Raw genomic sequence first — 144,179 nt, 5'->3', positions numbered from 1 at the left:
ATGCGATGCAGCCTAGACCAAAGGCAGAATAGACCAAAATGATTCCATTCTGCATCTAGCTTAAATATTGGAAATACTCCAGTAAAGTAGGCTAGGCTATACTTAAAACCTGTACTTAAATACAGTACTTTTGTACTTCGTTACTTTAGATAACTGGTTATAATAATATTAATAATAATATATTATATTATCTGGAATTTATATAAAGCTTTCAAACATGCTTTACATGTGTGTGGGGGCCTGGGGAGACAACAAATAAGAGAGCAAGATATGGTGACTAGACTAGGATAGAATAATGTTGCTCTATCAGCATTTCTTTCTTTGTTGATGCTGCTACTGTATGTGTTTATGTGGATATACTAAACAAAATGTTGTTGTACAGTGACCATAAACATCTTATCTTATCTTAGGTGATTCTGCTTTTTTGTTTTTATGAGATACTTAAATGGTTTCCTGTGGAAATAAGCTTAGTCTTTTCATGGATCTCCTTTTAGTAGGCCTAGACCTTGTACCAGTGAACTGTACCGTCATGAAACTGTACCTTTTCCTATGCAAACTTCTAATAAAGTCTTCAATCAATCAATCAATCAATGCTAGCCCTGCATGCTTACCCTTCTGTATGGAACAATGAACAATATGAGGAGGCTTATTATAGATATTTCCTTTAGGATTTCAATCATGTTTCATGTTACAGTAAGTGTAATGCCGTTGCCTAATTCAGGTGTAGGACCTGTAGTGTTTTTATTGTGTGTATAACTATGCCAAAATGCAGTTTTCTATGCATTTCAGGGGTTTTGGGGGGTTAGAGCCTCCCAATTTTTTGGGACAGTTCCGGCAAGAATTTCAAACCACTTTCACCACTGAGTCAAACAGTATGGAACATCAAATCCTGTGTACTGAATTTAGTGCCTTTTGTAGAGAGTTCAACAGCGCTCCTGATCCTGATCTCTCTACATACCGGTAGTTAAGTTCATGCACGTTGTCACGGAACGCTGGTTTACGTTATTAAATAAAAGAACCCACAAAGACGAAGCGTTTTCAAAGTGGGGTCCACCCTAGGGCTTTGTGTCTTGTGTAGTATCTAAGAGTGTAGATTTTAATATCTATGGTATTATTAATAATCAAATTATTAATCATAACATTTGGGATTATAAGTATTCAAAATTAAAATAAAAGTTAAAAGGGGAACCATGAGAATCAACTTGACTAAGCAGGAAGTTAATTTGTATTTAACCCTTAACTTTAAAAAAAATCAAAGATTATTAGTTTTAGCTGGATTCAGATAGAAGCTGACTCCTAACTTTTTTTAATCCTGTAAGAAAACAAAGTTATCCTTATCAAGGGTTGTTTCTGAGTTGTTACCTCACATCAACCACACATCAACGGTTGTAGTGTGATGTGTCAAGGATACAGTATATTAACGTTGTCCTGGCAAGGTGGTGGAGTACAGGCAGAATGTGACAGTAGACTTCAGAAACACATCAATGGCAGTAGCCGTGACAGGCTGGCATGTGGATCCATCCGACCCATCCATTCGTCTCAGCAAAGGCAGGCTGAGTGCAGACAGGAACTGTGACAGGCTGTTCCGTGTCCTGGAATGCCCGGGTCAATGCAGGTCACCGGGTAAATGGTAAATGGTGCATTTACTGTATATAGTGCCTTCATCCAAGGCGCATTACAGAGATTGTGCATTACATTCACCCATTCACACACACATTCATACACCGATTACATTCACCCATTCACACACATTCATACACCGATGGCAGAGGAAACCATGCAAGGCACTGACCTGCTCATCGGGAGCAACTAGGGGTTCAGTGTCTTGCTCAAGGACACTTTGACATTAACACTGCCGTCCCTCTATATATTTGTGTAGGCCAGGCAGAAGAGCAGTTGTCACAGTGTTGAGTTGAGATGCTTGTTGCCTGGGAGAGAGAGAGAGAGAAAGATGAGGCGTGTAGAGAGGAAAAACTGCGGGTATGCGGTCGTTTTGGGGATCAGCTTTAGGAACCCCGAACCGCAGCGTCTATCTACTGTATACTGTTCTAAAGATGGCCAGACGATAGAGGGCTGTGGTCAGAGCCGTGAATGGCCTTTCAGCCACTGAAGTCATCCGTGGTCATCGAAGAGCTGAAGAGAAGGGCATTTCGCCCAGGGTTATATATATACTAGAAGCTGGGCCGCCCTTCGGGCGGCCCAGCGTCTAGTCGGCGACCTGGCCAACTTGGGAACGATGTAAATAGGGAATGAATGCCCCGCCCTTTAATGCAAACCCCATTATACCTGTTGTCATAGGACCCGTTTTGACCATCTGTTTGCCTGTGTCCATTTTATGTCCATATATGGAGATCACTGCAGATATAGTTCTGGGTCAATTTTATGCCCATATGCCCATATATGGAGATATCTGTCTATTTGCGTCCATTTTATGCCCATATATGGAGATCTCTGTATCTGTCTGTCTGTGTCCCTTTATGCCCGTATATGGAGATATCTGTTTATCTGCGTCCATTTTATGCCCATATATGAGATCTCTGTCGCTTTTTGTTTGTTTCTTCTTTAAGCAGAATACACAGCCTGCTTAAATCTGCATCATTCAAGATGCCCATATATGGAGATATCTGTCTATTTGCGTCCATTTTATGCCCATATATGGAGATCTCTGTATCTGTCTGTCTGTGTCCCTTTATGCCCGTATATGGAGATATCTGTTTATCTGCGTCCATTTTATGCCCATATATGAGATCTCTGTCGCTTTTTGTTTGTTTCTTCTTTAAGCAGAATACACAGCCTGCTTAAATCTGCATCATTCAAGTCATCCTCCCAGTCCCACGCTTTGTCGCTTGTCTTATGTTTGTCTTTGTCTCTTTTATTTTCTTTTTTGGAGCGGACCCCATGAATGCCCCACCCTTTAATGCAAACCCCAATATACCTGTTGTCATAGGACCCGTTTTGACCATCTGTTAGCCTTTGTCCCCACCCTTTAATGCAAACCCCAATATACCTGTTGTCATAGGACCCGTTTTGACCATCTGTTTGCCTTTGTCCCCTTATGCCCATATATGGAGATCTCTGCACACACAGTACCGGTTGCGGAAAACTCTGATGTCAGACATCAGCTCCCCATTCGGGGATTCATTTTATGCCCATATCTGGAGAACGCGCGTGCCGGTGGAAGAACGGTTCTCGAGATTCACATACATACATACACATTCACCGAGATTTTTTGTTGACTCATGTGGCGTACGTGATGTCAGAGCCTTTTATGAAGTGATGTCACAATGAGTCAGCGATTGTGCCGATTTCCTCAGGAACAGCCTGATGTCAACAATCAGCTCCGCATAAGGAGATTCCGAACGTTTCGCGCCGTATATGGAGATATCTGTTTATCTGCGTCCATTTTATGCCCATATATGAGATCTCTGTCGCTTTTTGTTTGTTTCTTCTTTAAGCAGAATACACAGCCTGCTTAAATCTGCATCATTCAAGTCATCCTCCCAGTCCCACGCTTTGTCGCTTGTCTTATGTTTGTCTTTGTCTCTTTTATTTTCTTTTTTGGAGCGGACCCCATGAATGCCCCACCCTTTAATGCAAACCCCAATATACCTGTTGTCATAGGACCCGTTTTGACCATCTGTTAGCCTTTGTCCCCACCCTTTAATGCAAACCCCAATATACCTGTTGTCATAGGACCCGTTTTGACCATCTGTTTGCCTTTGTCCCCTTATGCCCATATATGGAGATCTCTGCACACACAGTACCGGTTGCGGAAAACTCTGATGTCAGACATCAGCTCCCCATTCGGGGATTCATTTTATGCCCATATCTGGAGAACGCGCGTGCCGGTGGAAGAACGGTTCTCGAGATTCACATACATACATACACATTCACCGAGATTTTTTGTTGACTCATGTGGCATACGTGATGTCAGAGCCTTTTATGAAGTGATGTCACAATGAGTCAGCGATTGTGCCGATTTCCTCAGGAACAGCCTGATGTCAACAATCAGCTCCGCATAAGGAGATTCCGAACGTTTCGCGCCGTTTCGGAAAACCGCACATCGGGTCGGGCCGAGGCCCGGCACTGCACTCCACGCCACGGCGGGGAACGCGCGTGCCGAATCTGAAGCCGGTGGGACGAACGGTTCTCGAGATACACGGATTACATACACGCAGACAGACAGACATACACGCAGAGACTTCTCGCATTTATAGATAGATATATATATTCTGCATTTACTGTAACGTGAGGCTTGTTGTGGGACAGAGCTGGTCCAGAGAGAGTTTTTTGGGAGATCTGTGGTGAAGTCATTGCTCATGGCTCATGTTACACATATACTGTAATAATCACTTTTTCATGTATTCTAACTTGTACAGTCTAACTATTCATTTAGCGAATGTCTGTCTGACCATCTGCATGCTAACATCACTTGATACTTCACCGTTTAGCCGCCATGGTAACCGTCTGTCTGCATGCTGACATCACGTCATACTCTGACGTCATAATCTGACATCATAGCACTGACATCACAGACTGGCCTGGACACGGAACACCATGTATGGGCATAAAAATCTGCCCAACAGGCAATCCAACATGTAACACAATATATGGGCTTAAAGATCTGCCCAACGGGCACTCCAACATTACTTCTGAGACTCCTACATTCAATCCCCTGTGTGTGCACACCCCCCCGGGCACAGGACTAGTTATTATAAACCATTGAGTTCTTACACCTTTCCCAACAGTATACACAGTACCACATTTCTGTGTGATTCTTTCCATTTGTACAGTATGTCTCTACTGCAGGGCAGATGCATTATTTCCTCCAGATGAAGATGACCTGCTGTTATTGCTCAGGGAGTCTAAAGTCTCAAAGCCCTAGAAATTGTGTTTGTGTGTATGTGTACCTGCTGTGTGTGTGTGTGTGTGTGTGTGTGTGTGTGTGTGTGTGTGTGTGTGTGTGTGCGTGTGCGTGCGTGTGTGTGGGAGGGGGTGCGTGTGTGTGGGAGGGGAGGGTGCTTGTGTGAGGGCACAGACTAAAGCGCCCTACAGGCGGACGGCGGTTGCCGCTGGCTTTCTCGCTTGGATCAGCAGGGAACGCGCCATGGTGGAGACACAAATACAGCTTGTGCCGCCCACGAGTGCATGCGCGAACGAGCACGCACACGGGAATATCACGGAACCACGCCTGCTCGCCTCGCCGCCCCTAAACTTCTCCGTGTGGCCCAAATAATCGCCAGCCTCTCATTGAAAATGAATTACTAGGATGCGGCAACCGCGGCCCGTCTGAAAGGGCGCTTTATGTAAGGGTGGGGGCACACATTAATATCGATTTTTCAATACGTATTCGATTTTTCTACGTATACGTATTATGAATACTTGAAGTGGCATCAATACTACTGTATTATTTTTCTTGTCTTGCCATGGTCATTGCTAGAGATGACAAGTGACAAGTGAAGAGCCTTTTGTGACTATGCTTTGATGGCGTATTCGATTTTTCTATATGTATTATGAATACTTGAAGTGGCTTCAACACTACGGTATTAATTTGCGCGTCTTGCCACGGTCATTGCTAGAGATGACAAGTGAAGAGCCTCTTGTGACTATGCTTTGATCAATACATGTTTCTGCCTCCTCGCCATCATCCTCTCGATATATCACATGGTGTATCAAGTATATCAAGTGTAAAGTGTGCCAGTGTGTTCAAGTGTGTTAAGTGTAGAGCATTTGGAGTGACTGACTTACCCTCCAGGGTGTGCAAAAACAATATCAGACACTTAAGAATTGTCTAGAGAATATAAAAACTGTATATCCACACATGCAGCATATAAGGCTGAAATATGTGACCATCTTGTCGTCACATTGGTATACAGTATGTGGCCTAAGTAACATTAGGTTTAACTCTGTTCCTGATGTGTACAGACATACTGTACATTAACTGGTTACATTTATAATACAGTAACTAGTAAAGTAACGCTGTTACTTTTTGAGAGCAGTAACTAGTGAATAATTACCCAACACTGAAAATGGGTGACATGGTCCTTTAAGTCTTGTAGACAAACATGTCGGCTTCTGTTAGTCGTGTTACATCTGTGTGACTCTGCTCTGGGTTCATGCAGGGATGGTGGCATTCATACATATTTCAACAGGTACAGCCAAGGTTGCTTTGGCTTATTTTAGAGTCCCTGTACTTTTGTTGAATCCCTTTCCTCCTGCTCCTCATTAGGAGTGGGACATAAAATCCATACTGCGATATGTCGTCGCACTTCCCGCTCGCGACACATTATCGATAAGCTGGTGCCAAGTATCGATATTTTATTGCAACGCGCAGGTGCTCTACATTACAGATTTCCCCCGGTACACAACGCGCAAACTCGCAGCACAAGACCACTGCACGAGAGCTGCCTGCTGTACTTAACGGTAGCTACTGACAATCCTCTTAGTCAGCTACTGTAGAACTTGCAAACACGCAGTGCTACTTCAAGAATACACACAGCAGAAAAAGAAGGGGAACAGAGTGACATTCCCTGGTACAACCAACCGTAGGCAACACAACAGCAGAGAATAATTATAAGACTTGCAATTTCCTTTCCATTTTCTCGCATCTTCGTTCTTGTAACATTGCTCACCAAAACGTTGCTCTGCGCTCCATAGTTAATGTTATGGACATGATTTGGATCGTGATATAAGAAAAGATAATGTTAAACAGAACATGATTAAAATATACGTCCTTGGCCTGCTGGACGCTAGCACAAGAGATATGACACTGCTCTTGTAGATTAGCTAGTATTACATAATTATGTAGACAGACACGCACAAGAGTAAATGCATGAATCCCTTGGCAGAAATTAAAAAGTCAGTAGTCAGGTAAGCATTGGTAAGGTGGAGCAGACAGAGAAGAAATGCTTATTGAATTGTTGGGCAATAGATTAAGAGATACACCTGTGTATGTGTGTGTGTGTGTGTGTGTGTGTGTGTGCGTGTGTGCGTGTGTGTGCGTGTGCGTGTGTGTGCGTGTGCGTGTGTGCGTGCGCGTGTGTGTGTGCGTGCGTGTGTACTGTAGGTGCGTGTGTGTGCATGGGTGTGTGTTCGCAATCACACATGCACGTGCACACATAGACATCAAAGGGGGCTTGAGCTTATATCTGTCTGTCAGAAAGCGCCCTCTCCAGACCATGAATGCAGTTTTTACTATGGTGAAAGAAATGAAAATGTAATATTTCCATGCCATTCCTGAAGGCAGCATTCAAGAGCATTGCCTTGTCCAAACTCTCCTGAACTAGAATGCAGCATCTTATGTTGATAGAATTGCCCTCTCTGTGTGGAAATCCATGCCGTACGCCACATCTCCATTATTTACTTGATTGTACTTAGTTTAATGTGGTTTCAAGTACCGAAAATAGCCGCTGCGTCGCGTTGTGAGCTTGGAGGATTTCCACCAAAAGCCCCTTTTTAGAAATTTCAGCCCCTGCCTCTCTAACATTCTCTGCACATCCCTACAATCACATACTGTATGTGTCTGACTCTGAGCTGTCGTTAAGCAACTTGTTATCTAAGTCCTGCTTGCGTTGCCGTCATGGAGATTTCCCTGGAGCGAGGGAGAGCATTGCAGAGAGAAAGAGAACGAGAGTGAGAAATCGGAGGAGAGAAAGAGAGAGACAGACAGGAGGGCAAGGGGATTGGGGGAGGACAGTCGACGGCGATAGTGAGTGATAAGGATGGACAGAGATTGAGTGACAGAACAGAGAGAGAGAGAGAGAATGAGATTTAAAACGGAGGGACGAGGGGGAAAACAGGACACAAAGACCATGCGGTCCCAGAGGCTTTAATGCTTCATATTTTCCAATGATGTTGCATCTGTAAACATGCACACACACACACACACACACACACACACACACACACACACACACACACACACACACACACACACACACACACACACACACACACACACACACATACAGGCAAGCATGCAGGCAAGTATGCACGCAAGCACACACGAACGCACGCACGCACACACACATTTCAATCATTTATTTATGTCCACATAAGAGATACAGTACAAGGACACACATATTACAAGGTGCTGTAAATAATGTACAGTCGACAAATCCTGGACAAGTATCCAATACCCACACATCATTCAAGGGTACAAGTAACAACGCCTTCGCCATATTTGGCAACTACCAATAGTAGAAGAGATTGCACAGAATTTTGCAAGCCGTTTAGCTGCTTTTTTTGGCATCCCAATTTGTTGGAAGCCTCTTACAACCAAACTATGTACCTGTCCCAGGCTGCCAAAGATGAACACAAACAGATTGCACCTGTAGCCTAGCTCTGTGATTGTTTGTAGGAGCGGCTGGTATTTAATAACTTTAGTCATAAAGGCTTCCTCTAAGCTAGAATCAAAGGTACAGGCCACTTCAAGAATGGAAACTGATTTGTCTCCTTCATTGACAACAACAACATCTGGTGTATTAGCAGAGAGATGTGCAAAGATTTCTGGATTTTCAGTACAGAGATGAAACATCACACACACACACACACACACACACACACACACACACACACACACACACACACACACACACACACACACACACACACACACACACACACACACACACACACACACACACAGTGCCCTGCTGGCTTTGATAGTGTCTCAAAACAAGCTTGACATATTTCTTGATGACAATGAGTCAGAGGGGTGGCTACCAAAAGTACAAGCACATATCATGGGTTATCCCTGGATGAAAAACAATAACAGCTCACATAGTCACCTGACGAACCTGACATAGTCACCTGACGAGACGTCAGTCACCTGACGCGCACACACACACACACACGCGCGCACACACACACACAAACACACACGCACACACACACACACACACACACACACACACACACACACACACACACACACACACACACACACACACACACACACACACACACACACACACACACACACACAGATGCATTTCACATAAACAGACAGTTTATGGGCAATCAGTGAGGCTGTGAGCCCTAGAGTCCTTAATGCAGCCTTAATAACTTTCAGGGTGAGAGATAGAACATCTTAGTAGTGCTGTAGTGCAGACTGTGGGCTAAGGATGTTTGCAATCGGTTAGCTGGCATCATTATTTTGGTTAATTAATGACTGTTACAAAAAATAAACCTCACTCGCTCATCCCCCGGTTCCACGGAAGTAATTACTCTATGGAGAATAACATTGGGTCGTCCTAAAATCGTCTCATATAAGCATTGTGGTCCAAAAATAAACAGACTGTCTCCGGATTGTCGGGGAGGTGGTTCTGTACGGTTTATGATAGTCAGTCACTCATATTTGATACAGTCTGTTTCTTGCAAAAATTTAACTAATTCGGCGACAGTAACATTAGCGTTTTCTCACCATGAGTTGATTCTTCACATATATGAGTCAAAGTGCTGAGATCATTTGTTTGTGTTTGGAACACAGTTCTTATATGACGCGATATGAAAAAGGTCTATGGGAATTCAGAATGGGGGGAAAAAAAACGCGAACCAGGTAGGATGTGTAAATGACGTCAAACTTCGTACTGTAGCTCTATTGTTAACACTTGGAATGCCATTATTTTGGTAATTATTTGGCTATAGAGTGTTTGTTAGAGATGTTTATTTTCAAACGGAAATAAAAAATCCTAATCGCGGCCGATCGTCACGGCCCAGTGTCGCAGTGAAAAAAAGCGTCTCTCGGCCTATGGAGATTAGACGCTTCCTGATGTTGGCGGCCAAGTTGCATCACGGGATGTAGTGTTTTCGCTCACCAGCGGCCGCAGCAGTGCCTGTTTACCTGGTAACCATGGTAACCAGGTAACACGTCCCTGGAAGTGATAACGGGGTCTTCTTTTTTTTTTTTAAGATTTAGTTTTTGGGCTTTTACAGTATGCCTTCATTGATAGGACCTTAGACTGACAGGAAATGGGGGGAGAGACGGGGAGTGACATGCGGCAAAGGTCGTCCGGATCGGGAATCGAACCGGCGATGACGCCAGGCATCCATGCCTAAGTGGTATGCGCCCGGACCAGTAGGCCAGCGGGTGCCCCACCGAGGCTCATTCTTATCACGTTACTGGACGTGTTTAGCACCTGAAGTGTTAACACTTAAATTTTCATTTTATTTTTCTCTCTCTCTCTGAAATAGTAGACCACCCGCTGTGGAAATACGTTGTTATTATTATGCTATTTATCCAATAAGCTGATAAGAATATTTGGATATTTTGTAATAAAAGGCTATACACTGTGGGCCTGAAGAGGTATTAATAGTAGACGGCACAGCAATGAGACTAGACACAGCCTGAGAACATGATTCAGTGATTTGCGTGGGAGTGGATACTAGACTCTGGAAAACAAAGTCACAACAGTGGGTGGCGGTAAACCACAAACAGTCACACTGGGATCTCAGTTCAAACTGAATACTCACTCACTCAGAATGTGATTAGGAATAATCTTGTGGGGCACAGCATAAAAGTTGACAAATCTGAATTTTCACCACACACTGTGCAACTGCAGCAAACCTCAGTGGTTTGTGTCATCCCCTGTCCCTTAAATCAGGGGTCTTCAACATTTTCAGGCCAAGGACCCCTTAGCTGAGAGAGAGATGAAGCAGGGACCCCCTCTACATGTTGTATACAATTGTGTTGCAGATTTTCATCGATTTCATAGATAGATTCGTAGACTTGTTTGGCAGCACTCTCGTCAGTCTACAGTATGTTGGATTCATGTTAATATGGACCTACTTATTTTTGTCTAAAGTTCTCCTCAGAATAGGGACGCAAGGGTTAAAGACCCCCTATAGGGGACCCCCAGCCTTAAATGATCTTCACAATGGAGCCTTTAAGGCCACCCATCTGCTGCTATACTGTAACATACTGTGTGTGTGTGTGTGTGTGTGTGTGTGTGTGTGTGTGTGTGTGTGTGTGTGTGTGTGTGTGTGTGTGTGTGTGTGTGTGTGTGTGTGTGTAGGATATGACGAACCACCTCACAGCACAGTGAAATAACACCCTCTGGTCCTGTTGTATAACAATACAGTGGATCTCTCTTCTTGGCTCTCGGTCCCTGTCTCTCCCGTTCTCTCTCTCTCTTGCGTTTTTCTCCCTTTGTGTCCATAAATGCAGTGCAATGCAAATCATAGAGTCCTGCATTGCCATCTGCTGTGAGCAGCATTCTGTCTCTCTTTAGGCCATTAGACTGTGTTATCCTGCTGCTAAAGGACCAGCACACCATAAGGAAGTCCGTCTGTGTACCGTGTACTGCTGGGGTACAGAGCACACATCATCAGGAGCAGCGACAAGCTCATGCACCATACGCCTGAGTCCTCACACACACACGCACACATGCCCACATTTAAAATGTGGAACGCCTTACCGAAGGCCTTAAAGGAGTGTAAATCCCTAACATCCTTTAAAATCGCCCTGAAAAACCACTTACAGGCGGCAGCCACTCGTAACTGGTAAAAACAAACCTAGCCCAGCCTTACCCTCCCCCTGACCCTTCTATTGTAAATATCTACTGTATATATTTTTCTGCACTGTTGTCTTTTCTTTTTTTTTCTGACTATCTACTGCATAGTACTGTGTTCTATCCGCCTGTCATTCAATGTTATATGAGATACTTAAGTGGTTTCCTGTGTAAATAAGCCAAGTGCTTTCTAGGATCTCCTTTTAGTTGACCGTGTACCAGTGAACCTTTTTCTATGCAAACTTCTAATAAAGTCTTCAATCAATCAATCAAAACACATCCTAAAAGCCAAACAGAAATGTAGGCAGATTTTTATTCATAATGTTAGTAATGTTCAATGACAAAAACACAATTAAATCGTTACTTGAGCGACAACTAATAGTCAGGTAAAATGTCACAATTGTGACAGCCCCACATGTGTGCACAAACATGTGCATGAGGACGAGTTTAATCTCTTTCTGTTGTTTGTTCACCGCGATGACATGAGATAGAAATACAAAGACGGATCCACGAGGGAACGGCGTGGCTCCGATGTACTGTAGATCTGAGGCTGCATTTGCTGTCTTTCTTCAAATGTGTGTGCATGCGTGCGTACATGTGTGTGTGTGTGTGTGTGTGTGTGTGTGTGTGTGTGAGTGTGTGTTTACATGTAACCACACAAGGTGTTCCAGAATGTTCTCCCCCTCAGTCTGGGCCATTCATTCATCAACCTATACCACCCTGGCAGGTCTTTAGTCAGAGAAGCCTCTGTCTGGCTCTCTGACATTAGCAACAATTGAATCCATGGAACATTTTATGATGAATGGAATACAAAATTGGACGTGGGTGTGTATGTGTGTGTGTGTGTGTGTGTGTGTGTGTGTGTGTGTGTGTGTGTGTGTGTGTGTGTGTGTGTGTGTGTGTGTGTGTGTGTGTTGTGCGTGCGTGCGTGCGTGCGTATGTGTGTTTGTGCGTGCGTGCGTGCGTGCGTGCGTGCGTGCGTGTATTTCACCTGCACAGTAAAATCACCTGTGAAATTGCCGTTTATGACTCCACATTAGAATACAAATGGAACTGTACGTGTCTTTTTGGTTACATTTGTTCTCTCAGAATTAAAGTAATGTAATGTAGGTAATTTTGTTCAAGGAAATTGTTATTGAAGCAGGGAAAGCAACATAAGTGTATTTATCTTTGTTTGAGATGTTTGTAATAATGTTTTGGGGTACACATATTGTAGGGGGGAACAGATATTTTGGTCCGGGCATATACAGTAGGCCTACATGTAGATAGACCTTTTTTTGTTTTGGTCAACAAAGAAAGTTGAATGAAATTCCTGTTTCCACCATGTCTGAAACTATACTTTAAGCAAGTATCCTTCAGGATTACCTGTTCATCGTAAGCAGTGAGGGGTTGAAGTGACACTAACACAATTAGTCCATGAGCCATACGAGATGTCGGTATCGGAAAGGTGGCAAAGGTTACCATGCATTTTTGAAAAGCTCTATATCTGTAGATTATATTTTGGTATGATAACCCTTTCTGAGACACAGCTAAATTGGTGTTATCAACCGCTAGAGTTGGTGTCCCATTAACTTTACTATACAGGTAAAAAAAGCAAAAACATAATCTGCATTAAGTTGCATATGAGGGGTCAAACTAGGGGTTTTTCATGATTCTGAATCGATTGCAAGCATCTGTTTTGCACAAAAAACATTCCTTGGGCAAAAACGGCCCCCACAAAAGTGTGAAAACTGATGAATCATCACTTTTAATCGCTAAACCATAGTCTTTTGGGGCCGTTTTTAGCCCAAGGTATGTTTTTTGTGCAAAACAGATGCTTGCAATGGATTCAGAATCATGAAAAACCCCTAGTTTGACCCCTCATATGCTACTTAAAGCAGATTAATGTTTTGCTTTTTTTCTCCTGTATATTAAGTTAATGAGACACCAACTCTAGCGGTTGATAACACCAATTTAGCTGTGTCTCAAAAAGGGTTATCATACAAAAATATAATCTACAGATATAGAGCTTTTCAAAAATGCATGGTAACCTTTGCCACCTTTCCGATACCGACATCTCGTATGGCCCATGGACTAAAAGGGAGCCGGGGATCGGACCTGAAACCTTCTGATTCCCCAAGTGGCCGCTCTACATCCACTGCCGTCCCGGAGTAGACTCTACTATTTGTATTCAGCTGGCAAAAAGGCTTTAGTTGTGGGTATCTGACAAGAGAGAACACGGTATCTCCTTGTTTAATCTCTTTGTACTCTTGCTATATTTATTACTCTTCACCTCACACGTCCTTACTCACTCCTCTTTCTTCTCGCTTCCTTCTTTTCCCCAATCCCCCCCCCCCCCCCCCCCCCCCCTCTCTCTCTCTCTCCCTAAAGACGTACTTAATTTCTTTTTAGACACGTTTCAGTGTGTATCAGCGGTCCTACAGTAATGAATACTGTCTGAATGTGTGCTGGCTGTGAACGTCTGCAGCGCTGTCTGCTGGCAACACAACCGGTATGGATTCACGTTCACCCGGACTCAACTCTTGTAGTCAAAGGGGATTTCAGGTGAATTCCAGGGGACCCAGGGAGGTCTATTGGTCTATACCAGGGGTTTTCAAAGTGGGTGACGGGGCACCCTGGGGTGCCGCGACGGCAGTCCAGGGGTGCCGCGATATAATTTGATAATATTTGGAATTTATTTGTATACTTGAAAAAATATTTAGTATCATTTTAACATATCGGATGCCCACGTGATCTCTGACGTCTTATTTGCTGGTGCCCATGGCAACGCGTCATTTTACCTACCGGCGAGAGTACTGGCGAGAAAAGTAATCTGAGTAAATGTAATCCGAGTATGTCCTGTTTATTTCGCGAAAATCTTTTCTTTCAGTCAGGACCGTTTTTTATCATTTCTAAGCCACAGTGTTTGTGTTACGGCATGTAGAAGAGGCTCCCGTTTTGAGAAAAAAATGAAAAAAGGAAGAGAATCCGGAGAAAACAGCATTTTTGTGCAGCCGGTAAACAGGAAGTCAACGAGCCACACAGCACGTCCGGGTGACGTAATTGCGCGCTGCATGTTGGGAAATGGAGTTGTTTCATCACCGCGGTAGCCAAGTGCAGTAGCTACAGTACAGTATAGTTTACTGTACAACGCGTCACACGCGTCGTTGGGCACTCGTAAAGATCAAAGAGATTGACGCGTAGACACCACGTGGGCACCCGATGTGTTAAACTTGAAGTACAAAGGTATTTTCAGTCAGTTCTAACCAAAGTGGCTATTATCTCAACGTTTTCCTCACAACATAATCACTAAAGTATCATCACTGTCGGGCAGAAACCTCGTATCTCCAAGTTTCAAATGTGTTCGTCTTTTGGTAAAATAAAGCCCTGCTTCATCATACAAGACTGTCGCACAAAACTAGTGAAAACAGCCGATCTACAAGCGATGCGAGGCGTTTTGTGCTTGTAGATCTGCTGTTTTCACTAGTTTGGTACTTTTTATAGATGATAAATACAAAACGAACGGTTTTGGACATACAAGGTTTCCACCCGACAACGACGATATGCTATAAATATAAGGTGCTGGGAGTGAAAATTATAATGTTGGCGTGCCTCTAATTAAAATAATATTTATAGGGGTGCCCCAAGCCCAAAAAGTTTGGGAACCCCTGGTCTATACAAGTCTGTAACTCTGACAGTGTACAACTGTAGGGTTCATTTGGTTCCATGTGTACACTGTCAGAGTTAAGAGGAGAGGAGACCTTGTCATTTTGAGAAACACTGGGCTAAAGAAGATCAAGATCAGAGAGCGGCCCTTTTTGGTCCACATCAGAGGGATGTGGAGATTCTGTAGATGTGTGCCTCCCTCCATCCATCTGTGTTGTCCTGTTGCTTTGCTCACATCTTGTTCTCACTCATCCTGTTCTCTCGTCCCCATGCCTTACTTCATCTCTCTCCTCATTAGACACAGGTGAGTTTGGATGAGCATCTGTTTGTGTGTGTGTGCACTGTGCATGCATGTGCGTGCGTGCGTGCTCCTGCGTGTGCTTGTGCGCAGATGGTGCACTAAAGGAAGACAAAATGGTTTGCAGTTTTCTGTTGGCTGTTATCGGTACGACAATATGCATAACCAGATGGATAAGATCATGGCTGGCAATATCTGGAAATCACACTATTCCGTTTTGGTTTTCACTGAGTTAAATAAATATACTCTTGATTGCACTGTGTGCTATGTGGCTAAACTGGTATAGGTTCTTGCTTGTGGTTATTGTTCTCTATTATGTGACCATAAATCATTTAAATGTGTGTGCGTGCATGCATTTGTGCGTGTGTATGCAGAGTAGCGTACATTAACAGGAGGAGACATCCTGTTGACCCTCTGTTCCTGTTGGCTTCCCCTCAGCACACGCTACACAGTGGGTGGAGCACTACCTCAGCATACCTGCAGGAAAGGTAGAGCAGGGAGGAAGGGCACAGAGCAAGAGAGAGAAAGAGAGAGAGAGTGTGTGTGTGTGTGTGTGTGAGTGTGTGTGTGTGTGTGTGTGTGTGTGTGTGTGTGTGTGTGTGTGTGTGTCTGTGTGTGTGTGTGTGTGTGTGTGTGTGTGTGTGTGTGTGTGTGTGTGAGAGTGCTTCCCATATTCCCAGGCCCCTGTTGGATAACAGATGCCTCATCACGAAAATGGAGCCATGCCCATGATCGTGATGCACCCATATGTACGCATGCACGCACGCACGCACACACAAACACGCAGCACAGCACAGCACTGCACAACACACATGCAAGCATGCATGCATGCACACACACACACACACACACACACACACACACACACACACACACACACACACACACACACACACACACACACACACACAGCCAAGGAGTACCATGCAGGATCTAACGTGACTATAGCTTTTGCTTTTAGTTAGAGGAGAGGAGAGGAGAGGATGGCTAGACAAAATTATTTTACAGACTTTGATATGATCAGCACAATTAAGTTATCATGTCTGGATGTCCTCACAATGTTTACCCACTCCACATGGCATAGCAGCAGGTGCTGTCATCATCAAACGCCGCAGTCAAACACGGTTGGCCACTGTTGTTCTCCCTTACAAATTGAATCCCCTGAATTATTCATGAACGAAGCTCTGATCACGGCGTTTCACGGATCTTTCCTTCTTCATCCCCTGGAGAATGTTCTGAAAAGCAGCCCCTCGTAGGGATCACTCAGACGGTACAGAGTACAATCATACCTCCTCCTTTAATGAGTGTGTTTACTGCAACGCAGTCACTTTTCCCTAGACAAACTTCTTTGTATTCTTTTGATGAAAAGAGGTCAGGGAGGTAGAATGAGATGCGTAAGATATTAGAAGACAAACATATCGTGGGAACCTTGTATGTCCAAAACTGTTTGCTTTGTATTTGTATCATTTTGAAAATGATTTCAACTAGTGAAAACAGCCGATCTACAAGCACACTAGATCTGCAGTTTTCACTGGTTTTGTGCGACAGTCTTGTATGATGATGGGGCTTTACTTCACCAGAAAAAAAAAAAAAAAAAAAACGTACAAATTTGAAACTTGGAGATACAAGGTTTCTGCCCGACAGTGACAATATGGAGCTCTCTCCATCTGTTGCGTTGTGCATTGACATTGGGTCAGTACAGGAAGGTAGACATTTTACAGGGACAGGGTATGATCATAGTACTGAGATTGGCTGCACTGGTTTAGTAGCCTGGGGAGTGTCAAAGGGAAATGAATGCAGCAGAATAGGCCAGCCTGTATAGAAGCCCAGAAGCATCATTTCTCCCTTGGCTGTAGGAGTGAGTCCCCTTTGGATGAGTGGTAGCTGTTTGGCCTCCCATGTGGGAGACCTGGGGAGGGACAGCGAATGCACTTTCCGGCACCGGCACCTGCCGCGGCATTGCCAGAAGTGCCGACAACAGCCGTGGCAATGACAGCGGCAGACACAGCGGATTAAGAATAATTGCTGCGGCATAGGAATCATTGCCGCGGCATATAGGAATCATTGCCGCGGCTGTTGCCGGCACTTCTGGCAGTGCCGCGGCAGGTGCCGGTGCCGGAAATTGTATTGGCTCCTTCTGGGCCTGGGTTCAATTCCAGATGGTCAAACTGGTGCAGATTGTGGTGAATTTTTACACTTTATTTTTAAACTTTTTTTGTGTCCTCTATGTCCTTTATTGGCCTCTGTGTTCCCTAACCAGATGCTTATTGTATTCATAATCAGCTCCTGTTTGAACTAGATCCTGGTGTGACAGTGTGTTTGTAGTTTGGTGCCAAACTCGCCCAGCTGCTGAGTTCCGAAAATTCAATGAAAATTCCCTAATGCGTCTCACTGCTTGCCTCAACTGACCCTCCCCTGACCAGTACGCCATTTTTAAGCACAAACTTGTGAGTAAGTGAAACACAGTCTTATTTCCAGAAGGTGGCTGGTTGACATCCTCAGGCTGAGGAAATTCTGGACTGGGAAGGTGATTACATTTATACTGTCAAGCTGCTCTTTTTTGACAAGACACTTGACCCCCTAATTGCAGCCTCTGGAGGCTTTCCCTGCTCAACAGCAGGCGAATGGAATTGAATTGGACAGCTCCCAAGTGTTGCTGTGTGAAAGTTGAAGCAACTGCTGAAAAGAGCCATTTGTACTGTAGCTCTGCCAACATCTTTGAAAAGAAAACATAAAGTGTTGTGTATTCACCTGGTCAAAGTTGTCAAGTCTATTTCAGAGTGGCACTATAGTCGTTCTTAACTCATCCAGTGCCCGGAATCTCCACTAGAGGGCGCCCAGTGGCCAGAGAATCCACCATAGACATACGCTGTATATGCACAAGCCGTGCGCAGCCATGACGCACGCGCACACAGGATGAAGTTAGCTTGAAGTTAGCTATTGGCTACCACTCATTTTAGAAGCCCAATTTTCGGCGATTTAGCTGTGATTAAACCTTGCGCACCTCATGGATAGGCATAGAACAGAGAAAATGAGCTCCAAAGATCCTGGATTGCATTGGAGTGGACGGCAAATATCGGCGGCGCGACTCTCTCGCGGGCCGATGTAAACAAATCGCGGCCGGCGGCCGGCACGAAAATTTAGCCCGGTGCTTCGGTAAGGCCTCTGGGTGTTTAAATAATTTTATATAATATCCCGAACTAGTTCGGAATCCGCACCCCGGACGATAAAAAGGCCGAAATAAAGCCGAACTAGTTCGGGATCCGCACAAGAAGAGTTAATGGTACATGGTACCATAGTGTTTGCAGCTGATCCAGTGATTAAAGCAGCAAGGCTTCAGACACTTTTCTAATCTATACCCAGTACAGGACAGAGAGACAGAGGCACAAACTGGGAAAGAGAGAGAGAGAGAGCATTACTGTTTGTGGATAGATAGAGGCATATAGTAAAGTGTTTAAAGACAGAGGGAAAGGTGGAAAGAAGATCTCTGCTGAAGGCAGGGATCAGGAGATTGTCTGGCTGAAGGATATGTTTTCATCTTCACAGATGTGAAATAATTGAGTGTGTGCATGTGAGCCTTGCGTGGGTATAAATGTTATAGTGTCTCAATGTGGTTTATGCAAATGCACATACAGTGCAGTATGTGTACAAGCAATGCAAGCAAATATCCATATACTGTAAGTATTATTATAAGTATATATTTTGGAGTGTAATGCTTGTTACAGGTGGCATTTCTGAATGAGAGGCAGATAGGCAGAATGAGTATAGGAATTGGAGAGAGATGGTAGCAGGAGAGGACAGAAAAAGACGGCTGAAGCAACCTTGGACAGAGTAGCCTCTCTCTTCAAGGGTGCATTGCGGTCGTGGCCGAGTTTGCGTGCTTTTAAAAGCTCTGACTCTGGAGGACATTTTTGAGGTTAGCCTGCTGACCTGCTTTCTAAGTAGCATAAAGTGGCATGTACTGTAACCTGTCCTTGTTGTTAACCCTTTCACACTCACACTATACTCTATCTACTATACTCTATCAGTATCTGTGACAGATAGTCTCAGTATCTGTCACAATGCTGAGAGATTCAAACTCAGAATGTTGAGACATGAACTAAGTCAGAATTCGCAAGAAATGGGCTTCCATACAATCCTGTAAGGTGTCAGAGGAGAAGAAGAAAGCTTATATTTCACACATAATAGACGAACGGGTTAAGAGGGAGACAGCGATAGCAATAAGCCAGGTTTGAGGTGATCTAAAAGGATAAGCCTTGCAGGATTCTTCTGGGCTCTTTAGGATTTGCACATCCGTCAGCTAGTGATCCCTCAGGAATTGTTTTATTAGAGGTTGTCTTGGCGATTTCGGGCTAAGAGACACAACTTGCAGAGTTTGCACTCTTAAAGGTGTATTCAGTGATAATGAAAGTGGCCGGGAGTCATCTTGTCGCTTACTGGCCTTACAGCGTGGAAATGTTTAGTTTTTTTTATAGATTTTTACACCATTATAATGTTCTCGTTTTGATCATTAGACCCGATCACTGAATATCGGTAGGCCTACTGTACGTCTCCAGCTTCAGGATATGTGTGATACTGATTTACAACAGACTATGGTGAGTTCAGTAGTTTACAATCTAGGCATTTAGCAGACGTTCTCAATTCAGAGCGACTGTGGTTCTCAAAACTTTTATTTTGACGATCATAACTAAACATCATAACATAACTACGGCCATACTCTACCCTGATTGGTCGAGGACTGGCTGGCCATGTCTGAAAACCGAATCTAGCTATGCTCGTAACACGGGCCATGGTGGAAGTCCTTATATGGTCAGCACACATTCTAGTGAGGAGAATGAATGGAAAATGTACCAATTATATTTTTATTTGAATGAAATACAATCACTGAATATACCTTTAATGGGTGTACAACACCCGTTAAGAGTGCAACGACATTGCAATGAAACGTCATAATGAAGTATATATAACCATCTGCATTGCATCCAACAGCTGCTGTGGGAGAGCAGCGTTTGTTACCCCGCTGATGCTGCCTGATGCTGAAATTAGCAGCCTTTAGAATGGATTTTAATATGAAATTTCATTGATCGTGCCTTTTAAAGCCCATCAGGGCCAGGCCCCAGGCCAGGCTACATAACACAAAATGTTGACCCTTAATTAACATTTTTATAATGAAGCCATGTTTATAATGAGCCAGTTTGCAGCTCCTCCTCTACCAGCTATACGATGCATGGTGTGAGCTTGTGGATTAAGGGATTAGGGTGTACACACAGGTCAATTCTAGTGGACCTAGTATAGAGCGCTGGGGGACTCCGGTCACCTAATTATGTAGGGTAAGTGGAAAGATTTCCACTTACGGTTTTAGAGCCTGTTAAAATAGCATAAGAAATATTCCCTATAGGCTATAGGCGGTTAATAACAAAATGTGAAATATTAGGCCTTAAGGTAGAATTTGACATCAACGCATTTAATAACAAATTAAAAATCTATTATTATTATTGTCCGTGCATGTGTCCATTTTTCCAGTTTGAGTGAGCATAGTTGATTTTGTTGTCTTGCTCAAGATCACCTAAATCATTGGTCTTCAACAGGGGGTCCGGGACCCTTAGGGGGTCCTCAGAGTTACTACAGGGGTCCTCCAAATCTTTGAGTGACAGAAACTTTTTTTCTCTTATGAACCCTAGCGTCCAGATTCTGAGAACTTTAGCCAAAAATAGCAGATCTACTGTACAAGCTCACAACGCCTCGCGCTGCGAGCCGTTGTGAGGTTGTAGATCGGCTATCTTTGGCAAAGAGATTTGGTGTTGAGGGGAAAAAGAGCAGACTAATTACAGAGTGAAAGGTCAACTTTATTAAATATTGACGGTTCAAGTGGTTAAATATCTGAAAACACATTGACATGAATCCAAAATACACTGATGATTGTGCTGTCAAACGATGAAACTATATGGAATCTATGAAAAGGTTGTGGGGGTCCCTATTTCATCTCTCTCTCAACAAAGGGGTCCTTGGTTGAAGACCCCTGATCTAAATGTTGGGATTGAGCCTGTGATGTCCTGGTTTCAGGCCACACTTTTAACAGTGCTAAACAGTGCTAAAGTGGCTGCTCACCACCACAGAGGTTGTGGGTTCAAATCCATGGTGGGCATGGTGGCGCAGTGGTTAGTGCTTCGCCTCACAGCTAGAAGGTCCTGGGTTCGATTCCCGCTGGGGGACGCTGTGGGCACTGGGGCCGTGTTCCTCCCTCCGCGTCATCAGCGCCCCCACCCTAGGTGGGGTTGGCGATAGGGCCTTTCTGTGTGGAGTTTGCATGTTCTCCCCGTGTCTGCTAAGGTTGATACCCTCACAAAAACATGCAGTAATCCTGGTCTCAATAATGCCTCCCCCTGGCCAGCCGGGGCGCTTGATGGAAGGGAAAGGAACTGGTTGGAATAACGTGTTTCTTCCACACGCTATGTCTATCCCGGGGAAATCCCCCCTGTCAGGTGAAAAGAAACAACTTGGACTACTCATGCATTGAAGGAAGCATGAGGTCAGTCCGTTGTCTCCCCAGGCGTGGCAGAGGGAGAGCAGAGCCCAGGATTACATAGGCAATTGGCACTGGGTGAAAATGGGTTGCAAAATCATGGGATAAAAATTATAGAAAAGAAAATCGTGGGATAAAAAATTTTAGAATAAAAAAAAATCCATGGTGGTGCATCTGGCTTTGTCGGGCATCTATAAGAAACACAATTGGCTCATGTTCGTGGGAGGGAAGACGGGGCGGGGAGGATGATATTTTCATGTAATCCTACGGGATGGGGTGTTGGGCAGGAGGATTAGAATGAAGGCTCTACAGTGGGTCAGCAGCAGTGACAACACACAAATATGTTCGATTGGCATAACAACTAAATTGGGGTAAAAAAAATCAAAAGTGGTGTATAATATGAGTTGAAATAGCCTACATTGTACAGCGGGGAAGACTGCTTTGTTTTTCACCCGTCAGCCAGCTTAATCCAGCACAGTCCATGCTACAGTAGCTAGCCTCAGGCACACACATCATCCATTCTTGAAGCAGAGAGGTCCGTGCAACGTGTGTGCGTGAGATATACGTCATGGCATTCTGCTGACTTATGGTGGAGAAAGCAACTGCTAAAAGTGTCCTGACAGATTATTATACACACACACACACGCACGCACGCACGCACGCACGCACGCACGCACGCACGCACGCACGCACGCACGCACGCACGCACACACACACACACACACACACACACACACACACACATACAAATATACACACACACACCTCTGCTTCAACACTGCGATTATAAATAGAGTGAATAATTAGAAACCATTGTTTCTCTACTAAACAAATGCTGAGTGACAGATTAAAAGGGCATGAAAGCCTAAACCTGTTTGCTATTTGTGGGACTAAATCTGCTATTTTTTCCTTCCCCGGTGTAGCAGTCCAAAATATACCCCCGACCAAACTATACCCGAGGTTAGCTAGTTTACACCCCATAAAACAGGCTTGCCAAAAACATACCCCTCGCCCAGATTTAGATCATTATTTTATTAATGCATTATTTAGTTACATCTCTGCTCCAGATTATAACCCATTGTTTTTTTCTTATTTCTTCCCACGTCATAAATTACATATTTTAGTTTAGACCAGATAGCTCTTCATGGATACAGAAATTCATATATACATATCCTATACTATAAGGGAGGTTCATATGTAAGGGATAACCTCATTATCGAGTGATAAGATCCCAACAGGCTGATATGGCACCGACTTATTACACGGCTACTTAATAAATTAATTAATAATTTGACTAAAAACTAAAAACAAAACAAAGTATTTCCTTGCTTACAGTAGTGAAAGTATTCCATAAGTGTTGTGCTGGGTGTACCCCCAGCAAAGTAAAAGTATTGGAAATTGGAAATACTCAATATACCTCAAAATTGTACTTAAAGGAGTACTTCACCACTTTTCAACCTATCTTCATATAATTGGTCCTCACTAAAAAATAGCTTTACTTTTTTTTTTTTTTTTTTTTTTCTCATTGGAGGGTTGATAGGGCAGGTCAGAAACCCATCGTCTTGTGACATCATCGATTGGGAATCCAAGCTAATAGAAAATGCAGGCTTTCTACTCCTGAAAAGTTGCAATGTTAAAGTGGAAGCCATTGTTCTCGCGATAATAAAAATCGAAATATTTTTTTCAAAAATATTGATAATTTTTTTTGGGGGAAAATGATGATGTCACAAGACGATGGATTTCTGAACTTCCCACAGCTCTCCTAAGAGACTTGGACGGAGTAGAAAAAAATGTGTGCTATTTTATTATGAACATTAGTGAGGACCTATTATATGAAGATGGGTTGAAAAGTGGCAAAGTCCTCCTTTAAGTACAGTACTTGAGAAATGTACTGTATGTAGCTACTTTTCACCACTGGCAGGTTCAAAGCCTGCAGCTGTGCCCGGCTCGGGAGACACAGACGGAGGGAAGAGAAGAAGTTCAGAGCTTGGTCTCTGGCCGATTGATTTAATACATCTTATGCAGTAAATATGCCACGTAGTTGATTAATTTCACACATTTTTCAAAATCTTTGATATCAACAGGGGTCTATGGTGTTGAGTTGAGCTGACTAGTCCACAATCCGCTCCACTACCTCCCTCTCACCGAACACCACCCACCTCAGTGGCTGACCATGCCTACAAATGTTGTCTTGTTTAATAACCTGCAATCTGAATTTAAAAAGAAAAAGTGGGAGTGGACTGTTCAGACCTATAGCATGAGAGAGGAAAAGAGAGATGGAGTATGAGGGCAGAGAGAAAACGAGTGTGATATGTATACATGTGTGCCAAAATATAGAAGAATCAATAGAAAAATCTGCTTTGTCATTCCCTGCCAATGTTTGATGTACAGTAAATGTTCAATTGCAGATCAAATGAGCAACCCACTGAGAAGAAAGCCTTTGCACTGTAGTCCAATCCAGTGGTTCCCTGGCTACCAGGCATAGGCCTACAAGTGCTACCTAGGGCAATTAACTTGTACAAAGGCCTGGGGATTCATTAAGACAGTTCAAATCATCAAAATGTATGAGTAGGATTGCATTATTATGCTTTTTCACTGTTGAGATATTCAGATTCATAATCACAATATTTATGATATTCGCCAGCCTCCCCAGTGAATGTTACGTGTTCATCTGAATCGGACTTCCATTATTTGTCACCCTTCTTCCCAGTTACTCCACACACACACACACACACAGACACACACACACACACACACACACACACACACACACACACACACACACACACACACACACACACACACACACACACACACACACACACACACACATAAAATAAATCAAGCAAAGAGGCATCATGCTGTTATGACCTTAAGCTCATAACAGCACAAGGTGTGAAAATAATGAGATAACAGTTTGATCACTTGAGTTGGACCGGAGTTGGACTATGGAGGAGAATGAGAATCAATGTTTGGGATGAGAGACTGATGAGTGGATGTACACAGTGTGTGTGCATGTAAGTATGACTCCTCATACTATGCACAGTCATAATTATGGTATGAGTGTGCTTGAAAAGCCGCATGAGTACTTTGTACGTGCGTGTGCGTGTGTGCCTGCGTGCCTGAGTTTGCTGCCACTGCTCCTCTCTCCAGCAGTGAAAGATTAGTGGAACTGTCAACAGCTCGATGAAGAATGTCTGTCTGTCTGTCTGTCTGTCTGTCTGTTTCTTTCTTTCTTTCTTTCTTTCTTTCTTTCTCTGTCCCCCCATCTTTTACTCCCTCTCACCATCAGTGGCGTCAGTTCTGAAAAAGCTAAGGTATGGCAACATGACTGGTGTCTTGCACGCGCGCCTTCAAGACACCAATCATGTTGCCATACCTTAGCAACAGGCATGATACATTTATTTTAAGAAGTACATTTTCGTTTTTTCTCCCCGTTTCTACGGTTTCTTGGGCTGGATATGGCAGCCTGGAAGGTATGGCAGCTGCAGATACCCCTTCCATACCCAATTGACGCCCCTGCTCACCGTCACGCCTCCTACCTTTTCATTTCCCTCCCTGTTCTCTGTGTCCTTTCTAGTCACTCTCGCCTTGTTTGTTCCTCTCCGCCTAATTCACTCAACTTCTCATCCCCCCCCCCCCCACCCTACACCACACCACACCACCACCACCACCACCACCACCACCCAGTGATCGATACCCCTACCAAACCTTCCCTGTGTATCCATAGCAACAGACGGTGACTGCCCAGAATGAGTGTGAACATGTTTAGGAGGCTGTTATACTGTTCTGTTCTCCCTCAAGCCCTGAAGGAGGGATGCAAAGCAGTGTTCATTTTAACAGCAAATTCTGATTTAGTTTTAGTCAGTCTTTTGAATAGATTATGTCATTATATTAGTCATCTGAAAAGTTTTTATTTTAGTCTAGTTTTAGTCAACTAAATATCATAAGATTTTAGTCGACTAAATCTAGAGTTGATTTTGTGTAACTTGATGGCGTTTAGTTCTACTGAATCTCTTCTCCTCTATTCCCTTACTAACATTTTAGTCTAGTTTATTTGTTGACAGACTTGTAAATCGGCTATTTTCCTCGTTGCTGTCGGGCAGAAATCTCCATATTCTAACCTTTTTAATACATTTAAAAAAATCACACCTTGTGTGAAGTGGGCGGTGCTATTTTAGAGTTAACTTTATTAAGCCTCCCGTGAAGCTTGGCCAATGTGACCCTGGGTGTACAACAAACTTTAGTGAATTTGATATTGAGAAAGTCTCTAATGCAATTATGACGCAGTCTGAGGCCAGAGTGTAAAGGCAGGGTAGGATATAACAAAATGACATCAATAAGGACTGCTGATGGGCCGTCAGAGAACTGTTTGCATTCGCTCCTGAAACCCTACAGTAGATCAGTTCCTCTCAAACTTCAAATTCCCCATCTGAAAATGTTTGTGCCAGGGACCACCAGAAATAGCAGATCTATTAGATCACAGTGCGGCAGATCTACAAGCTCACAGTGCGGCACGAAGTGACGCGCTGTGAGCTTGTAGATCTGCTATCTTTTGAATAGGCAACTTATAAAGTGGTTAGAATGCTATATCTATTACTTTTTCTGGTCAGAAGTGATTGGTCAGAAGTAGTTGGGTGTTCGTGATGTTATGGATCTTTCCGCATTCAGTCTGGGTGTCATTCTACCAACAGGCATTGGCTGGGGAGAGGAACTAGTCTCTATAGAAACACCCCTGTAATCCCTCTCTAGTAACCATGCATAAACACACAATGTCACAAGAAATAGCTAAACCTCCCATACCGCCGTGACAAATCTGGGCGGGTTGGAACGATATGCAGGTATTAAAATAACTGTGCATATTAACAAAATGTGTCTGTCGCGAGACGATAGTGCAAACTGACACCCACACGCGCACGCACGCACGCACGCACGCACGCACGCACGCACGCACGCACGCACGCACGCACGCACGCACGCACGCACGCAAAAGGGGGAACGGAGGAGTGAAAGAAGTTTGTCTGATGGAAGATGGTGTGGTGATGTATGTGTGCTTGTGCTTCCCAAGTGTGTCCCCAGCCCCTGTCTGTGTGTAACAACATAAGGAGGTGAGGAAATTCACCTCACTCCCCTCTTTAAGTCTCTCTTTATTGGAGAGAGCCACCTTACTAACATAGGCAGACAACTAGGACAGATAAAAGCTACAGGCAATAAACAGAGCAGTCATAAGAGACTAAGCTCAAGGCAGGGCTGAGGCCGCCTGTAGTCAGATAAGTACAGTACCAGGGCCCCTGATTCAGCCCGGGAAAAAGAGTTGGAGAGGCCCTCATTGCGTGCTATAGAGAGAGATCTCTCTCTATAGCGCTGCTGCTACTCAAAGATTTGTGACAAAGTGACAAGCTAATGGGCCAATTACATGAGTTATATTTCGTCGTTGTCGGGTGGAAATCTTGTATGTCCAAAACCGTTTGTTTTGTATCATTTTAAATGATTTAAACTAGTGAAAACAGCCGATCTACAAGCACACAACGCCTCGCACCGTGAGGCCTTGTGTGCTTGTAGATCTGCTGTTTTCACTACTTTTGTACAACGGCCTATGCCTCTGAAATTGCTATGATATTCTGGGCTGAATTTTGATTGTCTTAAGTACAGTACCAGCTCCTATGCCTTGACTGAAAGGCCTGTCCATACTGTCTCCGACCACCGAACCTTTCATCGGAGAGTTACGACTTTCCAAGGTGCAGCTTTCCGACCTCTAATTCGGGGTAATGCTTTTCAGAAGATGCGAGTGACGTCATTTTGTAGTTGAACCGGACCTTTCCGACGAATGGTTCGGGGGTCAGAGACAGTAGGACATGCTTTTAAGTTAACACGATGACTGCCAGGGGCCGCAAGTGGCCGCTAGAGTGCTAGCCATTCCTCCATAAGGCTTCATAGTAACATCCGGTTAACCACGAAGAAGTGGCTTGTGTTTTTTCTGCATACAGTGTTATGAACGTGAAATGGAGGCCGAGAGCTAACAGTTAGCAATCGACTGTTTTATTTTTTAGAAGACTGATCTGAAGCTATTCAGCCGCAAAAAAAACTTTTCCGATGCACTAGGAACACAGTTCAGAGAAAATGACCTCTAAAGATGTGACTTTGTATTGGATTGGGCGGCGCGTTTCGGCGACGTTACCCGAGCCGGTGGAAAGAGAGCTTGGTAGGCGGCTTGGATCCAGGGCTAGACCGGGGCTTCGTTGAGGCCTCCGATTATTTAATTCATTTTATTAAAGGAACCGAAAATTTTTGGTTTTTGTAAACCTTAATACGTCTTGCAAGTTGCAAGTTTTTTTGGGGGGGCTCTAAACTTTATTCTAAACCATTTTCAATGGAATAAATCGTCGCAACATGTAGCATGGCTCGTTGGAAAGCGATGGACGAGCCAGGACCACCCACGTCGCTACTAGCAGCTCAGGGTAAGTAAAATAGCAACAAAAAAAAATAGTATTGGAATGAAAAAAAGAACCGAAAATATTCGGTTTTAGCACTAAAAGAGTTAAGGCATAAGATCTGGTACTTAAGACAATCAAAATAGAGCCCTTTGTGTCTTCTATTTGTGTTACATTAATTCTTTCACAATGAACAATTCCCATCACTGTTGTTCTGTCTGACTGACTTTCTTCATAAAGTGGAGACTGATGTGAGACAGTCCGATAAAGGCACAGTTGCCTCTAGGAGCCTGTGCCTGTGTCTGTGTGTCTAATGTTTGTCCTAACCAGAGATTGGCAGAGAACAAACCAATGGGGGATGTGCAACTCATTTCATTCTCCATCAGAGTTGCTACTTTATATTCATTCTGTGGTGTCAGAATCTTTCCAGCAGAAACAAAGTTTGTTGACAGGCTTTGCCTGAGGCTATGGTTACATTTGTCATTTCAGTGTAGATAGTGGAATGTAGAAACTGGAACATACCTTTGTGCCTCCACACTTCATAAACATACAATGCGAGCTCTTTGGTCGGATTTGCGTTTTGAACTCCTATTCCCACAGTAATGGGTTGTGGGTAGGGGTGGGTTTTAATTTGCAATGATTTACTATATCGTTTGCAAAAGCAAAATATCGTACCATTTTGGCTTTGTATCGTATCGTATTGTTTTGCCTTGTATTTGGCAATTTTAAGAGGGAAAATTATAAAGAGGTCTAATTAAACTTTCCATTCCATATACTGTAGCTACTCTTGGTCGGGAGTGTTTCGCTGTTACTACGTGTCATCTGTTCGACACCCAACTCTAACCCTTACCCTAAACCTAACCTCCGTGGGGTGAGTCGCTAACCCTCCCCACGCTCCTTTGTCAAAATGACGGTCGTTCGAAAGAGAGAGATTTCCCCCTCTTGGTCTATTGATAAATGTGTGTAATCTCTGTGTTCATGTCAAGGTGGGTTTGTCCATGTGTGTTGAAATATAATGTCCATGTATTTGCTAGATAATCACAGCGTTTACTCCCATAATAATAGATGTTTTTACACGTTTTACTCAGATTTCATTTCTTTGATAAAAAGTTACTATATTGATTTTAAATCATTTAATCAAATCGTATCGTATCGCCATGAATGAACCAATATCGTCGTATCGTTAACCATGTATAGTGATGCGTATCGTATCACGATGTGTATGTATCGTTATGTATCGAATATATCGTTAGACCCCTAGTTGTGGGTAAACAGACATAATTCACACACCGACTTTGTTAAAACATATTGTTGCTTGTAATCTACATACGTATGTATACACAAATGTCCTTTCTATGAGTTATGACCTTTATCTGCTTGACCCAGTACATACTGTACATGTGGTGAATCACTCATCTGTGTAAGCATAATTGATAACCTTGATCAGTGGTGTAAAGAAACTAAGTACATTTACATGTACTGTTACTTCAATACAATTTTGAGATATTTGTACTTTGCTTGAGTATTTCCAATTTACAATACTTTTACTTCTACTCCACTACATCTCAGAGATAAATATTACTCCTCTACAAGTATATGAAAACTTTAGTTACTATTTACTAGATTTTTGTTATATACATTGATTAACTACTTTGAAAATAGCTGATATGCGACGCATTGTGAGCTTGTAGATCTGCTATTTTCAAAAGATTTCTATAGTACATTTGAAAACAAAGGACATTCTGCCTAATGAATACTTATACTTTTGTTACTTTAACTACATTTTGATACCAATACCTTTTTACATTTACCCAAGTAAATTCTAAATTCCAGACTTTTACTTCTACATTGCAGTATTGATACTTTTACGTAAGTAAAACATTTGAGTTCTTTTTCCCACCACTGCCCTTGATACTATGACCATCAACTACTTCATCTGACTGACGTCTGGCTCACAATAATATTGTCATATTGTCATCATATTGTCATCATATTATGATATGATGATGATATGAAATGCATTTTCTATTCCTATCCATCTGGTTCTTGTCCTTGTCTCATATCTTGCCGTGTGATACGGCCTGGTATCATATCTTGTTCTGCGCACACGCAACTCAACTGAAACATCACTCACCACCCTTGGTTAGAGCTTAGGGACCACATGGTTGGTCACAACAATTTGTTGTCAGAACATGGGATACCAGACTGAGGTAAGTCAGTGTCTGTCTGTTTTTCCCGAGTTTCCAAATTCCAATTTTTAGTTATGTTGAGCCTGTCTATTCCACAGCATTTTAAGTGACATGGTAGCAGAGTTTGCACCATATCTGAGCCTGTAGGCGTTTCCTACATAACAGTTTTCTTCTTTCTGTTTCTTAGCACGGTATACTGTAGTAGTGCCTTGTGTACTATACTAAGCTTTGTGTTTCTTAGCAGGGTACAGTTGTGCCTTCGGACTATACTAAGCATGTATTGCAAGGGTCTTCAACAGGGGGTCCCCAGAGTTACTACAGGGGGTCCTCCAAATTATTGAGTGATAGAGAACTTTAGCCAAAAATAGCAGATCTACAAGCTCACAACGCCTCTGTGAGCTTGTATATCGGCTATTTTCGTCAAAGAGCTTTGGTGTAGAGGGGGAAAATGAGCAGACTAAGTACAGTACAGAGTGAAAGGTCAAGTTTATTAAGTATTTTATTTTTGAAAACACAAATTGACATGAATCCAAAATACACAGATGATTGTGCTACCAAACAATTAAACTATATGGAATCTATGAAAAGGTTGATTGATTGAAGACTTTATTAGAAGTTTGCATAGGAAAAGGTACAGTTTCATGACGGTACAGTTCACTGGTACACGGTCTACTAAAAGGAGATCCATGAAAAGACTAAGCTTATTTCCACTGGAAACCATTAAAGTATCTCATATAACATTGAATGACAGATGAATAGAACACAGTACTATGCAGTAGATATGTAAATAAAATAAAATGAAAGAACAAAAAAAAAAACAGTAAGTCTAAACAAAAAAGAAAATATATACAAAGAAGCGGCAGGGGAGGGTAGGGTGGTGGTCCCTGCTTTATCTCTCTCTCTCTCAACTAAGGGGTCCTTGGCCTGAAAACGTTGAAGACCCCTGCTGTACTGTGTTTCATACAGCATAAATTATAGCATGACAGTACCAGTAATGGGTAGTGGGCATAATTCACACACTAACATTGTTAAAACATTACTTGTAGCCTACAGGTAAATACTGTACATATATATACACAAATATACTTACATACATATTTCAGATCCTGTTATCTGCCTATATCTATAATGTACAAGTGTCAGAGTAGAGATAGTTGGAGGTACAGAAATGTTCCCATTTATATGGAACATTCAGGTTCATGTGTTTGTGTTGTTTGAAATATGATGTGTGATGGCACTGGCACTCACATCAGGATAGGCATCACTGTCACTGTGTGCTGGGACATTTTTCCGTTGACATGCTTTGAGCTTCACATACTGGAGGAAATTCCAACAGAGAGAGAGAGAGAGAGAGAGAGAGAGAGAGAGAGAGAGAGAGAGAGAGAGAGAGAGAGAGGAGGGAGTAAGATAAAGAGAGAGGCAGATCCATATGATGAGGACCTGGAGTCAGCTACAGTATATTAACCCATTTAGTAAATATTTTAACACATTAAAGGAGTAGTTCACCCCCAAAATGACTTTTTTCTTATTGATTACTCACACCATGGAGACTTGAGTTCAATAATATTTTTTAGTTTTTTGTCACATTATTGCAATAATTTGATTGCAATAATTTTACCCCCATTGATTCCGGATTGGGACCCAAATGCATCTGTGTCCCCATCCGAATCAATGGGGGTAGATTAACTATAATTAAAGTGTTGTCTTAGGATTGCAAAAAAAAAAAAAAAAAGATTGAACTCAAGTCTCCATGGTGTGAGTAATCAATAGGGGTGCAACGGTTCGTTTAGCCCACGGTTCGGTTCGTACCTCGGTTTTGGGGTCACGGTTTCGGTACGGTTCGGTGCGTGTTTTGCATTTAAAAAAAAGACTTTCCAAAAATCTATTTTTATTTTGCTTCTAAGCAAATTGAATTATGACAGTGCCTCTTAGCCTTAAGGTGGGTTATATAATAATAATAATATAAAATAAAATAAAAAGGGGGAAAAATGATTTTCTTTTCTATTATCATTATCATCAATATTGGCCATCGTCTTCAGTTTCAAAGTGCTTTATTTATGAACAAATTGTTTTGCACACAACAAGAGATACTATAGTAGGCTACAAGCTTGAGCAAATAGCCTCTGTAAGTTTTCATTACTATAACCAAAATAGACGGGTGTGTTCACTGTGTTGCCAAACTTTGCGAGAGGAATAAGCAACCAGATCTATGAAAACAATGCTTAAATAATTGAATATAGGCCACGTGAGGTCGTTAAACCTATACACGTCGGCTATTTGAAAGTGGCCAAGCCGATCTACAAGCTCACCACCGCATCCACCATTATTTAGCCTACAAGCAACTTTACATAAAATCAAGCTCAATGTGGCTTATAATAATCAGACATGGCAACAACACTCACCATGCGTTGTTCCTCCAGTCAGTGAGTGAGTGTCAGACTAGCGGGTGTCTGACACTCTGCCTTGGGGCTACGCTACGTTTGGCTTTGTTGCTTGCTAACGCTGCCTGCTATGGTCAGTCTAAAACAGACTGTAATGATGTATGGGACTAACAACAACAAGCAGATTTCTCCTGGACTTGTTCTCCATGTTACAACAACTATGCGCTCCGCACTGCACAGCTTAGCGACTAGCAAGACTGGCTTCGTTTTGTTTTTCTGTCTCTGTGAGGACTCAACTGCTTTGCTCTGCTGCGAGTGTGAATGTCGGCTCTTGTTACAGAGTGGGGGTGAGGGCTACGGTGATGGGACATTAGTGCGTGTTTACTTGCGTAGCGGGGTTTAGTGGAGATTGTCTTGTGCACGATGCACAGTGGCTGTCCAGCTGTAAGAAATTAATTCATTTGCAAACACAAAAAGACCGCGGTTCACATGAAGGCGTACGGTTCGGGTACCGTGCAGGGCGTACCGTACGGTTCGGTTTTATACCGTGAACCGTTGCACCCCTAGTAATCAATAGAGGAGAAGTCCATATGCACACCTACAAGGACAGGTGCGTCGGAAAAGTGACGTTGATGAATGGAGAAAAAGAGGCCTGCACACTGTATTCACTCACAAAAACTTTAATGCAACGTTTCGGTCGTTCAGACCTTCATCAGGCGTTGATGAACGACCGAAACGTTGCATTAAAGTTTGTGTGAGTAAAGACAGTGTGCGGGACTCTTGAGTAATCAATAGAAAAGAAAAAAAAAACATTTTGGGGGTGAACTACTCCTTTAAGACCTGAGGCCGACTCTACAAATGCCTTCTAAATGATTACTTATATAGGGTTTAAGTGGTTAAACTGAAGGTTATGCATGGTACATCTGCCTCCATCAGATGGATGGATGGATGGATGGATAGATGGATGGAAATGAATCAGGAGAAAGAGGGGAAGGGTGACGCAGGAAGAGAGAACAGGTGCGATACCGTCTGTTCATTCGTAGGTCTCCCATGGGCACTCTAATCTGTTCAACTGGCAGGGACAATATCTCTCTCTCACACACACACACACACACACACACACACACACACACACACACACACACACACACACACACACACACACACACACACACACACACACACACACAGATACTGAAGACAGGCTGATGTAGTGATCTTTTATGGAGCCTATTTTGTGGATGTTTTGGTGTGAGTGTGAGTGTGTTAGTGTGTGCATGCGCGCGTGTGTGGAACCCTGGAAGCAGGATGGATGACAATAATACAGTGACATTTTGTGAATAGTCCTCCCTCCTACTCCCCCTGGCTTGTAATGGATTGTGAGACACACACACACACACACACACACACACACACACACACACACACACACACACACACACACACACACACACACACACACACACACACACACACAGCTTGCAGCTAAATGCGTTTTTGCTATTTTTTTTATGTTAAAAAGAAAAATTATAACTTTTTTGAAAAGGTTCGCCTGTATAATGATGACATGCACTATATGGGGATGCCAGGTTGAAAGTGGTTAATGAATGTATGGTTGCAAACAACATGTGTCTAAAACATTTGAGGGTGGCAATCGCCATCTCCATGTGTTACAAAGGAAACGACCTAATTAGGATATATGATGTCACACTGAAGAGTGACATCATAATTGATACGATAAAATGTTAGAATTACATTTTAGGAAACCTGTTGTTGTGTGTAACAACTCACAACTCAGAGTTGTGTGAAATACCATTCGGAATATACCAAGGGTACTAGGTCGAGTGAGAGTTACTAAACCTTCGACCACCAGCTCTACAGCACAATAGGTATTGTACTGTATTATAATAGGACCAGAGGTCCCGAATGATCGACTTCTTCCAGCTTACAACCCGAAGAAGTGATACCTGACTTAATGAAGTCAACTCCCAGGATCAGAGACTAAGCTCTAATACAATCCATATCGATCTCACGGACTCACTCTCACGCAGAGACGAGCCCGGACTTACTACTAAGTCCAACGAAACCAGAACAGGTCTCTTTATAATTAATGATACAGAGCTCAAGGGTAGACCCCCGGATCTACCCTACAGCCAAGCAAGGTAGACAAGCCACCTGTCAAGGAAAATAACTTGTATCGTGACGTGACCGCACGATAACCCGGTCACACCATGCCATGTCCTCATGTTCACTCTTTATACTTCTTTTCTTTACCTTTGCCTGTATTTCTGTATCGTTGTGTCTCTGTATGCATACTCCCCCCGTTTATATTTGACTATAGTGAAATACAGCAAGCCCATGTCCTCTGTTTAATGCACAGCTTCATCCCTTGACACTCATGAATACTGTTTTCTCAAGCAGCAAGCACCCACGCAGGGCTCCACTTAACGGTCCAAGGGCTCGGCGAGAGCTATTGTATGAATAGTGAAAGTACTTCATGCAAGTGTTGCGCTCCATTGACAATGAGTCATATTTCTCTTGGGCCATGCAGCGCCTTCCGCCAGCCTCACTGAAAGAATATGTTTCAATACCGTGTAGCCTTATCCTTGAGTAAGTACTGTATGTGTTCTAAAGCCACTACGCAGATGAGGAAAAATATTAATTGCTTCATTCAGAATGTAAGCAAAAGTTTGAACTTGATAGAGGTCTGGTATAAGCAAAAGATACAAATAAAGGAGAAGATACATTATCTGCCAGCTGTGATTGTGTGTTACGTGCTGTAATTATAAAGGCTGGCTTGTGTCTGCTGCACAATGTTTTCTAAGTCTGATTGCCTCTGCAGGGCAACCAGACTATAGTACTTGTCCGACTTTGTTCCATCCATCTTTCTTTCCCTTCCTTGATAAACTTTATTTTGCCACGCTACTCCTCCCACAGTTTTGTTGGCACACTCTTGGACAATATGTCAAATTGACCGGCTTCATCGGGAATTGATTCCTTGTTTTTTGCTAAGAGATACGTTAGATAGTTTAATCTATCTATAAATGTATTTGTGAATTAATTAATTAGACTTCAATTAAATGTTTTACTTTTCTCAAATATGGAGTGACTGGCATCATAGATGTCTGACATCATAGACCACATGAGACTGACACAGTATGTCCATATATGGGCATTCCATCCAAGGGGCTTAATATGGGCTTAATATTGATGACATCAGGGATCTCCATATATGGGCATAAAAAAGGGACAAGGACTGACACAGATATCTCCATGTATGGCCATTTATTTACTAGTTTTCCCCATTGACTTGAATGGGGAAAATTCAAATGGTAAGACGAAATTCATTTGCAAGTGAGACTTGCGTCGCGGCAACCACATGGTTGAATTAACCTGTACCCGACTTCAGCAGGGACGTGCAGATGAGAATGTTAGAGAGGCAGGGTCTGAAATTTCTAAAAGGGCCTTTTGATGAAACTATTGAAAATAGCAGACCTCCAAGCTCACAACACGTTGCCGCTGTGACGCGTTGTAAGCTTGGAGGTCGGCTATTTTCGGTATATACCACTCTAAACTAAGCATAATCAAGTGAATACTGGAGATGTGGGATACGGGATGTATTTCTACACAGAGAGGGCAATTCTTTCAACATAAAATGCTGCATTCAAGTTCAGGAGAGTTTGGACAAGGCAATTCTTTTGAATGCTGCCTTCAGGTATGGCATGGGATTTGCATTTCTTTCACCATAGTAAAAACTGCATTCATGGTCTGGAGAGGACACGTTTTACAGACGGGTAAAAGGGCAGGGTCTCAAGCCCCCTTTGATGTCTATGTGTGCACGTGCCTGGACTCTGAACACCGGTCTAATATTATACCTACAGTATTAGGTTTCATAACTATTCACTAGCACTTTGCCCAGCGGTGTGGGAGTGGGAGAGGGTGTGTGTGTGGATAGAGGCTGATCTTATTAATGGTTTTATCACTCTGCGGATTGGCCTTTTACTCTCCCTTGGCGGAACCCCTCTCAGCTTCACCAGAGCGATGCTGGTTATGTTTGCCCATCCATTAGGGATGAGCTTTATGTGCTATGTGTGTAACCTGTCTGTACAAGACATTAGGGTTATTCTTGTTGTATGTTTTTAATACCCTCTCCGTAAACTTCCTCCTTAATCCAGACATCTAAAGATCTGCCAACATTAGCTTCATTATGCCCCCAGGATGTGTTCACTCATGCAACGCATTATGCCTCGTATTAGCACTTCTTGGACATGAGTGACCTTAACATTATAAGTCTTAACAGGTCTTAAGGGCATAATTAATGTGGTTAAGCGTAAAAGAATCCTGTCATTTCTGAAAAAAGAAAAATGCCAAATTGCCTTACAGGAAACCAACCTTGGAGTATATGAAAAAATGGCTGAATTTGGTAGGCCAGGTAATAATAATAATAATAATGCATTTTATTTATAACGCACTTTACATTCAAAAAGAATCTCAAAGTAGTACAGGGTTAAAATCAAGGCATAAAAACAGCAAAAGGCAGACAATCAATTTCTTATATCTAAAACGGGTCAAGACTAAAACTAAACAACACAGGGCAAGGACAATAAAAGGACAAGGCCCAGAAAAGATTAAGAAAACGCTTTCTGAAAGAGGTAGGTTTTTAATCCGTTTTTAAAAACATCAGTTGACTGTGGTGCTCTTAAGTGTTCGGGGAGGGCGTTCCACAGACTTGGAGCTGTAAAACTGAAGCCCCGGTCTCCCATGGTGCGGAGGTTGGTGTCGGGGATGAGGAGAAGGTTAGTGTTGGAGGAGCGGAGGCTTCGGGTGACCGGTTTTGGTGTGATCAGTTCTTTGAGGTAGGGGGGGGCATTTCCATAGATGCACTGGTGGGTGAGGAGGGAAATCTTGTATTGTGTCCTGAAAGCAATGGGGAGCCAGTGAAGGGAACGGAGGATGGGTGTGATATGGTCGTATTTTCGCACTCGCATCAGAATCCTGGCAGCACTGTTTTGTATGTATTGTAGCCTTCGGAGGCTCTTGGTGGGGATCCCTATGAGTTGGGCATTGCAGTAGTCCAGGCTGGAGGAGACAAAGGCGTGGATGAGTTTCTCAGCATCTGGCGGAGTGAGTGTGAGGTACATTACTCTACATACAATACAAAAAGCAGCGGTGTGGATATTCTTTTACATAAGAGTTTCCCATTTACCTTAGATGAGGTTGTTTCTGTGGATGAAGGGAGATATGTCTTGCTTTCAGGTTACCTTTACGGTAAACACATACTCTTTGGTTGTGTATACGCTCCAAATGTCTTTGAGGCCTCCTTTTTCTCTAAATTACTGTCTGCAACTTCCTCATTTAATTTTTTTTTGCTCGCCTTGCTAAAGGTAAACACAATTCTAACACAATATCCTTTATCAAAGAAGACAATGATGGTCTTTGGTGTGCTACCCCATGAGAGATTGTGTGCAGTGTACAAAGGCAACAAAGCTTCCTTTCGTATGTTGTGGGCCCGAATGCTAGATTATTTCCCCAACGAAATCTCTTGGATCCTTCTAAAAGGTCAATGCCCTGTGGGCTTGAATCTTCCCCTTGGATAGGTTTTGTACTGAACTATTGATGGTGTTCTCCCCCCATCAATAAAAGAACATAATATAAAAAAATCGCACCCGTGCGAAGTGAGCGGTGCAAACTAATTCCTGCGCAAATCAGTGTTGATAGGCATGCATGACAATATTGTTTTTGTTGTGTATGATGTCAGTCTAGAGGTCTGCTCAGACTATATAAGTCTTTATCGTCATTTCTCATCAGTTAGTTGACCAAGCTACGGATTGTAACTTGTAAGAGTGTCGTAGTGTAATGATAAGTGACCTTATTTACCTCCAGAGAGGCCTCCAGAGAGGCGAGAAGAGGCCAGAAGATGAAAATTTTAGTTTTTCAAAGTCTGTTCATTTGTATTTTAAACTTGTATTAGCTGCCTATCATTTATAACCTGTAAGATTTTCCACAGTCTGTCTAAAAGTGTGGTTATTTTATCGCTTATAAGTGATATTCATCTAATACAATTTTGAAATTCAAGGTTAGCACCGCTCAATAATTTTTTATGACGTATTTTACGCGGCCTAAACGCGTTATGACGTATTTTACGCGGCCTAAACGCGTTATGACGTATTTTGCGCGGCCTAAACGCGTTCTAAATCAGGGTTAACCAATCGGGTGCCTCTGTGCCTATGACATCCTGGACAGATCAACAGAATCGAAGTGTTTCATTGGTCTAGCGAACTCATGTCATCATCATTTGTGACATAAAAAAGCGGTCTATAGGAGCGGTTAGCACCGCTCAAAAAAGAATAGCGGGCATGTAATGCGCAGCAGTAGCTGACAAGATAGTGTCAGCCATGTAATCGTGACATCCCAGATTCCCAGGTTCAGTTCCACGGTTTGACTGCCTAATCTGTTTTTTGTTGGCTATTTCATACCGTTAATTCATGCAGGTCACTCATCATTTCTGAGTCGTTTTGGATGAGTGTCTGTCCACTAAATGTCTAACTTGTAATTGTAAAATTGAGTGCTCTTTCTGTCTCTTGGTTAGCTTAACTAAATAAATAAGAAAGACATTGAAATGCAAGCTTGTGACCAGCCTAGATATTCAAACCTCCAACCTTGCTAAACAAATCAGGATGGTGAAAGTGAATGGGTTTGAGGATACTGCCACAGTTACTTAACTTTTTTGTTTTTTTTGTTTTACTTACTGCCACAGTATCACAGTAATACTCTTCCGTTCCCTGACCATCAGGGTGTTACTACTTTGAGCCAGCAGAGCGCGCAAGTACTGTGTTCGGCTGCGTATGTATGTAGGTAGGTAGCCTAGGTAGGTAGGTATGTAGGTACTAGGTAGGTATGTAGGTAGGTACAGTAGGTAGGTAGGTAGGTAGGTAGGTAGCCGTGTGTGTTAAGCCTGTAGCCCAATCAGGGACCAGCATTTCTGGCCACATCATCATTAATAGCCAATGAGGGACCAGCATTCCTGGTGATGCCAGTGGTGATGTCACTGGCATCGCCGGTGGTGTGCCAGCACACTTCATGGCGTGCTCTGCTGGCATACATGACCTACTTGTGCACAAGCCGCAAGTTGTCACCTCGACAGGGTGCAGTTCTCAGGAGCTGCTCAGTGGCTGACAATGCAAGGCTGTGGTTTTATCGGGCAGCAACAGTATATATACAGTACTACACATGCGCTGGGGCAGGAGCAGGTGTGAGCATGTGTGACAGCGTTGCAAAGACCTTGCATACTCAGAAAATGTCTTCCATAGATATACCGTACATAAATACAGGTTTACATAAATCATTGTCATAACATTTGTGCTGCTGTTTCCTGAAACAACACAACACTAAGCAGTTTATTTTTTGTTACATAAAAAACAGGTTTTTACTAGGAGGTAGGTAAATAAGGTAACTAATTTTTCTTTTTCTTTTTCAAACTCATTTTTTTTAATCTGCAGATTATCACATGCATCACAGTACAGGGTTTGCATTGTTGTATCATTTAAAAAAAAATCAGTCCATTTCAAAGTTCGTTATCGGTGGTGTCATCCTGTTGGGTGTTATACACAGTCAATTTTTCCCATTTCTCCAGGAATAGGTCTTCTTGTAACCTGAGTTTGTGGGTAAATCTCTCCATCATATATATTTCTTCCACAATGCACAGCCACTGCTCACGAGTTGGAGTGTCACTTTTATACCAACAATCTTGTGATTGCTTTTTTGCTGGCTGCCAGCAGCACCTTGACAAGACATATCTTCTCTATGCGTGTTTTCCTGTGTCAAGTTTCCTAGATACAGCACCACACTTGTTTTTGGTATTTCGTATTTCAATATCTCCTTTGTCACTGACCATACCGGTATATCATCCCAACTCATTTTTCTTTGTGCTCTCTTTCTCTCTCTTTGTCTCTCTGTCTGTCTCTTGTTCTCTTCCTCCTTCAAGGTGAGCTAGTCCTGCCACCCACCGGCACCTTGGCCCTGCCCCGTCTCCCACAGACCTCGGGCTAGTCCTCCTTCCCCCTCCTCCACCCGCCCACCTCGCCTCCCGCCTCCCTCCGGACACCGCTCCTCACGCTTCCCGTTCCAGCGCGCCGCCACGATGTCTCTCCTCTCCTCCTCCTGCTTCCACTCCTCCCTCCCCCTGTCCCTCCTCGTCCTCCTCTTCTTCCTGCCGTCGCCCTGCCACCCGGAGTCCCAGCGTGGCGACGGGCCGCCCAACCTTTCCACGGAACATCCCCCGTCCGCGTTCCCGGCGTTCCCCGCCTCCTTCCCTCCCTTCCCCTTCCCCTCCTCCTCCGTAAGCTACAGCAACTCCTCGCTGGTGCCTGGCGCGGTGAAGAAGAAGAAGTGTGAGGATCCGGAAGGGTGTGTAGTAGATGATATATTATCATGATTGATTATGTGTGACGTTATTAGAGTAGATTATGTGTTCATTGATTATATTAATATCTAAGTAATTGATACCTGATAGTTAGGAGTCGAGAGGCCTTCAGTAGGCCTCAGTAGCTATTGTTTTGGTAAAACCTATCTTGTTATGGTACAGCTCGTCCCAGAGGCCTTGGAGCCACTCAGCCACACAGTATAACTGAGTGTCTGACCATTCTTCTTGGCGGAACTACTTTACCACTGACCAGAGTGTTACTGTACTTCTGTCCATGATATCATGTTACATAAAGCATAACCACAACCAACCTAATACATTGTCTTGTCTCCTCATTTTCTCATTGATTATTGATTGATCTGAATTCCTCTACAGGTGTAGGCCGGGAATCCTGCTGCCCGTCTGGCCGGGCGTGCCGACACTCGGCATGCAGGTGGCCAGGGCAGTGATCTACTTCACCTCGCTCATGTACATGTTCCTGGGCGTGTCCATCATCGCCGACCGCTTCATGGCCTCCATCGAGGTCATCACCTCTCAGGTGAGGACGAGAGAGAGGGAAGTAATGGGCAGTTAGATCAGTTTTTCTCAAACGTTCACATTTCCCTCAACTCTAGCATTGTACAAATGGAACCAAATGAACCCGCTGACGGGTTCATTTGGTTCCATTTGTTACAGACTTGTATGGGTCAATTTATACCCCCCTAAAGGAACCCACAGAGTCCCTGGAATCGACTTTGAGAAACACTGAGTTAGATGAACAGATGGGGTTGGATGGTTGGATGGATGGATGGATGAATGGATGGATGGTATATACTCCCCGAAATTATATTGCAGACCACTGGATAAGCGCCAAATGTTGAATGCATGTTGCCAGTTTAGTCCACAGAAGTACCTCAACTATTTTTTTTTTCTTTTCACATGCATATTTCTTTTACATTTTATATTAGAAGTCAACGGGGCTCTGATCGGGCTGAGTCACCAACAGTTCTGTTCTGTAAAACTACTGCTTGGTTAATAATGGGATTTCAAACTACCTACTGCAATACATAAGTGGTGACTAGTAGTTTATGACGAAACCCCCAGGAATTCCATTGCAAGTCAATGCGGGTACATCTGTTTATGATTCAATCATAAACGATTTATCAAAGTCTACTGTTGTTTAAGCAAATGGAGGCCCTTGGCGTGCATTGTGTGAGAGGCACAATGCATCGGGCCTGTTGCTATAATCAGAGTACAATCATTGTCTGAGAATTGCAAAGCAAGGCCTATTTGGGCTCCTTAATGGGAACAGTATAGATTTCCATCTTGGTCCATTTATCCAGCGTGTCGGAGAAAATTGATCCGCTTTTTCTTTTAAAGACAAGGAGAAGGAGAAGACTCTGGGGGAAGGAAAGAAAGTGAAATGGGACTGACAGAGGGAGAGATGGAGAGACAAGCACAGTGATAGAAGGCGAAAGAAAGAGAAATACGGATAGAGGGAGAAAGAGAGACATAGCAAGAGAGTACGGCATCTCAGCCGGGAAATTTGAATTGCATCAGCTTTTGGTTGTGTGGTGTTTTCTGTCAGAGAACCAGAGAAAGGGAGAAATAAATAGGGAATAGGAAATAGGGTCTGCGTGCAGGGGAATGAACTCATTTATATATTTATATATGTATACATTTCAGTCAGGAACACTTACCGTCATAGATTTAACCATTTATTGTTACAGTAACAAATGGAATGCAGTGTCACGTTTACCAAAACTGCGGCAGACCCAAATGCAGAAACGACACTAAAGCAAAGTCCAAGGGCTTTTTATCCAACAAATGAGGAATGGAGGGGTAGGGTTTATTGGCTGGAGAGGTGGTTGGCTGAGGTTGCTGGCAAACAGGCAGGTATTTAGGCAGGCAGGCAAGCAGGCAAGGAACTGAAGCAGAGGAGAAAGGAGTATTCCAAAAGCAAAAAAAAAACAATGGGAGCAAACCAGGAACACAATAGAACAGTTAGGAATGCACTCAAAAACACAAGGAATAATTGTCTAGAAGCGCTACCATGCGGAGACTGTGAAAACAATCTGGCGGCGCGTGGAGAGAGGGAGGGAAGATGGCAGGCAGGTGAGTGAGATGAGATGACCAGTGACAGGTGCACCAATCTGGGAAGGCAGGAACCAAGCCCATGACCACACACAGACAGACAGACAGACAGGCAGACAGACTAACACATAGACACACACATAGGACACTGGCAGGGACCGTGGCATACAGTAACAGATCAACTTGGCGTTAATGGATCCGCTCTTGAGATGTTCCCTATAGCTGGGGATTGGAGGAGGACCGGTGAGATTTGCTGTGTGAGCTACATCAGACAACAGGAAGTCAGAGAGAAAGACAGATAGAAGAGGCGAGAATACATGGTCATTACCATGGTGTGATGTTAGTGCTTGCTTGGCACTCACTTGCTTCTGACAGCACTCCATAACACAGTACTGTGGTAGATGGACATTTCACAAACTCTGCCTAGAACCAACTGTTCCCTACAGCAGGATTATTATAGTTAACTAAAACTATGGAATAATGGAAAGTAGAATTGACAAAACACTTTAGTTAACTGAAATAAAAACAAGGCTTTACAAAAACTAACAAAACTAACTCAAATTGTATTGTGTTGACACAAGTTCACTAAAACTAAAATCATAGAGAAAATGTACTTAGTTTCTATAGCCAACATTTGTCTTTAAACAGTTTTTAAACTGGTCAATCTACAAGATGTATATCTTCACTATTTTTCTGCGATTTTTTTTATCTTGCCCCAGTGTAATAAAAATCCAAAACTAGCACTAAAACTAATACAAGATGTCTCTTAATTAATATAACTGGGTGCAGATTCATGACGATACAAAGTGAAGGTCAGCATTGTCTATTCAGAAAACTGACACGTTCCGGCCTGTCGGCCTTCGTCAGTGTTAAATAAAAAGCATGTTATACTGTAGGAAATAAATGATGTAATTATGCAGATATGTCACCAAGGTACCTATTGTCACAGTAAATGTAGTCTGTGTGCTCTGTGTGTGCAAGGACACTATCATAATAGCCCCCATTGCACATTGAGATGGCAAAATGTCCTTGTGTTAGATTAGATAGCCAAGGATTGAAACATCTCAATTAGAGAGAAAGAGGTGAAATGAGAGAGAGAGTGAACAGTGAATAGTAAAAAGGAAGAATAAGAGGAAATGTAGCAACGTTTTAAAGAGGAGCCGAAGAGAACATTCATTCATCCATCCTTTTCAAGGTCAATGTTAATGAACGCCTCATCATGTATCCCACAATGCATCACTGTGACAGCTAGAACACCAGGCACACGTTATTTTGTTGACTTGTTGAGCGTGCGTGCGTTTGTGCCGTCATGCGTTCGTATGTTGCATGCATGTGTGTGTGTGAGTTGAGCATCTACTATTAGAAGGCTGAAGTAGGATTTATGACTGTGAAATGGAACACAAATATTGCAATATAGGGGGAGGTTGAGCACTAAATGAACAGCTTAATGTGATGAATATATTGGCTATAGAGAGAGTAATCTATCTCTATCTATCTAGAGACAAATGGGGCATCTGGTGGGTTAGAAAGAGACTGCCCAGGAACGGTGCAGGCCATGAGCTTGAGTCCAACAATAGCCAATACATCCATCCCTGTCAAAGTGTCCTTGAGCAAGGCAGTGAACCCATAGCCTGCTCCCGGGTCCCCCAGGGGGGCTCTGTCAACCTTGAACTCGTTGCTGTCTCCAAAAGTGTTCCTTTTTTATTGATTTAAAAAGGATTTTATGCCGATCTACAAGCTCACAACGCTTGTAGATCTGACATTTTTAACTTTAAGTTTGTGCACCACTCTTGTAATGATGGGGTAGAGCATTCTTTTAGGCAAAAAAAGTTGAAATATGGAGATACAACGTTTCTGCCAGATGTGAACTCATAATGTACACATTTTCCTGCGTGTAATATACTCATTCAGCAGTTGCCAAATTGTCGCTGTTGGGCAGACAACTCTTCCATATTTTTTTTAAATAAAAAGCATGTAGCAGAAATATCATATCTACAAGCTCACCATGCGTCGCATCACAACGTGTCACATCACTTGTAGATCGTTTATTTTCCCAAAATGGGGACGCCGGGTTGAAAGTACTTAAAGGGGAATGCCACTCACAGTGATGAAATTATCAAACTGATAATGTACTGTGTACGTGTGTGTCTGTGTGTGTGTGTGTGTGTGTGTGTGTGTGTGTGTGTGTGTGTGTGTGTGTGTGTGTGTGTGTGTGTGTGTGTGTGTGTGTGTGTGTGTGTGTGTGCGTGTGTGTGCGCGCGCGCGTGTTTGTGTGTGTGTCTGTGTGTGTGTGTGTGCGCGCGCACGTGCGTGCGTGTGTGCGCGTGTCTGTGTGCGTGTGTGTGTGTGTCCAACAGGAGAAGGAGGTGACCATCACCATGCCCAACGGGGAGACGACAGTGGCGACGGTTCGAATCTGGAACGAGACGGTGTCCAATCTGACACTGATGGCTCTGGGCTCCAGCGCTCCAGAGATACTGCTGTCTGTCATAGAGGTATGCACACACACATGCTCGTACACACGTGCTCGCGTGTGTGTGTGTCATATCTTTACGTACTGTGTATGCAGGCTCTCGTTCTCTCTCCCGTTCTCTCCGTCCTCCCATCTCTCCTCTCCGTCTCCAGCCCTCATGTGTGCAACCACACTTGCAATTTCCCCAGAATTGCATCTTTCTGGTCCATGTTAAACCATACTTCAATGAAGACGAATATCGCCACCGCAAAGATGACAACAAGACCTCACATTGGTATCCTACCACTGCTTTGCCCAGTAAAATTCTGTCAAACTGAGCTCTGAGAGTATACAAATGTGTGTCTATTTTTTCACAGGTCACGCTTGTGCGGTTTTGTTAACGCAAACCGCACAAGCTTATAGAACTTCCGATTTATGTTTATCAGTCCAAATGATGGATACTGTAGTTTAATGTGTGACAAGCAAAATGGACATTCCGTCTCGGACATAAGGATCTTTATAAACTTCTTCAATAAGAACAAAACTACTTCACAAGAACAATGTTGGGGTAATTAAGATACCGATATTTGTTGAAAAACATATATTTCTTGCACACACAGATTATCAACTATAATGCAACGTTAGTGAAGACATGACAACGCTGTCTCACTCCTAAAAGGCATATTTTGACCTTTTGGGACAATTTTGTCCAAATGTCAACATGTGATGTGAAGGGACGGGGGGAAAAAAGTCACAATATGACTTTTGGGGAATATCTGTGCCTGTATCTGTGGGACATAACTCGGAAGTTTGCTTTGCTTGCACCGACAGCCTTTTCAGTTGACATTATCCAAGTGGAAATCCATCAATCAAGTTTGTCTTTCTTGCCGTCACTATCTCACTGTCATCCTTCACTCTGTACCATTTTCTCCATTTTTCTCCATCCTGGTTTCCCTTACCTGACATTGATTTATTACATCTGTTAGTTCTTATATCCGTCACCTGTCTTTCTGATCGTCACATCCCACCCCTCCCTCCCTCCCTCCCTCCACACACACACACACACACACACACACACACACACACACACACACACACACACACACACACACACACACACACACACACACACACACACACACCTGCAGGTGTGCGGGCACCACTTCGAGGCTGGTGAGTTGGGTCCAGGGACCATAGTTGGCAGCGCCGCCTTCAACATGTTTGTGATCCTCGGGATCTGCGTGTGGGTGATCCCCGAGGGAGAGGTCAGGAAGATCAAGCACCTGCGCGTCTTCTTCATCACCGCCTTCTGGAGCATCTTCGCCTACATCTGGCTCTACCTCATCCTGGCCGTCATCTCACCAGGAGAGGTGGAGGTAAGAGAGAGAGAGAGAGAGAGAGAGAGAGAGCATGTCTGCGGTGCAGTGCACAATGTCAAGTCATGTCCAGTCAAGATGAGTGGGGCTAGTACACAGGTTCTCAAACCTTTTTAGGCAGTGACCTCCAAAATAAACGTATTTGAACTGGGGACCCCCACCCTGACAAGAACTTGGAATTGTACGTACCGGTATTACATTTAATGTGACTCTGTTCCACAGATAAATATTGTGAAAATAGCTGATCTACATGCTCACAACGCCTCGCACTGCGAGGCGGTGTGAGCATGTAGATCGGCTATTCACAATGTTCGCTTCTTGCTTACTTAATATTTGACAGTTTTGCCAGTTTGGTATTAAACCGGTCTTGAAAGTCCTTAAATTGTCACTTTATATATTATGTGCAGATATCCTTTATACACTTATACTGTCCCAACCCCAAGTTTGAGAACCACTGGGCTAGTAGAATTGCAAGGTTGGTCGGTCGTTCAGTTGGTCAGCCCGCCAGGCCGTCCAAATCTACTGGCTGAAAACTGGAAAACAAAATAATAATAATAATTAAAAAGTTAATTTCTCCTCCTGGCATCTCTAACCCAATACAATAATCAATATAGCTCAGTGGTTTTCATTTTTCAACCAGTTGTCAGGTGTTCCATGTGGTCCCCAGCTAAATGACGGAGAGTTGGTAACAAAATGGACCTTTATAGATCTTTAACTCCTGAGAGTGTAAAATTAAAACAAATGGACGTGTTCGGGTCCATTTGGTTTCTTTTTGCATTACTTGATTTACAAGAAGTCTACACAGTTAGAGAATGTAGAAGAATTGTTATTTTGCTCAACGTTTGCCTGTTATCTCTCCTAATGGTACCACATCAATAAACGCTAACAAAATATTCTAACTTATTGGTCTGAGAGGCTAAATCTCATCAAATGGTTTTCTGTGGCTCAAATGCTGAATAAATAATGGACCTTGATATGAAAAAGGTTGAAAACCACTGATATACCGGTACAGTAGCCGATCAATCCGCCCTTCATGAAGGAGAAACCTAAATGGATTTTATATGCCTTCAATATTCTCAGTGCATCATGATGCACATTAGTTTTGAGGTATACAAGCCTTTAACCGTTTACCACATGTGGGTTGGAATGCATTTAAAACAATCAGTTTGAGGGTTCATATCAAAGTGATAAGAGACAAGCATAACATTTATACAGCCGGTTTGTGTGATTTGGAGACATCTCCCCAGGGGCGTCACAAGGCGTCACAAGGGGGGGGGGGGGGGGGGAGTGGGACTGAGTTTCTAGGGCCCAATGTGGAGGGGCCTTAATTCATTTATACTTTAGCTATTGAAAAATATCAGATATATAAGCTCACAGTGCCACACTGCGAACTTGTAGATCTACTATTTTTGAAAAGTTGTGAAAATGTATTTTTTAAGCGAACGTTTGTAACTAAAATTTTGCTTCTGGGGGGGTCCCTGGAACTATATATTTTGACTCAAGACTTGCACAAATGTTCACAATTTTTCGTGAGCTTGTATATCTGCAAGTTTTCAATAGTTAAAGCACAAAATGCGTAATGATGCATTCCCAGTCTAAATGGGTTAAACCATTTAGCAGTGAATCCTTGTACCCAGGGCCCAGAATTTGGTGCGACACCCCTGTTGGAGATTTCTACCACTTTTTGTGGTCACATCTTCAGATACTGGACTCTGATTGGCTTAAAACAGTGGTAAATCAGTCAACAACCTTGAGTTGGCTCCTGGACCCCGCCCACTGTTGTGTTGCAGTTGATTGTAACTAAATAACCTTGCAAGTTACAACTCTGTTTTCTTTCATTTATATGGTAGAAGTGGTAGAAAAGCAATTTACCATTCGAGGGTTGTGGGTTGTTGGTTGTTTGTTTGTTGGGCACTGGGCTTTGCCTCGATCGTGCCACAACCCTGAAACAGTGGTAAATCAGCTAACAACCACCCTGTGGACAATATGCCTTCCGGTAGGTTCCAAGATTTCTAGCGGAAGTGCTGCGTTTAACGGACGTTACGTCATGCGGTGCGGGTCTGTTTACATTCCCCAAACTAAAATAGATTGTAGCTCTTAACTCGCTCTTAATATGTGTAACATTGCTTGAATCAATGTTTTTGTTTGTATATTGTTTATTGCGAGCGCAACCGACGGAGCAGGAGACGTAGATGAGATTTTTTCGTGCAGGGAATACGTTTGCAGGAACACTGCACTGTGAAAAAAATACAGCTTCCGGGAAAATTCTGCTCCACCTCCTAGAACGCCTTCTGCCTTCTATTGTCACCAGGCTTTTCTCTTCGCAGATGAGTAAGCCTGGCTACGCGAGGCTAGCTAACAACCCACTCCCTCTCATGGTAAATGGCTTACATCTATCCTGCTGCATCTCTGGCAACTACTGTAAAGTGCCCAAAATACTGTAGAACAAAATACAAGCGTGCTCCTTGCTGCAAGCTGGTTTACCTGGTTCAGGCAGGTGGGCGGTACATGGTGCAAATTGTGGTTCTCGTTGACACCAAAATTGCAGTCTGCTGTGCCTTCCCTCCTACACTGCTGCACAGCAAGGCCCTGAAATAACCAAACATAATGCAGATGAGGAATATCTCGCCACTGCAGCTCAGGAAATTGTCGGTTTGTGTGTGCCCTCACGCCATCGTGCCCATGATAAGTAGGGCCCTCAGTCTTGTAAAACTCGAGAAGAGAGTCATCTGATTTGACGTGTAATGGAAGAGTATAACATAGATACTGTAGAACCCCAGTGATCTGAAGACCAAAGAAAGTGCAAGCAATTCAGCGGAGCTGGAAGTGTGAAGTGAATGTTACTGTCATGAAGCGAATTCTTCATAGTAGTTAGGAAATGAAAGCATGAGGTAATACTTTTCAGGTCTGACAACAAAGAGAGAACAAGCTTGGCGTTGGAAAGCATTCTAAAACATGATTCTAGTACATAATAATTTCAGATCCCTTCATTCCCATTCAACTGGAGAAAATGAAGAGCCAAGCATTGATTGATTTGTGTGTGTGTGTGTGTGTGTGTGTGTGTGTGTGTGTGTGTGTGTGTGTGTGTGTGTGTGTGTGTGTGTGTGTGTGTGTGTGTGTGTGTGTGTGTGTGTGTGTGTGTGTGTGTGCTCGTGGGTGTTAGTGCATGAGAGTAAACCCACCTAAAGTTATGTACCATTTCATTTGTGAAAAAGTTTTTACACAACATTTACATCTGAAACTTCCGCATAGTTGCATGCATGCGTTTCAGCTTGTTTACAGCCTTTTGTTCACTCTTTGACTGTCAATCAATATACTCAGCTCCATTGGTGTTTTCATGAGATTCCTACTGTAAAGGGCTTTGCACACAGGCGCGGTTATCAACAACTGCGTTTTTTCCTTTTGCTGCATGATTAAAAGCGGAAAAACTGCGGATCCAAAAAGGAGTCATAAAAGGAGTGATGAGTTTTTACCGCATACGACAAGACGCACAAATCGAACTGGGTTCGATCAGGAAAAAAACACACTGCCACAGCCAACTGCCGCATGGCAAACTCGGAGCCGGTGTGCTTGAGGTCATAGAGAATCATTGTTTTCTTAAAAAAAATGAAATTGTCTGTTTTTTCCGTGCGAAAAAACCCCACGTCTGTGTGCAAAGCCCTTAATACCCCATGTGTTTTCTCCATTCATCCTCCTCTAGGTGTGGGAGGCTCTGGTGACTCTGCTCTACTTCCCGGTGTGTGTGATACTCGCCTGGGTCGCCGACCGCCGCCTGCTCTTCTACAAGTACATGGGCAAGCGCTACCGCGCCGACAAGCGCCACGGCATCGTGGTGGAGACGGAGGGCGACCTGACGCCCAACAAGGGCGGCATGGAGATGATCGCGGACGGCAAGCTGGGCGCCGGCGTGCCCGCTGAGAACTGCGGGGCGGGATCCCAGGACGGGACCTCGGCCAATAACGTGGGGGCCGCGGGCAACCTGCCCACCTCTAACAGCACCATGGTCAACATGGAGTGCACCAAGGAGCTGGACGAGAGCCGCAAGGAGGTGAGGAGAGAGAGAGAGAGAGAGAGAGAGAGAGAGAGAGAGAGAGAGAGGGTGTGTGTGTGTGTGTGTGGGGGGGGGGATGGGACGATAAGCGATATTATCGTTTATCGTTAAACACGCGTCACCCATAAAAAACACTCATGATAATCGTATCGTAGAGTTGTAATTTATGGTAATATCCTCCTCCATCATGCACTGTGGATCAATTCACCCTTTATTTGCAGAGCTGCATATCCGGTACCACTTAAACCCTCTATAATTGGTAAAAGGTACTTATAATATACGTACTTGATTCAGTCCTTTTTCACTCTCTTATCAAATGTTCCGCCCCAGGATAATGGATTTTGATCATCGCGATAATATTGTAAATCACGATTTCTATCGTCACAATAATTGTGTGTGTGTGTGTGTGTGTGTGTGTGTGTGTGTGTGTGTGTGTGTGTGTGTGTGTGTGTGTGTGTGTGTGTGTGTGTGTGTGTGTGTGCGTGCGTGCGTGCGTGCGTGCGTGCGTGCGTGCGTGCGTGCGTGGAAAGGATGCAGAGAGAAGAATGGGAGCGGGGAGGGTGGATGGAGGAGGTTGGGTTGAGAGAGAGAGAGAGAGAGAGAGGGATGGAGCGAGGAATTTAAAGAAGGCCAGAAGGAAAGGGAGGTTGGGATGATGGAAGGGGGTGTGTAGGGTTGTTCCGACACACATCACTCGTCCTACTCTCCCCATTACTAACCCTATCTCTAACCCTAACCCAGGGGTCTTCAACAGGGGGCCCGGGACCCCTAGAGAGCTACAACAGGGGGTCCTCCAAATCTTTGTGTGATAGAAACCTTTTTTCTATTTTTTCTATTTTACCACTTGAACCCTAGGGTCCATATTCTGAGAACTTAAGCCAAAAACAACGCCTCGAGCTCAAGTGGTTAAATATCTGAAAACACAAATTGACATGAATCTAAAATACACTGATGATTGTGCTGTCAAACGATGAAACTATATGGAACAGGTTGTGGGGGTCCCTGCTTCATCTCTCTCTCAACCAAGGGGTCCTTGGCCTGAAAACGTTGAAGAACCCTGCCCTAACCACACGCGTAGCCACGTAGTCAGCTAGTCGTATTCTTCCCGATGGAGGGCGGGTAGAAGTTTCTATTGAAACTATAGTGATGTCTGATGTGCGCATGAGAGAGAGAGTACTGATGCCAACAGCAGTATTTCATTTTCAACATTCAGAGATATTAAATGAGAAATGAATGTGAAACAAAATATCTGCTATTGGAACTAAACTATACTGCTGACTGGAGAGCAAAACACATCAAATCGTGTCAGTGAGTTGAGTTTCAGCGAGAGGAGGAGAGAGGAGAAATGGAGGGATGAGAGAAATGAAAAAACACTCAGGTCGTTATCAACACTTCAGTCCTTCATCTGTCAACATCAGACGACTCCGAGAAGCCTCTTACGCAGCACTGTTATTATGCGCTGTGTTACCTCTGACAAACATTATGGTGTGGTTAAAGTGAAGACAAAATAGCTGATGACTTCCACATAAGCCCCTTTTCGACTGTAGCTTTAGCACCACACCACACCCAACACATTCTCACCCCTAAAGCGTCATACAACCGACGCGTTGTGAAGTAACTGTACAGTGTCGGACGATAGACGCTTTGGGATTGCCTACTGTTTCACGGGTTGGACGCATTGGGTGGTCTAAGAAGAAAGAAAAAAAAAGTAGTTCCCGAAGCGGGATTCGATACCGCTTTGAAGGGCTTACTGGTTCACCAGCCACCCGTCGCTACCGCTCACGGCACTATAAACGACGGAGCCGCGAACCCCGTGAGACGCCGCCGAGGGAGCGGTAGCGACCGAGTCGCCGCGGCGAACGGTGTGAACGGCGCATGAGCCGACTCAGCGGCGTTACCGAATTATGTGCCGTTATGGACAGAATAGTAAATTTTGACCAGGGGACTGCTTCCACGTCCGAATACGGCTCAAAGAAGGGACTACGTTATCATCCACGTTGTCAAAGCACAAAAAAAAGGGAATTTCCCAGTCTTCTGGTTAGCTCAGTCGGTAGAGCATGGTTACGCAAATCCAGAGACCGGGGTTCGATTCCCCGTGACGGCCATCATCGTAAAATATTCCAGTAAACACATGTCGGCGCATGCGTACTAAGACTCTCCGTTCTCGTCCTAAAAATCTCCGTTTGCGTCTGACCGCAGATGCAGTAGGCGCTCCCAAAACGTTGCATGGGTGAAGTAGAAAGCGAGTTGGGAACGCGTTGGGAGGGTGAAGCAGAGGGGGTGAGAATGAGTTGCCACACCACACTGCACCACATAAAAATATCTACATTTTCCATTACACAAAAGTAGGGTTGGACACGGTAACCGCCGTACCGCGGTAAACCGAGGTCTACCGCGGTGTCAGTGTGCTTACCGCGGTAAAAAAAGACAAAAAAAAGTCTATTTTTTATTGGAAAACAAGCGAGTTTTAAAACAGGGGAGAAGCGAGGACCGCATGCGCTCCATGCCGCTCAGCTCTGGGCCGTGTACCACAGTTTGGAAGCCACATACGTCACTCTCACTCAGACACAGACAGTCACTCCTGCAGCTGCCTGCGTAGAGGAGTACAGAGCAGCGTAAACTTTCTTTGTAATCCACTCGACACAAGGATGTTAATACATACCTTGTGTTGTGGCATATCTTTTTTTATTCATACGGATTACTGGCGGAGCGCGGGCCGCGTGGACTAAAGCCGAAAATGAAACTATTTTACTTTTTCCATCGCGTCGCACGTTGTGCCCGTTCGGCGGCGCGTCGGAGATTTTATAACCTTTTCTGTCAAGTCTTGTAACTAAAACCTGTATATAGCAGCACTCAATCACTGCGATTTGAGAGTTGAGACGTGACGTGAGTTTACAGAATCACTGTACACGATCTGACTACCCTTCCTCTTCTGGTTTGTTCACACAGCTGTTTGTGTCTGAAAAGCCTACTAGCTAGCCTACGTTACTATGGTAACCCGACAGTGCAGATCTAAAAGCTCAGAACGCGTCGCGGATGCAATGTGTTGTGAGCTTGTAGATCTGCTCCTTTCAAAGCCATACCCGCTGTGCTGTACGGAGAAGTATAACTCGGGCGGTCAGGCTGTGTCGCCTCTCCACTGTGGAGAGGCGACTTTAGGGAAGATGATTGCAATATTTTGGCTTATCGCCGAACCTTAATTAATAGATACGGGGGTGCGGTAATTACCGCAGTACCGTCGGTAAATGGGAAGACGGTAATCGCGGTAACAAAATGTCGATACCGCCCCAGGCCTACACAAAAGTACCCCTATCGGTAAGAAACAAATTGACCCTTTTAACTTTGATTATAATACAATCTACATTTGTATTACAACTATCCTAACTATCCTATACACTCTAATGGATTATAACTGTGATTATAATACACTATAAAGTATTAATGTATTACTATGATAATTATAATACACTATAATAGATTATAATAGTGGTTATAACACAATAGAATCTATTATCATGTATTTCAACTATCCTGGATGGTCTAAATGAAAAGTCAGTGAGTGATCAGTCATTATGAAGTGTTTGGCCCTGTTTGGCCTAGCTCAGACCTACTCTAGATTGGATACTTTTTAGTACCACGTTTAGTACCACTTTCACACCACTCTACCCAGGTCCTGGAGTGGAGTGGTGTGGAAAGGTGGCTTTAGCTGACAGTTATAGAGGTGCTAGAACACTACGTTTGAGAAGAGCGAAATAGAATAACAGATTCTGTCAGTGGGTGGGAAATATACTCAAGAATGATTATAACAATAACATTTGTGATTGTCTGTGCGTGATTGAAAACCTTATTGTCTTCTCCCCTTTGAAGTGCTTTAAATAGCTGATTTGCGAAAAGACAGACATGAAAGAGACATTTTTCTCTGTTATTGTGATTCCATTTGAGAGCATATCCTTTCCATCCTGGTGGTGACAGCTGTTCCAACAGAGCGTCGGAGTGTTTGATGGCTTTAATTTTGCCTCCTACTTGGCAAAATCGACAATACCCTAATTACAGTGAGATTTTATATACTGCACAGTTTACTTTAGACTAACTCTTATTCATCTGTCTCTGGGCATCAATGTAGTCATCTTTTACAGGTTAAAGGAGCTATGGTCAACTTTTTCATTGTAGGACCGACATTTTGTTTACATCCTAGTCTATAGACTAGAATGTAAACAAAGTGTCGGTCTGACAATGGCCAAAATTATTATTTTATCATTATTTTACGCTTTTTGTGGTCATTTTTGAATAGAAACACATATATGAAGCTTATTTTTTATAACATATTTTCGAAACATTATTTTTATTTCAGCATCCGTTTTTCAAGAAAAGGTTGACTATAGCTCCTTTAAGTCCAGGGGGAGAGTTAGAAGGGATCAGTTAAGGACACACACACGCATATGCACACACATTCACCACAGTGAGAGCAACTACAGTTCTTGTACTGTAAGTCATTGAGCAGAGAGCTGAGAGGTGAATATTAGATAGGATTTGTTATGACAGCACAAAGAGATGGAGGGCGGAAGGGGTGACAGACGGGAGATGGAGAAGAGATTATAGTCGGGCCGGGGCCGGGGATGCATCATGCATGTGGCCGAGGACAGAAATAAAGTTACACGCAGGGATGAGGGAAGGGACGCGGAAATGAAAGCTGACGGAGAGTTGATAGGCTGCAGAATAATTTAAAAGAATCTACATTGGGTTCATCGCCACGGCTACAGAGCTCTGACAGAGGAGAGAGCATTCACCAACACATACAGTAGAATCTGATCTAACTGTTCCCTCTGCTGCTGGAATCCCTTCTGTTGTACAATATAAAGATACACTATACAGAATCTTCCAGAATTACCTTGATATTTGGACGTGCATGCACTTTCTTGCATTACTTCCTCTACAGCAGGGGTCTTCAGCGTTTTCAGGCCAAGGACCCCTTAGTTGAGAGAGAGACATGAAGCAGGGACCCCCCACCATAGATTCCATATAGTTTCATCGTTTGACAGCACAATCATCGGTGTATTTTGGATGTAAATTTGTGTTTTCAGATATTTAACCACTTGAACTGTCAATACTTAATAAAGTTGACCTTTCACTCTGTACTTAATCTGCTCTTTTCCCCCCTCTACACCAAATCTCTTTGCCAAAAAATAGCCGATCTACAAGCTTGTAGATCGGCTATTTTTGGCTAAGATTCTCAGAATATGGACACTAGGGTTCACGTGGTTAATATAAAAAAGGAGAAAAAAAGTTTCTATCACACAAAGATTTGGAGGACCCCCTGTAGTAACTCTGAGGACCCCCTAGGGGTCCCGGACCCCCTGTTGAAGACCCTTGCTATACAGTATCTTCCAAATTACCTTGATATTTGGACGTGCATGCAATTTGATTTCATTACTTCCTCTACAGTCCCACCTGTTTTCACTGACAGCACTTTAAAGGCACTTTCCCATTGCAGTGGAGAGAGTGGCTAAAACGTAACATTTAAATGTAAATGAGAAGGCTTGGATGTTGGGGAAGTAAATGGGGTTTGGTGAGTGCTTGTTTGTCATCACTGGGAGTTATCAGGTGTCCTGCTGCAGATGGGTGATTGAATCAGAGCCAAACCCCCTGCAGGAGCCTCAGCATTAATATGATCAACAGCAGACTCTTCAATTACTCCCCCACATAGCAACTCCTATTTCAACCACTCAGAGGCATAGCTGCTAATGAGTGCACCAAGCCGTGCACCAAGTAAGGAACACAGCTGATTCCAGTTGGGCGACTGATGTACTATACTGTGACCTCTCACTCAAATCACGTCACATATAGTTTTCCACTTGGGGCCCAATTCTAAAACTCGCCTTAAGCAGTAAAATGGCCTAGCGCCACCCATCATATGCATAATTGCTATAAGAAATGCGCGCTGAATGTAATCAGCGTTATGTTTTAGCGTCACTCGCATATTTAACGCAGGGGGAGTGATCATATTTAAATCAAGGGGCGGACTGCGGCGATGCGGTGATATGCTATTAAGAAGCTTGACTTAATAAAAAATAGCCATACCGTTTAGACGTGCTCGGAGCTGCTTTTATGAGCTAAATGACATGTTTATGCCCACATGAGAGGGCGCGCCGCCTCGCTGCTTCACAGTCACACAAGAAACAGCAGATAGCCGATTCAGCCACATCTCTGTCAATTCTGGTCTGATAAAAAAAAAAATCCATTCCTTCTTCTGTACCAGCCGTGGCTCCCCTATCAAACAATATCAAGCTAATACGGGACTTAGGGGATTTATTTTATGTATTTATTTAATCATGTACCGGTAGGTTGGCATGAGCGGATTTCCGCCTGCCGTCATTTGTGCACAGTAGACCAGACCCATGGCTGGTGTCGGAAAGGAAAGTAGAATTCCACAGGATCATGGAGTTTTTTATTTATTTTAAAAATCGCCTTAGAAATGAGGAGAAGTTAAATATAGGCCTGAGCGGCGCGCACGGCTCACAAGGGCGCACCTCGCGCCTCCTCCTCACACATGGTCAGATTAAAAAATACCAACAAAAACTAAAACATATTCCTTGGGATGTGTACATTATTGTTCTGTCTCCATATCAAACAAAATCAAGATAATAGGTGACTTCACAGATTTATTATGCTGCTGGTGCACATTTTGGAGAGGGAGCTGTACCACAAAATGAACCATATATCCTCAATTCTCAACCGATTTTTAAAATGTAAAAAACATAATTTTACTAAAATAATTCGACTCTTTTTTTTTCCTGACACAAGCCATGACTCTGTTGAATAGCTATACACAACAGAGCAAACAAACAAAGCATCGGCGGTAGATTGTAGATTGGCTATTTTTGGTGCGTGAGAAGCTGTGCACACGTCCATTGTCCACTCAACAGCCTAATCACACTGACACACTGGCACGAGTGGTCTGTCTCGAATGACGTGAGACAAATAGATAGGATTATGTGAACATGACAAAAAAAAAGTATTAGCCTTCATTTAAGCCGACTTGTCAAATGTCAAGTAGGGTCCTCTGTCTCTCTCTCTCTCTCTCAAACACCCACCCACCCACACACACACACCCACACAGCGACGTGCTCTGCTCTTCCGTCTCCCTCTCGCCTTTTTTTCTCTCTTTACAATTTTGGCTCTAATAAAACAGACATTATTATCCAGAGTGAGTTGCAAGTGTGAGATCACTGATATGTGATTAAGCTGAGAAAACATGGACTACACTCAATAAGGTGCGAAGTAGAATTATAGGCCTGTCCATTTGTCTGTGCAAAGATGAGAGAACCTTCACCCTTTCATCCCCTGAAGCTATTCAAGGAGCCTTCAGGCACAGGTTTTATACCAGTTCTGATGCTGTTAAAGGGGATGGATGACAGCTGCGACCTTGATTGGTGGATTAAAGTACCGGCCGAAACACGCCCATGAATAATTCTTCAGCCGCTGAGCGCACAATGAACCACAGTGCAGAAGTCATAATAACCAGCTGATCAATATTCATTATGACTGAGGATTTTCTGTGTAGCCGTTGGGCTAATATGGAGCCATATTATATTGTCGCTGTCCGGCAGAAACCAGCTAACATTTGTAATTTTTCACCCTTTACGTCTGTTTGTGTGTTAGTTAAAAACATATTAAACCAATGAAAAGTTGGAAAAGCACTTTGGCCAGAACCTCCTAACTCCACTGGATCCTCACACTGTCTGTCAATCCAGCTAACTATACCCTTGTAGCCCTCTTTTCTTTTACATAAATCAGTGCTATTGAACACCCCTTTACGTCTTTGTGACCAATGAAAAGTAGTAAAAAAACGCTTTGGCCAAATCCTCCCAACTCCACTTGATGTTTTATTCATTTCCAGAAAAATGTTTTTTTTTAGTTAGCTGGTTTCTGCCCGACAGCAGAGATATACTTTAGGTCAGTTGTTTGGACTGCATAGGAAAGTAGTAAGAAGAAATATAGGCTATTTTAAATTCTGAGGAAGCAAGCAAAAAATGAAAACAATATGTGATGTATCCTAATTGTCTGTTATATGTCAACTTATTGAAGTAACAAGAAAATGTCATAACTTTCTGGCATCTGAAATAGAGTATTGCTCTGGTGCAACATTCTTTCTTTCCTTTGTCATCTAGTGTAACTTCATGCAGTAGCCAACTGTCCTTAGTGTAAAATACCATGCATGGGCACTTTCAGGGTACATGGAAGCTTTCCAGTTAATTAAATATTGTCAAAGATGGCAATTTTAATAGTCGTTTTTGTGTGTTAACATGGCCACTCCTTAAAATACATTTTAATGAGTCCAGGCATGCTGAAATCTCTTGCTGAGTTCCTGATTGTATACATAGCAGGGGTTGCTTTTATGGATGCAGATGCATTAGTGCCACAGCATTTAGTGGCTTTTGGTAGATCCTACTGTCACTCTGCATTCACACCATAGACATATAAAAACTAGTGGACTGACACGGTAACATTTGACCAGGAGTATCTATACTTTGAAAGTACTTGGTTTGAGTACTGTACTTTATTGCATTCAAGTCAAGTGTTGCTCAAGCCACACTGCCTAAAAATGAAGGAATCTGGTTAATACTTCTGTGCTTTACAGCAGTGGTTCTCAAAGTGGGGTCCGGGGACCCCCAGGGGTCCTTGGAAGGGGTTCTGGGAGGTCCCCTGCAGCTAAATTAATTAATTCGTTAATATAGCATCAGAATCATCAAACCACTTTAAACATATACAAGCTAACAACGTGTCACGTTGTGACATACTGTGATACGTTGTGAGCTTTTAGATCTGCTATTCAAGAAATGCTATGAAAGAAAATATTAACAAATATGAGACATTTGGAATATTTTTGAAAACATTTTTATAACACAAATCTTGTATGGGGGAAGAAAAATAAATCAGATGGGGGTCCGGTGGCCAAATGCTTTTTCATTTGGGGGGTCCATCGCATGAAAACGTTTGAGAACCGCTGCTTCACAGAATAGAGCAGGAATTGTGGGGAAATATATCAATGTTTGCTGCTTCACTGCATCATTGGAACACTGAAAGAAAAGTAGAGGCCAGCACAAGTTTGATTTATAGAACGTCTCGCCACATCACTTTGTAGCTTCATGTTGCTGGCTACAATTGAAAATGACTTGCAGCCTTGTCACCATGTCACCACCAATAGTGTGATGCAACATCAGCCCCTAAGTCACACGCATGCACGCACACACACACGCACACACACACGCACACACTCTATTCATCATTTCTTTTTCATTTCTCTGCCTCAGTGGCGTCAGTTCAGAAAGAGCTAAGGTATGGCAACATGACTGGTGTCTTGCACGCACGCCTTCGCGTGCGTGTAGGGTTGCCAACTCCCAGAGTTTCAAATACGGGACACTTTCTAAGGAAACATGCGCCGCCAAAGGCGGCGCCGAAAAATCGCATATTTTCGGTTATAAAGTTGGCTAAAACGGGCATTTTCCTATATTAAATCATATTTTTCCTTTCACAATATTAATTCGGGTGTCTTTGGGCCGAAAAATCGGATATTTTCGGTTATAAAGTTGGCTAAAACGGGCATTTTCCTATATTAAATCATATGTTTCCTTTCACAATATTAATTCGGGTGTCTCTCAATTTTCCAAAACATATCGCCTAAGTCTACCTGGTCCTTATGTGCCCACTCTCTGGTACCCAACACTAGTTTAATCATATTGGCATACAGCAATAACCATTAGGTTTTAAAAACAAAATCAACGCATGCTTATGTTATTTCACATACCAGCCTGTCTGGGGTCGCTTTAGTTGGCAGACAAGATTACTGTAGTGTTCCCAGGAATACCAATATCCATGGCTTATTTTCTGTTGCTTGCCTGCTTTTTCACCTTTTTGTTTAGCCTATCACCTATCATGGATTCATGTCTAATATGTTTGTACACAATCTTCTGTCACACGTTTTTTTAAGACATTAAACAATGTTCTGAGCCGAGCACTGTCGTATGGTCGCTCGCACGCACTCGTTTCGTCTCTCGCAGGCAACTTGTGGAGTGAACCTACAGCCCATGCTTGGGAAGGGAGTGTGTAGGGGGCGGAGACTGTGTCTTAGCAACACTCAGAGCCGTATGTTAATAAGCCAATCAGCTGCTTACAAACAGCGCAGCGCCTCTCACAGCAATGGGATGCAGCACTTATCGTCTCAGAGGAGAGCAGAGTGGAAGTGGAAGCTCTCTGACAGGCAGAATCGCTGTCATTTCTCAATTAAATCATCCCGTCATTCATATTTATCCCCCAACCTTAAAATACGGGACAAAGAGCGTCCCGTTTCAGTTCAATACGGGACACGTCTTTTAGTTTCCAAAAAAGGGACGATCCCGTATTTTACGGGACGGTTGGTAACCCTACGTGCGTGCAAGACACCAGTCATGTTGCCATACCTTAGCAACAGGCATGACACATTTATTTTAAGAAGTACATTTTATTTTTTTCCCCCGTTTCTACGGTTTCTTGGGCTGGATATGGCAGCCTGGAACGGTTGTTCAAGTGCAGCTAAAACTTGGCATGTTAGTAAACGTGCCACAATTAACAATAATGCATTGCACCTGTGCAGCTGACCTGCCTTTCTCTCTCTTCTATGTCTCTCTGTCTTGTAAGTCTCCAAAGAAGGTCTCAGCAAGAACAGTCACCAACGTCATTTTAGGCTCCATGGCCATCCGCCATGACACTTTGGGTGGCGGAAGTGCCACCCAAAATAACATTAGCGTCTATGAGCACTTCGTCACTTCCGCCACCCAAAAGTGTCATGGCGGCGTCCTATGGTGTGCCAACTTCCGGGTGTTGTCTGTTCCTGCCTAACCTTCCTTGTATGTCTCTCTCTCAAATGCACACGCACACGCAGACACACACACACACACACACACACACACACACACACACACACACACACACACACACACACACACACACGCTGGAGTTGGAACCAAAGCCTCCACAAAAGGTCACTGTGACACTTTGAGGAGGTTTTCGGAAACCTTTTTGGTTCCAACTCTGTTCCAAAAATGACACATGTACAAAAATGGAACCACTGGGCTAACATACCATACTGTCCTCAACCCCTCTATAGGTGATCCGCATCCTGAAGGAACTGAAACATAAATACCCGGATAAAGAGCTGGACCAGCTGGTGGAGCTGGCCAACTACTATGCACTGCTCCATCAACAGAAGAGCAGAGCTTTTTACCGCATACAGGTATGGATACACACACCAATGAACACAAACATACAGGTATGGATACACACACACATGAACACAAACATGCACATACTGTATACTCAAGATTGACATTCACTGACTGCAGTACAGGCACGTGTGTGAGCACATACCGGAGCCAACCAGTGCCCTAGTACCTACTCCATACATGGGCAGCTGGCAGCCCGGGGGGCACATGCGGCCCCCACCTCCACTTAATGCGGCCTGCAGGTTAATACCGGAATACTGATATATTATTGATTTCAGCTGTTACAATTCCTAACATGACCTGCTTTAATTCCGTCAGTCTATCTTAGTAGCTTAATGACTAGTATAGTAGTATTAAAATGTATTTCAGGATTCCAATTAAAAAATCGCGCTATTGTTGCTTCTTTTGTATGAGATACTAGAATGACAAAGTAGGATGTAGCAATATGCAATGTGGCCCTCTGGAGTGAATGTGGAAATATAATGGCCCTCGTAATCATCAAAGTTGCCCACCCCTGACCTACTCAATTGCCTTCATAGGGGAATTTACCCTTTTCCCCCCTTTTTTTCAGATGTTTTTCGGCTTTTTGTGCCTTTATTGATAGGACAGTAGACTGACAGGAAGGGGAGAGAGATGGGGAGTGACACGCAGCAAATGCGCCTGGACCGGTAGGCCAGCGGGCGCCGAACCACAATTGCTCTCCACTTTGCTCTCATTAAATTCAAAGTCGAGGTCATTTTGTTTTCCTCTCCTGCCTCCTGGGAAGTCTGGATTTAGTAAAAATCGATGGAACTGGCATGCTTAACTCAAAGGCCTTCAGAAAATAAGAAACCTTAGCCCTAGACCTTCCCCTTCGTGTGGGTGTGAAATCTGGTTTTAGGAAATGGCCAGCATGTCTCACTCGTGAACTTCACGCTCATAAGAACTTTCTAGGAGTCTACGTTTCTGAGACGTGGGTACGAAATCTGGTTTTAGCAAGTCTATCTCATACACGTCACACCAAAATTGTGAACTTGCTATAGGTTTTGGCGATAGGCTTTTTAAAGGGTTAATCGGTCAACATTTCTTTATTAATCATTATCAAAATCATTGGTAATTATTAAGTATGTATAGTGTAGCTGTGTAGGAATACATTTACTTGACTGGGTCTACATTGTTTAGTTACTCTTTTTTTGCTACTGTCCTCTCTGGGAATGAATAGGCCATTTTCTTCGAGAATGGAGAGAAGAGGAACTGAGCTTCTTCAAGTGTGTTATTTAAGCAATATTACACAAGAGGGAGTGCTATACTGTAAGATCATAGGCATACCAGTACCAATAATTCATGGTAGACTGTAGCTCGACCTTGAGTACATTTTGTATTCATGGGTTTCATTATGATTGATAGTGATGTGCCTGTTATCAGAGTTCTTGGAGGCCAGTTTGGAGCAATGTGAATATTTGATGACACATTTGCATACAGTATGTCCATTTTTAGGCAAAACCCACAGACATACTTAGAGATTTGTGGAATGTATAGATAGATACTGTAGTGTAGATTAGTGTTCCTCAACCTTTTTTCTGCATGGGCACACTTTTCATGTCCCAAGAATCCATGGGCACACCAACATAATACGGGGGGGTAAATATCGTCATTGTCAGGAAGAAACCTTGTATCTCAAGTTTCAAATGTGTAAGTTTCTTTGCAAAGTAAAGCCCTGCTTCATCATACAAGTCTGTCGCACAACAGTAGTGAAAACAGCAGATCTACAAGCACACAACGCCTCGCACTGCGAGTCGTTGTGTGCTTGTAGATCTGCTGTTTTCACTAGTTTAAATCATTTTCAAAATGATAAATACAATACTGGCTTTCAAGCAGTTTCAAGGGGCACACTTGACCCTTCTCAGGGGCACACCAAAGGTCCCCAGGCACAGTGGTTGAGAAACACTGGTGTAGATAGCTAAGACAATGATGACATAACCTTATGATGAAAGTGTATTTTATATTTCATTCCGTTCCATTTCTAGTATATCCAGATCCTGGTTTGTTGTGGGGGAAAACCGTTGATTTGATCTGAATGCTGTTATAGAATGCCTCTCAGTCAATCAAAATGTTAGATATTTTTTAATTGTGGTATATTGTAGAATAATGATGTCATGATTCTTTTTTTTTTTTTAAGATTGTTTTTTGGCCTTTTTTATGCCTTTATTTGATTGGAAAGTGGACTGATAGGAAATTTGGGGAGAGATGGGGAGTGACATGCGGCAAAGGTCGTCCGGATTGGGACTCGAACCTGCAATGCTGTCAGGCATCAATGCCTATGTGGCAATGCCTAAGTGGTATGCGCCTGGACCAGTAGGCCAGCGGGCACCCCCTGATGTCATGATTTTTCACATTCAAAATGTAGCCTTTGCTTTATAGTCCAGGTGTTTCGGGCAGTATTTTGATGTAATCGTGCACTTTATGAAAGAACCATGAAATTTGGCACACAGTTAGAACATGCCATATGGAACATTTTTGGCTATAGGGGCATCGCAGATTTGTCTTGGGAAACTTGTGGGAGCCAATAGTAAAGTCTGTGAGAGCAACTTTGATTGGCTCCCACAAGTTTCCCAAGACAAATCTGCGATGCCCCTATAGCCAAAAATGTTCCATATAGAATGTTCTAACTGTGTGCCAAATTTCATGCCTCTTTCATAAAGTGCTCAATGTTTGCCTGAAACGCTCTGACTATTATAGCCTGGTAAAAAAAGAGGGACATTTCTACTAAAATACAGTTTTTCACATTTGGTTCACACATCTGCACACAGACGCTCACACACTTGTTCTGTGTGACTCTATGTCTGCGGGCGTCTGTATTTGACCTTAGTCTGTCTCATAACCCTCCCTCCTCTGTCTGTCTCGCCCTCCGTCGCTCCAGGCCACCCGCATGATGATTGGCGCTGGTAACGTCCTGAAGAGGCACGTGGCCGACAATGCCCGCCGCTCGGCAGTGGTAGATGAGGAGGCCCCCGAGGAAGATGACTTGGAGGTGTGCAGCCACATCTCCTTCGAGAGTGCCCACAGTCAGTGCATGGAGAATTGTGGTGTCCTCACCCTGGCCGTGGTCTGTCAAGGTATGCCCACTGCTATCTTCATATTAGTCTGCCTAAATACACAGTAAAACTCCTAGGCAGGGGTGTCGCATCAAATTCTGGGCCCTGGGTACAAGGATTCACTGCGGGCCCCCCATGAATGTTCTTCATAGGGGGAGGGGGCTTAACCCATTTAAACTGGGAGCGCATTATTACGCATTATTTTGTGCTTTAACTATCGAAAAATAGCAGATCTACAAGCTTGGTGCCGCGCTGCGAGCTTGTAGATCTGCTATTTTTGTTTCAAATCCTTCTAAGGTTTTTTGAAAAACCTATGTTTCTATGTCAGTGGTGCTCAAACTCTTTCACCCCCAAAATGATATGTATTTGGCCACGGACCCCCATCTCAAATTATTTAGTTCCAGGGACCCCCCATAAGCAAAATTTGAGTTACAAATGTTCGCTTAAAAAATACATATATTCAAAGATTTGCCCACATTTTCACGACTTTTCAAAAATAGCAGATCTACAAGCTCACAGCGTGGCACTCGGTGCCACGCTGTGAGCTTGTAGATCTGCTATTTTTCAATAGCTAAAGTATACAATAATTAAAGCCCCCCCCCTCCACCTTGGGCCCCAAGTCCCACTTTCCCCCCCCCCCTTGTGACGCCCCTGCTCCTAGGTGACCAGGGCCGTAGCGCGTCTAATCGGCGTTCTAGGCGAGCTCTCTCGAATGCGCCCCCCCCACTCCCGCGCGCGCGATTTTTGCGGGTTTTGCCGTGAATTTAGTCGGTTTTGGGCCGGTTTTGGGCTGGTTTGGGTCCACTCTCTCCATTTCGGCGCCCCCTCGGCGCCCCCTCTAGGATGGCGCTCTAGGCGACCGCCTATACCGCCTATAGCTAAAAACGGCCCTGTAGGTGACAGTGTACATACTGTACAGTATGCCCAAGGTTACATTTGTAACTAAACCCACTGGCTCTCAGAGTTACAAATTGATAAATGACCACTGCAGAGACCAGGGATTTGAATCCTCCATGGTGCGTCCGGTTTGCCCGGGCATTCCAACAAACATATTTGGCTGTGTTCGGAGGAAAAGTTGGAGGAAAGCCTGGGCGGAAAGGGCATTTCTGTGGGAATTGGCAGGACTAAATTGGGCAAAGAAAAATGACAAATTTGATAAATGAACACTATGGATTTTTATGGTGTACAGAGTTGACATAAGGAAGACTAACTGGACATTTAAGTATTAAGTATTATTAATATACAATTTGTCATCATTTTTTATTTTCTTAATTATGATTTATAGTCTTGCTGCAAGTCCTTAACACAGCGGGTGCCCACGAGGTGTCTACGCGACAATTTCTTTGATGTCGCTGGAGGCCCACGACGCGTTGGACGCGTTTACTGTAATTACAGTATAACTTTATATCTCACCGTTAGGTCGGGGCTACGCCTGGATGTAGCCCATTAGCCACTAGTCGCTTCGAGTCGACGCTGAGAGCATCGCGCGGCCGTTTTTCTCCGTATACTCCAATGCATTTCCCCATCTTTAAAGCCCTTTATCACCGATGTTTGTTTTATGGCTAAAACTGTGGCCGCGTGCGGCAAAATGTCCAAATTTTGATCGGCAGTGAACAGCTATGATCAACACTAGCCCATACAGTAAGTTACACAATAACATCCTGTCTGCGCTCATGTGACCAAGTGACGTCATCACGCATGCATTGACGCAACAGGGCCTCGTATTCTTCTATGGAAGTGCTATGGGGGCACTCAGAGGGGATGACTGGCGCCACCTGGTGGGCAGTCGATGTGTTAATGTCAGTTTGTAGCCTTCCTTCTGGCTTTTTAAATGCCATGTCTTAGGCTCTTTTTTCTTGGATTCAAGACTCCTTTCCACTCCGAAATGAGTCTTTTGAAGCAGACCTAATAAATCAGCTGAACATCATATACATGTGTGTTATATTTATATTGGCACTGTGAAAGAGTATATTTTGATATATCCTGTCAGAGTTTGAAGCTTGCAGCATAGAGAGAGTAAGGAGCTTACTGTAACTCAGCACTTGGAGGCTCAACAAAAGCTTGTACCCAACAAACCTCAGAAACGACTTCTCAAAGGACAAGTTTAGGATCACTGTTGCTGCAGGCAGTTCATAGAGTTTATTTCTTCCTTATTAGAAGTGGTGCTCAAAGTTCTGCCATCTCCCTTTCACATGTGTAATGAAAAGAAAATACATTTTTGATGGTTTAAATCAGTGTTTCTCAAATGGGGGTACGTGTACCCCTAGAGGTACGTGGGGGTACTGCAGGGGGTACGTGAGGAAAATGGGAATATGTATTTTAATGTTATGGTTGATGATAACACATTGACAGAGTTTGTGTTAACCATCTGTACATTTCTAAACCAAATTACATCAATTACTTGACTAGAAGTAACTTTTATTGAATAAAAAGCAATGTTTATTTGCCATTATGCTGTTTTATTTTGAACGTATTAGCTTTGGAACTGGACTTTTGATGTCAATTTTGCTGTAGTCAGGGAAATGGGGTACTTGGCTTTGGAAATCAGTCTACGTGGGGCTATATATTTATGGTCACATGTTATGCTAAACTTGATACATAAAGTTTGAATACGTATCATAAATATGCAAGGGATTTCATTAGAAATATAAATTGTGTAATATATTTGACTCACAATAAATAGTTGCTGCTCTTATTAAAATTCTACAATTCCCTTTAAGGCGGCCTGGGAGAGAGCACCTTCTATGTGGACTACAGGACAGAGGACGGCTCAGCCAACGCCGGCTCCGACTACGCGTACGCTGAAGGAACGTTAGTGTTCAAACCTGGAGAGACGCGCAAGGAGATCAAGGTGAGTGGGCAGGAGAGGAGGAGGAGGAGATGGAGGAGATATACCTTGGAGGCTTGAGTTAGAGAGAGAGTGGAGGAGGAGGAGATGGAGGAGATATACCTAGGAGGCATGAGTTAGAGAGAGAGTGGAATGTGGGGAGACGAGCAGCACCAGAGGTTTTGGAGGATTAAGCGAGACAGTTCACGAGTTCTGTTCACGTCTGCCGGAGATATGCCAACGTGGAGAGAATATTCTGTAGCTGATTGGGGAAATTCTCCACATTTCTGAGGACAAGCCTGTGTGATGAGTGAAGGTGTTTCGAACATTCTGGAACTAAATTACGTTTTTTTTTTTTTACTTCTAGTAAAAAAAACTTCTGAAAAGAAAGAGAAAGACAAAGATCTTTTTGAATTGCATACCGTATCAGAATTATTTAATATTATATTTTGTATTACCTATCACGTATCCAAGTCAGTTCCCTCAGTGGTTTGAGATATGGGAAACCGATAGCCGATAGGATTTCTGATTCGGGGCTTTGCACAGGTGGATTAATGTGAGGCAATGCTCAGAATATAAAGTTGTTGTTTCAATCAACTCAAGAACCTGTTCAAGAGAGATCAGCAGAGCCGTCGTTTCTGCTTGGCCAGTCTCACCTACGTGCTGTAATAACAAACAAAACAAACAACAGCCCCTTTAAACCCTTTCAGAACGGGTACACATTATTTTGTATAATTATTTTATGCTTTAACTATTGAAAAATAGCAGATATACAAGCTCACAGCGCGGCACCGAGTGCCGCGCTGCGAGCTTGTAGATCTGTTATTTTTGAAAAATCGTGAAAATTAGAATTTTGACCCGATTCTATAAGTGTCTTTTGAATCCTTCCAAGGTTTTTTGAAAAACCTATGTTTCTGTGTCAGCAATCTGGCCAGCCATCGTCAAAGAAAAGATCCTTTTCACTTAAATGGAGCTCAGTTAGTCTGTTCTTGAGAGACTACTATGTCAGTGGTTCTCAAACCTTTTCATGTCAAGGACCCCCAAACTGATATTTATTTGGCCACGGACCCCATCTCAAAATATTTAGTTCCAGGGACCACCCAGAAGCAAAATTTGAGTTTCAAACGTTCGCTTTGAAAATACATATATTCAAAGATTTGCACAGATTTTCACGACTTTTTCCAAAAATAGCAGATCTACAAGCTTGCAGCGCGGCACTCGGTGCCGCGCTGTGAGCTTGTATATCTGCTATTTTTCAATAGTTAAAGCATTCAATAATTCTGGGCCTAAATGGGTTAAAATCTTGAAAGATGCCTGAGGAGATCACAGTGAGGGTGAAGAGAGAGGAGCAGAGATAAAACGAGACAGCCAACGTCCCAGCAGGACAGGCAGGGAAAGGGTAAGGTAGAAGTTATTGTAAGGCAAGGAGGAGGAGATAAGCAATACTGCTGCGAAGCCACTACTGCTAGAACTAATTACAACTTGCGTTTAAATCAAAAGAGCTTTGAGTTTTGTCTGGCTGTTAGCTCCTGATTGTTAACAGTGTTATTTTAATCATGAGTGTAGAAATAAAAATTTCAAGGTTATCTGCCTCTATTCTCAAATGCTTGATCTTTGTTTATTTTAATCTATTCTACCTTTTGGAGTGAAAGATTCATTTCTCATTCCTGATCAAAATACAGATCACTGTCCAATTAGTTAATGTTATGGTGTGCCGCATCGGATCTGAAGAGACGTTTTAGAACCAAATGATATATTTTATTTTTCTTAAACTGAAGATTGACTGAATAAATACATCCAATTAGCATTTATGCTTTACTACCTGAATACTAGGAAAACTGAGAGAAATGAACATTTGTGATCTCCCCTCGGAATCCTCCTCAGTCTCGTTTGATCAAAAGATCAAACGAAATGCACGGATTGGGTGATAGGAAAGAGATGAGATGACATGAGATCAGAGCAATCGCAATAGCAATAAAAAAAAATACATTACATAACAGCTTGCTAAAATGCTAAGTATGGGTCCTTAATGCGGAGACCATCTACGCTCTCTGAAAAGACGCGGCGAGGCTCATTGAGTCCATTCCAAAGGTCACGGTTGTTCATTTCAGAAGAATACAATTGGGTTTCATTGATCGTCGTGCCTCGAGACATGAGGCAGAGAAACCAATTTAGGTGGAATTGCTCACTCTCCTGCCAGAGCACAGCTTTCTCCCTACACCTGTTCAGCTGTGTAGTCATCCCTGTGGCACTCGTAGGCACTGCACTTCATTTAGAAAAGACTATTGGATTGACTTGATCCAGGGGCTTCCTGGTCTGCAGTCAGGCTGAAGAACACATACTTTGTTTATTTGCTTCTTTATTTTAAGCCACCTCCACCAACATATGAAAGCAGCTGTTCTTTTATATTGTTTCCATTACAATCTAACAAATTATTACACTATATAAGAAATATGAATATAGATTAAAAAAAATCTGAAAGAATGTAGGCAGTAAATTTATATAGCACCTTTATACAAGGCGCTTTACAATGTGCATTACATTCACCCATTCACACACACATTCATACACTGATGGTGGAGGAAACTGCGGTATCCTGTGAAACTCATATTCGCCAAACTTCGCCATTTATTGTAGTTCATGATATTGTACAGTATAATGGTAAGGCTGTTAATTCACTCAAGTCTGCCGGCTTGTCTCTCATTGCAACACAAGGGCTTATTTGCATCTACCCCCCAGTGCTCCTGGGTGGAACACAGTCACAGGCTACTATCTTTGTGTAGGAATGTCACATGTTGCTGTGTTCTATTGATAAGGTGTTTTCAGTCAACAAAGGCCCTTAGGGGCAGAAGCCATTTGGCCACATGCAGATGCTAATTTAATCAAACTGTCTGGACAGGTTGAGTTTGAGTCCGCCTTCAATTGCTTTAAAAGACCATTGAATTTGTATGTACGGGGTGCATTTCCTGGGAGGCCGGCAGGCTGACCGGTTGTTCTGTGGGCTTAGGCCTGTGGGCTTCATACTATGCAATAAACCTGGGAACTCTGATCACCTCAACATCTTTGCCTGTCTGTGTTCCTGATCGCCGGCTACTCTGTTAATAAACATCTCCTCTCCAAGCAACAAAGTTGTGTAAATAGTTGAACTCATATAGACTCTAAGATACGTCATAAATAGTGGGGGCTCAAATATGGGTACTAATCTACGCCAGGTATTTTTCCTGTGGTGAGTTTTCTATTTAGGCTTACTATGAAGGCAGGATTTTTATTTGTGCGTCGTTTTTGTCAAAGGACTCGGGACCGTGGAAGAGCTGTGTGTTTTTTCCTATTTTTCCTCTTTGATTGCGTTCGACGGACGGAGATTTTTTTGAGGAGCAGAAAGTTCTGTGTTTTGTCAACGGGCACCTCTCTGGTCGAGGGAGGAGGACAGACGGGTGGCAACGTGAGGAACCCGCAGACCGCGGCGACGGCGGCTACACTACAACGGCGGTGATGGCGACGACGCGATGCAAGACGCCGGCGCGGGTGCGGGAGACGTCCACGACGGCAGCGGCTGCCTCAACCAACTCATCACATCTGCAAGCCTGGAACCTCGCGCATGGCTGTGCCTGTGACGATACTACGCTACATGGCCTCACAGATGGACCTCTGTGATGTTGGAAGGGAGAAAAAGTGCGGTGAATCCAGGTCTGGTTCACCGCAGGGGGGAGAAGAGGTGATTCAATTGCTTTCACCCGGGATCAAGGGCTTTCTTGCCTGGCTGTCTGTCCTACAGCGCATCACCCACCAAGGCCATGCAGGGCCAAGGGAGGTGTTGGACCCTTTCAACGTGAACATTCCACTACACAGTGGCATATAGGTGAGACACTGACATGTTTTGCAAGAAGACTACAGAAGCGACATATACAAAGAGGTCAATTATTTTTGCAATATCATGTAATAATAATCAGTTAAATGTATGTATGTATTTTATGTTTTTGTTGATATTGAGCTAACCAAATGAACATGGGGACCATTAATCGGAGTCCCTATACTAGATCTTCAAGGTATATTTGCCACGAAATGTTGTGATTATTTTCTATTTTGCGGCCTAAATTCTGCGTTTCCTGGAAGAGATATTACAGGGCGACACCGGATATAACGTAGAGTTTGGGTAAAGCGGGTCATAGTTTCTTGTTTATTATATGTTTTATTACTTTTTTATTATGTATGAATGATTCTGGGAATGGCCTGAGTTTAAAGGGACCAGGCATTACTCAGAGTATGTTCGGTTCATTATTATGCTATTGACCCAGCCGTGTGATCGTACTGCGTTCTTCCCGAACAAAGGAGTCACCCTACTCAAATTCCGTTAGTATGGTGTGGTACACTGTTGTTTCTCAACTTTGAAGCACAGTGTTTTTAAGTAAAATGGATTTGATCTAATATTTCTTAAATTGTCAGTAGTAAAAACACGTCAAAAAGGTTCTGTTTTAGACACAATTATTAGGCATACGTCAGGTTTCTGTGGTGTTGAAGGTATTTCAGTTCAAACGAGATGAGCCAGTTGGTAGTGTTAATCCACAAGATGCCAAGAACAAATTCACGTTTTTTTCTGAAGTATTGATTGTCACGTCTTGTCTCTTTTTATTTTTGTCTGAATATGATCAAATAAGTGTTAAAGTTCATTATTTGGCATTCATTCGATTTAGGAAAGCCAACATGCTATTATCAACAACTGTAATGTTTATATGTGTGTATGTTTTTGTTGATTTTTAGGATAATTAGTGTAAAGTTGGGTGTTTGGGCAGGGTGTAGGACTTTCTATACCTGTTAAATTAAAAGGCCAGGTAATGATTGCATTAATAGATTTGATCTCATATTTTCTAAATTGTCAGGACGATTTGCAAGCCAGTTAATAATTGTTTAGCTTAGGCTAACCAATAAGATGTTAAGTACAAGAAAGTTGTTTCTGATTAAGTTGTGAAAAACTATGTGTTGATAAGTTCATTATTTGGTGATCATTATTAGGAGGTGAAGTAAGCTATTATCAACAATTGTTTGTATGTATTTGTGTATCATTGTAAACCACCATTTCTAGATTATGTATTGGTTATAATTGCGACTACATTAAGAGGGATATTGCAGTGTTAATAGAGGATTTTATGTATTTCTTTGAATGTCTGGTATGGGTGTGGCAACGTTATAGAGAGAGTAATGTTTTTACATTTCAGATAAGAGGAAACAAGATCTGTCACACTGAATGAAACGATATTTGATGTATGAACCTGTAACCACATGTATGTAATCTTGAATCTGTATGTACTATGTCGAACTGTATCTTTCTTCCTTTTATGTTTGTGTTCCACTTATTTACATGAATATGGTTTCACTTTTGTTATTGTGAATATCACAGGTGTCTGTGATATTAGGGAGGAATGCGGTATCCTGTGAAACTCATATTCGCCAAACTTCGCCATTTATTGTAGTTCATGATATTGTACAGTATAATGGTAAGGCTGTTAATTCACTCAAGTCTGCCGGCTTGTCTCTCATTGCAACACAAGGGCTTATTTGCATCTACCCCCCAGTGCTCCTGGGTGGAACACAGTCACAGGCTACTATCTTTGTGTAGGAATGTCACATGTTGCTGTGTTCTATTGATAAGGTGTTTTCAGTCAACAAAGGCCCTTAGGGGCAGAAGCCATTTGGCCACATGCAGATGCTAATTTAATCAAACTGTCTGGACAGGTTGAGTTTGAGTCCGCCTTCAATTGCTTTAAAAGACCATTGAATTTGTATGTACGGGGTGCATTTCCTGGGAGGCCGGCAGGCTGACCGGTTGTTCTGTGGGCTTAGGCCTGTGGGCTTCATACTATGCAATAAACCTGGGAACTCTGATCACCTCAACATCTTTGCCTGTCTGTGTTCCTGATCGCCGGCTACTCTGTTAATAAACATCTCCTCTCCAAGCAACAAAGTTGTGTAAATAGTTGAACTCATATAGACTCTAAGATACGTCAAAACCATGCAAGGCACCAACCTGATCACCAGGAGCAACTAGGGGTTCAGACTCAGAGTCTTGCTCAAGGACTCTTCGACACTAACTCTGGGGGAGCCCGGGATCAAACTGGGAACCCTTCGGGAACCCTCTGTGTTTTAAGACGGCAACTCTGCCCCTGAGCCACAGTGGCTCAGGTGCCGACATAATGTTCATTACCATAAAAGGATGGCTCAATTATCACGGTTCATCTATTGTAATTATTATTGGAAAACATGTCCAAACATTGGGTGGCAGTGTCCTTGAGCTTAGAATTGCAAAATAGCATCTTTATTCAGACTCATTTTGAGATTCTGGAGCATTCTTCCCCTAGACTAGAGGAAAACTACTTATATTTTATTTAATTTTATTTCACCTGCTTCTATAAAATGTATCTATAGAATCTATAAAACGTCAATGTCATGTAATAATGAATAACTCATTTGTTTTGCAGAAATATTTGACGCCACATATTATTCCAAGGCCATGTTATATCTGAATTTGGTTTTGAAACACTTTCATTTACATAAATCTCAAGTACACCTCAGGTTCACATTTTGCTGCATGCTGCATTTCCCTATGGTCCTCTCCATGTGTGCCGTCTGACTGAGAGACAGACACGTATCAAGATAACGTCAAGTACCACTACACTTTATATGCAAATGAAGCTTAGAGTTGGATTGTTCTGTAGGTGTTAGGCAGACAGACAGGCCCTGAACAAAAACTATCTTGAACAAATGTAGGTGTAGGGAAGCTGGGAGCTGTTGTTGTTTATATGCCTGGATGCTACATTGTTATTTTTGAGTAACAGAAAACCTTGTATTCTTAACTCTGTTGTCGCGCTCCTCTCTCCATAATGAGGATCATGTTCACGTTAGTTTCCAAATCCAATATACTGTAGGCCTATTGTATTGCAGACATACTGTGCAGACGTCTTTAATTCGAACGGTATCTTGCCCCCATATTCAAGTTAAAACTCAAGCCACAAAAGGGGCACAAACCTCATGTACTGTAGGTGCCGGTAAAGATATCTCTTGGAACATGACACGGTGACAATTTCACAGTTACTCTAGGAGCATTCCATGAAAAGCCGCTAAAAATGGGATGTAGTGAAGCTTTTTACCACCCTTTTTTCCCCTCAACACAAAATCTTAAAAATAACCGATTTACAAGCTCAGCTATTTTGAGGAATGTTTGCCTATTTTCACAGAATTTCCACATCAACATTAGTTGATGTGGTTAAATATAGAAAGAGGAAGAGAGCGGTAGTGTGATTTTGTGGTACCTAATAATAATGTGGTGAGGGATTGTGGGAATTTCTCTCTGGTTTACACTTCTCATTTCAATGCACCTTCTAAGATCTGATGTTGAAGTCTTGACTTTACCACAGACCACATTTCTAGATATCATTGCACAGGGACAAATGTACTGACACAGAGCAGCTACCAGGGGTCCTCAATAGGCGGACCGCGGTCCATGTCCGGACCCAGGCGCACCTCCGTCCGGACCGCGGCACATTTCTGAGAAATCTCCGCACAGTTGTATCTGACGATCGGACTGACTGTGTGTGATTTGTGTTTGTGTGTGCGTGGGTGTGTATGTGCTCATTCGCTCAAACACATACACAGGCTCACAAGACACACCCCTACGCCAATTTGCAAGCCCACAAAGCGTAGCGGGTGCAACGTGCTGTGGGCTTGTAGATCAAAGGTTTTCCTTCCCTCCGAAGCAGCGCTCTCCATGCTGCTCCCCCCTCCCCTCCCCTCTCCACACACTCATGCCGCTCGCTGCCTGAAAAAGTTGCTAAAACCTCTTGGAAACCATTGCTCCCACTGGATTAATAACTTAGAGATCTTCTACCTTTGGCTGTTCAATTGGAGAGGACAACAGCAACACATTAATATCCACGATGTAAGGCTCCAACTGCTTGCATTAGACGAGAAATGGTCGCGAAACTCGCGATGCGTGATCATGCGTCTTTAACAATGTGATGTGTCGTCGCATATTATTGCCAGCTATCCTAGGCTGTGTTAGGTTAATAACTATGACTCGTTGACCCTGATTTGACTGGCCATTTGACATAGGCAACCAGCACAATCTGGCTTGTGCAGTAGGCGACGTGTGTCAACTGAATGTCAAGTAATCCTCTCCCCCTCACGCAAAGTTTCACTTTATTTTCCATTCTGAACGACAAGCCTAATATTGCATTCATGCTCTTTAGTTTCCAATAATTAAACTATAAGCCAGTGTTTTATTGCTACACAATAAATGTAAATAATGTAGCCTACTCTACATGCATAAATAATTATCCATTCATCCATCCATCCATCTTCAACCGCTTATCCAGCATCGGGTAGCAGGGGTAACAGTTCCAACTGAGATTTCCAAAGTTCCAAATAATAATAATAATAATTAAAATAAACAATTCTAATGATTATAAAATAAACATACATACATACAGTACATACTGTATAAATGTATCCGCCTTATTTCGCCTTCGCCTTTTTTTTCGGACCCGGACCTGTTTCAAAAAAATATTTCTGGACCTTCAAGATTTGTATTTGAGGACCCCTGAGCTATACATTCATACTTGTCCTCAGGGTGCGGTCTGTGCTCCCCGACTTAAGAATTCTGTAAAAACGGATTTGGGAGAGCCGACACACCTATCACTTAATGCATCCTGCCACAGCCTGTTGTAAAGAAACTCCATTTGAAATGACAAGTGCATCGGTAGCCTCTGGTTATCAGTCTGCCAAGGGAAATGACTGGCACTTGGCTCTGCTCTGTGTCTTGTCTCACACTAGTGTCAGCTCCTGTCTGTTCACATCCATCCACACACACAAACCTAAACATCCTTCAAAGCAAGCGCACACATTTTCATACTCATACTCAAACACAACCGTGGTGGGCTTAAGTTTAAATGTTATGTTAAAACTATTTTGCCCAAGGCACACCAAGTGGCTTACGATGCAAACAAAAGAATATTTTCATGAAACCTAGAGAGGAGGATCATTAGGCTGTCTCAAAGCGATGATTCAGCTTTGGGTCAAAAAGGTCAAATATCAAAGTCATACAAAATAAAAGGATAAATGGTGTTACCGGCAGGGTTTTTCAATTTGCAATTGAATAGGAACGTCATTCCTGCCATTAACACTGCCTTGTATCTCCATTCCTCCACCTCTTCTCTGCGTCCAGGTGGGCATCATCGACGACGACATCTTTGAGGAGGACGAGCATTTCTTTGTGCGTCTGCTGAACCTGCGCGTGGGCGACGCAGAGGGCATGTTCGAGAGCGACGACGGCGACGGACCCAAGGGCCGCCTGGTCGAGCCCCTGGTCGCCACGGTGACCATCCTGGACGACGACCACGCGGGTATCTTCACGTTCGGAGAGCGCATGGTCCGCGTGAGCGAGAGCGTGGGCACCATGGAGGTGACGGTGGTGCGCAACTCGGGCGCGCGTGGCACCGTCATCCTACCGTACCACTCGGAGGCGGGCACAGCCAAGGGTGGCGAGGACTATGAGGATGTGCGGGGAGAGCTGGAGTTCACCAACGACCAAACCACGTGAGTAAAAACAGTTAATGTGTTAGTATTACAAACAAGAAACATGTATGTGTTGACTGAATGCCAATCCCTTTGACGCGTGGCTAAAAGGTCATTGTACAATCATATACTATCATATCAATGATAAACAAGATCATAATGTGTCATATTGTGAAGCATTGTGAGCTTATAGATCTCCTTTTTGTCTTTTTCTTTTACAAAACTTTGCCCCAAATGGGAACGCCAGGGTTATTTTGGTTAACATACGTACATTATGATATATACTATGTGAACCGTATATGTTTGATATTATCAAACATAAATATCCAACAATTGACATAAGGAAATACATGTATTTAATTCAGCCTGATAAGAAGCAGGGAATAGAGGGTATGCGCATGCATAAAGTGAATGGCAAATCGAGTGGCAAATCGAGTGGCAAAGTGAGCTTAACGTTGTTTAACATCGTTTAATGCAATCAAATAGGACTTTACTTTTTGGATGTATGGGCTTTCAAAGCCAGAAAGTTGTTTTTTGCCACTCAAGAGGCGTTTTCCGCATAACTTCCTGGTACGATGATGATGTCACGCGCATACCCTCTAGAAAAATAAAAAGATTTAACATAAACATGAATGACCAGAGGGGGGATATCAAAAGCAGAGGTGCATTCTCCCTCCATCCCAGCTCTGATAGGCGGCTGGCTAAAAGACTAGACCAGGATTTCTCTACCCATCCGAGCCTCAACTTCAGTCAAAATAAACAAAACTACTTCACTACTCACCAAACCAAATGTAGTTTTGCGTTGTTGAAAGACTATTCTCCACAGTGGGAAACCTCTCAGCACCCCACCCACTCTGTAAAAAACATAATTTTTGTCATGAAATAAAAGGCACCCACCTTGAGCCACCCAGCGGCCACCGCAGACGCAATCTGGAAATAAGCGGCGGTCGAGTTGGATGCGTTTTATTTCATGACAAAAAAAAATATTTTATAGAGTGGGTGGGGTGCTGAGAGGTTTCCCACCGCGGAGTTAAGACTTTCAACAATGCAAAACACCCTTGATTAGGTGAGTAGTGAACTAGTTTAGTTTATTTTTTACTGAAGTTGAGCCCTCGTAGGGGTAGAGAAATCCTGGTCTAGTCTTTTAGTCAGCCGCCTGTCAGAGCGTCAGCTGGACCAGAGCTACGGTACATCCCCCCTGCAGCAAGTTGAACCCTCGTGATAAAGTTCACATTCAAGTTCAAGGCTTTTAAGGTCCAAAAGGGAACATTTGATTTGAAGCAAGGAAAAAACAAAAGACACCATGCTGGCAGCAGTGCACAAAATGTCAAAGCAGTGCTGAGGCACAGTCTACAGCTTACACTGATGGGAGAACAAATGGATGCATCCTAACAGCAGGGCCTCCCCTCCCATTCACTTCACTTGATTACACTCAGCATGTGTCTGTGATCACAGCATGCTGCATGCACTCAGCCACTGAGCACGCTGTCCAGTACCACCAGCACTTATGGTTATTTATAGTTGGGAAATATGATTAAACTAGAAAAGACGCAATTGGAAATTACAAGTGTGGTTGCTGACAGTTGTTGACGTGACTATATTCTACAGTACGCTAACTGTCATGTGAAGCTCAACCAATTGATTCCCTACTGATTCCCACTCCCATTGATTCCTTATTTATTCCCACTCCCGGACAGAAGTCTGTCTGTCTGTCAATTTCCAATGGCAGTGGAAAAGTTACCCTAGAAATAAATAAAGTTTCCCTAGGACTATAATGTGTTGCCCTGTTGGGAAACCACACTAATTCATCCGATTATCTGTCCATTGAATGAGTTCTAGGTGTTGTTGCGACCACAGGTCGCAGTTTACTATCAGAACCGTCACAGCTTGTCCGTAGACATCCGTCCGGACGGGTAACGCCTTACACTGTGGTTCCTCTGACACATCACTGTGACATCACAGGTGACATCACAGTGATGTCAGATACTCAGAGCAGTTAGGGATCTCCATATATGGGCATAAAAGGGATTGTATCGCAGATTATGCCCTGTTAGGAGAGCCACACTAACAGAATCCATATAGGGCCAAGACAAATGGCCAAGACAGATGGCGCGACCTCGCCCTTTAGGGCCCTCCCTTGTCCTCCCACACAACAAAACAAAACAATTAAAAGATAATAACCGACGGAAAGGAAAACAATCAATATATATATCTAGCCTATACATCAGACGCTGACAACAACACCGAAACAACCAAGCCAAACAAAAAGAAAACCACTTAACACCACTACTCAATATCAAGTTCTCAAGTGCTGCAACACCACACCGGCACACCCTGTCTGTATTCCACAGATTTTTTTTAAATGACATTGCTGTGTCAGTGTCACTGATGTTTTTTCTGCCGTGCTCCAGTGAACCGGAGTTCTGTCGCACTGTGATCAATACGGTCCCATGATGACCACTAAACAATGATGAAAAGCCAGAGGGAGGGAGGGAGGGAGGTGGGGATGAACCGAGACAGATAAATGCTATAGGGAAGAAGAGGACGAGGGCATGTGAGGAGAGAGAGCAGTGGTGTAAAATAACTAAGTACATTTACTTAAGTACTGCACTGCAAGTACAGTTTGAGGTATTTGTACTTTACATGAGGAGTTCCAGTTTTCAGTACTTTTACTTCTACTCCACTACATCTCGGAACCAAATGTTGTGCTTTTACTCGACTACATTTATTTGAAAACTGTAGTTACTAGTTATAAATGGTGCATTTTTTATATAGCGCTTTTATCCAAAGCGCTTTACAGAGATTGTGCATTACATTCACCCATTCACGCACACATTCATACACCGGTGGCGGAGGAAACCATGCAAGGCACCAACCTGCTCACCGGGAGCAATGTGGGGTTCAGAGTCTTGCCCAAGGACCCTTCGACATTAACTTAGGGGGAGCCGGATTCGAACTGGGAACCCTTCGGGAACCCTTCGTGCTCTAATAACGGTTTCTCTACCCCTGAGCTATGCCGCCCCATAGTTACTCTGCAGATATAAATTATAATAATATAAAACGTACATAAACCATTTTAGCCCAAATTTATACCTTGGCTATTTGAAAATAGCCGATCTACAAGGGACACGTTGTGAGCTTGTAGATCACCAAAGTACCTATGAGAGTGGAATCTGCGTTCAGCCAATGCATTTTTCAATGAGAAGGGAGTGTTTTTTGCAGAAATCCTCTGCTGGCATGAAACCGCTTCACTCTCATTTAAATGCATTGGTTGGATCACGGATTCCACTCTCATAGGTATTTTGGTGTGAGGGCACCCTAACGGAGTATTTCCATATCGCAGTATTGATACTTTTACTTAAGTAAAACATTTGAGTACTTTTTCCAACACTGAGAGAGAGAGCTGTAGTTACATTTCCCCAAGGAGGCATCCGGGAGGCTTAGATGAAGGGAAGAAAGGTCAAGCGTTGGTTATTGTTGTTGTTTGCTCATAGAATGGCAGCTTTTCATCACCTTTACTGTCATGGTTTGTTGTTATGGGGGTGTTTCTTTCTCCTTACGTCGATTTCCTATAGTTCCTTCTCTACTTCACTAGCTTGCCACTTCTCTCTCGCTGTCCATAATACAGTACACCAAGGCCAACTGGGAGCCTAAACTCATCACTGTGTGTGTGTGCGTGTGCGTGTGCGTGTGTGTGTGCATGTGCGTGTGTGCGTGTGCGACTGCGCTTTTGCACGGTTCAGGTTACTAATTACTGGGTGATTGCAGTGTGAGTTTAGGAGGCCTAATTAGCTGGAAATTAGGAAACTGGTAATTCTAGCAATTAGGGTAGAACCTGACCTGCATGTCTCTCTGTGTGCCTGTCTGTCTGTGTGCCTTTCTGTCTGTCTGTCTGTCTGTCTGTCTGTCTGTCTCTCTGTCCGTCGGATAGCTGCAATACCGCTGGGTGACCAGTGGCAGGCCTGGGTGACTAAGCGACTCTGTTGAGCAGCCTAGACACACACACACACACACACACACACACACACACACACACACACACACACACACACACACACACACACACACACACACACACACACACACACACACACACACACACACAGGGTATAGCTGCACCAATCCACTTCGAACCTGATGTGTTTGATTTTTAGTAAATTCTACTGTTGTTGAGTCAGCCGACAAAAATAATCAAATTATCCATTAATTGTATAGTTCTAAAGCTCTAAACCTGAAGTGATGTCCATTAACGGAGTGACACGGACCGTGTGTAAATTCCTCCTGTTTTCACCTCCCGTAGTCAAGCCATCCATGGCTAACCCTTCCTCATCACACAGTGTTGCGTGCCAAAAGTGGCCAATCTCTCAGCAGCTTGCATCCGCTTCTCCGCGCCGTGCTGTGAGCTTGCAGATCGGCCACCTTCCAGAGGACGCTGAAACTTGCAGGATGAGTGTGCACTGTCTGTGCAGCGGTCGAGTCAAAGCAGTCAGACGTGCAGTGCTCACGTCTCGGTTCGGTCTGAAAAAATCAGCCCGAACAACCCATGCGACCGTCGCTAATTCGAATGACACCCGCAAATGGATACGGGCTAAATTCACTTTGTCTTAATACGCATTTCTGATTTCGCTTCCCTAATTCGAATACGTTTATGGAAACATGGCTTAAGATGGCCTAGGTACTAGGAATGCCCCCTGAACAGTCTCAATGTAGTCCTCAAAAGGACACCAGTCAATAGTGAGGGGATATTAATAAAACCTGGGAATAAATTCCTTGCCAAACGATTTCTTCACCAATGTGTTCGTAAAGGTGTCTAGTAACATATCTAACAAAGTTTGAAATTCAACATCCCTAGGAGAATCTTTGACCGCTAGGGTAATTCTGGGTCTCATTCACTTACTATACACTATACCAGGGATCAGCAACCTTTTTGTCAGTGCCATGTTTTTATTTTCTAGAGTGTCAGTGTGCCATGTCAACATACATTTTAATAACAAATATTTTTACATATTTTAATTGGCAGGACATTGATATAACGATCATTAGACTCAGAACAATAATCCACCTATCTTCCCAACTCCCTCCCCAGTCAGAGTTCATGTAATTTGCTATAAATTAGCTAACTTCATTTAATTAACCATGTTTAAAAAAAGATTTGTTTTTAAAATAAAAATCCTCTCTCTCACACTTCTGCCAGTGTGCCGGTGATCACCCTCCCCTGTGCCAATGTTGGCACCCGTGCCTAATGTGAGGGGTCTAACTAGGCGTTTTTAATTATTCTGAATCCATTGCAAGCATTTTTTTTGCACGAAAAACATTCATTGGGCTAAAAACAGACCCAAAACACGATGGTTTAGTGATGAGTCATCACTTCTCACAGTTGTATGTGGTCCATTCTTGGCCCAAGGAATGTTTTTCGTGCAAAACAAATGCTTGCATTGGATTCAGAATAATTATAAACACCTAGTTAGACCACTCATTCCACTTAAAGCATATTTTTTGAGAATAATTTTTTCCCTTATTGCGACCGTAGGTCGCACTTACTATCAAAACCTGCACAAACTGTGAGTGAGTCCGTCAGTCCGTCAGTCTGTCTGTCACACCTCACACGTCACACTTTTTCCCTGCTTATATCTCCGCAACCGTTGCCCCGATCCATGCCAAATTTTGCACACACGTTCCTTGGCTGCCAAACTACAACCTCCAAGGACCCCCGGAGCTCCAGGGACCCCCAGGTCCCTGGGGGACCCCCAGATGTAAAAAATGACCAAATGCGCAAACATGACCAAATGACCACCCCAACGGGGCTGCTCACGGGGAATTCCCGGGGACCACCGACTCCTGGTGCTCCAGAACGGATGCAAAAGTGGTGGCGCCCCCAGTGGAGGACCCCCTACACTGCAGCTCACATAAAATGCCGTAACTCCGGCTAGGAGCGACCGGGACAACCGGGGCCGGTACCTATTCGTCCGCCTTGCCGGCGCGGAGACCCCACCCCTCATTTCTCACATGGCCCTCTTCTAGCGCCACCATGAGGCAGATTCTTGCAAAACACATTTTTGGACACTGCTCCTACAATTTTCGCCCTAAAATCACGCAAATCGGTACACAGTATGTCTACACTCATCCCATCAACATGAATCTGTCCCATATAGCGCCACCTCCAGGCCGATTTTTAAAAACACATTTTTGGACACTGCTCCTACAGATTTTGCCCTAAAATCACGAAAATCACTACACAGTATGTCTACACTCATGTCATCAACATGGATCAGGAAGATTTTGGCAAAACACATTTTTGCCCTATTTGTGGAGATAAGTGACCTACGGTCGCTTATCTCCCGATTAGGGAGCCTTACTGGTAGTATAGTGTAAGTGAATGCGACCCAGAATTACCTAGCTGTCAACGATTCTCCTAGGGATGTTGAATTTCAATCTTTGTTAGATAGGTTACTAGACACCTTTACGAACACATTGGTGAAGAAATCATTTGGTAAGGAATTTATTCCCATCTTTGACAGGTATTCTGATAATATTCCCTGACTATAAAGGAAGCAAGGCAGACAGCATGATCACATGGCGAAGAATGGGGCAAGGTTTTCTAAAGACTGTGCTGTGGAGTGGTACTGTAGGTGGAGGAACATGATTAATGCCTTATGCCCCATAGGAGGCGAAGAAGTAGTAAGTGTGAAGCTCATACTGTAAGACAGACATGTCATTGTCAACACAACTTAAAAAAAGGCTGATGCACACCTCAAAGGTTTACCACACTGTAAAGAACTGGCAAAAAAGAAAAGTAGCTTTATTTTATTGTCAACACGACGGCACTCCCTGAATTTAAAACAGCATTAATAACAATTAAAACAATGAACAAAATCGATAAAGAACGGTAATCAAAGTGCAAATGCAAACCGGTGTGCAAATAAGTAATAAAAGCTTTGCAGCATGCATTTAACAGCAATGGAATGTAAAAAGGACACATTGTAGAGTGTTCAGACAGTGATTAGCCGCTCTGTTTCTCTGTAGTTTCCGCTCCAGTGTGTGTGCATGTGTGCATGTGTGTGTTGTGGTGTTTTTGCTGTTTCTCTGAATTTTGTTTCTGCTCCAGTGTGTGTGTGTGTGTGTGTGTGTGTGTGCGCGTGCATGCGTGTTGTAGTGGGTAGGTGTGTGTGTGGTGGGGGGTGTCAGACGATGTTGAACAATTTCACAGCTTTGGGATAAAAGCAGTTTTTCAGCCTTGTGATGCGTGCATGTATTGCAGTGTATCCCCTGCCAGAGGGGAGAAGTTTGAAGAAGTGGTGGGCAGCAGGGTCACACATGATGTTAGAGGCTCTGCCAGCCATCGGGCCTGTTGGTAAATGTCCTCAGCTGCCAACAGCTGTGTCCCAATTATGTTTTGGGCCATCTTGCTAACCCTCTGCAGAGCTTTCTGGTGTAGCTGGCTGACACTCCACTGTGCACCAGGCTGAGTGCAGTGTATGATACATCCATTTTTACATAATATACCAGATACTTTTATTACATAATGAAGAGAGCTACTTTAACACTTTCACCCAAGAGATTTTCTTATGGGTGATTTGCTCACCGAAGATTTACATTTAAAATATTACATCATGCTACTGACTGACTGAACATCGTGTCACCCGCCTTTCCACGCGGAGGAACGATAACGTTTTTGAGGAAGTGACCGAATTCGTTCGCATTCACACAAAAGGCCGAATCATTTCAAACAAATTGTTTGTGAGCGTCACAGCACTATATTCATCACCCCAGCCACAAACCGTTCACACCACACCACTGCTGTGACCATGGCCACACAAGCGATACATTGCATTAGAAGCTATTCCAGAGTCTTTAACCTTGAGATCAAATGTTGAGTGCAAATAGTGGGCTGGTATTTTATGACTCATAAAGGCTTCCTCTAATCTAGAATCAAAGGTGCAGGCCACTTCGAGAATGGAAACTGATTTATTTTCTTTACATAGTAGTATGGTATAATATTACTGTCTTGGCAGAATAATCCCATATACCACTCGTTGCTGGGTAAAGTAATAATATTACAGTAATATATTACTAGTAGTTACTGTCCAACACTGATTAGAAAGGCCCAGTGTTAAGTGTATGTTTCAAGGCAGAGTGTGTGATTGTGTGCTATTGATTGTAACACTGCTGGGCTAACACGCTGGCAGCGTTATTGACAGCTAGCTGAGACAAGGCTGGGGCCATGGGCAAAAGCAGAAGGGATGATGGGGGGATCCATGAATCACATAGTGAGGCCTGGTTGTGAAGCTTTAAATAAATAAGTGTCTTTCAGACGGGCCCTAGTAATTCATTTTCAATGAGAGGCGGGCTGATAAGTTGAAGGGTGGAGAGACAAGCGGCCGCGGTCCTGTGAAATTCTTGCACGCGTGCTCGTCCGTGCACGCGCTCGCGGGCAGCAAGAAAATGCTCCTGTCAAACACACTAAATTTTCTTATCATCGCTAGACCTATTTATTGAGTGGTTGTCACACCGTCTTCGATGCGTGACTGCATGTAGGTAACTAGGTAACAATGTATGTTTGTATGTATGTTTGAATGTATGTAGCATGAGCTGCAATACCACTAGGTGACCAGTGGCACGCCTGGGTGACCAAGTGGCGCTGTTGAGTCACACGAGAACGCCCGCGTTGATAGTCCCCCAACTGAAAGGTGCTTTAATGTGCCTGAAACGTATCATCGTGTAGGGCCAGAATAAGGTTGAGCGGTTCTCCGTAAACTGGACCACTCCAAACCCCGGGTGTATGCCCTGAAAGGGTATTTGACTACTGTATATATTGATCTCAATATCAGTCTTATTACTGTAACAGTTCTTGGCGTTCTATCTCCTCATCCTCAACTCATATAATGATTTGCCTGTTTTTCATTTTCACGCCACATGACTCCCCAGTAATGGCCAGTGGGCATTGATTGTATCTGTCCATCTCACACACACACACACGCACACGCACACGCACGCACGCACGCACGCACGCACGCACGCACGCACGCACGCACGCACGCACGCACGCACGCACGCACGCACACACACACACACACACACACACACACACACACACACACACACACACACACTCAATTTTGTTGACATTGTGACAAGTTCAAAACCCTGGATACCCATACATGGAGGATGGACAGGATCATCACCTAGATCTCCATATATGGAGCTGACCCCGACATCTGATTCCCAGATGATGCCCTGTTAGGGCAACCACACTAATAGAATCCCTTTTATGCCCATCAATATTAATCCCATATCTTGGAATTCCCATACAATAGCTTAACTGACCTGTTTGTTGACATTGTGACATCACATTGTTGTGACATCACCTAATCAAAGATCTACATCTGATTCCCAGATGATGCCCAGGGCAACCACACTCATAGAATCCCCTTTATGCCATCAATATTAAGCCCATATCTGGGAATGCCCATACAATGAAATGCCTTTTATGCCATCAATACTAAGCCCATATCTGGGAATTCCCATACAATAGAATCCCTTTTATGCCATCAATATTAACTCATTGAGTGCCAATCCCGAACTAGTTCGGCTTTATTAGCGTATCGTAGAGTGCCGATCCCGAACAAGTTCGGCTTTAAAAAAAAAAAATATATATATATATATTTTTTTTTGAAAAAAATGTTTTTGAATTTTTTTTTTTTTTTTTTGGACCCCATCAAATCTGGTGAACATGATTTCAATCGCGATTTTGCATGTTCCACCCCCATACAACCCCATCTAACATACAGGGCAGCCATTTTTGTTTACATTACATGTAAAACATAATGGCGATTATCTCAAGAATGCCTGAACGGATTTCCAATCGGATTTTTTTGTTTGAAAGCTGTGAACAAACTGCACAAATCCACTCCAATGCAATCCAGGATTGCATTGGATTTTTTAGAGCTCATTCTTCTCTGTTTTTTTCCCATGCATGAGGTGTGCAAGGTTTAATCATGGCTAAGTTGACGAAAATAAGGCTTCTAAAATGCTTGGTAGCCAATAGCTAACTTCAAGCTAACTTCATCCTCTTCCTGTACATGCACAAAGGAAAGTGTTCAGGCAAGTAGGGCTTGGGCTTGGGCTCCAGGGCTTGGGCATGCATTACCAGCATATCTCTATTATTCTCTGGTCACTGGGCGCCCTCTAGTGGTGATAGGCTGGCACTCAATGAGTTAAGCCCATATCATGACATGCCCATATATGGACATATTTTGTCAGTTTAACCAGTCCAACTTAAACAACCAACCGCAACTCGAATCACACTTGCAAATGAATTCCGTCCTGTGCGAATTGTGTCTTGCCTTTAGTCATCTTACTAGATAGATAGATAGATAGATAGATACCTTTATTATCCCAAGGGGTAGGCTATTAATGTTTTATCTATGAAATCTTAGTGTTTTGGGGACTCTTTTGCAATTTCCTGACACCCCACCAGTGGGCCCTAGCCCTACAGGTTGGGAATCGCTGCTATATTCTTCTTTTCTTCTCTTCCCCTCCCCCAACGTTTCCCCCGGCCATCTCTTTGTCCCTGTTTGTTTCTCTCCTTTTTATGAAAGTTGATGTTGTCTTCTGTCTCCGGGGAGATTGTTGTCACGGTGACATTTCTTTCATTGTGTCCAGAGAGACACCTAACGGGCCTACGAGGACTAGAAATGCACCCAGCGCCATCATTCACATCCTCCACACTCCGTTCACATCTAATGGCCATCATAATGACACAGAGAAGGTGGACCAAAACCTGAGTGTTTTGCTGCCATCTCAGCTATCTTTCTTGGCTGATAACGTACAGGCAGGGGCGTCACACCAAATTCTGGGCCCTGGGTACAAGGATTCACTGTGGGGCCCCCATGAATGGGAACGCATTATTATGAATTATTTTGTGCTTTAACCATTGAGAAATTGCAGATATACAAGCTCGCAGCGCGGCACCGAGTGCCGCGCTGCGAGCTTGTAGATCTGCTATTTCTTTTGAATCGCAAAGATTTGTGCAGGTCTTTGAATATTTTTGACACGATTCTATATGTCTTCTAAATCCTTCTAAGGTTTTTTTTAAAAACCTATGTTTCTATGTCAGTGGTGCACAAACCTTTTCATGTGAAGGACGCCCAAAATGATATGTATTTGGCCACAGACCGCCATCTCAAAATATTTAGTTCCAGGAACCCCCCAGAAGCAAAGTTTTAGTTTATTTTTTTTGCTTAAAAAATACATATATTCAAAGATTTGCACACATTTTCACATCTTTTCAAAAATAGCAGATCTACAAGCTTGCAGCGCGGCACTCACTGCCGTGCTGTGAGCTTGTATATCTGCTATTTTTCAATAGCTAAAGTATAAAATAATCAAGGCCCCTAGCTCCACCTTGGGCCCTAGTAACTCAGTCCCACTTTCCCCCCCAGTGTGACGCCCCTGCGTAGGCAGGGGCTCGGGGGGTTGTCCAGGAGGGACATGTTGACGTGACAGATGGTTGTACAGTACGTGTGGAACCTGTAAAGCCTAATGTGTGCTTCATCAGATAACTCTGCCGTGCAACAACAATCACGTTTATTCTTCGACATCCACTGTGCCACAATCTCATATTAATCTCTATTAAAGGGATATATTCCACCGCGCCTAAAGCCCAAATCAGGCTGATCCGCTGTGCGTCTCAGGAGCACACATTTGTTTTGTTTTGATAACATGGGGTGCAAAGCAAAGAAAGAAAATAATCTTTGTCAGGTCATAAGGAAATACAGGCTGTGGATGATTTATAAACAAAGGTGAGAGGCAGAGGAACACCATTCAACTAGCCAATGCCCATCTTTATCTCTGTTCTCTATTGTCTCCACCAGGCAGTAGGGATATTTAATCTGTGTGTGTGTGTGTGTGTGTGTTTGTATGTCTGTGTGTCTCTCTGCAGCTAATCTCGCTATGTTGCTGATCAGCAGCATCTTGTTTGTTTGTTCTCCCAAGAAAAGACAGACTGTGCACGCACTGCACACAGAATGAGCTGGAAACCAAGCTGCACCATCTAACTACCTGGCCTGTACGACAACATTGTAAAGAGACACATACAGTGCTTCCCACAGATTACAAACACCCAGAACGGCTTTGAAAACAAAAAAATCTAATCATCAACGTTTCAAACCATTCAGAGCCCCATTGACTTCCATTATATTATAAGTCAGTTATTTCAAAAATAATAAAACGTAATGTGAAAAATAGTTTGGCCCTCAAAGAATAAGTTGCCCTTGCCCCACAAACACAGTGGCCTTGATGTCCCCCTAATTCCCTCCTTCTTTTAACTTTCCCTGCAGCCCTTCCACTTAATGATTGTTCTGCCACAGGACTTAATCAATACAGTACATCAACACATCAACACCCGCCCCCATCCTCCCATTCTGTCTCTACTACTTTTGTGTTCTCCCTTCACTCGCTTTGCCTCCTCTGTTCTCTCTCTCTCTCTCTCTCTCTCTCTCTCTCTCTCTCTCTCTCTCTCTCTTGCTCTCTCTCTCTCTCTCTTTCGTTTCATCTGTTACTTAGCTTGACTTGATTCCCTTAAGGCGTGATTATACTTTCCGCGTCCGCGTATAGGCACTAGGGTCCGTGGACTGCGGACGTGAAATGTGTTGTGATTATCCTACAATTTGGACTCTTGCTTTCAAGAGCAAGCTTTGGCAGCACTCAATACAAGGCCTAATATTATGACGTATTATGGCCATGGGATATAACTGTCAACGTATTGTCCTTGTGTTTGGGAGTCTGGGACAGGTTGTGTTCCACGGCCTGCAATTGGGAGGATTGCAAAAGACAAACGCAAAAAAGTTGGCCAAATATTGTCTCAGCTATAATGGGCAGTCTGTCTATCTGGAGAAGGCGATGTTTTGTTTATCCCTGAGTGGCTAAAGGTGAACCTGTTAGGGGGACCAGGGGGTCCAGGGGAAAAATCAGCCTAAAATGTATGTCCAAATTGGAACAGTTGTGGACACAAAACTACAATGATTGTGGCTATTCTTGCCTCACCAAATGTCGGCTAACCCCTGAAAATTCCCAAATGCAGTGTAAAACACATTACATTTCTCTTACCAAATTGTCCTGCTGTGATCACTTACCTAGGAAAAGATGATTGAAAAAGACCTCCGCCTATGGAAAATTTGCCTTCTGAATAGTGAATGAGCCTCAAGACCTCATTTAAAACATATATAGTGAATAGAGAAATTGTTCACCAAGGTGTCATCAATTGATAGGCAAAATTGTATGAATATAATCAAACTATGTAAACTCTACAGTTGTTTTAGTGAGAGTAGTGCTGTAATATTAGTAATGTTAAAGTATAGGGTTAAAAATTATAAAAACGAGTAACAATAAGTAGTAATAATACTGTAATATGAGTAAAGTATGGATGAAAAGTATAATGGCGGCTGATTACTATGCTGTAGGCCCACTGTAACAATAATCAACAATGAAATTGTAGTTTGATTTCGTCTCTATTGATTTATTGACATTTATTGACAGCTGTTCAGAGGTCAACACCTTTTGCCCCCACCGGCGGGGGCAATGGGGTTCAAGAAAAAAGAAAAAAACATCTGTTAAATTTCTGTATACAGTATGTCATCAATGTCATATCTTTTTTTCCCCCTCTGTAATAAGCCTAAGCAGCAGCTGTACCTGGTATGACCATATGATGTAACCTTCTTCTGATCAGTATTTGGATCTATCTGTGTTTGCGTTTTTGTGCAGATCCAAATCAAATAATTCAAATGTGTGTGTGTGTGCGCGTGTGTGTGTGTGTGTGTGTGTGTGTGTGTGTGTGTGTGTGCATGCGCAACACATTCTCACCCCCAAGGTGTCAGACACCTGACGCCCTGTCAAGTACCCTACTGCGTCACAAGAGGGGACGCTTTGGGTATGCCTACTGCTTCAAGTAGGGGACACTTTGGGTATGCCCAGTAGTCATTCCCGAAGTGGGATTCGAAACCACTATGTAAGGTTTACGAGCCACCCGACGTTCCCTATCACGCCACCATCCACGACAGAGGCACGTTAGTTTTACTGAGGTTAGGCTTAGAGTTTGGGTTAGGTTTAGACATAGTTTTACTGAGGTTAGGGTTAGGATTTGGGTTAGGTTTAGGCATAGTTTTACTGAGGTTAGGTTTAGGGTTTGGGTTAGGTTCAGGCATAGTTTTACAGAGGTTAGGGTTAGGGTTCAGGTTAGGTTTAGGTGGTCAGACATGTTACCTCCACGTTGCGTTTGAATCCACGTTGTCAAAGATAAAAGCACAAAAAAAGTGGATTTGTCAGCCAGGTTTCCCTAGCTCAGTCGGTAGGGCAGCATGTCTACGATCACTAAGGCACTGGTTCGCGTCCCACTGACGGTAGATACATATTCGAGTAAACATGTGTTGGTGCATGCGCACCAAGACTCTCCCTCTGCGTCTGCCAGGATGAAGCTGAAAGCGTCCCAACGTGTCTGCACGGGTGGCGCCGAAAGCGAGTTCGAAGTGCGTCGGGGGTGAAGCAGTGGGGGTGAGGACGGGCTGGTTTGCGTGTGTGTATATATACCTGTGTATATAGACCAAGACTATAATGTACAATGTACCTATAAAAATAGGTAGGTCCATTGGGTCTGTCTTTTTGGCCATTACTTTTAGCCAGTGGCGGCTCCAGAGAATTGGGACTGGGGGGGGAGCTGGCTTTTTTAGAGCAGGGGCTAATTAATTTTGGCAAAAAACAACTATGAATAGTACTAATATGACAAACGAGATTCTCTTGCTTAGGGTATGGAGCCGCCCCTGCTTTTAGCAAATTTCTTTATTTCGTTTATTCAACATCCACAGAATAATAGCCACGAAATGGTTTTCAACTCAGCAGTTGTATCTACCAATACCATTTGTACTGTATGTTATTGGAATAACATACAGTCTGTGACTTGATTGTGGTGAATGAATGAAGAGTTAAAAGAAACAACAACAACACAAAGTGATTGCCGGTCTGGAAATCGAACACTGTAATGGTTACTGGCACATTAAGATATCTCCTTACTGATTAGTTAGTGGTTGAACCGTGCTTCATCCACTGAGCTGCACGGGGAAATGGGAATCGAACTCTTGCGGTAAATGTGGTTAAGAGTAGATTATCATCTCTCTCTCTCTCTCCACATTATCTCTTTCTCTCAGTCTCAGTCTGTCAGTCTCATGTCTGCAGGGGTGTCACAAGGGGGGGGGGGGAGTGGGACTGAGTTACTAGGGCCCAAGGTGGAGGGGCCCTAGTAACTTTAGCTATTGAAAAATAGCAGATATACAAGCTCGCAGCGCAGCACCGAGTGCTGCGCTGCGAGCTTGTAGATCTGCTATTTTTTTTAAAGTCGTGAAAATGTGTGCAAATCTTTGAATATATGTATTTTTAAAGCAAACATTTGTAACTCAAATTTTGCTTCTGGGGGGTCCCTGGAACTAAATATTTTGAGATACAGATCATCTTGGGTGTCCTTTACATGAAAAGGTTTGAGCACCACTGACATGGAAACATAGGTTTCTTGCACACATTTTCACGATTTTTCAAAAATAGCAGATCTACAAGCTCGCAGCGCGGCACTCGGTGCCGCGCTGTGAGCTTGTATATCTGCTGTTTTTCAATTGTTAACATTCATGCGGGGCCTGCAGGGAATCCTTGTACCCAGGGCCCAGAATTTGGTGTGACGCCCCTGCATGTCTGTCTATCTGTCTTTCTGTCTCTCTCTTTCTCTCTCTGTCTCTCTTTCTCTCTCTGTCTCTCTGTTCTCTCTCTCTCCATCTCTCTGTTGCCCCTTTCCATTTACTCTGAATTATTGATCCTATACTTCCTGCCTCCTGCCTCCTCTGGTATGATTTAAACACCAGCTGGTCCTGATCAGAAACAATGGGGAGGGAGTCCTTGCCTGGCTCTATACTCTGTGTGTGCGTGTGCATGTGCGTGTGTGTGTGTGTGTGTGTGTGTGTGTGTGTGTGTGTGTGTGTGTGTGTGTGTGTGTGTGTGTGTGTGTGTGTGTGTGTGTGTGTGTGTGTGTGTGTGTACGTACGTGCATGCATGCAAGCGTGTCTTGAGCTTTGCTGAGGCCAACACTAGGACATCGATAAAATGTATGGCCTGTGGAGCTGGAGCCGTACGTTATTGATGTGGTGCTTTTCTTCTCTTTTGTGTGTGTGCGTGTGTGTGTGTGTGTGTGTGTGTGTGTGTGTGTGTGTATGTGTATGTGTGTGTGTGTGTGTGTGTGTGTGTGTGTGTGTGTAGACATGAGTGTACTGTATGCTGTGTAGAAATGACTGTGCTTGTCTACATTTTACCATTCATTCTATTACAGAATACAGTTTAAACAGAATAATTCAACACCTATACAAGTATGTCTCACAGTCTTTTATTGTGTGTATGTGTCTCTGCCTGTGTGAGGATAAACCCCTTGGGTCCGTATGTACCTTATGTGACTCTGTGTGTGTGTGTGTGTGTGTGTGTGTGTGTGTGTGTGTGTGTGTGTGTGTGTGTGTGTGTGTGTGTGTGTGTGTGTGTGTGTGCGCGCGCGTCTGTGTGTGTGTGTGCGCGCGCGTCTGTGCGTGTGTGTGCGCGTGCGTGTTTGTTTCTGCAGTCAAACCCTCCAGATCAGGATCATTGACGACGAGGAGTATGAAAAAAAAGAAAACTTCTTCATTGTCTTGGAGGAGCCGCGCTGGCTCAAGAGAGGAATCTCAGGTGCGTATTTTATTTTGTAACGTTTCTTCGTCTAGGAGAGTTTATTTGGTTGCATATATAGTCATGCATCAGTGCACTGCTTGACTTCAAAACAGCAACTGGGTCAGTTGAAGATAACATGCCGTGTTGTGGTTGAGGGAGAGAGAACATTGCTAATTAGTAATTCACTTTCACTGCCAGAACTGTCCCAGATGGTGTGTGGATTTGACCCAGTAACCGGACAGTCCCTTTTGAACCTAGAGGCTACTGGTGTCCCGTCTACAGGATCATGTGTGTGTGTGCATGCGTGTGTGCGCTCGTGTTATGTGCGTGTGTGTGTGTGTGGGGGGGGGGGGGGGGGGGTGTAAAGCAAGAGAGAGCATGATGGTGAAATAAAGGAAGAAAGAGAGAGAGAGGAACAGGGAATAAGGAAGAACTGTGAACAAAAGAAGTATCCGCACACCGTCTTAATGCTCCCAAAACTTTTTGGCCTCTGTGGTCTTCGTCAGGTATACACAATAAGGAAGAACGACATTCTGTCTGCATGTTTTCACTCTTATTTTATTTTTCAAGGCACCTGCTCACATCAATATTACTACACAGTAAAATCCTCAGTGTTAATTCTAACTCTGAGAAAGTACACCTATCTAGAAGCGGTTTGCTTCTAGAAGGTAATACTGCTACATCTCCCCTGCTGCCTGGCTTGTTGTAGCTATTTAGTAAAAAATAGACTAGCCAGTCTGTCTAGTCTAGTGCCTCAACCAGGTGCTTAATTGTAATGTTAACACGCAGAACCACAACAAAACTAACTCCGGGCAGCAAGAGGTGGCCAGACCCAATACACAATGTTGGTGAATCAGGTTAGTCAAGTTTATGGCTCAACTCGAAGACCCTAGTAACACACACGCTCCGTGTTACAGGGTTGATGTTAGGAATGGACGTGTGAATGGAGGAGAGGAGATTTTATCCCCCGCAAAATATATTTTATTGCATTTATACTTCACCTGTAGCCTGGCTCCAGCCCCTGAATCGCTAGCCACGGCCATTAAAAAAATATGTTTGGGCGATCCAGGTCTGGTGACGCTTGCTAGTCTTGGTTGAAAACGACAAATCAGCATCGTTTTCAACACGATGACGTCAAACAACAGCGCCGGACCAGACATTCCCAAAAATAAACAAACATGGCATCGTCCGCTGCGGTACCATGTGATCGTAGCGATCTCGCTATGAAACATCAGTAGCAGACATATTTTACTGTGTTCGATTACTAGTTAGTATAGCGCTCCTAATCTCATGGTTTCTTTGGTTAGCCAGCCACATAACAACACGAATAAGGGTCTCTTAACAAGAGCGTCATCTGCTTTGCTACTATTGTGATTGATTAGGGGCCCCAGAAACGGAAGAAGGAAGAGAAGAAAGGGCTTTCAGACTGAATCATGGAGTGAAACTAAATGAAAATTCAGGCTGATAGTCAGGCTACTCCACCTGGTATATTGTGAAACAAAATCACTGAATGTAAAAATCGATGCCTAAAAACTATATCAGAATTAGAATCAGTTGTGAAATCAAGTTGTGAAATTCAGTGGGTGAAATTAGTTTTGTGCAAGCGCCATCATTCCGTTGTTTTCAGGAAGAAAGAAAAAGGGGGCAGACAGAGGCAGGAGAATATATGTCAAAGAAATATTTCTACATACGTGTATACACATAGCATTAAAAAGCAGGAGGTACAGTATGTACATGTACATGCAAAAGTAGCAGCACAACGGCAGGTCCACATAAAGCCAACTCTCCACCGCACCGGTATCTGCCTGATTCGGCCCCAGAAGAAGTTGGAAGGTGTCTCCTGCCGACAAGCTGCCATCGACAGGAGATGTTCGATATCGCTTTGCCGACGGGTCGCAACCCGTTGATGAGTCCTTGCCGACCTCGGTAGCCATCGAAATTTAGCCCAAGGAATGTTTCTCGTGCAAAACGAATGCTTGCAATGGATTCTGAATCATGAAGAACCCCTAGTTTGACCCCTCACATGCAACTTAAAGCATTTTTTTTCCTGTGTAATGGAGTCAATGGGACAGTGAATATACAAATGAACATAACTTTTTTTTCGCGATGTTTCCGGCATTGCAGACCTCTCATTCTGTGGACCTTAGTGACCAAACTAATAGATAAAACAGAAATAAAAAGTACGGCATGACATCACAGGTCATCTCACATTCTGGGTGAGTGGGTCCCTGGCTAATACCAATCTCCAAAACTCCAAAACAAAGCTAGCGTCAGGGATTTATGTTTGTTTTGGTGCGAGAGATCCGGTCATGTGCACAGGGATCGTGCATCATTTTCATGGGGCATGGGGTCAAATAAAGACCTTTTCAGATTTCAGAAGACCTTTCCTTCTTCTAACGTGGTTTGTCAGACCGAAGACAGCCGAATCAAGACAGAGCACACCTTTCGGTATTTCAGAGGTTATAAAAGCACTCAAGTGTGTGAGACAAGGAAATTAGATGAGCATTTCACACCGTTGGAAGCAATCAGAGCGTGCTAATGATAAATGAGGCAGTCTTGAAAAAGGTGGAGGTGTTGGAGGGTTGAAAGGGAAGCAAAGCACAAACAACAAGGGAGTGAATTAGATTGATGCCAAAGGGCAAGGTACAATGAAAAGAAAATACGTTTTTATTTGAGTGAAACTGCTTAGTTAAGAGAATGTATTATCTTGACTGAAGTGTTTCTCACTGCGTGAGTGTGCGTGTGTGCGTGCGTGCGTGCGTGCTTGCGTGCGTGCGTGCGTGTGTGGTGTTTGCGTAAGTGCGGGCATGTGCGCATGTACAGTATGTGCGTGTTTCGTTTTATATTCATGTTGGATACTGAAATGTATTGTTGTCTTTTATCTTGTTACTAACTGGCCGCGAAAATCACTGTTGTTGTGATTAATCTTTATTTCTCTTTTTCTACCTGTCCTCCACGGACTCCTTTTTCTCCCGTTAACAGCTCTGCTTCTCAACCAAGGTAAGGACATTTCAGTTCTACAACTATAACTTCTAGGGTATTAAAGCTTCTTCACTCCAAGGCAATCACATAGCAACTAAAATCCACTTTACCTTGGTCCATATCAGTCGCTTTGAGCTGTGGTTCTCAAAGTGGGCTCTGGTCTGGGGTCCCCCAGGGCTCCTTGAGGGGATTCCATGTGGATGCACACGGGTTAAAAAAATAAACAACCCAGATACTACTACTACTACTACTACTACTACTACTACTACTACTACTACTACTACTACTACTACTATTACTACTACTACTAGTACTACTACTACTACTATTACTACTACTACTATTACTACTACTTCTACTACTACTACTACTACTACTACTGCTTGATTGATTGAAGAATTTATTAGAAGTTTGCAAAAGAAAAAAAGTACAGTTTCATGACAGTACAAATCACTGGTACAAGGTCAACTAAAAGGAGATCCTAGAAAGCCGAGGATTATTTCCACAGGAACCACACTTTAAGTATCTCATATAACATTGAAAGACAGACGGATAGAACATAGTACTTTATCTAGGATAATATCAGTTTAAAAAGCATAACATCAAATACAAAGGCAGAAAAAAAGGGTGGGGGGGAGCATGGGGGCTTCGTCACGGGTAGCAGCCGCCTGAAGGTGACTTTTCATACCAATTTTGAAGGAGGCTAGGGATTTGCTCTCCTTTAAGGCTTGAGGAAGGGTGTTCCACATGTTGATGGTATAGCAGGAGAACGAGTGTTAAATCTACGTTGATGAGTTCTACTACTACTACTACTACTACTACTACTACTACTACTACTACTAGTACTACTACTACTACTACTACTAATAATAATAATAATAATAAGACACACATTTCATACATCAAGTGCAGTTCAATGTGCTTCATAGAATATAGGTTTAAAAAGGAGGATACCAGTAACAACAAATAAAAATAAAACATGAAAAGAAATCACTAGGAGAGACCACAGCCATCAAATTATTGGCTTAGGAATGCGTAAAAAAAAATAATAATAATAATAATAATAATACAAAATCTCCATGAATTCAAGGCTTCATGGGGTGTGTAATTGATTGAAAATATCTGTTATTTTTGGGTGAACTACTCCTTCAAATGAACAAAGGATTTCTGTGTATACAAATTGCTTGGAAAATCACACTAATACAGGACAGACATAGGATGGGAACACTTCGACATGTCGTCGCAAGCCTTGGCCTCATTGCAGGTCTATTGGCATTTGATCATGGTGGCAGGGTTCCTCACTGGCTTGACTTCATTTACAATATAAATCAGTAAGCAGCCACACAGCAGAATCATAAAACCCCCATCTCTCCTGTTCCTGGGCATTCTGTTGGATAACGACATTGACTTATTACTGCAGGCCGCTTTGTTTGCATTGGTTTATTACACCTGTCTAAAATAGTATTATCTTGCGGCCTCCACGCCTAAATTTGCTGTGTACGCCGCTGCGCTGTCCAAGAAAGACATGGTGTTGGTGTGGGGCCATCTGATCCTTTTGTACACACGGGACACAATGGTTTCATTCCAGACCACTGATAATGGTGTGTGTTTATCCCCACTTGGTCCCATATTGGTTCTGGCACACATCACTGGCCTCTCTCACAGTCTACTTGTTTTGGGATGGGATCGCCCTCTCTGTCACCCTCCATTTAAATCACAGCAGAGCTGGCCTCCCTGACACACAGAGAGCGTTGTGTTAATGGAATGGTTAGGAAATGTGTTCTGGCAAATGAGCTAGGCACACACACTATTAGGCGTGTAAAAAAAATCCTTTTTGCCTTCCAACACCCAATGCTGCATCAATCATAGTATTTGCTGCCTTTCTGACATAACAAAGAAGTGACTTTGACCCACATGAACCAGCGACGGCTCCAGAGAATTGTGACTGGGGGAGCTATGGGGAGGCTGTCTTTTTTAGAGCGGGGGCTAATGCATTTTGGCAAAAACAATAATGAATAATACTAATACAACAAACGTGATTCTCTCGCTTAGGGTATGGATAACTGAACAGATCAGATCATTGGCAGATGCCAACTCCAAATCTGTGGACTGTAGCCAGGTGATCGTCTGATCGGATAGGGCTTTTGTGAGGTTGAAGACGCTTTCCAGCATAGTGACATGCAGAACAAACTGTCCATGGTTTACATCAAAGTCAGTCAGTTGTCTTTCACATATTCATATGTATTCCATAAATATCTTTCATCATAATTGTGTTTGTGGGGAGGGCTTAGGGGGAGCTAAGCCTTCAACAGGGGGCTGGAGCTGTCCCTGACATGAACTCTATAGTGTCCCTATTCTGGGCACGTCATTTTAGCAAACATAGGCAAACATTCGGCTAAAACAACAAGATCTACCAGCTCATAGATCTACCAGCTCATAGATCTATACCAGCTCATAGATCTACCAGCTCATAGATCTACCAGCTCATAGATCTATACCAGCTCATAGATCTACCAGCTCATAGATCTACCAGCTCATAGATCTACCAGCTCATAGATCTACCAGCTCATAGATCTATACCAGCTCATAGATCTACCAGCTCATAGATCTACCAGCTCATAGATCTACCAGCTCATAGATCTACCAGCTCATAGATCTACCAGCTCATAGATCTATACCAGCTCATAGATCTATACCAGCTCATAGATCTACCAGCTCATAGATCCACCAGCTCATAATCTACCAGCTCATAGATCCACCAGCTCATAGATCTACCAGCTCATAGATCTACCAGCTCATAGATCTACCAGCTCATAGATCCACCAGCTCATAGATCTACCAGCTCATAGATCTATACCAGCTCATAGATCTACCAGCTCATAGATCTACCAGCTCATAGATCCACCAGCTCATAGATCTACCAGCTCATAGATCCACCAGCTCATAGATCTACCAGCTCATAGATCTACCAGCTCATAGATCTACCAGCTCATAGATCTACCAGCTCATAGACCTACCAGCTCATAGATCTACCAGCTCATAGATCTATACCAGCTCATAGATCTACCAGCTCATAGATCTACCAGCTCATAGATCCACCAGCTCATAGATCTACCAGCTCATAGATCTACCAGCTCATAGATCTACCAGCTCATAGATCTACCAGCTCATAGATCCACCAGCTCATAGATCTACCAGCTCATAGATCTATCGGCTCATAGCACACTCTGAGTTGCAGTGGTTAAGGAGTTGGCTGTATATCTTGGATTCTGGACTGCCATTTAGTTACTTTGTACTGTATGTCTACAGTATGCCGAGGGAGAGCAAGATGAAATATGGAGATTAAACAGGAGTGTGTTTTGCCACGGCCCGACTCATGAGCCCGTGACAAATGAGAGAGACCCAGATGGGTTTTGGCAAACAAACAACAAACTAATGTATTAGGAGTAGGACCTACGCCAAACTGAATTGTTCACAAAGCAGTAGGCTAAACTACGGTAGGCCTGTGATGGTGATACATTTAAAGTTTCACTGTACTTTGAATAAGCTAGCCTAGCACTCAGGGTAAAGTGGGTCAAAAGTGATCATGTTTTGATTAATTGACTTTCATGTCTCGAGTTAAGAGTCTTAAAGCAGTCAAGTCGCGTGTAAGTCTTGTAGCAGAGGAGTCCTAGTTAGGTCACAGGTCCTTGATTTTGGCAGCTTAATCCTAGCCTGCTTCCAGACCAGAGACCCCGCCCACTCTCAGAGTGGACTCTTTCTCTGGTCTGGAGCTTAGTACATGAATCGGTTTTTATTTTCGGCTGTCCAATGAGCGCGCGGGGTGGGGGTGGGGGTGGGGTGGGTCTAACGAATATCCAATCCGCGCAGCAGTTGAAACGATTCAAACGAAGTTCACACACACACACACACACGCACGAGCGCACTGATTTCACCAAGCTGTTTAATGTTGATTACAAGTTTCTGGTCGCAGTTCTGTGTGGAAGCAGTCACTGGCACAGACAGAGACACACACACATACTCCCCGACGGTGCGTCGCGTCCACCGTGCGTCTCGATCACCGTGCGTCGCGATCACTCGCGCGCGGACACGCGCGTGCACGCTCGCAAAAAAGTCCCCCGTAAATCGCTCAGAATGGAGCACAGTTTCAGACTAAAGCGTGAGCTGAGTCTGAAATCAGGCTAGCTTAATCCCATCTCAAGTGTACAGCTTTACATTCTGTGAAATAGTTTTCTGAGGTTATTTGGGGCTTAGAGACTGTGAACTGCTGGACCTTAACACCATCTCTTTAGAGACCCTAGAAGATTAATATGACTTACTGGCTGCTCTTTTTTCTATTAACTTAAGATGAACTGTAATTGGTGTTGGTGCTGCTGCTGGTCGTTCGGCAGTAGATCAATAATACAATCCACACAGCGTATCAATATTAATTCCCCTGCATGCAGACACTCACAAATGGCTCTGGGTGGCATAAGGTTCACCGTGAGGCCAAGCCATAAGGAACGTGACATCAATATTATAAGGACACTCTAGATGTAGTCTTTTAATAGCACATTTGCTTATTCAAGAGCCCAGTGGAGGAAGAGATGGGAAAGAACTGACCGAGGGGTACGGGTCCTCCAGTGGATGACCAATTAGTTTCAACCATATTTCAATGTCCATTCTGTCTGGAAAGATGTGTAGCATGTCTTCCTCTGTGTCCATCCTGAATCACTTTCCTGTCACTCTCTGATGTTGTCTAAAAAACATCTATAAAAAGAGAGAGCGCATGTGGTATTTAACCGAGAGTCAGATTCAAAACCAACAGCACAATAATCTTTTTATTTTTGTTATTCTATTTAACATTTGTTTTATTGTACTAAGCAGTTTTGAATAATGCAATAAATCCGTTATGACAAATTTCAGTTTGAGACCTAAACTAACATTTGGAAAGAAACTCATCCCCACAAACCCACAGCTAATGTCCTGTGTCCCGAGTCAAACTTCTGAAAGTTTTTGAGCGGTGGTCACACCGTCTCCATAGCGTGGCCGTGTGTGTGTGTGTGTGTGTCTGTCTGTATGTAGCCTGAGGAATGTGTAGCCTGAGGAATGTGTAGCCTGAGGAATGTGTAGCCTGAATACCAACTGAGTGACCAGAGAGGTTGAGCATCAACTGCAATACACACACACACACAGGCACCCCCCCCCCCCCCACCACCGCTCAGTTCACACGGGTGTGATTTTAAAAAAAATTACGGCAATTTTGAAATTCACGCCATGTGAAAACGGCCAATTATTTTGTGTGCCGGAAGTTTTGGCGTCCGAAATGTTACGGCAAAATACCTAGTAAATTTTGCTCAAATTACCGGGAGACTACAAATTTCCCTGCAGTGAAAACGGCATACCGTGATTTTTGACTTTCTTTGGACAAGCAGGTGCATGCAAGGAGCCAATATTAACAGTTAAAGCATGTATTTGGGATTGAAAGCTTCAGAATCCATATTGCATTCGAATGTTATGTAAGCCTGCCAAACACAGAAGACAGAAGTCTATTTCTTTCTACAATCTCCAGCCTATACGGTAGTGATGCGCGGATCGACCCGGTGCCCCCACCCGCCCACCAACCCGCCCGCATGCGGGTGGGTGGGTCAAGGTTTTCAGACTCCATTGGCGGGCGGCGGGCGGGTTATCACCACTCTCATTGTGCAAAACATAAATAAGAATAATCACCTGTTCTTATGCCCTTTATTCTTAATAAGAGTAGGCCTATAAGAATAAGAATACTACGTTTGAATACGAGCACGACGAGCGAGCGAGTTTTAAAATGCGCCAGAGAGGAGCGAGGTTTCTCCTCCGCTCCTTGGTGCGAGGACCGTCCCAATTCCGCTCCTGTTGGGGCCGCGAACCACAGTTTGCCAACATTTGACACAACGTGAGCACAGCAGAGAAGATGCACAAACAATTCAGCGCGTGTCGCTGATCAGGATTTCACTTATATGTCTCTGTCATCCACACAAGTCCGTTTATAAATACTTTGTGTCGGTTAAGTTATATAATCAGCCAGTCAACGGATACGATTTGAAACACAACTTTCGCAAGTGAGACGGATTTTTTGACTGAATGAACCAACCACGCTCACCTCGAGACTCCAGTCGCTCCCATCTCTCCAATCTGGTGATTAATCAATAACCAACAGGATTTAATATTGTCCGTCTTTTGCTGTCTGTTTAAAGTGCGAGGCGCTGTACCTATAAATATGATTGACATAAAACCTGAAACGCCATTCTTACCCCGACGATGCCCCAGAGAGAATGAACGTCTTTGAATGAATGTCTTTTAGGCTAAACCCCAATTTGAACAACACGTTTGTTTATTTAGCCCATGACAATATTGTGCTACTGTAGACCTTTCTGTAAAGCGACTTTGGGTACTTAGAGAGCCGTATATAAAGATGAGCTATTGTGGAGATGATATACCATCTTTTTTTTTAATGCGGGTTGCGGGGCGGGCGGATTCGTTGATTTATATATTGTTCTGCGGCGCGGGCGGGTTACGTTTCGTGCGGGCTGTGGGTCGTGCGGGTTATGAAAAAAAGCTGACCCGCGCATCACTACTATACGGCCGCGGTGCTGAGAAATGCAATCTCTTGCTAGATCAATTAATTCATGGTTCAAACTTATTTTATTCTATACCCTATTTTTGAGTAGTGCTGCCGCTCAGTTCACACGGGTGTGATTTTTAATTAAGCTGTGTGGTTTTGATATACAGTAAGTCCTGTCTGACTGGAGTCTGGGACGATGTGCTCATAATGCTGAGCCTGTGATGAAAGCTGGAAGCTTCATAATAGTTAATAGTTTCTCCTCGTTGTTGTGTGATGATTAAAAGTGTTACAGTCAGAGCAGCGAGCGTCGAGTCTGGTCATATCGTTCACGGTGCCGCGTGAAAAAAAAAACACAGCTACATGTTGCATCAGCGTTCCTTTCTGAACCTTATGTGTTGTTGTATGAAGAATAAGTCTTGTAACTTGTTAAATCCATTTGAAGGGTTCAGGCTTCAGGGTGAGAAAGAGTGTAAAGAGGCTGACAACGAATCGAAGCGACGAGCAGCAAGCGGTCAGTGTGGTGCCATTGCCATGTCTGCTAATTATAAGCGACTCTGGGCTTGATTTCCGTAAAGTTGCTTGTATACATTGATAGTCGCTGGTTGCATTTTATTTGTTGTGAGCTTGTAGATCGGTAATTTTCAAGTAGCTGATGTGGCGATGCATATAGTTTTAAAGCTTGTGTGGCCTAGATAATATCGCTTTTTGGGCCTTATTTTAATAAGGTTGCTTATTTTTCTCGCAAAGTCTGACAACTGGTCTTTCATGTCGCCACAATGGTTTAGTGAAAACAATGTATTGTATTACAGCTTACCAGCATTTTTGCTGCCAATGAGGGCATGTGAAAACACCCAAAAAACAAAACTCTCGGCAAGTTGCAAATCTTTATGCTAATTATTTTACTCAAATATCTCACATTACCCTCCTGTTGGTTCTAACGCTATCACCCTACACACACACACACACACACACACACACACACACACACACACACACACACACACACACACACACACACACTATATACAGTATATTTACACCACTTGTGGGGACATTGCTTAGACTTCCATTCATTTGTATGCAAGCCCTGTGGCCTTACCCTAACCTCTATCCCTAAACCTAACCCCTAACCCTAACCCTAACCCTAACCCTAACCCTAACCCTAACCCTAACCCTAAACCCAACCCTAACCGTGGGGACCTACTATTTTGTCCCCACACTGTCAGAGGTCCCCTGCAGGTGAATGTGTGAACATGCGTTTAGTCCCCATAAGTATAGCTAAACAAACACACACACACACACACAAGCACGCACGCACGCACGCACGCACGCACACACACACACACACACACACACACACACACACACACACACACACACACACACACACACACACACACACACACACACAGTTAACATTTATGGTCTAATGCACACAAGCTAAATAAGGCTCAAGATAAAATTCTAATTAAAACTCAATTATTGATAAAGTGATGACCTGAAAATATCTATCTTTGTGCCATGTGCTGGAGTCTCTCTCTCAATCTCTCTCTCTCTCTCTCTCTCTCTCTCTGTGTCTCTCTCCCTCTCTCTGTCTCTGTCTCTCTCTCTCTCTCTCTCTCTCTCTCTCTCTCTCTCTCTCTCTCTCTCTCTGTCTCTCTCTCTCTCCCTCTCTCTGTGTCTCTCTCTCTCCCCCTCTCTCCTCTCCTCCTCCTCCAGAAGCAGCAGAGGGCCAGATGAGTGCGGAGGAGGAAGAGGCCAGGAGGATAGCTGAGATGGGGAAGCCCATCCTGGGGGAGCACAGCAGGCTGGAGGTGGTCATTGAGGAGTCCTATGAGTTCAAGGTACTGTAGCACATAAAAGTGGAAGTGTTCAATTAGATCCATTCAGGGGCGTCACAAGGGGGGGTGGGAAGTGGGACTGAGTTACTATAGGGCCCAAGGTGGAGGGGCCTTAATTATTTTATACTTTTAGCTATTGAAAAATAGCAGATATACAAGCTCACAGCGCGGCACCGAGTGCCGCGCTGTGAGCTTGTAGATCTGCTATTTTTGAAAAGTCGTGAAAATGTGTGCAAATCTTTGAATATATTTATTTTTTAAGCGAACATTTGTAACTCAAAGTTTGCTTGCTGGGGGGTCCCTGGAACTAAATATTTTGAGATGGGGGTCCGTGGCCAAATACATATCATTTTGGGGGTCCTTCACATGAAAAGGTTTGAGAACCACTGACATAGAAACATCGATTTTTCAAAAATAGCAGATCTACAAGCTTGCAGCACGACACAGAGTGCCGCGCTGTGAGCTAAGCACAAAATAATGTTCTCAGTCTAAATGGGTTAAACCCCCTCCCCCTTTGAATAACATTCATGGGGGGCCCGCAGTGAATCCTTGTACCCAGGGCCCAGAATTTGGTGCGACACCCCTGGATCCATTTGAGTAACAGACAGATAAATCAACGCTGGGGTTTTTACTGTGTTTAAACCAGTGGCTCCCAAACTGATTCATTCTGGGCCTAAATTAAATCACTTCCAGTTCATTGTTTGTGGCTCGCAGTTATCGACTTCACTCCACTCTCTCTCCCAGACTGCTAGCAATTGTATATACAATCTCATAAAGTGTTCCCCTTTATAAAAGCAAGTTTGGCCATTAACGTTTTGCAAGTGCAGGAGTCCTTTATGTAGCCCCCCCTCCCCGCGCACGCACGCACACACACACACACTGAGCTGACCATCCGTACTGTCAGCAAAATAGGCCTATGCAGTGCTTTGCTGGTCACTTTATGCAGGCGTCCTCTATTATGTCATTTAGCATGCCCTCCTCTTTCCTTCCCTTTCTCCCCGCCACTTCTGTCACTTTGTCCCCTCTCTTCCTAATTTCCTCTCTCTCTCTTCGATGTCCTCCCCTCTCAAACTCTTCTTCCATTCCCCTAGCCTAGAGTGTAGCCTAGACCACTATCATAACGCATAACGGATTAGCCTAGCTCAGCTTGACAATCCACCCATGTTAAAACAAGGTGGGGAATTACTTCTGAATGGGACAACCTCCAGACTATATACTGCAGTTAGTTAGCTGCATTAGGATATAGGCTGGCTATGCCAGGCTATAACGGATAGCCTGTTTTGTCCTTTAATTTCTTGAAGAATGTTTTTTTTTGCAGCATACCCGTGCTGAGCCTTTTCATAGCATCCAAATTGCCATGCCGTGCCTTGGTAGCTGGGCTGGTTACGTAACCGTTATACTCCATTATACCCTTTCACATGCCACTGAACCTGAGGTTTTACCCCTTTTAGCAACACGGTCTAATATTCGTTTGAATTATTCAAAATATGAGTTGCGTGTGATACAGCACGTCACCTCGCCCGGGCCATGCAAAAATCAAACCCTCCTGGGCTTCGGTGCAATTTATTGGGCCTGTGGATTTTAATTAAGCAAAGCAAATACCATCCGCTTTTGGCTCTGATTAGCAGAACAACTTTACATACCTCCATTCTGAAAAGGTTCACTTTAACACATGATCAGAGTGCCTCGCTTTGTTTACCAGTGTAGTCTTTGAAATGTGAAAGAATGTCAACATTCTCTCCTAATTAGACATTAGAGACATGGATGGTTCATCAGAAAAGCCACTGTGTGCGGTGGTGTTCTTTGTTAAAGGGGCCACACCATGCTTTTAAAAATATATATTTTATATAAATATTGGTCCATAATACGGTTTTATACAGGTTTTAGCCTAAACAACCAATCAGATATTGAAATTTCATGTTCTGTTTGTCTCCAATTCCAAGCTGTTTCAGATGCAATACCAAAATGCCCTTTGTTGGCAACGGGCGCTGTCTTTGGGCTAAAATTGGAAACGATACATTCACTAGCTCCTAGGTAGGTGTATGGACAGCCAACAGAAATATCAAGTATCACTGTCAAAACTCACGCCTGTGTAGCATGGGCTTAACGTGGCTGAGAATGGACTTTAGAATTTTGGTTTAGCCTCAAGAACTTTACACAGCCTATCTGGTAATGTGTCTGCCGTACTAAAGATATTGGATCAAATCTAAGCAAGCTTTGGTTTGAGATTAAATATTGATACAGGCAAATAGCAACAGTGCTCATCCATCAAACCTGGCAATAGCTGTGGTGGTTAATGTGTGCGTGTGCGTTTGTGCGTGCTTGCACGCGTGTGCATGTGTGAAATAGAGAGAGAGGGAGAGAGCGTAAATCAAGTGTGCACTGCAAATATTTGAAGTGACATTGAATCCTCTGGACACCACCAGCGGAGCAAACACCCTGCTCACCATATGTTCCATGGCATTTCAGTTGGGCTTTCTTAATTAAAGTAAATAAAAACCTGCCGCAAGGAAGCAGGATAAGACAAAAATGAACAAACAACAGCATTAAAGCAGCTCCTTCTTTTCTATTTATCCACCTCTCCTTTCACTGCTCTCCCCTCTTTCCATCTTTCTGTCATTCTATCAGTGTGTGTGTGTGTGTGTGTGTGTGTGTGTGTGTGTGTGTGTGTGTGTGTGTGTGTGTGTGTGTGTGTGTGTGTGTGTGTGTGTGCGTGCGTGCGTGCGCGCGTGCGTGTGTGTGTAGGCGCGTGTGTGTAATAAAATGCAGCATCCCTGTCCAAGTCTATTGACCCTTTGTTGAAATAAAATTAGCTCTGTCTCATATGATTTGTGGACACAAAGAGCCGGGTCGGGGCAATAATATAGTTCAGGGTGATTGACGCCCGGTTTTAGTACAGATCAATGTCAGTGCATTGAAATGCTCTGATTGCCAAAGCACAAATTGGAGGATACAATCTGTTGAATTAAATCAGATATGAAACGAGACAATATGAATGCATATTTCATTGAGATTAGATGTACAGTATATTGTGTGGGGGATGGTGGGTCATCATATGGTTTATGTCTGTGTGTGATACTTGGGCATTCTTATGCAGTATGTGCAGTATGAGGGACACACTAAAACATTAAATGCTAAAAAGATAGTAAGAAAACGTCCATCCATATCAAACCCATTTTCTCAGTGAGACTGAATTACATCAAGGAACGGACAGTTAACGGATGACAGTATGTCATACTTATATTTCAGAGATACATTCCCAATTCTGGGCTTTAGAGTCTCTTCCAGAATAGATTGTGGTGGCATCTGTGGAAATTGGCACATTTTACTACATGTGAAATCATGAACATAAGTTCATGATTTCACTGCTAATACAGGAAAAAGTGTGATGATGTATGTTGAACCCATGTAGTCCATTTGTAGCCCAGATGTGATCAATTTGCATTGATACACAGATATAGATATACATATATGATATGATATGATATAGTACTTTATTGTCAGTTCACACTGAAATTTGTTTTACGACACAGCAGTCATGTATTCAAAACATATATACAAACATTTGTAACACATCAAGGCATACGTGACACGCTGAGCCGCGGTGCAGCCCCTGTACCAGCGCACCAATATATGATATACAGATCACTGTTCACTTGCTAGTTATATTCCCAGAGCAGCTTTATGGCTGTTCAGAGTCATTCAGTCTCACTGTTTTCCAATAGAAGACCGTGTTTGGGCAAAAGTATAAGCTGAATCGGGGGCACCCGCTGGCCTAGCGAACCAGGCGCATACTGTATGTACCATATACGTAGGCTCTGATGCCTGACAGCGAATTGCGCATTTGAGTCCCGATCCCGACGGCCTTTGCTGCATTTCACTCCCATCTCTCTCTCCCTGTTCCTGTCTACCTACTGTACTTTCAATTAAGGCAAAAAGACTAAAAAAAATATTTAAAAAATAAAATAAAATAAACTGAATGCCTACAATATTAATGCACATAAATATGCCTGCCACCCATCTGTCATCCTCACGTAAAGTGACAGCAGGATGCTATAAGTGGCATCATCATGTTAATTCAGTTGAAGACTCCCATCTGAGGAATACAATAAAGTGACATTCTAATGAGGCCTTGTTAGCGCCTCCGTCTCATCTTGTCATCATAGGTCCTGTGCTCTGTTTGCTGGCTGATTAATGGTGTTGTGCTTTCTGATTGGCAGAGCACGGTGGACAAGCTCATCAAAAAGACCAACCTGGCACTGGTTATTGGCACCCACTCCTGGAGGGAGCAGTTTGTGGAAGCTGTCACCGTCAGCGCAGGTGAGGAGCGGTGCATGTGTGTTTGTGTGTGTATCAGCCCAGGGGTCTTCAATGTTTTCAGGCCAAGGGCGCCTTAGTTAGGGGTGGGCGATATGGTGATAATTATCGTTGAGACAATACAATGTCTCCACCATATGCCTTTTCAGAGGTATCGTATATATCGTGATACAATTGAGGGAGCCTTGTAAAAAATCCTGTTTAATCGTTAATACAGAGATTCATTGCTGAATTCAGTTTAAACCTGCATTTTGGTCTAAATCAGTAGTTGTCAAACTTTAAAATGTCATGGTCTCCACTTAACTCTGACAGTATACAAATGAAACCAAATGGACCCTTACTTGGTTTAATTTGTATACTGTCAGAGTTACATACTTGTAAAGTTCAATTTAGACCTCCCAAAAGGAACCCAGAGAGTCTAGTTTTTGTCAAGTAACTTGAGAATGAACCATAAAAACCAACATGAAAAATAATCGTGATAAAATCGTGTATTGTGATACAGCTTGGGAAAATATCGTGATATTGTATTTTTCCATATCGCCCACCCCTAGCCTTAGTTGAGAGAGAGATGAAGCAGGGACCCCCACAACCTTTTCATAGATTCCATATAGTTTCATTGTTTGACAGCACAATCATCATTGTATTTTGGATTCATGTCAATTTGTGTTTTCAGATATATTGTGTATTTAACCACTTGAACCGTCAATACTTAACTTGACATTTCACTCTATACTTAGTCTGCTCTTTTTCCCCTCTACGCCAAACTTTTTGCCGAAACAATAGCCGCAGTCGCAGCGCGAGGTGTTGCCAGTGGACATCAAAGTCCACTGGCAAATCACAGTACTTTTCTAATTATTCAGAAAACCCCAGAACACAGAAAAGGGGGAAAAAAAGAAAATACATTTGATGTCATGAGACATTTAACTTTGAAATTGACAAATAGGTAACATTAGCATTAACACAAGCCTTATTAGCATTTAAATTTAAATTCTCTCTCATGACATATGAGGAGTGTTTGGCTATAGACTTCATTAGAAGCTCTGCATTTCAAGTCAAGCTAGAGATAAATCAACACATTTAAGCTGGTTGCACACTGCTGCGTTTTTCGGGCTGAATATCGGAGTGAATTTCGGAGCATGCAAATAAAAAGATCAACCTCACGTTTTGTCAGTCCCGTTGCACACTGCCGCCCGTTTCGCGCACCACTCGGTCCCTTGCTCTCTCTATCTCTCTCTCTCTCCTTGCCCTGAAAAACGCATTTCGCAACGAAAAACGCAGCAGTGTGCAAAGACCTTTACTCTCTACTACTTTTTAGTTTTAGTTAATTTATGAGATTTTTTAATTTGCCATATTGACATTGACAATATTCTTGCAGCAGACAGACATCTTTTGTTATGGTAACTATTACTACTGCCCTTGAGATACAAACTTTCATCTTGTTGTCTAGTCTGATATTGAACCAAATAATTGCAAGTCACAGGCATTGATATGGAGCTGGTCCCCCCTTTCCTATAACATTTTACTAGCTGAAACATTGCTGCTACTGTTTGCTTCCCTTTATCCACAATACCATTGATGTTGTCAGACGCTGGTGGTGGGCGATTATTTGCCTGGCTCGCATTTGACGTTCCAAATCATTCCGAATGTGTTTTTATATGGGTTAATGTCAGTCGGGGCTCTGTGCAGGCCATTCAGGTTCTTCCCCACTGATCTCAACAGACCATTTCTTTATGTAGAGCTGTGGGGGGCATGGGGCTATTGCCATTCTGACGCAGGAAATTGCCACAAAATTGAAAGCACACAATTGTCTAGAACAGGACTTCTCAAACCTTTTTATACCACAACCCCCATAAATTAGGGAATTTATTCCCTAATTTTTTATACCCCCCCCCCCCCCCGCCCCTCAGCTCCTGTGTGCCTCAGCCTGCTAGCTGCTGCTTGTTTGTGTCTCGACTCTCTCTGTGTCGTCTTGTCTCCTGTTGTTGCTACACTCGCTCATTGTTAGATGCGGACCTTTGTGTGTGTGCGTGTGTGAGAGAGAGAGGAGTCAAGGCGACCTCTTCACATTGGTTGCAACAACGTTCCTTTTCTTCCCTTTTTCTTTACCGTTTCTTGATAAAAATATGTTGCTTATTTTTTTGCTAGACAATTGGCGACCCCAATGGCACCTCCCCACGACCCCACTATGGGTCGGGACCCATAGTTTGAGAACCGCTGGTCTAGAATGTCATTGTAGCTGTAGTATTAGGATTTCCATTCACTGGAACAAAGATCAATTATAAACACTTAAGGGTGTCAATAGTGAACATCCTTCTAAAATAAATATATTTTATAGCCCACAAAGACGAAAAGCGACCTCTCCCTAAAGGCGAGGTCGCGCAGGGGACAGGGATCTCCATATATGGGCATAAAGGGACAAGGATGTAATTAATTTGCAAGTGTGACTCGTGTTGCGGCAACCACACTGGTTAAACTGACACAATATGTCCATATATGGGCATTCCCAGATATGGGCATAAAAGGGATTTTATTAGTGTGGTTGCCCTAACAGAGCATCATCTGGGAATCAGATGTAGAGGCCCGGAATCTCCATATATGGACATAAAAGAGACAAGGGCGTAATTATCGGGGTATCATCTGGTAATCAAATGTAGAGGTCAGCTCCATATATGGACATCTAGTATAGGTGATGATCCAGTCGTCTCCATGTATGGATATACAGGGTTTGATCTTTGATGAGGTGATGGCACAACAGTGTGATGTCACAATGTTGACAATGTGATGTCACAACAATGTGATTGAGGCGTCACAGACAATATTCAGACAAGATACGGACAAGATGTGCCGGTTTTCTACCACCATACCCCTGCTTAGAGAACTGGCTTCAGTGACTTGCTCGAGTGCATTACAGCAGTATCAGCAGTAATACTATTTCGCAGTGAATCAAACCAGCCCTTTAGCTATGCCAACCTGTCTCTGAGAATTATACGATATCTGAATTAATGGTGGGTCGGCTGGATCCTTGCCAGTTGGATAATTTTTTAATGCAATAAATGTTGTGAGGGGCTACAAATGGAATATACCACTTATTTCCTGTATCTCTAACCAGTCGTGTTAATTAATGTCACCTGTCGGGGGCTTATTTTTCAAGAATGCAATGAATAGAGCTTCATAAATTGCTGACTCACACTTAATGCGAAAAAACAGATTTATTCTGAGATCTCATTATTATCAGACAGTCCAGACGGAGTTATGAGTTATAGGACAAGCAGTCTTAGCACGTAATACCCTCAGTCAGGCTGTCTCTCTGTCATAATTAACCATTGCAGTTACTAATGAATTTGTGATCATAACAATAACAGTAAAAATAGCAAGAAAGTGCTCCTTGGATGTGGTTTGTAATGCAAGCACCCCCTCTTGTGGACTAGCAGGCTCATGGCCAACAGCAAATATTTCAAAAACAGTACTTGGTATACAAACTTGTTAAAGCAGGGGTCTTCAACAGGGGGTCCGGGATTCCTAGGGGTCCTCAGAGTTACTACAGGGGGTCCTCCAAATCTGTGTGATAAGAAAAGAAATCTCCTTTTTTATATCACCGATTTGAACCCTATAGCGTCCATATTCTGAGAACGTTAGCCAAAAATAGAAGATCTACAAGCTCACAACGCCTCGCGCTGGGAGGCGTTGTGAGCTTGTAGATCGGCCATTTTCGGCAAAGAGGTTTGGTGCAGAGGGGAAAAGGGGCAGACTGAAAGTACAGAGTACAGAGTGAAAGGTCAAGTTTACAAAGCATTGACAGTTCTAGTGGTTAAATATCTGAAAACACAAATTGACATGAATCCAAAATACACTGATGTAAAACAATGAAACTATATGGAATCTATGAAAAGGTTGTGGGGGGGTCCCTGCTTCATCTCTCTCTCAGCTAAGGGGTCCTTGGCCTGATAACGTTGAAGACCCCTGTGTTAAAGGGCTCACAACGATCTATTCATTATGTCTCTCCCGCTCTTCTTTCTCCATAGGCGATGGCGACGACGACGAGGAGGGCGGCGAGGAGCGCCACCCGTCCTGTTACGACTACTTCATGCACTTCGTCACCGTCTTCTGGAAGGTTCTGTTCGCCTGTGTGCCGCCCACTGAGTACTGGAACGGCTGGGCCTGCTTCTGTGTTTCCATCAGCGTCATTGGCCTCCTGACGGCCGTCATCGGAGACCTGGCGTCGCACTTTGGCTGCACAGTGGGGCTCCGTGACAGTGTGACCGCTGTGGTGTTTGTAGCTCTGGGAACATCCATTCCAGGTGATATAGTGTAGTGGGACAGACTTTATACAACGTGTGTATGTGTGAGTGTCTGACAGAACCCTCGCTAAAAACCCCAGGACAAAAATCCACTCGTCCTAGACAATTTGCCCTCCTGGCCCCCAAACTGTGGAATAAACTCCCTGTCGCACTTAGAACTACAGACTCACTCCCTAGCTTCCGCCGTGGACCGAAGACTCACCTCTTCAGACTCCACCTAAACCCATAGCACTGCTGTAACATTCCCCTTCCCTCGATGACTTCACATGAAGCTAGATAGCATTTTTAGGTTTAGAAAAGTTAGATGCGTGGTCTAGATTGATATTCCTATGCATTTGTTGTATTGTTGTTGATGTACTGACATATTATCTTGCTTATTATATTGATGTATTACCTGCTTATTGTAAGTCGCTTTGGATTAAAAAATGCCTAAACTGTAAACTGTGTGTGTGTTTGTGTGTGTGTCCACACATTTACATACTTATCTTTAATTCTGTTCTCTCTTTCCCTTCTCCCAGACACCTTTGCCAGTAAAGTAGCCGCCACGCAGGATCAGCACGCCGACGCGTCGGTGGGGAATGTCACCGGCAGCAACGCTGTCAACGTGTTCCTGGGGATTGGCGTGGCTTGGTCGGTGGCCGCCGTCTACTGGAACGTCCAGGGCAAGGCGTTCAGGGTGGACCCAGGGTCGTTGGCCTTCTCCGTCACCCTGTTCACCATCTTTGCTTTCATCTGCATGGGCGTGCTCTTGTTCCGGCGACGCCCCTCCATTGGCGGAGAACTGGGAGGTCCAAAATCGTCACGCGTGCTGACGACCATGCTCTTCTTTGGCCTCTGGTTCCTGTACATCCTCTTCTCCAGCCTAGAGGCCTACTGCCACATCGAGGGCTTCTAGAATGAAATCACACTGCTACATACACAGATATTTTAACCCTCCTACATACGTCCATTGTTAGACAAACCACATCTCATCTGTTTGGCAGCCTGAATATGTCCTAGTCTTTAATCTGAAAAGGATTACCTAGGCAGTCTTTACTACTGATATATGAATCTTACAGACATGCTATGGACGCCGATCCATTATAAATGTGTAAAAATGATTTGCATCTTGATGAAACACATAATTGATAACTGACTTGGTCATGGACTGTGGAAGGCATAGGAAAGTGTTTGTGATGGAAGAGAAACGTGAATACAAAGACAACGGTACCAGAGACATTTCTTAGGAGAAAGAAGATCTTGTAAAGTTGAAGTAAAATAGAGAGTAAGGAAGTTAGATGTAAGGAGTGATGTGATATTTTAGCAGCATGCTACCCAGATTGGCTTCTCTGAAAGGGGTTGAGCCAAGGTCGTGTTTTGAAGTTTTTACAGAAGGGCATAATTGTTATGTCCACAGCGATTTCGTTAAGACTGGAAGGATCGGTCTAAAATGGAAGGCTTTGTGGGGGGGGAAAGCAAGATTTTTACCAGAGAGGTGGAGTTGAAACTGTCAAACTGTGGATACTAGCTATGAAACAATAGAAGTAAATGGTTGATACAGAGAAAGCAGCACCACCCACTTTCACTCAACACAAAAGGATTTTTGCAACTGCATACACTCTCAGTCCCACTGGTCCGTGTCCCTCCCTTCTACTCACCTCTCATTGTTACAGCTTAACTTTTCTCGAATAAGGATGGATGGAGCACCATTTGACAAAAAAAAAAAAAAAAAAGAGAGAAGAAAACAAAAAAAGAGTAGAATGTTTACAATGACAGAATCCAGTCTCAAAGTACCATTATTGTTTACTGTGATGGACAACTGATACAATGGAATGAAGGTCATCTGACATATGGCATATAGAGGGAAGCCGCTTTCCACACTGCGCTGTTAGTTTACATACTGTATAAGGGCGTAGATGTTTATCTTTTCTATAGATACCAGAGTGATGCTAACTTTGAAAAGGTCCGAGGGGTTTGGAAAACTGGATCCACCACAACACGCAGAGACTATATTGGCTACATATAATATGGAAAGACTCAGAGAGAGAACTCTCTCTGTGAGTCCAGTGAAATAAGAAGAAAGAGCATTCTATTCAATCTGTGGAGATTATTATGTGAAAGGGGAAGAACCACGTTGGAGGATCTTTCTTTGTCTGTGGCCCTTCTTGAAACACCTCCTACCCCGTTGGTTTCACTGCAGAATGGTCTGGAGATCTCCCAAACTATGTTCGCATTTCTTGAAAACGTTGCACATTTGTATGAGTGCTGGAGCTGTGCCTGAGTGTTCATAGTTGATGATTTTTAGCTCTGTGCTGGAGGTGTAAATATGGTTTTATGTCTCAACTCACTGACTTACTCAGTGCTCAGCTTGTGATCCATCAAAGTGCGTTACTGTCCACTGAAGCCAGCACTACAGCAGTCCTCCTCTGCTCTAGCTGAGGTAGTGATTTACAGTTGGTTGGTAATATATTACCTAATAATATGTTGTTTAGTTGTTACAACAATTATCTGGTCTAACCTGAACTGAAAATTAAACAAAACATATACTGTAAATAATAGGTGATTACTTGATGGACATCAGGTAATTAAAGGGAAAGGTCATTTGGGTAGTGAGATTGTATATATTTTTTTCCTTGGGGCATTATAGAAAGCTAACATAATTTATAGATATTGAGTTGGTAGTTGATAACAGCAGACATTTTCTTGGCGCTAATTCACAGGAGATTCCCGGAACTTCCGGGAGATTTGGGATGTCTGTAACAGATGAAATTGAAATTGCAGCCTACAAATTAGTATACATTCTTAATTTAGTGGCATACACGATAGATTAGAGTAAAGTACACTACAGATTATTGACCAGGTCATCGGTTATCTGCATTGGTTATTATGTGAAAAGTAATTGCACAGCCTCTTGTACATAAACAGCTACTTTGAATAACACTGTAAACTGAACCTGTTTTCTGTGCAAAGTAATAACTTGTAATCTAGTTTTACCAAACATGGAAAAGCTATAGGACAAAATCCACTTGTGTTTGGTAATGTATTATTCTATGTTAATCCCAGGGGTAGTCTTGACTCCACTGATGGATTGTGGTATGTCAATATTTATAGCTGCCAAAAAATACATATTACCAACCCTTCTGAGTTCCCAGATACTGTGGGAAATAACCTAAAGACAAGAAAGGTCTACCAGTATCAAAAAGTGTACATAAATGCATCCCTCTGGTTATATATTTGCTCAGTGGACAGTAAACGATCAATTATGACTTAATGGATGTGGATGTTTTCTATTCAATGCCCTATATTCATATGTTTAGGAAGTCAGGGCAGGATAGAGGTAAGGAAAGAGAGTGTAAAAAGTGTTCTGTACAACATGATGGGTGGAAGTGACATAAATTAAATGATTAAATGAAATTTAGTGGTGTCGGTTCAGCAACTCAAAGTCTAAATCCCTCGTTCAGAAACATAAAACATTGAAAAGGTTACTCTGGCAACCAATTTAACTCAAATGAGGGAAAACAAGTTTCACGGTCATGCAGTCCAATTCAATTAGTTTAGTTTGTGATTAACAGTTTTAATTACGACTTAGCAGTGAATTGATTATTTCAAATGCTCTTTCATCATCCCTGTTTTTATTATGATTATGTTTTTGTTAATTCCACCCTTCATAATGTAATCTGTGTGTAGCCCGATTTATGCTTTGGTACCACTTGACAACAACAAAAGTCAATCGGCGACACTTTGTCTCCAAAGCATAAATCAGGCCATTTGTGTTGCCGTTTGTTTAGAGAAAATCTACAATGTGATTTGTAAAACTTTCCCAATGAGTCCCCTTTGGACCACATTGAATCTTTAGTCGTGTTGCACTCCTGTCAGTAACAAGCTAATACTGAGGCATGTGCTGACTGCTGAGATTGTGTAATCGTTTGTGATAATGTAGAAGAAGCATTGTTAAGGCATTGCTGGATTCAACAACATATGTGGGTCAAAACAGTAAATAACAGTGTTAGTTTACATTCAAGGGTTACGCCTCAAAAGACTACTAATTTGTTTTAACTTTTAATCAAAGGTTCTGCTGATAGAATATCAATCTCCACCAAATTGATGTCGATAAGGCATCATACCCATCCAATGCCTTATACAAGTCTAGTTAAAATGCTAGTATTCAAGCTATCAACTGTGCAACTCTACCGTATAACATCTGTACAACTGTAGCATGCTGGATATTGAGTTATGCTATAGATTGGGCACCAGGGGGCAAACAATGATCAGTGTGTACTACACTACTTGCACACACTTCACAATGTGTAGTGTGTGCAATGCCATAAGTGAATATCGGAAAACTATGATTTACACAGTGTTTACAGTGGTAATGTTGACTGGGTGATCATGAGCTCAAGTGACTTGTGTATATGGGTATATCTCTTCACACCAACACATCTCTTGTTTTTAAATGTGTTGTCAATGGAATGGAAGCTTTGTTGTGTAAAGAGGAGAGCATCTTTTGGACACAGGGAGCACCATTTGATTTGACAGAACTTAAATTGATAAAATACAGTGTAAAGCTGGTTGCACACTGCTGCGTTTTTCGTTGTGTTTTGGAAACCGATTTCTTTCTTCTTCTTTTTTTTATTTTTTATTTTTTTCAGGGCAAGGAGAGAGAGAGTAGAGGGAGAGAGAGCAAGGGACCCAGTGGTGACGGTTGCGAAAATCTGAAAAAAATCAACCATGGTCCGAAAATAAATACAAAACGGTCGGCAGTGTGCAAATATCATTGACATAATGTGAGGTAGATTTTTTTATTTACGTGCTCCGAAAGTCACTCCTATATTCGTCCGAAAAAACGCAGCAGTATGCAACGACCTTTACTGCTTTTAATAATTTCACAATCACAGATTTACAAGGTTCTTCTGAGTTTTATTCTATTAGATTGTATCGAATACCTGCACAAGCCTCTGGTATGTATAGCTCTAGAACTGATGATAACTGATCAGCATGATAGAGACAACTAAGAAAATAGGGCACAGATTGAACTTTATATATACGTATATATATGATAGCCTACTGAAAATAAATCCCCATTCTGAGTCAATATGATCCCCTAAGCAACTATTGTTTAGGTACTACAGTAGCTAAAGATAACAATGATCTAATAGTGGTTAATTCCATTGGTTAAAGGAGTCATCCAGATCTAAACACATATAGGGTTAAATCTGCCTTTTATCATACCCCTTCATACCTGCTTTAGTCGATTTTTTTCATAGCTGCCCCTGTTGCTAGATTTCGGCTGCCCCTGTTGCTAGATTTTGCGGGCTCTCTCATAACTAACACAGTGGATTGTCCTTAGGCTAGTGCGGTTATTTCTTTAGCTTCAAAGTTAGTATTTTTTTATTGGATTGTGTTTACACAACGTCCTGAGACCAACCACACCGCTGTTTTGACCTCAAAGTCACCCTTTACTTGTCAAACAGACCCCTCCCTCCCCTCCATTTCTAGCCTCTCCTCTCCCTGCTCTGGTGCAGAGAAGAAGCCGTTTGACAAGTAAGGGTGCCTGTGAGGTCAAAACAGTGGTTTGGTTGGTCTCAGGACGTTGTGTAAACACAATCCAATAAAAAAATACTAACTTTGAAGCTAAAGAAATAACCGCACTAGCCTAAGGACAATCCACTGTGTTAGTTGTGAGAGAGCCCGTGAAATCTAGCAACAGGGGCAGCCGAAATCTAGCAACAGGGGCAGCTATGAAAAAAATCGACTAAAGCAGGTATGAAGGGGTATGATAAAAGGCAGATTTAACCCTATATGTGTTTTGGTCTGGATGACTCCTTTAATAATAAGTCAAGTTATAATTGTATTAACCTGGTTAACCCTAATGTATTTTTAAAATGTACCTTAATTTATTTTATTTTTATGCTACCAGACATATTCTAAGAGTATAGATGTCTAATTTGTTTTTTGTTAAATAGTGCATATCGGTATCACCTTTAGAAATTACACTCTTAAAATGCTCTCATTGAATTGCCCAGCGATCTGCAACCAATTAATATGTTATTATAATTACCCTTATTATAATTATTCAATTGGTTTACTCAGAACTAACTATTCTTTATCGACAGTAAAAAATAAATAAAACAAATAAAAATAAAACATTTTGTATGTTTTGCTCACAGACATAGCTTTGGTGGATTTCTTTGAATTTCTACACTACCGGTATGTCTTGAGAAGTCACTGTATTAGTACATATTGTAGCATTATTGGATTTAGTGTATTTTTCCACAATGATGAAACCCCTTTGATCTGTTCAATTCAATGTAGCCTACATAAGCATAACCTCATCTATGACTTTGTGCACAACTTGTTTATGTCTGAAGATTATTTATATCTCTTAATTCTCACAAGATTATTTAGTTTGTTTATTTAGATATTTATTTATTTACCAAAATATTATTTATCTATAAGTGAGCTGCGCCACAAGTCCTCGAGGCACACAACGTAGTGTTTAGTTCAGGGAGCATGGTTTTAATGTGCAATACAGAAGAAGGAAATAAATGATATATTCAATAACATCTTTGAAGAGAGGTCAAAGTAGGAGGTAAAAAGAAAGATAACTGTCTTTTTGCTCCAGTGTTTGTTGCTCCTTCCTCTAAATTACAAATATATATATATATATAAAAAGAAATCTCTCACATGGAGTTTTGGAGTGTTTAAGTTGCATTGCCAGTAACATGATTTATTTAGGGTTTTTTAAGAGCAATGGATGTCAATAGTAGTCATTAAGCTGGTCACTGCTATGAAGAATGTGGTTTGACTTGCCTAACTACAGCATGTAGAAATTAGGCTACTTTTTTTTACGATGCTGTCTAAGGAGTTCATGAGTTACGGTCCTCCTGGGTATAAATAGAGATTACAGATAACATGCAGGTGAGCCTCTCTAACTCTTGTGCAATCTAGATCAGGGGGAACAATCTGTACAAAAATGCAGAGAGCACCACTGGTATAAGATGCCTACTGTACTTGCTCCTGGTAAATGTGACCTGGCTGCACCTAGCTCAGCACACACAATAGAACTGTCTACATTGTCCAGACAATGTCCTGTGTTTTGATAAACTTCTGTACTGTCTGGCTTTTGGCCTTTGCTGTACTGTAGCTAGATGTGATGTCCCCCTTCGTCCTGTGTTTGTTTCCCCCCTGTGTTCCTCTGCGGATGCATGATGATCCCCTTGTATGTGTTAGCAGCATGATCTACTATGATGGACACCTACTGTATAGGCACATGTTCCTGGGTTGAATCCTGTCAGTCAGTCTCCCCCAAACCAGGCTCTCATTTTGTGACGTAAGCAGAGCAAGAGAGATACATTGTTTTTTCTCCTTCAACCCTCTCTCTTTCTGACACTAACTGGCTCACACACGCACTCACGCACGCACGCACGCACGCACCCACGCACGCACGCACGCACGCACACGCACACACACACACACACACACACACACACACACACACGCACACGCACACACACACGCTAGGGCTTTTTGAGTTTTGTCTATAGTTTATGCCTGAAACAAGTAACTCCCCATTCCCAACTCATTGTTTTGTTGTTTGGTGTATGATATTTCTGTGTGCGTGCGTGCCTGCGTGCGTGCCTGCGTGTACGATAGTATGTCCTGATATTTTCTCTCCAGTCTCTACATATATCTGGGGATGAGAGTCCCACCCAAGGTCTTGCTCTTCAATGTGTCTTTGTGAAGTTTTACCTGTGATTATATTTCTCTCTTTGCCTGAACCTTTTAGGGAAATGATCGAATTAATAAGATATTGCGATAGAAATATACATTTATCCAATACTGAAACAAATGATTAACTGAAGATGATATTTAAGCGTTTTTTAATGAAACAATGAGGAAAATTCTACGAAAAATGGTTATACTTGTTTTTGAGAATGGCATGAGGTGTAATGTGTACTGAAAGAAACAAAGTTCTTTCATCAACTGAAGTTGACCTTATTTGAATATAGTTTATTTATTTTCAAGGATTACTGTGTCTGTGTCATTATTCTTCTCTCTCACACATGCACGCACGCACGCACGCACGCACGCACGCACGCACACAGTGATAGAATGCAAGAAAGATGGAAAGAGGGGAGAGCAGTGAAAGGAGAGGTTGGATAAATAGAAAAGAAGGAGCTGCTTTAATGCTGTTGTTTGTTCATTTTTGTCTTATCCTGCTTCCTTGCGACAGGTTTTTATTTACTTTAATTAAAAAAGCCCAACTGAAATGCCATGGAACATATGGTGAGCAGGTACGTGTTTGCTCCGCTGGTGTGTCCAGAGGATTCAATCTGTCTCTCTCTTTCTCTCTCTCTCACACACACACAAACACACACACACACACACACACACACACACACACACACACACACACACCCACACACACACACACACGCGCACATGCGCACATGCACACACTGAATTCAATTCAGTTTAATTCAGTTTAATTCAGTTCAGTTCGGTTCAGTTCAATGTAATTCAAAGGGCTTTATTGGCATGAGAAAACATACCGGTAAGTTAACATTGCCAAAGCAAAAGTGAAACAATACAATCAAAACAAAACAATGTAAATCTACAATTGAAGGGAATAGAAACAATGTGTACAAAACTGAATGGTGCATTTGCGGTCAGGAATAGTTGCCCTATATCCACATGGGAAAGGTTGCGCACAAATAGCAGGTGTTTAAAGGACAACTCCGGACTAAATAACATCTAGTTCATTTTGCTACTTATATTGATCCCAAATGACCATGGGGTTTATTAGGCAGAAATACCCCTGTTGTCCAGTTTCCTCAGCTGAACCCAGCAGCCCTCATAGCTTAGAGTGGAGTCCAAGAGCTTATCGCTTTTACACTATCTTTTGCAGTCAAAAGTGATTTTCTTTTTCATGAATGTGTTACTAGTTGTCATTACAAACACATCCATGCCTTGGTTGGTTGTGCCACACAAGCCTCCACAGTCTCATAAATTATGTTTTGGGTTGAGCATTCGGCACAACTGCCATCAAGGATGTCCAGTTTGTCCACAATTACAACACCAGAGGCAGCTCCACAAATCACGATCAACCAAGATTTGACTCTAATTCGTTCTCCTGCTATACCACTAACATGTGGAACGCCCTACAGCAGGCCTAAAGGAGTGCAAATCCCTAGCTTCCTTCAAAATCGGCCTGAAAAGTCACCTACAGACAGCTGCTACTCGAAACCTATAATAACTCTTATTTATTTTTGTTATTGATGATATCCTATGCATAGATAGTACTGTATTCTATCCTTCTGTCTTTCAATGTTATAAGATAGGCCTACATAAAGAGAAGAGATCCTGTGTAAATAAGCCGTAAAGCTTACTAGGATCTCCTTTTAGTTGACCTTGTACCAGTGAACTGTACTGACATGAAACTGTACTTTTTTCTATGCAACCTTCTAATACAATCTTCAATCAATCAATCAATCAATCAATCAATCAATAACAGACTGGTCTTTTTTTAAACAAATAGAAAAAGTGACAGGCTTATGGGCTCCACTCAATGCTATGAGGGCTGCTGGGGTCTGCTTGGGAAACTGAACGACAGGTGCATTTCTGCCTAATAGACCCCTGGCATGGATTGTCATTTGCAGGGCAGGAATTTCATGGAGGCCATGGCCACCGTTGCCCCTCAGTTTGGCCTTGTGCCCCTCAAACCAATGGCATGCTCTGAGGCGACAGCTCTCCTCTGTCTCTTTCTTGTCAATATGTAGACAGTAGACACCGGTGTCTTTCTTGTCATGTAGACGCCAGTGTTTTTTTGTTGAGATTCTGAAATCTTAACTCTCCCGAGTCCACATCTTTAAACCAATCCAGTGTTGATTGGTGCAGGGCTGAGCATGGATCAGATTGTAAATACCATAATTGATCTATTTCACAGCAGATTAGGTTATCATCCCTAACCCTTAAATTCAACAAATTCTTTCAATGGACTAAAATAGTTTTATTTGATGGCCTTCCTGCCCTGGCATTTGGCCTTTGTGCCCTCAAAAAATGGACAACACCAAGGCCTAGTGGCCTTGTCCCTAAAATGACGAAATTCCAGGCCTGCCCCATTTGGGATCAATATAAGTAGGAAAATGACCACAGATTGTTATTTAGTGAGGAGTTGTCCTTTAAGATAATAATAGTTTTTAATGGTAATTTCTCTGTTTGAACAGTGTTTTGACAAAATAATGGGACATCCCAAATAAGACCTTTTACTCACACACGCATGCGCGGCACACACACACACGCACACACACGCACGCACGCACGCACGCACGCAAATTGAACGAAATAAAAATAAAATAAACAAAAATAAAAAATAAAACAATTCACACACGCACGCACGCACGCACGCACGCACGCACACACACACACACACACACACACACACACACACACACACACACACACACACACACACACACACAGTATTGGGTATTGCTATTTGTGTGTGATGTGACACTTATGAGCGTTGACTGTTTCTTAGACACTTTATGTTTATATTCTTCTTTTATTGTGACAGCTTTTTGACACTTTATGTTTATATATTCTTCTTTTATTGTGACAGCTTTTTGACACTTTATGTTTATATTCTTGCTTCTTCTTTTTACTGTACACAACAGTACTTCCCCCCCTTTTTTCTTACTTCTTTGTAAACTTGTAAGTTACCTTAAACTGCTGTGCTGCCTCTGGGCAACTGATTTCCCCCCTTGGCTTGGGATAATAAAGGTATCTATCTATCTATCTATCTATCTATCTATCTATCTATCTGTCTGTCTGTCTGTCTGTCTGTCTGTCTGTCTGTCTGTCTGTCTGTCTGTCTGTCTGTCTATCAAGGCTTTCTAGGATTTCCTTTTAGTTGACCTTGTACCAGTGATGTGTGCTGTCATGAAACTGTTCTTTTCTCTATAGCAAAATGCTAATAAATAAACTCTTCAATCAATCTTCAGTCAATCTACACACAGAGGGAGGAGTGGACTTTGTACTCTTGGGGGAGGGGTCTGGTCTCACTAACTGCGGCAATACCAGGGCAAAGTGCGCATGTGCGGAAGTTTCTGGGTTGAGCTCGCGGTCAGGCAGCAGCAGAGCTAAAAGCTACAGCTACTTAGCTTAGCCACAGCGACATGCGTGAGATTCATTAATACTCCTTAAAGGAGACAATTTAATCCACAAACGCGTGTATTTAAAATATATTTTAGTCGACGCTACTGATTGTGTGTGAGCAGAGGTTCTTTTCTGTCCGCAGGAGTCTTGTAAATCAACGGAATCGCGGACGGAAGGAAGGTAAATTTAACGCGTGTTGTCGCCATTGTTTATACTTTGGGCTCAGACTAATTCCAGGATACTGTTAATATCTATAATATATATATATTAATTGGTGTATTAATTGTTACTTTTAGTTTTTTGTTCATCGTGCTGTCAGTGAAGTGTCACTCTTTAGCCTCGTAGTAGCTGGTAGGGAATGTCATTTAATATGTTTTTTCCTCAATAAGCTCCGATTCTCCATGCGCCACCGATAGCTCTCCAGCACATAAACGGTCTGCTACGCGTGTAGTGTAGTCTAGTTAAAGTGGAGGATAGCAGCATACTAATAATGGCTACTGTTGTTGTTGTTCTTGTATGTGAAACCTCGACATAATTTCTAGGGGCTTGTATTGATTCTTAAAAGAGCCGTTGTGTCCCAAGCAGAGTCTAAAAGACCTTGGTTTTGGTCGTTGCATTAAACAGTATCCAGGTACAAATGGACATTATAGGCATTAAGGCCCATTCACACTGGGCCATGATAAACAGGAGACATATTTTTGTATCTGTTTATCTCGCCCAGGGGGGCAGTGGTGGAAAAAGTACTTTTTTTTTTTACCCAAGTAAAAATATCAATACTGCAATATAGAAGTACTCCGTTACAAGTAAAAGTCCCGAATTAAAAATTTACCTGAGTAAAAATACAAAAGTATCAATTGGTTTCAAAATGTACTTATAAAGTGTCAAAAGTGGAAAGTACTCAATTATGTTGAATAATAATACTTTTGTAAATGGCGGAAATGAAGTGTTTAATGTATGTTTTGTCATAATACAAAGTAACTAGTAAAGGTTTTCACAATTGCAGTGCAGTAAAAGTACAATATTTGCCTCTGAGATGTAGTGGAGTACAAGTAAAATGACAGGAAATTGGAAATACTCCTGTAAAGTAAAAGTAAACCTGCAAACCTGTACTCAGGTACAGTAGCCTACAGTAAGTGTACTTAAGTTACCGGTAGTTATTGGTTCACACCACTGGCATAATGCAAGCGCATAATACGTGTAGGTGTTTTATTTGGCAATGCGTTTCTGTTTTATGTGTTTACATTCTTTCTTTTTTGTTACAACAAAGCCTCAGCTTTTATGGTTCCGCGCCAATTATTATTTTATCAAAGCATGATGTACAGTGAGCCGCACAGCACACGTGACTGAACCTGGTGGCTCCCTTGCTGGATCCCACGGTTCTCATCAACATACCCGTCATGTTTTAGACGAGTGTTCAGGTTCAGTGATGGTCGTAAGATGAATGATTATCTCATTTCTGAGTTCACTGTCTTGGCGCTTGTTTTCCTTCTCTCACGGGTACAGATAACACCTTTAGACGTGGTTAATGGCCGCCTGCATGGCACATATCACTACATCTGAATTGTAATACTTAGTTTTAGACACGTAAATGACACACCTTTCTTATTTAAAATTAGGATCGTTTAACTCTTGTCGTGATTAATTTATTTGTGGTACATTGGACCCTCCATGCAGGCATGCATGATCTCCCCTGCCAGCAGCGTATTCTGCACCATAATTTGTTTTTATACAGATCTTTATGTGAATGTTTTTTTTTTATCCTTGGTAAATTGTACAATGTAGGATAGACCTGCAGGGCCAATATGGCTTGTGAATCATACATGGCTTGTGAATCATACACACAATCTGCTGTCATCTCATGTAAACATTTACCCGCCTCTTCTCCCAACAGGCCAGGAGAGATGTCATACAACTCGTCCTCACGTAGCTCGTCAAGGGCTACCGACTGCAAAGTCTATGTGGGTGACCTTGGCAATGGTGCTGCTAAGGGTGAGCTGGAGCGAGCCTTCAGTTATTACGGCCCGCTACGAACCGTGTGGGTGGCCAGGAACCCGCCTGGGTTTGCCTTCGTTGAGTACGAGGATCCCAGAGATGCAGAGGACGCTGTGAAAGGCATGGATGGAAAGTAAGTAGAAAAAAACGCTGGTTTTATATAAGCTCATGAACTCGAAATGTTTTCACACGCTAATTATCCGTGTTCTTAACCCCTTTCCATCCCTGCTTTTCTCTATCCAACAGAGTCTTGTGTGGATCTCGTATTCGCGTAGAATTGTCGACAGGCATGTCTAGGAAGGGCCGTGGTCGCCCCAGCCGACGCCATTTTGATCCCAACGATAGGTGTTACCAGTGTGGAGACAGAGGGCACTATGCGTATGACTGCTACCGCTTCAACAAGAGAGGAGGTGGTCGTCGTAGCAGGTAATGGAACCGCAGAGTTAGGCTTTTTTTTAAAGGACAATTATTATTATTACTACTTTCATTTTAGTGATTTTGAGTTCAGTGCGTACAAGTGGCTAAATATGTCTTTTCAGACAAAATAAGCCGACGTTTTTTTTTATTACTATTTACAGTAACACTTCTAGCCCCCATCTGCCCATGAAAGATTGCGGTGGATCTTGGGCTTAATGTGTCTAAAAAGACATATTTAGCCATGCACCCACACACTGAAATCAAAATAAAACAATAGAAAGCAGTAAATGAAAACATTTTAGCACTCATCTTTTATTTTCTCTAATTACAATCTAAAGTATGAACCCTTGTTGCAAAAAAAAGTTTTCCTTTAAATTTGATAATCCACTTTCAATTTCGAGAAATGTATAATGTGGGAAGAGAATAGTCCTTCCTATTTGGGCTCATTGCGCGAACTGATTAAAGTGAACTTAACGTAACTTCATTCAAATCAAGTGAAAATGAGATGCAAACGTAGTCTTGTGTGTTTGTTGCAGATCTCGCTCCAGGTCCCGTTCTCGTTCCAGGTCTCGGTCCCGTGGACATCGCTACCGCTCTCGCTCCCGTAGCCGTAGCACCGGCCGGTAAGTCTCCGTTCGGTCTAGTTGCCTTAGACCGTTCTTGTTTGTAAGTGTAAACTATAATAATTCCGATTTGTAACACGATTGAGTAAATGGTGGATAGGCTAGCAGTAGAATCAGGAGTAGAACCATTTGGTAACCGCCGGAAGGTTCCTAGTTTGATCCCTGGTTCTGCCTGCATATCTGAAACAATTAAAAAATTACTGAGGAGTTAAGTTGGGATTTTTAGTCTAGCTTGTTCCTCTTCCAGTTTTTGACTGCTCTCCGTCTATCTTTCAACAGTCGCCAGCGTTCTGCATCCTACACCAAGCGCAGGAGCAGGTGAGGCTACATTTTCTAATCTTGGGTTCTCATTTTACACACTCTAGTTAATTGTTTTGGATGTCAGGGCAAGGATAGCTCTGGTTGACTGAATGCCGTTTTGGTTCATAATTAGGAATCCGAATTATGCTTTATATATAAGCTTTTTATTGTGGTTTAACAAATCAGATAGATCATAGGACATTGCTGTTTCATGAATGGGCTATCAATGAAGGGTATTGCAGATGGCATTTAAGTTACAGCTAATGAAGACATGACATTACATAAAGATGGCAGCTTATAAACTACATTGTTTACAGGCCCCCCAGAAACATGTTTTTAGAAAACAATATTTTGACTCCTGTGATAGGTCTGGCTCCCCAGCCCGTTCCAACAAGTCCAGAACACCAGTGAGAAGGTATGTATGCATCTGACCAGGGGTTGATTGGGGTACTGCGAAGCCATGGCTCTCGGAAATTCGTTTATTAAATGTTTATATTATAATAATAATAGCCATTATATGTAGAAGAACTTCCTTCAGCCCAGTCTGGCGCCATCCTCTAACAAAATGAAAGGTGATAACAACGCCTGGTGATGCGACACCTCTACCTGGTTTAGCATTCTAAAAGAGAGCTATTATCATATGGATGCAATGAAATTCTCACCGAATAGTAAGCATTCACATGCAATGTAGTCTGGGGTGGCTTTTGGTCACATTGGTGAATGAAAAGAGTCGTCTATTTTCAGTGTGTTTTCTGTTAGACTTGTTATTTTTTTTAACATCCTGTTATTTCCTCTTGTAGTCGGTCCAGGTCTCGTTCCCGCTCAGGGTCCAGGGCCAGGCGGCGCTCTGCCTCGCGTTCTCGCTCCCGCTCCCGTTCAGCCAGCCACAAGAGGAATAGGTAAAATACTCTAACTTGCTTACTTTAACGCTGTTTATAGATGAGTGATGTATATAACTGTCTTTGCTTTTCTAGCTGTTCATGCTTGGTACTGCTAGGTCCAGTTGGGTTTGACCATGACTTTTCTGAATTGTTCAAATATAATTCCCTGCACGAAGAATTCACTACTAGTTCTAGAATCTAGATCCTCACTTTTCCCCTCTATTGTGTTTTTAGATGTGACAGTAAAGATTTGAGGCTCAGAATACATTTACACTTTCCATGTTAGCTAGGGCTAGATGCTTCTTCCTAGGTAAGTGTTGACTAGATCAGGTAGATTCTCCAATGGAACCTGGGGGGACAAACCTGCCTACACCGGATGACTGCCATCTTTCTCGAAGCCGGAAAACCACGAAGAAGAAAAGCGCCATAATCCTGGCGAGTTTGCACCTGTTGCTGCTGCCGTTAGCAAGGTGAAGCGGCGGATGGGGACTTTGGACCCATAGAGAGGGATAAGAAAGTAGTAAGCACGGTTGGCTCTTCCCATGTGCTCTCTTTTCACTTCTTACTATAGTGATGATATTGTACACAATGGAAAGAAAGCACATAGAAGAACAACCTTAACATAATGCAGTTAATCTTTAGACCGCCTAGCACAGCTAAAAATCAAAGAGAGGCACACTAATAATAATTTATTTTCAGAATGTTTTTTGTTTTCTAATCTTTGTTAGATTTAATGCTAAATCTGGACAGAGAAGAGTGTTTAAAGAAAAGTTTGTAGTTTGTAGGAAAAGATTACTAGGGAAATTATTTGGTATTCCCCCCTCCCCCTCTTATTTTTCTTCTTTTTCTCCCTTCTATCTGTCTTTTAAAAAATTGGGTAGTTCAGGTAGGAGTACTTTTTAGAGCCTCTTTGCAGCACAGTTTTGTTTATTTTTCATATTTCCTTTAAAGCGTGTGTTGGGAGCTGAGCACTGCACAGGCACCGCAGCTGTCCCCAGGCCCAAGGTCTGCCAGCTGGCGGTGTGCACGTCCTGCGGGAGGGTGACTTAAGCGCTGACCTGAGATCAGCCTACGCCTGCTGCCACTGCTGGTGTTAGAGAGAGAGTGAGGTCGACCTACCGACCGACCCCCTCCCCCTCCCCACCCACAGTGAATGAGTGGCCGTCATGTCCGACCGACGCACACGCTCAGATGAGATCAGCCCGCGCGCACATAGAGTTGTTCTACTAGAATCGCCCAGCCAGACAGCCAGCCTGCCAGCCTTCCTTCCGAGCTACCAGAGGGGCTGGGCCACACAGTTCAGAGTTCGACCACTACCTTTTTAAAAAAAAACTCCCTTACCTACCAGACCCCCTACTACCTACCAGAGCTCTCCGGCCTCTGACTTAGCTTCTGAAAGTGAGAGAATGAGAGAGAGAGTGCTGACGAGAGATCAGTCTTCAAGAGCCTCCCAGCGAGCACAGTGTGTCTCCGAGTTGTAGTCATCCGTTCTTCAGTGCTTCGCGTCTCTGTACTTGTTCTTTCTGCCACTGTCTCCAAAGGTAAACCAAAAATCAAACCCCCATGACAAAGATCAGACATATAATTTTGATGGGGAAAATTAAACAGACGTGTTGTAGTCTTTGGTTTATGTTATCCACCTAGAGAACTAATGCTGATACCATACCAGGCATGCGCAGAGTACAGATGTGGGTGTGTGTGTATGTGTGAGAGTGGGGTTAAGAGGAAGTATTCACCATGTATGTATGTTGCCAGGTGATATTCTAAGGATGCTATATGTGCTACTGTTAAACCACAAATGGTCGATTCCCTCAATTAGTGGTCACTGTTCCATAGCTTCTGAGCGTAGGCATTAACCCTTTTTCTTAGCTGTCGGAGGGGCTCTAGTAACGAACAGCGGGTAATTAGCCAGTAGCTATGCCCCTCCCAAAAAGCTTTTGTCCAATGCTAGCTTAGAATAACGTCCTGCTTGCCAAGCTTTGCCTTGGCAACCGCCTTGGCTAGCTGCTGGTTGCTAAGCTAGCATTGTACAAAAGCTTTTAGGGGAGGGGCATAGCTACTGGCTAATTGTCCAGGGTTTTCATCATCATTAAGGTCAAGAGTGTTTGCTTGCTTGGGGTTTCAGTGGTATGTATTCAGATTCTACCTTGGGCTCTTTATCTGTGTGAAATATTAAGTTGGCTGTCTTGAAATGCCATAAGACAGCTTTTCTTCCACAAACCACCAGTGGCCATTTCCTTGGCCCAGAGAATTCCAGGCATTTAAAGGGTTCCAAATTCAGACACATTTGAGCTATAAATGGCAAATTGAGCTATGAGGATGAGCTCAAGTCCTTTGCCATACTTGGAAAGTGTCTCGTTCAAGGAAATGCAGGTGTGGGTTTTACACAGGTGAGAACAAAGTAGGAGTAGTGTGGCTGAAGGTCAGTTGTGGTGGGTTGGGGTTTGTTATAAGCAACGTACAGGACATGCTCTATGCTTTTACCTTCATCACACAGCTTACTAATCCTCCTCTTTTTCCGTTGCAGTCGCTCCCGTTCTGCAAGTCCCAAGCGGAGTGCAACCCCAGGCGCCGACTGAAGATTTATTTTCACCCCTTAGCTCTCGACCCAGATGCTTCTCTTCCTTCCCCCAAGAACACACAAAACCTAGACACACGTCCCTTAACTCCCATCCTTCCACCTGCTTCAAAAGCCCTGCAGCAGTTTTTTTGTCGTCTGTGAAGTCTTGATTTGATTTTTAGTTCCTGCAGCGCATTTGCTGTGCTGTGCAGACTTGGAATGTTGTTTGTGTTGAAAACTTGGATGACAATTATGTTTTAAAACACTGCTATCCTGGTCCTCTACCATTATAGAGAAGTCGAGTTTGGGAGCCTAAACGGTGAGGAGGATGTTGTAAAAATTGGCATAACAGTAGACTTTTAACAATGACTTGGGCAGTCCGGATGGCAATTTGCAGTTGTCCTGAATGTACTAGATGCTTACCTGAGTTGCATTACCCTTGAATAGGCACCATTCTGCAGGGTGAGAGGTCCAGTCCTGTTTGGGATTTGACCACTTTTTAATCTCAAAACCCTTTCCATAGCCCTAGTGCTTGATCTCACACATGCAAATAACTATCCTGTACCATCATGTCGCGTACATCTTACACGTTGGTCTGCATGCCTCATGTATGGTGTATACATTCCCAGACAGAATATTTTAGTACTCTGCATGATGTCTGTCATTTTACTACTGCACTGCCCTTTTACAGGTGTTATCAGTTTCACTGTAAACAAATAGGACTGTTCCTTTTGTTTTGTCCGATTATCTGAAATTATTCTTGTGATGTTTTGAATTTATAGAGTGCTTAAGTTTAATTGCTGTAAGGGCCTCTTTGATTTTTTTTGCTCTCCCTGGCTTTTGATGACAGGCAGTTTGATTTTTAAATAAATGTCTTAGACATGTCTTGGCTCTTGTCTTATGTCCTTTGTACATTTGAATTTGAACTTGTGAATTTGAATTTGTGTTAATCTATGAACTGTATGTTGTGCTGTGCTTTAACAAGGTCTTACTGGACCTGTATTTCTGGTCTCTTGAGGGGTTGTCATGGTGAATATATGCATGAGAACCCCATGACACCACCATGGGGGTGGTTCATTAGCATTGTTAATTAAAAAGAGTGGCTGGTATCACCTGGCCCGTATCCCCCCGGTGCCCTAGCTCCGACAACACCCGTCTTGGAACAATGCATTCATTATCATCTCAACAACACTCATCTCAACAACACACCTGTAAAGCTTCGTGACTGCATCTTGCACGGTTGTGATGCTATCATTTAACACATTGACTAATCCCCAGACAAACACACACACACTCAAGTTTCAAGAGGTCTGTCACCTGAAGTTCAGGTATGTGCATTGAAGGTCGTGTGCTCCACCAGACAGCTAACAATGACGACATTGTAAAGAAAACAAGGTATAATACAAGGAGGTGATAAGGTTATAGTAGGATACTGATGGAAGGGAGGGGAGGGGGGGGGGGGGGGGGGGAGCAACGTAATTCAATTTACTGGAGTGATATCTTCCCATGGTATGATATAAATTATGTTGTAGCCAGTGGAAAAAAAACATACTGTAGATTAGAATATACAGAATATAAATGTGACTCATTGCCAACTGGGGTAGATAGAAATCACCCCGATATATATTTGATATATCCTTGTTGCATTAATGATTAAAGGGATATTTCACTTAAAAAAAACACATCCAGGGCAACTCCCCAATGGGCCTCTCCCCACACACACTCATTGTAACTTCAGATGTATTAGGAGAGTAGTATGAGTCACCAGAAAAGATAATGGCTGTTTTTAATGAATATCATGGTTAATTTAAAATGAAGTTTGAAGTTACAATGGGTGTGTGTGGGTAGAGACTTGGAGGGCCTGGTAACATTTACATCAAATATCTGAATATTGAATCAAACTAATTAAAAACTGCTAAGGGTGTTCATAAAAGCCTGGTTAGACGATAAAATGACCAAAAGTTTTTTTGAAAGTGAAATATCCCTTTAATACAGCAGAAGGTAGTCAGCAAATATAAATATATGTGGTAAAAAAAAACAGCTATTCTGAGCTACATACATTTGATGTACATTTGAAGTTTGTGCACGAGGTGAAAACAATCTCAGCTACACTGTTGCGGTTGGTAATTATTGAAACTTTTGTCAAGGAGTGGTTTTCAGGTGGATCAAGATGGATCATCACCCAAGGCGCTCTGCTACAAAAAACTCCCCTGAGGTCATTAATTGAGATGTGACAAAAAGGATTGATGAGAAACGTTTCCACAGAAGCATGTTACCATACAGTGACATACCAAGTTATAAGCTCTACATACTAAATGTTATGAAAGTGTTCTTAGAGCATTCTTTAAAGACAACATGGTTCCACTGAAAAGCAATTACCGGTAACATGAACCTTGGCTTGCTCTTTTAGCTAGTCTAGATAAAAGAGCAAGCAGAGGCATAGATAGGCCTACTGGAATTTCTTATTATTATTACTATTACCATTATGACACAAATGATTGCTACATTATTACTGGTATGTGTTGTAATTTTACATTTTAGACTTTTGTTTTTAATGACAGAGAATGAGAGATAATTGCAAGGACGTAATGTTTGTGTGTGTTGTGTGTGTAGGCTATACAGTATATACACCCCCCCCCCCCCACACACACACACACACACAGACACACACACACACACACACACACACACACACACACACACACACACACACACACACACACACACACACACACACACACACACACACACTTCAATTCAATTCAATTGGCTTTATTAGCATGACATTTTACAAATGTTGCCAAAGCACAAATACAATTATGACAAACAACAAACAATATAACAATATACATCAATGAAATTACAGTACATAAAGGAGATGGTGCGGTAAAGTAAACATATGGTAGGCTATACAGCAGGGGTCTTCAACGTTTTCAGGCCAAGGACCCCTTAGCTGAGAAAAAGATGAAGCAGGGACCCCCACAACCTCTTCATAGATTCCATATAGTTTAATTGTTTGACAGCACTGTCATCAGTGTATTTTGGATTCATGTCAATTTGTGTTTTCAGATATTCAACCACTTGAACCGTCAATACTTAATAAACTTGACCTTTCACTCCATACTTTAGTCTGCTCTTTTTCCCCTCTTCACCAAACCTCTTTGCCAAAAATAGCCAATCTACAAGCTCACAACTTGCTTGTAGATTGTAGATCTGCTATTTTTGGCCAAAGTTCTCAGAACATGGACATATGGGGTTCAAATGGTTAATATAAAAAAGGAGAAAAAAAGTTTCTATGCCACAAATATTTGGAGGACCCCCTGTAGTAACTCTGAGGACCCCATAGGGGTCCCGGACCCCCTGTTGAAGACCTCTGGTATACAGTATATGTGTCCCCCCCCCCCCCCCCCCCCCCCCCCCCCCCCCACACACACACACACACACACACACACACACACACACACACACACACACACACACAATTGTAATAATACAATTAATAAAACATCTTTTAACACAAATCCTCTATGCCAGGGAGGGGTCCCCAACAGGAAAAACCTTGCAGATGGGTGTCCACAGCCAAATTACCTAATACATATTTAATTTGTCTTTCTTCAAGCAACTTTGAGTACTTATAAAAGTGCTACATAAATGTCAGGTATTATTATTATTATTTGGGGCTCCTTGACATGAAAGAGTTTGATAACCATAGATATAAAACCATAGAGTTATAATATGAAGTATAAAACACATAAATTGCATCTCAAGCTATGATCTCGAGTCCCCATCCCTCCCCTCCCCCCATTGGTCAAGACTAAACGTCACGTGCCGACTGATGTGTGTTGTCGGCCTATCAGCGCCCGGGGCGGGCCGTGGAGGGCGTGGCCGGAGGAGCCTGGTTTTTCGTCTAGGTAGTTTTCCGGCCATTTCATCTCGTCACTACTAGTCTACATTTAACAACCATCCTTTTTAAACCGGGACAACATGGCTACTGCAACGAGCCGTTATTACAGTGAGGAGGGGCGGGCGACCAAAAGACAGAAAACTGACGGAATGTCCACGGTAAGTTGAATTTGAGAAACTGTTAAAACATATACGTAAATGCTTGTTTTGGAGCAATACTCATTTCATTCTCAGTACACTGCTAGTCTGCTACGGCTACTGAACCCCCTCCCCCCGCTGCTAATTCATTCCCTTTAGTTTTTTCCCCCCATTTAAATGTTTCATATGCATACGCACTTATATCAATAGTTACTTATAGTTTTTTTTTTTAATGCAAACAGACACAGTTGCCGATATTACTCCCATGTTTGAATTGAATGAAATGACTCGCCGCCGGGCCACGCCATAATGTGTGCACTTACATCTTACAACGTAGCAGCAGCGCTTTGTTCCGTTAGCATACATGCTAACACGGGCGCTTGTGAACGGGGGTCGTTCGTTCTCGAGCGTTTTAATGGCAGTGGTTTGCATTTCATTTTAAACCGCTCGTGGTTTTATGTGTTATTATTTGAGGACACGATAACAGCAAATCTAGTTCACATTTTAGTTGTGTGTAGTGATTGAAGCTAAAGCGGCAGCAAAAGCACCCTTCCCCCGCAGTAACGTTATGACCTGAGGCGTTTCTCAATTCTCACTACGTTTGTTTGGATGTTGGGTAGCAGGCTACAGAGATGGGCCTACTCTTGAGTCAATCCACGGAACCGGTACGATTTGGAGTTTGGACTTTTCCTTCGGGAAAATTTGATCGAAATACATTTATTTTCTGAATAGCCCACTACATTAAGGACATTTAACATGCAGAAAAAATATTTTCCCATCTCAGGGAATGATCCATTTAACAGGTTTGAAATTGATAACGGGGTTGTGATGTTTTACTCAAGATGGCCATTACTCTACCCGTGGTGATTAAGAAGAGACCACATGGGCATGGCATGCATGACATTTAATAGGAAATCAGATACATTGTTGAAATAACTAGTTTTCACAAATGATTGTTTTCTATCTTTATTTCATGTTGAGTAGTTAAGCTTCACAGCCACACTATGAGAGTATACATGACTAAATGGGTGGAAAATGTTTTCTTTCTGCAGCATCTTGCTCAGAAGACTTGTAGAATGCATTACATGTTGTTGATGTCACTAAAGGGGTAGTTCATACTTTTTACAGAGAGAATGACTTGTGTAATGCATGACCAGCAATGGTTTTATGTGAATAGCATAATTTATGGATTATTTTGCATTTTTAGTAGTCATATCTCAAGTCCACTTTCCTTAGCGGTCATCCGAGACATGACAAAATAGGTTAGTGTCTACCAAAAAAAAGATAAATTCTGGCATGAATATTAAATGTATAGGTTTTTCACAATATTAAAGGGAACATTTCGATTGATGATAAAAAGCTTAACATTTTGGAGGCCAAATAGATAATACACTTAAAAAGGTGAAATGGACTTCACATCGTACCGGTTTCGTGTAATGACTCTCATACTCTGAACAGTGGTGGAAAAAGTACTCATATCTTTTTTTTTAATTAAGTAAAAGTATCAATACTGCAATGTAGAAATATTGTTACAATTAAAAGTCCTGAATTCAAAATTTACTTGGGTTAGTGAGGACCTATTATATGAAGATGGTTTGAAAAGTGGTGAAGTCGTCCTTTAAATACAGTACTTGAGTAAATGTACTTAGTTACTTTACACCACTGGTATAAAGACTCCCATTTGCACATGTAAGTGACAGAGTTAAACATGTTTAAATTAAAATATTCTCCCCCCCTGTGCCAATGTTTACTACTCTATGGTAGCTTGGCGAATGTTGCGCATATTTAAATATTCATTAGGTTGATGAATATTGAGTTCTGATACAATTTCTTTTGAAGGGATATGAGGACCCCCACAAGACCCTCCCGTCCGTGGTGGTGCACATCCGGGGATTGGTGGATGGCGTCACCGAAGCGGACCTGGTAGAAGCCTTGCAGGAGTTCGGAGCCATCAGGTAACGTTTTGTTCCTCTTGTATTTTCCTGGCCACTGACTGCTGAATTATATATATATGTCACGGTTAGATAGAGAAACAGGCAGATCGAGAAACGGAGCACTCGTCGTGCGGCGCGGGGCGGAACAAGCGGTCGCTTTGAGCCACAACAACGTAGCGTCGGCAGGAATGATAGTGCCTCACCCCACGGTGGTTAGGGTTAGGGTTAGGCATGGTTTTACTAAGGTTAGGGTTAGAGTAAGGCATAGTAAGCTAATGGCTAAACACCAAGCTTGGCTAAACGCCAAGCTAGGCTAGTAAATAAAGAAAGAGTCGCAAACGAGTGACGTCAGCGCCTACACTAGTGAATGGCTGTTGTCGCCATCTGGTGGTGATTGGTGTGTGGTGAACAACAAAACAGCCACGATCTGGCTGAGTTACCCAAACTGACTGTAACATATATATCGTTGTCCACGAGTATTTTCTGAAGGTCAGTGTTTTCTGAGTAAACACTGACCTTTTGTCTTGTGTGTGGGAGCCAGGCCCTAATTTGATTACACATAATAAAGTCCCACTGCATAAGGGCATGAGCAGTAACCTTAAAATGTAAACGATTCAGGAGTTAAAAAAACTTACTTGAGGAAAAACAATTATTATTCATAAGCAGTGGCAGCCTTTTCAGGCGGTAACTAGGAAATGTCTTAGCTAGCTAATCATTTGAGTCTTTTTACAATTTGTTTCCACACACCAGAAGGGCCATTATGTATCATCTAACACTACCTGGTGTATAATTTATGTATTATGAATGTCCTCTCTGATGTACCTAGTTATGTGGTGGTGATGCCGAAGAAACGCCAGGCACTAGTTGAGTATGAGGACATGAACGGTGCCTCCACGGCTGTGACCTACGCGGCAGACAACCAGGTGTACATCGCTGGCCACCCGGCCTTCATCAACTACTCTACCAGCCAGAAGATCTCCAGACCAGGGGACTCTGATGACTCCAGGAGTGTCAACAATGTTCTGCTGCTCACCATTATGAATCCCATCTATCCAATCACCTCGGTAAATGATTACTCTTGTGATACAAAAAAGGAGATCATTTATTTCGATGCATTTTCATAATTAATTTCTGTTATGAGCTGTAGTGTTCCCGCGGAGATGTATGCCTACTATTGTTGATGGTCGATTGTATTGCCCTGTCACCTAGGCCAAAAGAATGTTTATGAATACATTAGCATTGACAGTATATTTTGCTGTTGATTTCCATTCTACCGCTGATGACATTGTTTGTTTGTTTTTACACACAGGATGTCCTCTATACTATCTGCAACAACTGCGGGCCAGTCCAGAGAATTGTCATCTTCAGGAAGAATGGTGTCCAAGCCATGGTTGAATATCCTTTTACAATCAGTGTGTTTGGTTCAAAGAAATCTGTCTTGATTTGCGACTGATGTATGTAGTAGCAAAACTGCGGGGGAGTAGCTTGCCAGAAGCAGATGTAAGAATGTGCAAAACTATGGTTTGTCATAGGCAATCGCAGGTACTGCCACTTGGCATGTCATTTAGTGGAATCATACATCACCTTGTCACTGCGTGGTAGCATGCTTTTGTTGATACCTTTATCCTTGATGATAACTTTCTGTGCATTTGTCATATCTGTTAATAACCGCAAGGTAGTTTTTGTTGTTGTGCAGAGTGCAGACACCTTGGGGGAATCCTTTTGTTCATCCACGCTAAACCACTCCTTGACAACTGTCATATTCTTGTCTGCATGTATCAACTTAGAAGCTACAGAAAGCGAAAGTGATGTATTGTCTGTGCACACATCACCTGCACAAATATCATTTTTTAAAATTATCTTTACATTTTTTTTATCACAACATGTATGGCTCACACAGCATATTGGCAGTGAGACACTGTTGGAGACAAAAATATGTAAAAGTAGTTCCTATCAATTTGTCACAATTTTAAGCTATTGACTGATCATTCTTCGCATACCTGTGTCTCTACTTCCTTAACTCCGCTATTACATTTGACTCGGTGCAGAGTGCACAACGGGCTAAAGCTTCACTCAATGGAGCCGACATCTATTCCGGCTGCTGCACACTCAAGATTGAGTATGCCAAGGTACGTGCTACAAAATGTTTTTCCCTTCCTTTTTCACAAACATGCTACATTTAACTAATTAATGTGCCAGTCATGTAAATGTTGATGGTGTGTATGGGAACAAGTTTCTGTAATACATTTTGTATTCCCACAGCCTACTCGTCTGAATGTCTTCAAGAATGACCAGGACACTTGGGACTACACCAACCCTAACTTGGGGGGTCCAGGTAAATCCTCAAGACACAAGCAAGCATTCATAGTTGCATTCATAAGCACCAAGTTGCCTGTGTTTTCTTGGTAAAAAGATACTTTTCAGCCCTTTTACTGCCACTGTGTGTGGAATGGGAGAGGGTCTTTCATTAAGTAGGCTTTTCTGGAACCATGGAGGCTGGGAGACTCTTCCTTCACAATGCCACAACATATTGAATGCATCAAAATGTAGCATTGTGCTTAATTTGGTTCCCAATTGTAATATAATTCGGAGCTATTGAATAGGGGACAACCTCCTAGAGGAACTATCGTGGCATTAAGAATGAAGTGTGGCTGTGGGGCCCCTCTTCTGAATTACTATGTTCAGTATGTTGGGTAACAAGCTTGGGAAATTATGGACATTGAGGTTAACAATCTTATAAGTACTGGTGATTGTAAATCGTCTTTTCTTTACAAAACTATTGGGTCAGTATCAGCCTGCAGTCAAAGGTGCAAGAATGCATGATTTGTCCCTAATTTAAAAAATAAAGTGTGTAGTGGGACATTTGAATTTACACCATGCATATCCGTCCAAAACACAAATGATACTATTCTTCCATTAGACTCCCTCTGTCAAACAAGAGTTATGTAAAGCATGACTGTCTGTCATGCTTCTTGGCAGTAAGCAATGTCAGTCATTTGACATGACGACAATACTTGCCTTTACCTAAGCCCCTTTAGTTTTGACATGACTATGCCCGGCTGCCAACATGTCACTATTGTTTGTAATGAGACCTTTTTTGGGGGGTGAGACTGAAAGGTTATTTCTGGTCACATTCTAAAAAGTCCTGCAACTTCTGTCTCACCAGAGATGGTGCAGAAGATATGCATACTCGTTTGTTGTGAGCTTGTAGATAGATCGGCTCTGTTAGCCGCACTACATGGTGGCACAACGAGTCATATGGCAACATCCAATGCAAGACTTGAACGAGTGATGCAAAGCTCATTGTCTGGTACCGGGCAATCAGGATATAAAATTATATTGTTTGCTTGTGGAACAAACGCCCTGTACCGTAATCCCCCAGGGGACTACTAGGCCTTTTCCCTCTGCCCAAATCTCTTTGCCGGAAAAAGCAGATCTACTAGTGCAGACAATTTCTTTCTGGGGCGGGTGTGAGTTGGAAGCTCTGCAGTGTGTCCATGTTTAGATTTTTCCATCCTTTTAAGCCCTGGAGCGGTAGACAAAGGAGGAAACAATTTTATGATCACTGTTCCATACCGCCAATTATAGTAACAGTTTTGGGAGACTTACCGTAAGATATGACAGATATGTGGTCTGGTTACTTCGCGGTCAGGTTGACGTACGTTCACAAGTCCATCACGCACACCTGAGTGATTCATATTCCATTTTAGGCTTTTGTTTATCACTTGACATATTTTGTTTTGCTTGAAATGCAATACATTTATTTCAGTCACTGAATGGAAAATCCATCAGTCTTTGAACATGGAGATGGTTCCACATATATTACTACGGCTCCATGTATATTACTACAGTGGTATCTATACAGGTTCCGTCTGGTGCTTATGAAACTGTTATTCTCATGCCCAAAATTATAAAACGAATGTACTGACCGCACAGACAGATACTGGTCTCTTCCACTATTCTTTTGTCGGTCTAGTGCACTGCTTCTTTGCCAAATTAGTGAATAGTGAAGGAGACCGTGATCAGTATGGGGTACCTGCAACAGAAGCAATGCCAGTCTCCATGTCTTCCAAAATGTCAGAATCACTGTAAACTGTAAAAATGTACTGAACTTTGTCTCGAGGGAGAGCCAGACACATTTGCACTGACAACACCCGCCACCACCTCAAGTATCTACGTTTAACGTGAGGACACATCCACCCTTGTACAGAAGTCCCACAGTCCCTTCAGACACAGGGAGAGGACATAGTCTCCACTCATGCAACATGTTGTAGGACTGATGACTCTTCATCCACCTTCAACACCTCATCTCTGCATCGCAACAACAAAAGCCACGAAGACACCAATGTTACCTTTTTTATGGTACCACACACCTCAATCGGAGAGGGTGAGGAGTTTGGTTGTTGGTACTGTGGGACACCAAGCTATGCTTGAGTCCTTCACCTTTCTCCCACCCTCTTCTTCCTCCACTGTTCCTTCACACCCATGTTGTGGCACATGTGCCTGACACACTGACAACAGACCACAGCTTTTGCCACCTATAAACAGCACCTGGAGAAATTACAGACTGATACATCCAAAGAAGGAGGGGACACCACAAAGATAACATCCATCCACGTAAAGACACAGCTAGTGACAAATCTTGCAACAAGTCAATTGAGAATGCGATCATGCTGACACAATTTCTTGCTCTACCAGTTTACTGTTTGCGGGAAGGGCTGTGTGTTTCGTTTTTCCTCTTCAGTTGCTAAAGAACAAAACACTCAAGCAACACATTACCTCCACTTCTGATGCTGTACCACCAACTGATCCAATAGATGACTTGCACTACCTCCACTGATCCCCAAGTTGTAGCCAGTCACATTGGATTTGTTGACACAAGAACAAAACACCCAAGAAACACATTCCCTCCAATACTTCCTGATGCTGTACCACCAACTGAACTGATCCACATGATGATTAACACCACCACCACCACTGACCTCAAGTTGTAGCCAGTCACATTGGAGTGAACAACTGATGAAGACAGAACATTGCTGACAACACCCAAGTCAGGCTTATCAAACACTTTATGTGGAGACTGAGCTCCCCTTTCCTCTTTCTCATCTTTCCCTCCCATGTGCTTTTCTTGCTACATGCATCCCTGTTAAGCTCTATTTTTTTTTCTGAGTGCAGATTTTTAACACCTTCCATGTGATACAGGTTTGGCAATTTACACCTAAAGAGGAGCCAGCTCCCCCATCTGAACTGTGCTCTGTGGCAGCCTACCAGTGAAGTTAGCATGGACCGATTAACCGACCTGCCAGCAATGGCCCACATCTTGATAGAACCGGCGGGTTCTTTCAGCGCACGAGGGAATGGATAAGAGTTTGGGATGAAATGAATTTGGTGGACATTGATGGAACTACTGCCCAACTACTTCTGAAGCAAATGTCTTCCCCTCTCCCACTGTTTGTAAGCAAGCAGTAAGTAAATCAA

The 144,179-nt window shown here is 42.9% G+C and overlaps 3 protein-coding genes across 8 annotated transcripts in view; all 3 read left to right on the top strand.

The window, feature by feature from the left end:
* Positions 1 to 41,775: 41,775 nt before the first annotated feature.
* On the top strand, positions 41,776 to 115,712 carry slc8a2b (solute carrier family 8 member 2b; the record flags this gene model as incomplete). 4 transcript variants are annotated; one of them, XM_080731027.1, is made up of 14 exons in its annotated part: positions 41,776 to 41,937; positions 45,830 to 45,967; positions 47,073 to 47,300; positions 51,001 to 51,348; positions 62,495 to 62,620; positions 65,509 to 65,704; positions 68,404 to 68,534; positions 77,725 to 78,095; positions 94,714 to 94,817; positions 97,782 to 97,799; positions 106,084 to 106,205; positions 110,423 to 110,522; positions 114,542 to 114,817; positions 115,336 to 115,712. In XM_080731027.1, exons 1-14 carry the CDS (start codon positions 41,827 to 41,829, stop codon positions 115,710 to 115,712), a joined length of 2,646 nt encoding a protein of 881 aa, XP_080587153.1. In that variant the 5' UTR covers positions 41,776 to 41,826. The 4 variants fall into 4 exon arrangements, with proteins under 4 accessions (XP_080587153.1, XP_080587152.1, XP_080587151.1 ...); XM_080731026.1 differs by having other exon boundaries at positions 106,081 to 106,205; XM_080731025.1 differs by lacking the exon at positions 97,782 to 97,799 and having other exon boundaries at positions 106,081 to 106,205.
* Positions 115,713 to 125,904: 10,192 nt separating this feature from the next.
* srsf7a (serine and arginine rich splicing factor 7a) lies at positions 125,905 to 133,610 on the top strand. 2 transcript variants are annotated; one of them, XR_013962283.1, is made up of 9 exons: positions 125,905 to 126,133; positions 127,845 to 128,078; positions 128,192 to 128,371; positions 128,899 to 128,985; positions 129,265 to 129,303; positions 129,653 to 129,700; positions 130,086 to 130,184; positions 131,118 to 131,707; positions 132,694 to 133,610. XR_013962283.1 is itself a non-coding variant. In XM_080732136.1 (8 exons), exons 2-8 carry the CDS (start codon positions 127,855 to 127,857, stop codon positions 132,743 to 132,745), a joined length of 729 nt encoding a protein of 242 aa, XP_080588262.1. In that variant the 5' UTR covers positions 125,905 to 126,133; positions 127,845 to 127,854; the 3' UTR covers positions 132,746 to 133,610. The 2 variants fall into 2 exon arrangements, 1 of the variants encoding a protein (XP_080588262.1); XM_080732136.1 differs by lacking the exon at positions 131,118 to 131,707.
* A 3,055-nt stretch (positions 133,611 to 136,665) lies between these two features.
* The window catches only part of LOC308289850 (heterogeneous nuclear ribonucleoprotein L-like), a 12,513-nt gene continuing 4,999 nt past the window's right edge, over positions 136,666 to 144,179 (top strand). For both annotated transcript variants that reach the window (XM_080731619.1, XM_080731618.1), the window contains exons 1-6: positions 136,666 to 136,788; positions 138,607 to 138,722; positions 139,528 to 139,765; positions 140,011 to 140,098; positions 140,736 to 140,830; positions 140,964 to 141,036. In XM_080731619.1, coding sequence (XP_080587745.1) covers positions 136,711 to 136,788; positions 138,607 to 138,722; positions 139,528 to 139,765; positions 140,011 to 140,098; positions 140,736 to 140,830; positions 140,964 to 141,036 — 688 coding nt within the window. In that variant the 5' untranslated portion in view covers positions 136,666 to 136,710. The remainder of the gene's footprint in view (positions 136,789 to 138,606; positions 138,723 to 139,527; positions 139,766 to 140,010; positions 140,099 to 140,735; positions 140,831 to 140,963; positions 141,037 to 144,179) is intronic.

Source organism: Nannobrachium achirus, assembly GCF_963921795.1.
Source record: "Nannobrachium achirus genome assembly, chromosome: 8".
Classification (NCBI taxonomy): Eukaryota; Metazoa; Chordata; class Actinopteri; order Myctophiformes; family Myctophidae; genus Nannobrachium; species Nannobrachium achirus.
This window is presented reverse-complemented; position numbering and strand designations above follow the sequence as displayed.

Bases quoted from the DNA above. Each gene is read 5' to 3' on its own strand.
- srsf7a (XM_080732136.1), top strand. From the start codon at position 127,855: ATGTCATACAACTCGTCCTCACGTAGCTCGTCAAGGGCTACCGACTGC. The intron at 128,986-129,264 runs GTAAGTCTCCGT...ATCTTTCAACAG, and splicing joins CGTAGCCGTAGCACCGGCCG to TCGCCAGCGTTCTGCATCCT. The intron at 129,304-129,652 runs GTGAGGCTACAT...CTCCTGTGATAG, and splicing joins TACACCAAGCGCAGGAGCAG to GTCTGGCTCCCCAGCCCGTT.